At 47.9% G+C, this 116,487-nt stretch overlaps 1 protein-coding gene across 1 annotated transcript; it reads right to left on the bottom strand.

Annotated features, from left to right (window-relative positions):
* Positions 1-329: 329 nt before the first annotated feature.
* cfap65 (cilia and flagella associated protein 65) lies at positions 330-77,602 on the bottom strand. The gene is made up of 33 exons (XM_046293552.1): positions 77,467-77,602; positions 76,002-76,186; positions 71,834-71,936; positions 70,748-70,914; positions 66,856-67,055; positions 66,553-66,677; positions 60,770-60,992; positions 59,939-60,207; positions 55,863-56,060; positions 49,712-50,077; positions 49,401-49,538; positions 49,004-49,243; positions 48,506-48,730; positions 47,334-47,480; positions 47,086-47,245; positions 38,742-38,870; positions 37,026-37,239; positions 36,503-36,631; positions 35,494-35,670; positions 35,055-35,121; positions 34,415-34,525; positions 33,607-33,798; positions 31,268-31,426; positions 23,193-23,324; positions 20,007-20,123; positions 19,380-19,736; positions 19,113-19,163; positions 15,998-16,218; positions 12,184-12,309; positions 5,902-6,201; positions 1,687-1,821; positions 569-650; positions 330-368 (listed from the first exon to the last, which is right to left on the bottom strand). The coding sequence occupies exons 1-33, from the start codon at positions 77,539-77,541 to the stop codon at positions 330-332; spliced, it is 5,559 nt and encodes a 1,852-aa protein (XP_046149508.1). The 5' UTR covers positions 77,542-77,602.
* Positions 77,603-116,487: the final 38,885 nt, after the last annotated feature.

Here is a 116,487-nt window from a genome sequence, read left to right as displayed (position 1 = left end):
TCCAGAATTGTATCAGTTGTTTTCATGTACTTCTGCCATTTTGTGAACGGAAGCTCTAAGATGGCTGCCAGTTGAGTTGCATTGTTTCATACCCACCTCAACTGCTGTTTTTAATTTATCTCTTTTATCCAAGCATTTTGTTTTAATGCTATTTGGGGTGTACACGTTTTTGTTACTTTTTAATTATATATATTGTAGGTGCCAAAGTCTTAACTACTGTGGACTGAATTCCTTTTTAATAAACAAAAAAATGTTTTTGGAATGGTTTGTTGTCAATGTTTGGGTTTAGCATAAAGGCTAGATATAGTGAAGTGAAACTGTCCAGTGCTTCACAGAGATACTATCAGGTACATGAGGGTGTGAAAGTACTAATCACATTGTAGATCAGGGCATTGAGACGTGAACCGCTATTTTAAAATGGTCAAATCAACTTTTGTTGAACTTCTTAATTTTTAAAAATAGTTATTAATTGGGTATGAAATAATGTTGAGGCATTGCGTGGAGTAAAACACTGGTTAGGTCCATGCCAAGTTGGCCAGTAGTGAAGAGGGTGGGCTGAAGCTAAGACCCAGAGCAACCCCCTGGTCTCTCTGCTCCTGTCTGGGTCAGCTCCACCTCTGGACAGCCTCCTGGAACCACAGCTGTTCCTCCTAGATAAGACGAAACAGAGCAGTCTGTTGATCCAGGTTTATTTGACAAAAGCAGTCTGCAAAAGAAACAACAAAAGCCTAACGTGAAATGGAAACTGCAGATATAGGAGACATTTTGACAGGTGGGATGTTTCTTTTGTCGAACTCTCTCTGAGACCTGGTGTTTTGACTAAATGATCATTGCTGAATCCCTTTGAAGGTACGCGGGGACACGATGTCATCAAGCTCCCCTCCACATCAACTTCTAAATGCTAGAACGAAAACGGTTTCTTTCCTGGACAAGGATTGTCCCGACTTTCAAGAATACATGAATTACATTCCCCTGCTTTTCCGGCAATGAAGTTTCACCGTGTGGCGATACGTACGTTGGCAAATTATTTGTTAATTTTGTCATTCTCTCCTTTTCACGGGTAACCTGATACATTAAACAGATGTGGGACGACATACAGGCTGTCTCCAATTTATTAATGTGCAATTTGGCTAGATGGGTAATGGAAACAATTGAACCACTACATTTATATGACACTAGGTGTTTGTTGTTGTGATGTCATTACGTGCAACTGTCACATCTATATTCTATGCAAATTTAACCTTTTTTAAAATTTAACTAGGCAAGTCAATTAAGGACAAATTCTTTATTTACAATGACGGACGAACCCGGACGACGCTGGGCCAATTGTGATACAGCCTGGATTCGAACCAGGGTCTGTAGTGACTCCTCTACAGTAATATATAGGACATGAGATATCTGGTGAAACAACTGTAGATGTCGATGAATGGAAACATGGCTAGTTACTATATCCATCAACGAGTGATAAGTCACAGTTTAACCTTATTGATAATGGCTGTGATCAATGGAAATGTGGAGTCTGGACTAATGAACATGCTTGATAGATCCATCTTCTGTAGAAAAATCGGTTTTTATGATCAATGTACAAGCTGGATGGGGTGTGGGTCTGACCGTAGGAGTTGACAAGCGCACACACAAACATATCTGAGAACAGGCTATTCTGGCATCCAGGAGGTTCTGACAGACCTGGCAGAGACAGGAGGCAGAGCGATGATTCGTGGCCTGGCTGTAAGGACCAGCTCTCCCAGGAAGGACTCCATCATCAGGTTCTGTAAGGTGTTGAGGAGAACCTCCTCTGTCACGTCACAGAACTCTGGCAACCTGGGGGGAAAAGGAGGGGAAGAGGAGAGGAAGGAGGAGGGAAAGAGGAGAGGGAGGAGGGAAAGAGGAGAGGGAGGAGGGGAAGAGGAGGAGAATGAGGGGAAGAGGAGGGGAAGAGGAGAGGGAGGAGAGGAAGAGAGGGAGAAGGAATCGGGGAAGAGAAGAGGGAGGGGGGAGAGGAGAGGGAGGAGTAGCAGAAGTGAACACAGAGGTTACCAAAGGAACAGTCTCTTAATTCAAGGGGAACAACAGTACCCTAATTCACATTAATTCAAGGGGATACAACAGCACCTTAATTCACATTCATTCAAAGGGAACAACAGCACCCTAATTCACATTAATTCAAGGGGATACAACAGCACCCTAATTCACATTAATTCAAGGGGATACAACAGCACCTTAATTCACATTAATTCAAGGGGATACAACAGCACCTTAATTCACATTCATTCAAGGGGAACAACATTCAAAACGTGTTCATGACCTTTTAATATCTGATATTTCTCCCCTTAAAAGTCACAATCTGTAAAAGGTTTGGTCATAGATCTGTTTGAAGTATTTCCTGTTTAGACAGGAATGGTCTATAACTGGTTACCTAAAGCCCTGCCCCACGTACAGCTGAAGTCGGAAGTTTACATATACCTTAGCCAAATACATTTAAACTCAGTTTTTCACAATTACTGACATGTAAATCCTAGTAAAAAAATAGGATTGAGGTCAGGGCTTTGTGATGGCCACTTCAATACCTTGACTTTGTAGTCCTTAAGCCATTTTGCTACAACTTTGGAAGTATGCTTGGGGTCATTATCCATTTGGAAGACCCATTTGCGACCAAGCTTTAACTTCCTGACTGATGTCTTGAGATGTTGCTTGAATATACCCACATCATTTCCCTTCCTCATGATGCCATCGATTTTGTGAAGTGCACCAGTCTCTCCTGCAGCAAAGCACCCCAACAGCACAATGCTCCCACCCCCGTGCTTCACGGTTGGGATGGTGTTCTTCGGCTTGCAAGCCTCCCCCTTTTCCCTCCAAATATAATAATGGTCATTATGGCCAAACGGTTCTATTTTTGTTTCATCAGACCAGAGGACATTTCTCCAAAAAGTACAATCTTTGTCCCCATGTGCAGTGTGGTAGCAGAATCAGAATTCTTTAGGTAACATTGATAAGATGTTTTATCAATGTAAATAAGTATGCTTATGTGGAAAAGTTACTTGGGCCCAGAGAGGTGAGAGGTCAGGCTTGTCTTCTTATGGGAATGTGTCTATAACTATTACATGTCCCCTCTGAGGTTGCCCTTATTTTGATTGAGTGTATGACCTAAGAGGCTCACTGTCTCGGTGAGCTTGTCCAGGAGGAGGTGAATTTAAGATGGGAGTATCGAGGATTGACAATTGATATATGCCATTGGATGAGGTAATGTTTTGGTACTATGTTGTACCAAGAACGAGAAGTAGAACCTCGTCTAAGAGAGCAAACTGAACAATAATTTAGAGCAAATGCTGTGTCTTCCTTTGTGCAATATTCCTAAAATCTGTTATTTGTCATGTGAGTTTAAATGGGTGGGGTCTTGGCTATAAATGATACTAAGAATTGTTTTGTAAGCACTCTCAGAGAATTCATTTATAGACACTGAATTGATCTGAGAGTCACAGGGCTATGGTGAAGCTCATATAATTAAAGATGGACTTCATGATATAACTCTGACTTGTGTGTGGTTTGCTCTCTCATGATTTGGTAATACAGGACATTTCCACGACAGCAGTTGCAAACCGCAGTCTGGCTTTTTTATGGCGGTTTTGAGCCATGGCTTCTTCCTTGCTGAACAGCCTTCCAGGTTATGTTGATATATGACTCGTTTTACTGTGGATATAGATACTTTTGTACCAGTTTCTTCCAGCATCTTCACAAGGTCCTTTGCTGTTGTTCTGGGAGTGATTTGAACTTTTCGCACCAAAGTACGTTCATCTCTAGGAGACAGAATGCGTCTCCTTCCTGAGCGGTATGACGGCTGCGTGGTCCCATGGTGTTTATACTTGCGTACTATTGTTTGTACAGATCAACGTGGTACCTTCAGGCGTTTGGAAATTGCTCCCAAGGATGAACCAGACTTGTGGAGGTCTACAATTTTTTTTCTGAGCTCTTGGCTGATTTATTTTGATTTTCCCATGATGTCAAGCAAAGAGGCACTGAGTTTGAAGGTAGGCCTTGAAATACATCCACAGGTACACCTCCAATTGACTCAAATGATGTCAATTAGCCTATCAGAAGCTTCCAAAACAATGACATTTTCTGGTATTTTCCAAGCTGTACAGTCAATTAGTGTATGTAAACTTCTGACCCTCTGGAATTGTGATACTAAGTGAAATAATCTGTCTGGAAACAATTGTTGGAAAAATGACTTTGTTAACAAGAAATGTGAAGAGTGGTTGAAAAATGGGTTTTAATGACTCCAACCAAAGTGTACAGTGGGGCAACAAAGTATTTAGTCAGCTACCAATTGTGCAAGTTCTCCCACTTAAAAAGATGAGAGGCCTGTAATTTTCATCATAGGTACACTTCAACTGTGACAGACAAAGTTAGAAAAAAAATCCAGAAAATCACATTGTAGGATTTTTAATGAACTTATTTGCAAATTATGGTGGAAAATAAGAATTTGGTCAATAACAAAAGTTTCTCAATACTTTGTTACATACCCTGTTGGCAATGACAGATGTCAAACGTTTTCTGTAAGTCTTCACAAGGTTTTCACACACTGTTGCTGGTATTTTGGCCCATTCCTCCATGCAGATCTCCTCTAGAGCAGTGATGTTTTGGGGCTGTTGCTGGGCAACACGGACTTTCAACTCTTTCTAATGATTTTCGATTGGGTTGAGATCTGGAGACTGGCTAGGCCTCTCCAGGACCTTGAAATGCTTCTTACGAAGCCACTCCTTCGTTGCCCGGGCGGTGTGTTTGGGATCATTGTCATGCTGAAAGACCCAGCCACGTTTCATCTTCAATGCCCTTGCTGATGAAAGGAGGTTTTCACTCAAAATCTCACGATACATGGCCCCATTCATTCTTTCCTTTACACGGATCAGTCGTCCTGGTCCCTTTGCAGAAAAACAGCCCCAAAATATGATGTTTCCACCCCCATGCTTCACAGTAAGTATGGTGTTCTTTGTCCTCCAAACACGACGAGTTGAGTTTTTACCAAAAAGTTTCATCTGACCACATGACAATCTCCCAATCTTCTTCTAGATCATCCAAATGCTCTGTAGCAAAGTTCAGACAGGCCTGGACATGTACTGGCTTAAGCAGGGGGACACGTCTGGCACTGCAGGATTTGACTCCCTGGCGGCGTAGTGTGTTACTGATGGTAGGCTTTGTTACTTTGGTCCCAGCTCTCTGCAGGTCATTCACTAGGTCCCCCCGTGTGGTTCTGGGATTTTTGCTCACCGTTCTTGTGATCATTTTGACCCCACGGGGTGAGATCTTGCGTGGAGCCCCAGATCGAGGGAGATTATCAGTGGTCTTGTATGTCTTCCATTTCCTAATAATTGCTCCCACAGTTGATTTCTTCAAACCAAGCTGCTTACCTATTGCAGATTCAGTCTTCCCAGCCAGGTGCAGGTCTGCAATTTTGTTTCTGGTGTCCTTTGACAGCTCTTTGGTCTTGGCCATAGTGGAGTTTGGAGTGTGACTGTTTGAGGTTGTGGACAGGTGTCTTTTATACTGATAACAAGTTCAAACAGGTGCCATTAATACAGGTAACGAGTGGAGGACAGAGGAACCTCTTAAAGAAGAAGTTACAGGTCTGTGAGAGCCAGAAATCTTGCTTGTTTGTAGGTGACCAAATACTTATTTTCCACCATAATTTGCAAATAAATTCATTAAAAATCCTACAATGTGATTTTTCTGGATTTTTTTCTATAATTTTGTAGTTGAAGTGTACCTATGATGAAAAATACAGGCCTCTCTCATCTTTTTAAGTGGGAGAACTTGCACAATTGGTGGCTGACTAAATACTCCCCCCCCCCACTGTATGTAAACTTCCGACTTCAACTGTATGTCGCCCCACCCAACCCAGCTCACCTGCGGATGGTCTCCTGAACGTTGAGCTGACGCTCTCGCTTCACTGTTGGCTTCTGGGTCTGTGGTTGTTGCTTTGTTACCTCTGTTACCCCAGCACTGTACAGACTGCCCCCCATGAGGAGCTGAGGAGTAGAGGGGCAAGGTGGAGCGGCCTCCCTGGTCCCAGGAAAAGGCGTAGCAGCCCCAGGGAGAGGTGTGGTAGGGGTGTAGGCAGTCTGTCTCAGCTGGGTGAAGTAGGGCACGGGTTCAGCCACACCGTTCACCAGAGAGTGGTGGAAGTGAGAGTCGTCCAGGAGGCTCCTACAGGGAACAGTGAAGAAAGATACAGCTATACAACAACTCCATGGTGCATAGTGGACAGGCTAGAAGCACCACCGAGTCTCTCAGGGCCATTCTTACGGCAACATGGTGAGGAACTAAGCATCTCACCTTTTATCTAACTCTTTAGATGCTGCCAACTAACCACACAGAACTGAACCTGAATATAGAGGAGAGTTACTGAACCTGAATATAGAGGAGAGTTACTGAACCTGAATATAGAGGAGAGTTACTGAACCTGAATATAGAGGAGAGTTACTGAACCTGAATATAGAGGAGAGTTACTGAACCTGAATATAGAGGAGAGTTACTGAACCTGAACATAGAGGAGAGTTACTGAACCTGAATATAGAGGAGAGTTACTGAACCTGAATATAGAGGAGAGGAGAGTTACTGAACCTGAATATAGAGGAGATTTACTGAACCTGAATATAGAGGAGAGTTACTGAACCTGAATATAGAGGAGATGAGAGTTACTGAACCTGAATATAGAGGAGAGTTACTGAACCTGAATATAGAGGAGAGTTACTGAACCTGAATATAGAGGAGAGGAGAGTTACTGAACCTGAATATAATATAGAGGAGAGGAGAGTTACTGAACCTGAATATAGAGGGAGAGTTAGGAATATAGAGGAGAGTTACTGAACCTGAATATAGAGGAGAGGAGAGTTACTGAACCTGAATATAGAGGAGAGGAGAGTTACTGAACCTGAATATAGAGGAGAGGAGAGTTACTGAACCTGAATATAGAGGAGAGTTACTGAACCTGAATATAGAGGAGACTGAACCTGAGAGTTACTGAACCTGAATATAGAGGAGAGTTACTGAACCTGAATATAGAGGAGAGTTACTGAACCTGAATATAGAGGAGAGAGTTACTGAACCTGAATATAGAGGAGAGTTACTGAACCTGAATATAGAGGAGAGTTACTGAACCTGAATATAGAGGAGAGGAGAGTTACTGAACCTGAATATAGAGGAGAGTTACTGAACCTGAATATAGAGGAGAGGAGAGTTACTGAACCTGAATATAGAGGAGAGAGAGTTAGAGGAGAGGAGAGTTACTGAACCTGAATATAGAGGAGAGGAGAGTTACTGAACCTGAATATAGAGGAGAGTTACTGAACCTGAATATAGAGGAGAGGAGTTACTGAACCTGAATATAGAGGGGAGTTACTGAACCTGAATATAGAGGAGAGTTACCCTGAATATAGAGGAGAGGAGAGTTACTGAACCTGAATATAGAGGAGAGTTACTGAACCTGAATATAGAGGAGAGTTACTGAACCTGAATATAGAGGAGAGGAGAGTTACTGAACCTGAATATAGAGGAGAGGAGAGTTACTGAACCTGAATATAGAGGAGAGTTACTGAACCTGAATACTGAACCTGAATAGAGAGAGGAGAGTTACTGAACCTGAATATAGAGGAGAGGAGAGTTACTGAACCTGAATATAGAGGAGAGTTACTGAACCTGAATATAGAGGAGAGTTACTGAACCTGAATATAGAGGAGAGGAGAGTTACTGAACCTGAATATAGAGGAGAGGAGAGTTACTGAACCTGAATATAGAGGAGAGGAGAGTTACTGAACCTGAATATAGAGGAGAGTTACTGAACCTGAATATAGAGGAGAGTTACTGAACCTGAATATAGAGGAGAGTTACTGAACCTGAATATAGAGGAGAGGAGAGTTACTGAACCTGAATATAGAGGAGAGTTACTGAACCTGAATATAGAGGAGAGGAGAGTTACTGAACCTGAATATAGAGGAGGGAGGTTACTGAACCTGAATTACTGAACCTGAATATAGAGGAGAGGAGAGTTACTGAACCTGAATATAGAGGAGAGTTACTGAACCTGAATATAGAGGAGAGTTACTGAACCTGAATATAGAGGAGAGGAGAGTTACTGAACCTGAATATAGAGGAGAGGAGAGTTACTGAACCTGAATATAGAGGAGAGTTACTGAACCTGAATATAGAGGAGAGGAGAGTTACTGAACCTGAATATAGAGGAGAGGAGAGTTACTGAACCTGAATATAGAGGAGAGTTACTGAACCTGAATATAGAGGAGAGGAGAGTTACTGAACCTGAATATAGAGGAGAGGAGAGTTACTGAACCTGAATATAGAGGAGAGGAGAGTTACTGAACCTGAATATAGAGGAGAGGAGAGTTACTGAACCTGAATATAGAGGAGAGGAGAGTTACTGAACCTGAATATAGAGGAGAGGAGAGTTACTGAACCTGAATATAGAGGAGAGTTACTGAACCTGAATATAGAGGAGAGGAGAGTTACTGAACCTGAATATAGAGGAGAGAGAACCTGAATATAGAGGAGAGTTACTGAACCTGAATATAGAGGAGAGGAGAGTTACTGAACCTGAATATAGAGGAGAGGAGAGTTACTGAACCTGAATATAGAGGAGGAGAACCTGGAGAGTTACTGAACCTGAATATAGAGGAGAGGAGAGTTACTGAACCTGAATATAGAGGAGAGGAGAGTTACTGAACCTGAATATAGAGGAGAGGAGAGTTACTGAACCTGAATATAGAGGAGAGGAGAGTTACTGAACCTGAATATAGAGGAGAGTTACTGAACCTGAATATAGAGGAGAGAGTTACTGAACCTGAATATAGAGGAGAGGAGAGTTACTGAACCTGAATATAGAGGAGAGGAGAGTTACTGAACCTGAATATAGAGGAGAGGAGAGTTACTGAACCTGAATATAGAGGAGAGGAGAGTTACTGAACCTGAATATACTGAACCTGAATATAGAGGAGAGTTACTGAACCTGAATATAGAGGAGAGTTACTGAACCTGAATATAGAGGAGAGTTACTGAACCTGAATATAGAGGAGAGTTACTGAACCTGAATATAGAGGAGAACCTGAATATAGAGGAGAGTTACTGAACCTGAATATAGAGGAGAGTTACTGAACCTGAATATAGAGGAGAGTTACTGAACCTGAACATAGAGGAGAGTTACTGAACCTGAATATAGAGGAGAGTTACTGAACCTGAATATAGAGGAGAGGAGAGTTACTGAACCTGAATATAGAGGAGAGGAGAGTTACTGAACCTGAATATAGAGGAGAGTTACTGAACCTGAATATAGAGGAGAGTTACTGAACCTGAATATAGAGGAGAGTTACTGAACCTGAACATAGAGGAGAGGAGAGTTACTGAACCTGAATATAGAGGAGAGGAGAGTTACTGAACCTGAATATAGAGGAGAGGAGTTACTGTTACTGAACCTGAATATAGAGGAGAGGAGAGTTACTGAACCTGAATATAGAGGAGAGTTACTGAACCTGAATATAGAGGAGAGTTACTGAACCTGAATATAGAGGAGAGTTACTGAACCTGAATATAGAGGAGAGGACTGAACCTGAATATAGAGGAGAGGGAGAGTTACTGAACCTGAATATAGAGGAGAGGAGAGTTACTGAACCTGAATATAGAGGAGAGGAGAGTTACTGAACCTGAATATAGAGGACAGGAGAGTTACTGAACCTGAATATAGAGGAGAGGAGAGTTACTGAACCTGAATATAGAGGAGAGTTACTGAACCTGAATATAGAGGAGAGTTACTGAACCTGAATATAGAGGAGAGGAGAGTTACTGAACCTGAATATAGAGGAGAGTTACTGAACCTGAATATAGAGGAGAGGAGAGTTACTGAACCTGAATATAGAGGAGGAGAGTTACTGAACCTGAATATAGAGGAGAGGAGAGTTACTGAACCTGAATATAGAGGAGAGGAGAGTTACTGAACCTGAATATAGAGGAGAGGAGAGTTACTGAACCTGAATATAGAGGAGGAGAGTTACTGAACCTGAATATAGAGGAGAGGAGAGTTACTGAACCTGAATATAGAGGAGAGTTACTGAACCTGAATATAGAGGAGAGGAGAGTTACTGAACCTGAATATAGAGGAGAGAGTTACTGAACCTGAATATAGAATATAGAGGAGAGGAGAGTTACTGAACCTGAATATAGAGGAGAGGAGAGTTACTGAACCTGAATATAGAGGAGAGGAGAGTTACTGAACCTGAATATAGAGGAGAGGAGAGTTACTGAACCTGAATATAGAGGAGAGGAGAGTTACTGAACCTGAATATAGAGGAGAGTTACTGAACCTGAATATAGAGGAGAGGAGAGTTACTGAACCTGAATATAGAGGAGAGGAGAGTTACTGAACCTGAATATAGAGGAGAGTTACTGAACCTGAATATAGAGGAGAGGAGAGTTACTGAACCTGAATATAGAGGAGAGTTACTGAACCTGAATATAGAGGAGAGTTACTGAACCTGAATATAGAGGAGAGGAGAGTTACTGAACCTGAATATAGAGGAGAGGAGAGTTACTGAACCTGAATATAGAGGAGAGGAGAGTTACTGAACCTGAATATAGAGGAGAGGAGAGTTACTGAACCTGAATATAGAGGAGAGGAGAGTTACTGAACCTGAATATAGAGGAGAGGAGAGTTACTGAACCTGAATATAGAGGAGAGGAGAGTTACTGAACCTGAATATAGAGGAGAGGAGAGTTACTGAACCTGAATATAGAGGAGAGGAGAGTTACTGAACCTGAATATAGAGGAGAGGAGAGTTACTGAACCTGAATATAGAGGAGAGGAGAGTTACTGAACCTGAATATAGAGGAGAGGAGAGTTACTGAACCTGAATATAGAGGAGAGGAGAGTTACTGAACCTGAATATAGAGGAGAGGAGAGTTACTGAACCTGAATATAGAGGAGAGGAGAGTTACTGAACCTGAATATAGAGGAGAGGAGAGTTACTGAACCTGAATATAGAGGAGAGTTACTGAACCTGAATATAGAGGAGAGTTACTGAACCTGAATATAGAGGAGAGTTACTGAACCTGAATATAGAGGAGAGTTACTGAACCTGAATATAGAGGAGAGTTACTGAACCTGAATATAGAGGAGAGTTACTGAACCTGAATATAGAGGAGAGTTACTGAACCTGAATATAGAGGAGAGTTACTGAACCTGAATATAGAGGAGAGTTACTGAACCTGAATATAGAGGAGAGGAGAGTTACTGAACCTGAATATAGAGGAGAGTTACTGAACCTGAATATAGAGGAGAGTTACTGAACCTGAACATAGAGGAGAGAGGAGAGTTACTGAACCTGAACCTGAACCTGAATATAGAGGAGAGGAGAGTTACTGAACCTGAATATAGAGGAGAGGAGAGTTACTGAACCTGAATATAGAGGAGAGTTACTGAACCTGAATATAGAGGAGAGGAGAGTTATTGAACCTGAATATAACCTGAATATAGAGGAGAGTTACTGAACCTGAATATAGAGGAGAGTTACTGAACCTGAATATAGAGGAGAGTTACTGAACCTGAATATAGAGGAGAGTTACTGAACCTGAATATAGAGGAGAGGAGAGTTACTGAACCTGAATATAGAGGAGAGGAGAGTTACTGAACCTGAATATAGAGGAGTGGAGAGTTATTGAACCTGAATATAGAGGACAGGAGAGTTACTGAACCTGAATATAGAGGAGAGGAGAGTTACTGAACCTGAATATAGAGGAGAGTTACTGAACCTGAATATAGAGGAGAGTTACTGAACCTGAATATAGAGGAGAGGAGAGTTACTGAACCTGAATATAGAGGAGAGTTACTGAACCTGAATATAGAGGAGAGTTACTGAACCTGAATATAGAGGAGAGTTACTGAACCTGAATATAGAGGAGAGGAGAGTTACTGAACCTGAATATAGAGGAGAGGAGAGTTACTGAACCTGAATATAGAGGAGATGAGAGTTACTGAACCTGAATATAGAGGAGAGTTACTGAACCTGAATATAGAGGAGAGGAGAGTTACTGAACCTGAATATAGAGGAGAGGAGAGTTACTGAACCTGAATATAGAGGAGAGGAGAGTTACTGAACCTGAATATAGAGGAGAGGAGAGTTACTGAACCTGAATATAGAGGTGAGCGTGTGGGTAATGATCTCTCTCTCTGGTCCGTGGCTGAGAGGAGGCATGTCTACAGATGGAGGTCTGCTCTGACGGGATCCACAACGGGTCACATTGGGCCGGGCCGACCTGGAAGAAAGTCTCAGTTAAACACCACTATAGACCCAGTAACCCTCCCAGTAAAACACCACTATAGACACAGTAACCCTCCCAGTAAAACACCACTATAGACACAGTAACCCTCCCAGTAAAACACCACTATAGACACAGTAACCCTCCCAGTCAAACACTACTATAGACCCAGTAACCCTCCCAGTAAAACACCACTATAGACACAGTAACCCTCCCAGTAAACCACCACTATAGACCCAGTTAAACACCACAATAGACCCAGTAACCCTCCCAGTTAAACACCACTATAGACACAGTAACCCTCCCAGTAAAACACCACTATAGACACAGTAAAACACCACTATAGACACAGTAACCCTCCCAGTAAACCACCACTATAGACCCAGTAACCCTCCCAGTAAAACACCACTATAGACACAGTAACCCTCCCAGTAAAACACCACTATAGACACAGTAACCCTCCCAGTAAAACACGACTATAGACACAGTAACCCTCCCAGTAAAACACCACTATAGACACAGTAAAACACCACTATAGACACAGTAACCCTCCCAGTAAAACACCACTATAGACACAGTTAAACACCACAATAGACCCAGTAACCCTCCCAGTAAAACACCACTATAGACACAGTAACCCTCCCAGTAAAACACCACAATAGACACAGTAACCCTCCCAGTAAAACATGACTATAGACACAGTAACCCTCCCAGTAAAACACCACTAGACACAGTAACCCTCCCAGTCAAACACTACTATAGACCCAGTAACCCTCCCAGTAAAACACCACTATAGACACAGTAACCCTCCCAGTAAACCACCACTATAGACCCAGTAAACCACCACTATAGACCCAGTAACCCTCCCAGTAAAACACCACTATAGACACAGTAACCCTCCCAGTAAAACACCACTATAGACACAGTAACCCTCCCAGTAAAACACGACTATAGACACAGTAACCCTCCCAGTAAAACACCACTATAGACACAGTAAAACACCACTATAGACACAGTAACCCTCCCTGTAAAACACCACTATAGACACAGTTAAACACCACAATAGACCCAGTAACCCTCCCAGTAAAACACCACTATAGACACAGTAACCCTCCCAGTAAAACACCACAATAGACACAGTAACCCTCCCAGTAAAACATGACTATAGACACAGTAACCCTCCCAGTAAAACACCACTAGACACAGTAACCCTCCCAGTAAAACACCACTATAGACACAGTAACCCTCCCAGTAAAACACCACTATAGACCCAGTAACCCTCCCAGTAAAACACCACTATAGACACAGTAACCCTCCCAGTAAAACACCACTATAGACACAGTAACCCTCCCAGTAAAACATGACTATGGACACAGTAACCCTCCCAGTTAAACACCACTATAGACACAGTAACCCTCCCAGTAAAACATGACTATAGACACAGTAAAACATGACTATAGACCCAGTAACCCTCCCAGTAAAACACCACTAGACACAGTAACCCTCCCAGTAAAACACCACTTCTGTAGCTCAGTTGGTAGAGCATGGCGCTTGTAACGCCAGGGTAGTGGGTTCGATCCCCGGGACCACCCATACGTAGAATGTATGCACACATGACTGTAAGTCGCTTTGGATAAAAGCGTCTGCTAAATGGCATATATTATTATTATTAACCCTCCCAGTAAAACATGACTATAGACACAGTAACCCTCCCAGTAAAACACCACTAGACACAGTAACCCTCCCAGTAAAACACCACTATAGACACAGTAACCGTCCCAGTAAAACACCACTATAGACCCAGTAACCCTCCCAGTAAAACACCACTATAGACACAGTAACCCTCCCAGTAAAACACCACTATAGACACAGTAACCCTCCCAGTAAAACATGACTATAGACACAGTAACCCTCCCAGTAAAACACCACTATAGACACAGTAACCCTCCCAGTAAAACATGACTATAGACACAGTAACCCTCCCAGTAAAACACCACTAGACACAGTAACCCTCCCAGTAAAACACCACTAGACACAGTAACCCTCCCAGTTAAACATCACTATAGACACAGTAACTCTCCCAGTAAAACACCACTATAGACACAGTAACCCTCCCAGTAAAACACCACTATAGACCCAGTAACCCTCCCAGTAAAACATGACTATAGACACAGTAACCCTCCCAGTAAAACACCACTATAGACACAGTAACCCTCCCAGTAAAACACCACTATAGACACAGTAACCCTCCCAGTAAAACACCACTATAGACACAGTAACCCTCCCAGTAAAACACCACTATAGACACAGTAAAACACCACTATAGACACAGTAACCCTCCCAGTAAAACACCACTATAGACCCAGTAACCCTCCCAGTAAAACATGACTATAGACACAGTAACCCTCCCAGTAAAACACGGCTATAGACACAGTAACCCTCCCAGTAAAACACCACTATAGACACAGTAACCCTCCCAGTTAAACACCACTATAGACACAGTAACCCTCCCAGTAAAACACCACTATAGACACAGTAAAACACCACTATAGACACAGTAACCCTCCCAGTTAAACACCACTATAGACACAGTAACCCTCCCAGTAAAACACCACTATAGACACAGTAAAACACCACTATAGACACAGTAACCCTCCCAGTAAAACACCACTATAGACCCAGTAACCCTCCCAGTAAAACACCACTATAGACACAGTAACCCTCCCAGTAAAACACCACTATAGACCCAGTAACCCTCCCAGTAAAACATGACTATAGACACAGTAACCCTCCCAGTAAAACACGGCTATAGACACAGTAACCCTCCCAGTAAAACACGGCTATAGACACAGTAACCCTCCCAGTAAAACACCACTATAGACACAGTAACCCTCCCAGTAAAACACCACTATAGACACAGTAACCCTCCCAGTAAAACACCACTATAGACCCAGTAACCCTCCCAGTAAAACATGACTATAGACACAGTAACCCTCCCAGTAAAACACGGCTATAGACACAGTAACCCTCCCAGTAAAACACCACTATAGACACAGTAACCCTCCCAGTAAAACACCACTATAGACACAGTAACCCTCCCAGTAAAACACCACTATAGACCCAGTAACCCTCCCAGTAAAACACCACTATAGACACAGTAACCCTCCCAGTAAAACACGGCTATAGACACAGTAAAACACCACTATAGACACAGTAACCCTCCCAGTAAAACACCACTATAGACACAGTAACCCTCCCAGTAAAACACCACTATAGACACAGTAAAACACCACTATAGACACAGTAACCCTCCCAGTAAAACACCACTATAGACCCAGTAACCCTCCCAGTAAAACACCACTATAGACACAGTAAAACACCACTATAGACACAGTAACCCTCCCAGTTAAACACCACTATAGACCCAGTAACCCTCCCAGTAAAACACCACTATAGACACAGTAAAACACCACTATAGACACAGTAACCCTCCCAGTCAAGGTGTGTGTTTGAGATTGAGTAATTGCAGTCTGACTGCACAGAATCCCTGATCTACCAATCACCTTGCATCCCCAAATAATGACTCATTTTGTGATTTAGATGAGCAATTCCACGCACCGCCCTCACTCAACCTATCCCGTGAAACACTCTTTTGGCTGACCGCAGGGTAGTCAATGTACTGTACCTGTTGATGTGGTGTGTGCTGAGCAGAGAGGGGAAGAAAGTCTGGAACTCTAGGAGGGAGTGTGAGCGGGCGGTGACCCCCAGGTGTAGCAGGGTGGGGCAGGGCGGTTCAGGTCTCCTCCATACCTGGCTAGCCTCTCTCTGGGCCCTCCGCTCTGCACGGCTGGGCCTGGTACACATACCCCCAACCACGGCACTGCTGCTACAGATAGGAGGCAGAGTCTTAAAGAGAGAGAGCGAGGGGGAGAGAGAGAGAGCGAGGGGGAGAGAGAGGTAAAACACTGAATGATATGTAAAGCAGTATCTATTCTAGATTATAAACTGGGTGGTTCGAGCCCTGAATGCTGATTGGCTGACAGCCGTGGTATATCAGACTGCATACCACGGGTATGACATTTCTTTTTTACTGCTCTAATTACGTTGGTAACCTGTTTATAACAGCAATAAGGCATCTCAGGGGGGTTGTGGTATATGGCCAATATACCACGGCTAATGGCAGTATCCAGGCACTCTGCGTTGCGTCGTGCATAAGAACAGCCCTTAGCCGTGGTATATTGGCCATATACCACACCCTGCTCGGACATTATTGCTTAAAAAATATCTAACCAGATCAGTTTGTGCTGTTTTGTCATGTCAAACTTGGCAAGACCATCAGCCATAGGAGTTGGCTATACAGCACAAATCTGATCTGGGATCAGGTTTGGCTAAATCTATAACATCCAGGTGTTTCCTGTTACCCTGACTCCAGGGTCCAGGTGTTTCCTGTTACCTTGTATTTCCTGACTCCAGGGTCCAGGTGTTTCCTGTTACCTTGTATTTCCTGACTCCAGGGTCCAGATGTTTCCTGTTACCTTGTATTTCCTGACTCCAGGGTCCAGGTGTTTCCTGTTACCCTGACTCCAGGGTCCAGGTGTTTCCTGTTACCTTGTATTTCCTGACTACAGGGTCCAGGTGTTTCCTGTTACCCTGACTACAGGGTCCAGGTGTTTCCTGTTACCTTGTATTTCCTGACTACAGGGTCCAGGTGTTTCCTGTTACCCTGACTACAGGGTCCAGGTGTTTCCTGTTACCCTGACTCCAGGGTCGAGGTGTTTCCTGTTACCTTGTATTTCCTGACTCCAGGGTCCAGGTGTTTCCTGTTACCCTGACTCCAGGGTCCAGGTGTTTCCTGTTACCTTGTATTTCCTGACTACAGGGTCCAGGTGTTTCCTGTTACCTTGTACTTCCTGACTACAGGGTCCAGGTGTTTCCTGTTACCCTGACTACAGGGTCCAGGTGTTTCCTGTTACCCTGACTCCAGGGTCCAGGTGTTTCCTGTTACCTTGTACTTCCTGACTACAGGGTCCAGGTGTTTCCTGTTACCTTGTATTTCCTGACTCCAGGGTCCAGGTGTTTCCTGTTACCTTGTATTTCCTGACTACAGGGTCCAGGTGTTTCCTGTTACCCTGACTACAGGGTCCAGGTGTTTCCTGTTACCTTGTATTTCCTGACTACAGGGTCCAGGTGTTACCTGTTACCTTGTATTTCCTGACTACAGGGTTCAGGTGTTTCCTGTTACCCTGACTACAGGGTCCAGGTGTTTCCTGTTACCCTGACTCCAGGGTCCAGGTGTTTCCTGTTACCTTGTATTTCCTGACTACAGGTCCAGGTGTTTCCTGTTACCTTGTATTTCCTGACTACAGGGTCCAGGTGTTTCCTGTTACCCTGACTACAGGGTCCAGGTGTTTCCTGTTACCTTGTATTTCCTGACTCCAGGGTCCAGGTGTTTCCTGTTACCTTGTATTTCCTGACTCCAGGGTCCAGGTGTTTCCTGTTACCCTGACTCCAGGGTCCAGGTGTTTCCTGTTACCCTGACTCCAGGGTCGAGGTGTTTCCTGTTACCTTGTATTTCCTGACTCCAGGGTCCAGGTGTTTCCTGTTACCCTGACTCCAGGGTCCAGGTGTTTCCTGTTACCTTGTATTTCCTGACTACAGGGTCCAGGTGTTTCCTGTTACCTTGTACTTCCTGACTACAGGGTCCAGGTGTTTCCTGTTACCCTGACTACAGGGTCCAGGTGTTTCCTGTTACCCTGACTCCAGGGTCCAGGTGTTTCCTGTTACCTTGTACTTCCTGACTACAGGGTCCAGGTGTTTCCTGTTACCTTGTATTTCCTGACTCCAGGGTCCAGGTGTTTCCTGTTACCTTGTATTTCCTGACTACAGGGTCCAGGTGTTTCCTGTTACCTTGTATTTCCTGACTCCAGGGTCCAGTTGTTTCCTGTTACCTTGTATTTCCTGACTCCAGGGTCCAGGTGTTTCCTGTTACCCTGACTCCAGGGTCCAGGTGTTTCCTGTTACCTTGTATTTCCTGACTACAGGGTCCAGGTGTTTCCTGTTACCTTGTATTTCCTGACTACAGGGTCCAGGTGTTTCCTGTTACCCTGACTACAGGGTCCAGGTGTTTCCTGTTACCCTGACTCCAGGGTCCAGGTGTTTCCTGTTACCTTGTATTTCCTGACTCCAGGGTCCAGGTGTTTCCTGTTACCTTGTATTTCCTGACTACAGGGTCCAGGTGTTTCCTGTTACCCTGACTACAGGGTCCAGGTGTTTCCTGTTACCTTGTATTTCCTGACTACAGGGTCCAGGTGTTTCCTGTTACCCTGACTCCAGGGTCCAGGTGTTTCCTGTTACCCTGACTCCAGGGTCCAGGTGTTTCCTGTTACCTTGTATTTCCTGACTACAGGGTCCAGGTGTTTCCTGTTACCCTGACTCCAGGGTCCAGGTGTTTCCTGTTACCTTGTATTTCCTGACTCCAGGGTCCAGGTGTTTCCTGTTACCTTGTATTTCCTGACTACAGGGTCCAGGTGTTTCCTGTTACCCTGACTACAGGGTCCAGGTGTTTCCTGTTACCCTGACTCCAGGGTCCAGGTGTTTCCTGTTACCTTGTACTTCCTGACTACAGGGTCCAGGTGTTTCCTGTTACCTTGTATTTCCTGACTCCAGGGTCCAGGTGTTTGCTGTTACCTTGTATTTCCTGACTCCAGGGTCCAGGTGTTTGCTGTTACCTTGTATTTCCTGACTACAGGGTCCAGGTGTTTCCTGTTACCCTGACTACAGGTCCAGGTGTTTCCTGTTACCTTGTATTTCCTGACTACAGGTCCAGTCTTCTGTGGGGAAGGTAGAACCTCCTGCATCAGGACAACATGAAGGTGTTAGATCACCAGTAAGTTGAACCCCGAGTGTGTGTGTGTGTGTGTGTGTGTGTGTGTGTGTGTGTGTGTGTGTGTGTGTGTGTGTGTGTGTGTGTGTGTGTGTGTGTGTGTGTGTGTGTGTGTGTGTGTGTGTGTGTGTGTGTGTGTGTGTGTGTGTGTGTGTGTGTGTGTGTGTCCTAGTATAATTCTCACCTTAGTGTTGCTCTCCTGTGTTTGACCCTGGGGGTAGCTGGTCTGACTCTGTGTATGACCCTGGGGGTAGCTGGTCTGACTCTGTGTTTGACCCTGGGGGTAGCTGGTCTGACTCTGTGTTTGACCCTGGGGGTAGCTGGTCTGAATCTGTGTTTGACCCTGGGGGTAGCTGGTCTGACTCTGTGTTTGACCCTGGGGGTAGCTGGTCTGACTCTGTGTATGACCCTGGGGGTAGCTGGTCTGACTCTGCTGCAGGTCTTTGTCAGTCAGGCTAAACTCATTCCTCTGTCTGTCTCTCTCCATCTCCCACTGCTGTAGATCCTGACGGTACTGAGACAGAGCCTCCTCCAGGGTCACCTGGTAACATAGCAACAACATCTCAGTCACACATCATATGTGATTGTTTTACCAATGCACTGACTGTCTGGAGTCTTTCTGGGTCTGCTGAGATGAAATGGACAGAATGCTATTTACACTGTTCAGGGTATTGAAACATCTATAGACAAACGGACAGAATGCTATTGACACTGTTCAGGGTATTGAAACATCTATAGACAAATGGTCGTATGAGTGACCACCGTGACAAGAGTTTGTAGGCATATAAAGAGCTGTGATGAAGGTCCTCACCTCACAGATGATGTCTAGCTGGTAGAAGCTGGGGCTGCCAGAGGCCTGGAGAGTCAGGATACAGAGAGAGCTCTCCCCTGGAGACAGAGCACCATGCTCTGGGTAGATCTGGACTGACTGCAGGGACAATAATCGCAGCAAGACACACACTTAGTATTAAACAGCATTCACTGACACAAACCCCCCAAAAAACAACTCTCCCCATTCAACAAACATCCACAGAAAGAAGCACTAATTAATGTAAGCTGCAGTGTACAGTAGGCTGCAGTATGTCCAGTAGGCTGCAGTATGTCCAGTAGGCTGCAGTATGTCCAGTAGGCTGCAGTATGTCCAGTAGGCTGCAGTATGTCCAGTAGGCTGCAGCATGTCCAGTAGGCTGCAGTATGTACAGTAGGCTGCAGTATGTCCAGTAGGCTGCAGTATGTCCAGTAGGCTGCAGTATGTACAGTATGCTGCAGTATGTCCAGTATGCTGCAGTATGTCCAGTAGGCTGCAGTATGTCCAGTAGGCTGCAGTATGTCCAGTATGCTGCAGTATGTCCAGTAGGCTGCAGTATGTCCAGTAGGCTGCAGTATGTCCAGTATGCTGCAGTATGTCCAGTAGGCTGCAGTATGTCCAGTATGCTGCAGTATGTCCAGTATGCTGCAGTATGTACAGTATGCTGCAGTATGTCCAGTACGCTGCAGTATGTACAGTATGTCCAGTACGCTGCAGTATGTCCAGTATGCTGCAGTACGTACAGTAGGCTGCAGTATGTCCAGTAGGCTGCAGTATGTCCAGTAGGCTGCAGTATGTCCAGTAGGCTGCAGTATGTCCAGTACGCTGCAGTATGTCCAGTATGCTGCAGTATGTACAGTATGCTGCAGTATGTCCAGTACGCTGCAGTATGTACAGTATGTCCAGTACGCTGCAGTATGTCCAGTATGCTGCAGTACGTACAGTAGGCTGCAGTATGTCCAGTAGGCTGCAGTATGTCCAGTAGGCTGCAGTATGTCCAGTACGCTGCAGTATGTCCAGTATGCTGCAGTATGTACAGTATGCTGCAGTATGTCCAGTACGCTGCAGTATGTACAGTATGTCCAGTACGCTGCAGTATGTCCAGTATGCTGCAGTACGTACAGTAGGCTGCAGTATGTCCAGTACGCTGCAGTATGTCCAGTATGCTGCAGTATGTCCAGTATGCTGCAGTATGTTCAGTATGCTGCAGTATGTCCAGTATGCTGCAGTATGTCCAGTATGCTGCAGTATGTCCAGTTGGCTGCAGTATGTCCAGTACGCTGCAGTATGTCCAGTACGCTGCAGTATGTCCATTACGCTGCAGTATGTACAGTAGGCTGCAGTATGTCCAGTTGGCTGCAGTATGTCCAGTTGGCTGCAGTATGTCCAGTAGGCTGCAGTATGTCCAGTTGGCTGCAGTATGTCCAGTTGGCTGCAGTATGTCCAGTAGGCTGCAGTATGTCCAGTATGCTGCAGTATGTCCAGTATGCTGCAGTATGTCCAGTAGGCTGCAGTATGTACAGTATGCTGCAGTATGTCAGTAAGCTGCAGTATGTACAGTATGCTGCAGTATGTCCAGTAAGCTGCAGTATGTCCAGTATGCTGCAGTATGTACAGTAGGCTGCAGTATGTCCAGTACGCTGCAGTATGTACAGTATGTCCAGTATGCTGCAGTATGTACAGTAGGCTGCAGTATGTCCAGTAGGCTGCAGTATGTCCAGTAGGCTGCAGTATGTCCAGTATGCTGCAGTATGTACAGTAGGCTGCAGTATGTCCAGTACGCTGCAGTATGTACAGTATGTCCAGTATGCTGCAGTATGTACAGTAGGCTGCAGTATGTCCAGTATGCTGCAGTATGTACAGTAGGCTGCAGTATGTCCAGTACGCTGCAGTATGTACAGTATGTCCAGTATGCTGCAGTATGTCCAGTATGCTGCAGTATGTACAGTAGGCTGCAGTATGTCCAGTAGGCTGCAGTATGTCCAGTACGCTGCAGTATGTCCAGTATGCTGCAGTATGTCCAGTAGGCTGCAGTATGTCCAGTATGCAACACAATCATCAATATATTTTACCCCAGTATCTGTGCGTTAGACGTCGACGATGAGTATGAGGTGTCTCCTCTCTAATGCCAAATTTGAATGTAGACCTTTTTTGGAAGAACATACCGGCTGTAATGGCACCACATGACGATAGTTGCTCAGTGACGCTTGCAGAGCTGTCTAACGGGATTTGAATTGGAGCTTCCTGGGCGATGAGTACGAGGAGACACCTCATATTCCTCGACGACATCTCTAACACACAGATCCCGGGGTAAGAGCCAAGCCCAGCTGAACAACAACGCCCATATGGTCTCCTTGAAGGAGAGATATTTTGACCTCAATGGGACAACCAGGTTAAAAAGTACATTTATCAGGCATATACAGGACTAGAATAGTTAGTGGTCATTCACACATCCTTAAAAACGTAGGTGCTGAGCTAATATACTGCATGCTAACCTGGTCAGTCAGGTTCCAGGCTAATATACTGCATGCTAACCTGGTCAGTCAGGTTCCAGGCTAATATACTGCATGCTAACCTGGTCAGTCAGGTTCCAGGCTTATATACTGCATGCTAACCTGGTTAGTCAGGTTCCAGGCTAGTATACTGCATGCTAACCTGGTCAGTCAGGTCCCACGCTAATATACTGCATGCTAACCTGGTCAGCCAGGTTCCAGGCTTATATACTGCATGCTAACCTGGTTAGTCAGGTTCCAGGCTAGTATACTGCATGCTAACCTGGTCAGTCAGGTCCCACGCTAATATACTGCATGCTAACCTGGTCAGTCAGGTTCCAGGCTTATATATATGCTAACCTGCATCCCACGCTAACCTGGTCAGTCAGGTTCCAGGCTAATATACTGCATGCTAACCTGGTCAGTCAGGTTCCAGGCTAATATACTGCATGCTAACCTGGTCAGTCAGGTTCCAGGCTAATATACTGCATGCTAACCTGGTCAGTCAGGTTCCAGGCTAATATACTGCATGCTAACCTGGTCAGTCAGGTTCCAGGCTAATATACTGCATGCTAACCTGGTTAGTCAGGTTCCAGGCTAGTATACTGCATGCTAACCTGGTCAGTCAGGTTCCAGGCTAATATACTGCATGCTAACCTGGTCAGTCAGGTTCCAGGCTTATATACTGCATGCTAACCTGGTCAGTCAGGTTCCAGTTGTAGAGGACTCTGTCACTGTGGGAGACATTCGTCAGGAACAGGACCCGTGTGGAGCGAGAGCAGACTGGGATGTCTCCAAGACACAATCTCTCCTCTGACAGGAACAGCGCCTGCAGACGAGACAGAGGGCCAGGGTTATGAGTGTAGCCTCTGTCATACTTCATCACTAAAACATTGGCCAGTAGGAGCCCCAGGACAGGTAGAGGGATACAAAAGGATCCCATGGTGGCATTAGTTACAGTGGCAAGAAAAAGTATGTGAACCCCTTTGGAAAGACCTGGATTTCTGCATAAATTGGTGATAAAATCTGATCTGATCTTCATCTAAGTCACAACAACAGACCAACACAGTCTGCTTTGACTAATAATACACAAATTATTGTATTTTTCTTGTCTATATTGAATACATCATTTAAACATTCACAGTGTAGGTTGGGAAAAGTATGTGAACCCCCGAGGCTAATGACTTCTCCAAAAGATAATTGGAGTCAGGAGTCAGCTAACCTGGACGAGATTGGAGGTGTTGGTTAGAGCTGCCGGCTGCCCTGCAATATAAAAAACACTCACAAAACTAGAGTTTGCTATTCACATGAAGCATTGACTGATGTGAACCGGGCCTCAAACAAATCAGATCTCAGAAGACCTAAGATTAAGAATTGTTGACTTGCATAGAGCTGGAAAGGGTTACAAAAGTATCTCTAAAAGCCTTGATGTTCTTCAGTCCACGGTAAGACAATGTCTATAAATGGAGAAAGTTCAGCACTGTTGCTACTCTCCCTAGGAGTTGCCATCCTGCAAAGATGACTGCAAGAGCACAGCGCAGAATGCTCAATGAGGTTAAGAAGAAACCTAGAATGTCAGCTAAAGACCTACAGAAATCTCTGGAACATGCTAACATCTCTGTTGACGAGTCTACGATACATAAAACTCTAAACAAGAATGGTGTTCATGGGAGGACACCACGGAAGAAGCCACTGCTGTCCAAAAAAACATTGCTGCATGTCTGAAGTTTACAAAAGAGCACTTGGATGTTCCACAGCGCTACTAGAAAAATATTCTGTGGACAGATGAAACTAAAGTTGAGTTGTTTGGAGGGAACACACAACACTATGTGTGGAGAAAAAAAAGGCACAGCACACCAACATCAAAACCTCATCCCAACTGTAAAGCATCTCCACCCGGCACAGCCAGAAGAGGACTGGCCCACCCCTCATAGCCTGGTTCCTCTCTAGGTTTCTAATCTCCACCCGGCACAGTCAGAAGAGGACTGGCCACCCCTCATAGCCTGGTTCCTCTCTAGGTTTCTAATCTCCACCCGGCACAGCCAGAAGAGGACTGGCCACCCCTCATAGCCTGGTTCCTCTCTAGGTTTCTAATCTCCACCCGGCACAGCCAGAAGAGGACTGGCCCACCCCTCATAGCCTGGTTCCTCTCTAGGTTTCTAATCTCCACCCGGCACAGCCAGAAGAGGACTGGCCACCCCTCATAGCCTGGTTCCTCTCTAGGTTTTGAATCTCCACCCGGCACAGCCAGAAGAGGACTGGCCACCCCTCATAGCCTGCTTCCTCTCTAGGTTTCTAATCTCCACCGGCACAGCAAGAAGAGGACTGGCCACCCCTCATAGCCTGGTTCCTCTCTAGGTTTCTAATCTCCACCCGGCACAGCAAGAAGAGGACTGGCCACCCCTCATAGCCTGGTTCCTCTCTAGGTTTCTAATCTCCACCCGGCACAGCCAGAAGAGGACTGGCCACCCCTCATAGCCTGGTTCCTCTCTAGGTTTCTAATCTCCACCGGCACAGCAAGAAGAGGACTGGCCACCCCTCATAGCCTGCTTCCTCTCTAGGTTTCTAATCTCCACCGGCACAGCAAGAAGTGGACTGGCCACCCCTCATAGCCTGGTTCCTCTCTAGGTTTCTTCCTAGGTTTTGGCCTTTCTAGGGAGTTTTTCCTAGCCACCGTGCTTCTACACCTGCATTGCTGGTGTCCGCCAATTGAAGCTCAGCAAAAGTTGGGTGATGAAACAGGACAACGACCCAAAACACAGAAGTAAATCAACAGAATGGCTTCAACAGAATAAAATATGCCTTCTGGAGTGGCCCAGTCAGAGTCCTGACCTTCTGGAGTGGCCCAGTCAGAGTCCTGACCTTCTGGAGTCAGGTCCCAGTGGCCCAGTCAGTCCTGACCTTCTGGAGTGGCCCAGTCAGAGTCCTGACCTTCTGGAGTGGCCCAGTCAGAGTCCTGACCTTCTGGAGTGGCCCAGTCAGAGTCCTGACCTTCTGGAGTGGCCCAGTCAGAGTCCTGACCTTCTGGAGTGGCCCAGTCAGAGTCCTGACCTTCTGTCCTCAGAGTCCTGACCTCAACCCCACTGAGATGCTGTGGCATGACCTCAAGAGAACGTTTCACACCAGACATCCCAAGAATATTGCTGAACTGAAACAGTTTTGTAAAGAGGAACGGTCCAAAATTACTCCTGACCGTTGTGCAGGTCTGATCCACAACTACAGAAAACGTTTGGTTGAGGTTATTGCTGCCAAAGGAGGGTCAACCTGTTATTAAATCCAAGGGTTCACATACTTTCTCCCACCCTGCACTGTGAATGTTTACACGGTGTGTTCAATTTTTTTTTTTTTTTTTCACCTTTATTTAACCAGGTAGGTCTAGTTGAGAACAGGTTCTCATTTGCAACTGCGATCTGGCCAAGATAAAGCATAGCAGTGTGAACAGACAACACAGAGTTACGACTTGATTAGTGTAGTGTCAACAACGCACCCACTGCCAGCTAGCCTACTTCAGCAGTACTATATCATTTTAATCATTTTAGTCAATAAGATTCTTGCTACGTAAGCTTAACTTTCTGAACATTCGAGACGTGTAGTCCACTTGTCATTCCAATCTCCTTTGCATTAGCGTAGCCTCTTCTGTAGCCTGTCAACTATGTGTCTGTCTATCCCTGTTCTCTCCTCTCTGCACAGACCATACAAACGCTCCACACCGCGTGGCCGCGGCCACCCTAATCTGGTGGTCCCAGCGGGCACGACCCACGTGGAGTTCCAGGTCTCCGGTAGCCTCTGGAACTGCCGATCTGCGGCCAACAAGGCAGAGTTCATCTCAGCCTATGCCTCCCTCCAGTCCCTCGACTTCTTGGCACTGACGGAAACATGGATCACCACAGACAACACTGCTACTCCTACTGCTCTCTCTTCGTCCGCCCACGTGTTCTCGCACACACTGAGAGCTTCTGGTCAGCGGGGTGGTGGCACCGGGATCCTCATCTCTCCCAAGTGGTCATTCTCTCTTTCTCCCCTTACCCATCTGTCTATCGCCTCCTTTGAATTCCATGCTGTCACAGTTACCAGCCCTTTCAAGCTTAACATCCTTATCATTTATCGCCCTCCAGGTTCCCTCGGAGAGTTCATCAATGAGCTTGATGCCTTGATAAGCTCCTTTCCTGAGGACGGCTCACCTCTCACAGTTCTGGGCGACTTTAACCTCCCCACGTCTACCTTTGACTCATTCCTCTCTGCCTCCTTCTTTCCACTCCTCTCCTCTTTTGACCTCACCCTATCACCTTCCCCCCTACTCACAAGGCAGGCAATACGCTCGACCTCATCTTTACTAGATGCTGTTCTTCCACTAACCTCATTGCAACTCCCCTCCAAGTCTCCGACCACTACCTTGTATCCTTTTCCCTCTCGCTCTCATCCAACACCTCCCACACTGCCCCTACTCGGATGGTATCGCGCCGTCCCAACCTTCGCTCTCTCTCCACCGCTACTCTCTCCTCTTCCATCCTATCATCTCTTCCCTCTGCTCAAACCTTCTCCAACCTATCTCCGGATTCTGCCTCCTCAACCCTCCTCTCCTCCCTCTCTGCATCCTTTGACTCTCTATGTCCCCTATCCTCCAGGCCGGCTCGGTCCTCCCCTCCCGCTCCGTGGCTCGATGACTCATTGCGAGCTCACAGAACAGGGCTCTGGGCAGCCGAGCGGAAATGGAGGAATACTCGCCTCCCTGCGGACCTGGCATCCTTTCACTCCCTCCTCTCTACATTTTCCTCCTCTGTCTCTGCTGCTAAAGCCACTTTCTACCACGCTAAATTCCAAGCATCTGCCTCTAACCCTAGGAAGCTCTTTGCCACCTTCTCCTCCCTCCTGAATCCTCCTCCCCCCCCTCCCTCTCTGCAGATGACTTCGTCAACCATTTTGAAAAGAAGGTCGACGACATCCGATCCTCGTTTGCTAAGTCAAACGACACCGCTGGTTCTGCTCACACTGCCCTACCCTGTCCTCTGACCTCTTTCTCCCCTCTCTCTCCAGATGAAATCTCGCATCTTGTGACGGCCGGCCAACCAACAACCTGCCCGCTTGACCCTATCCCCTCCTCTCTCCTCCAGACCATTTCCGGAGACCTTCTCCCTTACCTCACCTCGCTCATCAACTCATCCCTGACCGCTGGCTACGTCCCTTCCGTCTTCAAGAGAGCGAGAGTTGCACCCCTTCTGAAAAAACCTACACTCGATCCCTCCGATGTCAACAATTACAGACCAGTATCCCTTCTTTCCTTTCTCTCCAAAACTCTTGAACGTGCCGTCCTTGGCCAGCTCTCCCGCTATCTCTCTCTGAATGACCTTCTTGATCCAAATCAGTCAGGTTTCAAGACTAGTCATTCAACTGAGACTGCTCTCCTCTGTATCACGGAGGTGCTCCGCACTGCTAAAGCTAACTCTCTCTCCTCTGCTCTCATCCTTCTAGATCTATCGGCTGCCTTCGATACTGTGAACCATCAGATCCTCCTCTCCACCCTCTCCGAGTTGGGCATCTCCCGGCGCGGCCCACGCTTGGATTGCGTCCTACCTGACAGGTCGCTCCTACCAGGTGGCGTGGCGAGAATCTGTCTCCTCACCACGCGCTCTCACCACTGGTGTCCCCCAGGGCTCTGTTCTAGGCCCTCTCCTATTCTCGCTATACACCAAGTCACTTGGCTCGGTCATAACCTCACATGGTCTCTCCTATCATTGCTATGCAGACGACACACAATTAATCTTCTCCTTTCCCCCTTCTGATGACCAGGTGGCGAATCGCATCTCTGCATGTCTGGCAGACATATCAGTGTGGATGACAGATCACCACCTCAAGCTGAACCTCGGCAAGACGGAGCTGCTCTTCCTCCCGGGGAAGGACTGCCCGTTCCATGATCTCGCCATCACGGTTGACAACTCCATTGTGTCCTCCTCCCAGAGCGCTAAGAACCTTGGCGTGATCCTGGACAACACCCTGTCGTTCTCAACCAACATCAAGGCGGTGGCCCGTTCCTGTAGGTTCATGCTCTACAACATCCGCAGAGTACGACCCTGCCTCACACAGGAAGCGGCGCAGGTCCTAATCCAGGCACTTGTCATCTCCCGTCTGGATTACTGCAACTCGCTGTTGGCTGGGCTCCCTGCCTGTGCCATTAAACCCCTTCAACTCATCCAGAACGCCGCAACCCGTCTGGTGTTCAACCTTCCCAAGTTCTCTCACGTCACCCCGCTCCTCCGTTCTCTCCACTGGCTTCCAGTTGAAGCTTGCATCCGCTACAAGACCATGGTGCTTGACTACGGAGCTGTGAGGGGAACGGCACCTCAGTACGTCCAGGCTCTGATCAGGCCCTACACCCAAACAAGGGCACTGCGTTCATCCACCTCTGGCCTGCTCGCCTCCCTACCACTGAGGAAGTACAGCTCCCGCTCAGCCCAGTCAAAACTGTTCGCTGCTCTGGCCCCCCAATGGTGGAACAAACTCCCTCACGACGCCAGGACAGCGGAGTCAATCACCACCTTCCGGAGACACCTGAAACCCCACCTCTTTAAGGAATACCTAGGATAGGATAAGTAATCCCTCTCACCCCCCCCTTTAAGATTTAGATGCACTATTGTAAAGTGACTGTTCCACTGGATGTCATAAGGTGAATGCACCAATTTGTAAGTCGCTCTGGATAAGAGCGTCTGCTAAATGACTTAAATGTAAATGTAATGTTACACATGGAGTAAACAATTAACAAGTCAATAACACAGAGAAAAAAAGGGGAGTCTATATACAATGTGTGCAAAAGGCATGAGGAGGTAGGCGAATAATTACAATATTGCAGATTAACACTGGAGTGATAAATGATCATGTACAGGTAGAGATATTGGTGTGCAAAAGAGCAGAAAAGTAAATAAATAAAAACTGTGGGGATGAGGTAGGTGAAAATGGGTGTGCTATTTACCAATAGATTATGTACAGCAGCAGCGATCGGTTAGCTGCTCGGATAGCTGATGTTTGAAGTTGGTGAGGGAGATAAAAGTCTCTAACTTCAGCGATTTTTGCAATTCGTTCCAGTCACAGGCAGCAGAGTACTGGAACGAAAGGCGGCCCAATGAGGTGTTGGCTTTAGGGATGATCAATGAGATACACCTGCTGGAGCGCGTGCTACGGATGGGTGTTGCCATCGTGACCAGTGAGCTGAGATAAGGCGGAGCTTTGCCTAGCATGGCCTTGTAGATGACCTGAAGCCAGTGGGTCTGGCGACGAATATGTAGCGAGGGCCAGCCGACTAGAGCATACAAGTCGCAGTGGTGGGTAGTATAAGGTGCTTTAGTGACAAAACGGATGGCACTGTGATAAACTGCATCCAGTTTGCTGAGTAGAGTGTTGGAAGCAATTTTGTAGATGACGTCGCCGAAGTCGAGGATCGGTAGGATAGTCAGTTTTACTAGGGTAAGCTTGGCAGCGTGAGTGAAGGAGGCTTTGTTGCGGAATAGAAAGCCGATTCTTGATTTGATTTTCGATTGGAGATGTTTGATATGGGTCTGGAAGGAGAGTTTGCAGTCTAGCCAGACACCAAGGTACTTATAGGTGTCCACATATTCAAGGTCGGAACCATCCAGTGTGGTGATGCTAGTCGGGCGTGCGGGTGCAGGCAGCGATCGGTTGAAAAGCATGCATTTGTTTTTACTAGCGTTTAAGAGCAGTTGGAGGCCACGGAAGGAGTGTTGTATGGCATTGAAGCTCGATTGGAGGTTAGATAGCACAGTGTCCAATGACGGGCCGAAAGTGTATACAATGGTGTCGTCTGCGTAGAGGTGGATCAGGGAATCGCCCGCAGCAAGAGCAACATCATTGATATATACAGAGAAAAGGGTCGGCCCGAGAATTGAACCCTGTGGCACCCCCATAGAGACTGCCAGAGGACCGGACAACATGCCCTCCGATTTGACACACTGAACTCTGTCTGCAAAGTAATTGGTGAACCAGGCAAGGCAGTCATCCGAAAAACCGAGGCTACTGAGTCTGCCGATAAGAATATGGTGATTGACAGAGTCGAAAGCCTTGGCAAGGTCGATGAAGACGGCTGCACAGTACTGTCTTTTATCGATGGCGGTTATGATGTCGGTTAGTACCTTGAGTGTGGCTGAGGTGCACCCGTGACCGGCTCGGAAACCGGATTGCATAGCGGAGAAGGTACGGTGGGATTCGAGATGGTCAGTCACCTGTTTGTTGACTTTGCTTTTGAAGACCTTAGATAGGCAGGGCAGGATGGATATAGGTCTGTAACAGTTTGGGTCCAGGGTGTCACCCCCTTTGAAGAGGGGGATGACTGCGGCAGCTTTCCAGTCCTTGCGGATCTCAGACGATATGAAAGAGAGGTTGAACAGGCTGGTAATAGGGGTTGCGACAATGGCGGCGGATAGTTTCAGAAATAGAGGGTCCAGATTGTCAAGCCCAGCTGATTTATACGGGTCCAGGTTTTGCAGCTCTTTCAGAACATCTGAATGAAGACATGAAAACGTATAATTGTTTGTGTGTTATTAGTTTAAGCAGACTGTTTGTCTGTTGTTGTGACCAAGATGAAGATCAGATCAAATTTGATGACCAATTTATAATAGAATAACGCCATTAAGCAGAGACTTAGTCATGCAGGTGGTTCTGGGAAAATCGAGCCAACTGTCTTGTCATTGCAAGAGACATGCTCTACCAACTGAGCCAAACAGGACCCGGTAAGACGATATGGGAAGAGGTAGATGGGCCACTCACCTGGTTGGGCAGGGCCATCCTCTGTGTGCTGGGGACAGACATGTAGCCATCATGAAGCTGTAGTGGTGCCGACTCTCCCAGCACACTGTTATCAAACCCACAGCCTTCAAACGTCAACAGCATGGTGTCTCCCTCCAGCACATGGATAGAGATGTCCACCTGGAAATAAACACAGGACTGTGTGAGGAGGAGGAGGAGGAGGAGGAGGAGGAGGAGGAGGAGGAGGAGGAGGAGGAGGAGGAGGAGGAGGAGGAGGAGGAGGAGGAGGAGATGGAGGATGGTACAACAGCATGGTGTCTCCCTCCAGCACATGGATAGAGATGTCCACCTGGAAATAAACACAGGACTGTGTGAGGAGGAGGAGGAGGAGGAGGAGGAGGAGGAGGAGGAGGAGGAGGAGGAGGAGGAGGAGGAGGAGGAGGAGGAGGAGGAGGAGGAGGAGGAGGATGGAACAACAGCATGGTGTCTCCCTCCAGCACATGGATAGAGATGTCCACCTAGAAATAAACACAGGACTGTGTGAGGAGGAGGAGGAGGATGAGGAGGAGGATGGAACAACAGCATGGTGTCTCCCTCCAGCACATGGATAGAGATGTCCACCTGGAAATAAACACAGGACTGTGTGAGGAGGAGGAGGAGGAGGAGGAAGATGGTACAATAAACACAGGACTGTGTGAGGAGGAGGAGGAGGAGGAGGAGGAGGAGGAGGAAGATGGTACAATAAACACAGGGCTGTGTGAGGAGGAGGAAGATGGTACAATAAACACAGGGCTGTGTGAGGAGGAGGAAGATGGTACAATAAACACAGGGCTGTGTGAGGAGGAGGAGGAGGAGGAAGATGGTACAATAAACACAGGACTGTGTGAGGAGGAGGAGGAGGAGGAGGAGGAGGAGGAGGAGGAGGAGGAGGAAGATGGTACAATAAACACAGGGCTGTGTGAGGAGGAGGAAGATGGTACAATAAACACAGGGTTGTGTGAGGAGGAGGAAGATGGTACAATAAACACAGGGCTGTGTGAGGAGGAGGAGGAGGAGGAAGATGGTACAATAAACACAGGACTGTGTGAAGATGAGGAGGAGGAGGAGGAAGATGGTACAATAAACACAGGGCTGTGTGAGGAGGAGGAGGAGGAGGAGGAGGAGGAGGAGGAGGAGGGTACAATAAACACAGGGCTGTGTGAGGAGGAGGAGGAAGATGGTACAATAGCAGGAGAGAGGAAGATGGTACAACAGCAGGAGAGAGGAAGAGGAAGATGGTACAACAGCAGGAGAGAGGAAGATGGTATAACAGCAGGAGAGAGGAAGAGGAAGATGGTACAACAGCAGGAGAGAAGAGAGGAAGATGGTACAACAGCAGGAGAGAGGAAGAGGAAGATGGTACAACAGCAGGAGAGAGATGGTAAGGAGGAAGATGATACAACAGCAGGAGAGAGGAAGAGGAAGATGGTACAACGACAGGAGAGAGGAAGAGGAAGATGATACAACAGCAGGAGAGAGATGATACAAGGAGGAAGATGGTACAACAGCAGGAGAGAGGAAAGATGGTACAACGACAGGAGAGAGGAAGAGGAAGATGGTACAACGACAGGAGAGAGGAAGAGGAAGATGGTACAACGACAGGAGGAGAGAGGAAGAGGAAGATGGTACAACGAGCAGGAGAGAGAGAGGAAGATGGTACAACAGCAGGAGAGAGGAAGATGGTAGGAAGATGGAAGATGGTACAACAGCAGGAGAGAGGAAGAGGAAGATGGTACAACGACAAGAGAGGAAGATGGGAAGATGACAGGAGAGAGGAAGAGGAAGATGGTACAACGACAGGAGAGAGGAAGAGGAAGATGGTACAACAGCAGGAGAGAGGAAGAGGAAGATGGTACAACGGCAGGAGAGAGGAAGAGGAAGATGGTACAACGACAGGAGAGAGGAAGAGGAAGATGGTACAACGACAGGAGAGAGGAAGATGGAAGATGGTACAACAGCAGGAGAGAGGAAGATGGTACAACGACAGGAGAGAGGAAGAGGAAGATGGTACAACGACAGGAGAGGAAGATGATACAACGACAGGAGAGAGGAAGAGGAAGATGGTACAACGACAGGAGAGAGGAAGATGGTACAACGACAGGAGAGAGGAAGAGGAAGATGGTACAACGACAGGAGAGAGGAGGAGGAAGATGGTACAACGACAGGAGAGAGGAGGAGGAAGATGGTACAACGACAGGAGATGGCATCTAGAATACCTAGAAGGATACCAGTTTTTCCCCTTCGGACTTCAAACTGCAAATCTAGGGTGGCATGCCCGTCTCTCTAACCTCTCGGTCACCTAACAGACGGTTGCTACTCACACTGTAAGTCTTGGCCTCCAGGGGGGAGAGGACCCACTCCAGCAGGGCTGTCCTGCCAGGCTTCACCTCTCCCTGGGGGTTGAGACACTGCATCACGGGGTGACCAAAGTTATCAGCCGTCAGCTGCTCAAGGGGCTCTGTGTCCACACGGTACCTCAGAGGGACCGCCCCTCCGTTGTACAGCTCATACACCTGCAATACAACCAGACACTGTGACGACTCTCCATGATGAAGCGATGAATGTTTACATATCTTGAATTACTCATCATATATATATATATATATATATTCTTAATTTCATTCCTTTACTTAGAGTTGCGTGTATTGGGTATTTGTTGTTAGATATTACTGCACTGTTGGTGCTAGAAACACAAGCATTTCGCTACACCCGCAACAACACTTAGCTGAAACCGAGGGTCGTAGTGAATGAATTATAACGGTCTTCAAATCAAATTTAAATTGTATTTGTCACAATTATAACTGTCTTCAAATCAAATTTAAATTGTATTTGTCACAAGTATAACTGTCTTCAAATCAAATTTAAATTGTATTTGTCATACAAATCAAATTTAAATTGTTTTGTCACAGTGAAGTGAAATACTTACTTACAAGCTCCTAACCAACAATTCAGTTTTAAGAAAATTACCTAAAAAATAGGAAATAAAAGTAACAAATTATTAAAAAGAGCAGTAAAATAAGAATAGCGAGGCAGGGAAACCACCAAGGTGGGTTCTATACATTGGTGACGGGATGAGGTGAGTTTCCCCCCTTTTACACTGTATTGTGAAGCCTGAGCAGGGAGTCTAACCTGTTTAGGGGGACTGAACCCCCCGATTGGCACTGGGGCAAAGACGTGCTTGGTGCAGGTGAAGTGCAGGTAGTGTCTGTCTCTCTCCACCGTCACTCCCATGAAGTTCAACTGCACACAGACAAACAAAACGAAGACCATCGGTATTATCAGCACGAGATACAGTTTTAGTCTATCCTCAGCCCAGACATCTAAAAATACTGGTTCCCAAGACGACATCTGGTCCTGGATTAACAAACCCAGACATCTAAAATACTGGTTCCCAAGACACATCTGGTCCTGGATTAACAAACCCAGACATCTAAAATCCTGGTTCCCAAGACGACATCTGGTCCTGGATTAACAAACCCAGACATCTAAAAATCCTGGTTCCCAAAACGACATCTGGTCCTGGTTTAACAAACCCAGACATCTAAAATCCTGGTTCCCAAGACGACATCTGGTCCTGGATTAACAAACCCAGACATCTAAAAATCCTGGTTCCCAAGACGACATCTGGTCCTGAATTAACAAACCCAGACATCTAAAATACTGGTTCCCAAGACGACATCTGATCCTGAATTAACAAGCAGGTTCAACGGAGAGGTCTAGACTAGAATCTGTTTCCTAGGAAACATAAAATATGACTGTGCTGTCTCACCAGAATCTCTCTGCCGTGAGACAGCTTGAACAGGACTGGGAGACGGTCAGTACCAGCAAAGTCATGTCTGTGAAGAAGAACGACAACAACAAGACGGACGGTTTATGTGTGAAGAATATTACATCTCGTTATTTTCTTGAACGATTTATTATTAAGGGCTATTCTTTTTTGTTGTGTCTGTGTATCCAACCTCAATAGCCGAGTAATTTGGAAGTAGTGCAACATGAGACTAGAGCAGGGAGTGGAGGGGATATGTAGAGATAATAATGGACCTACAGTATTTGACAATAACCGCCCTTCTTCTCGCTTACTGATTGATTTTAACGACTAAAATCGCCCCCCCCCCCAATGTCCAAAATCAGTTTGGACATTGAATTTCTAAATCCTGATGTGGCCCTAAAGCCCCCAAAATGTTGCCCACCCCTGTATTAGGGCATACCTGTAGCTAAATGTCACTGCCTTCTGCTGTCCTGGGTGTAGTTTACCAGAGCGGGGTGCTATATTAAACAGCCTGTTATCCTGCACCTTCATGTGGTGGAGCTCTGTAGTGCTGAACTCCCCAGTCTCAGCCCAGTACTCAAGCTCTATCTGCTGGTCTTCTGGGAACAGGAACGACCTGGCGGGAGTGGAGGTTAGCATAGAATAGCATAGCTTAGTTTAGAGCATAGCCTAACATAGAATAGCATAGCTTAGTTTAGAGCATAGCCTAACATAGAATAGCATAGCTTAGTTTAGAGCATAGCCTAACATAGAATAGCATAGCATAGTTTAGAGCATAGCCTAACATAGAATAGCATAGCTTAGTTTAGAGCATAGCCTAACATAGAATAGCATAGCTTAGTTTAGAGCATAGCCTAACATAGAATAGCATAGCTTAGTTTAGAGCATAGCCTAACATAGAATAGCATAGCTTAGTTTAGAGCATAGCCTAACATAGAATAGCATAGCATAGTTTAGAGCATAGCCTAACATAGAAAAGCATAGCATAACATAGAAAAGCAAAGCATAACATAGGATAGAAAAGCATAGCATGACATAGTATAACATAGAATAGAAAAGCATAGCACAACATAACATAGCATAGCATAACATAGAATAGAAAAGCATAGCACAACATAACATAGCATAGCATAACATAGCATAGCATAACATAGAATAGAAAAGCATAGCACAACATAACATAGAACAGAAAAGCATTGCACAACATAACATAGCATAGCATAGCATAACATAGAATAGAAAAGCATAGCACAACATAGCAAAGCATAACATAGCATAGGACAGAAACGCATAGAAACACATAGAAAAACATAGCATAGAAAAGCATAGCACATCATAACATTGCATAACATAGCATAGAAAAGCATAGCACAACATAGCATAGCATAACATAGCATAGCATAGCAAAGCATAACATAGCATATTAGCATAGCATAACAGATACTGACCACTCGACAGGGATGCTCCCAGTGTTCTCAAACATCAGCAGCACATTGGAGGGGTCTGAGCCCAGCGGAGCAGCGCTGAAGTTGAAATCCAACATGGCCGACGTGAAGATGGAGGGACAGCGACGTAGACTGGAGGAGGTGGGGGACAGACACACCTCAACTACACATTGTATATAACTCCAGGCCAAATCCATTCACTGATATTACAAATGTCACAACAGTTCATAGATGGGTGGATAGGGGTTGGTGTAAATTCACATTTCTATTGAGTGTTTTTGGGGGGATTTTCAGTTTGTTCTCTGAATTGACTGAATTGAAAAGGATTTGAATGACTGACTTGAAAAGGATTTGAATGACTGACTTGAAAAGGATTTGAATGACTGACTTGAAAAGGATTTGAATGACTGACTTGAAAAGGAATCGAATGACTGACTTGAAAAGGAATTGAATGACTGACTTGAAAAGGAATCGAATGACTGACTTGAAAAGGAATTGAATCCAATCCTAAAATGGACTAACCCACCTGTGTCTGGTGGGCACCCGGTAGGTGAGCTCCGGGGGGGCGGGGTCTCTCTGCAGGTGGGCGTTGAGGTGTCCCAGAGAAAAGAAGCTCCAGATCTGCAGCTTGCTGAGCCCCTCCACGCTGCCGCTGCAACGCACATCTGTCACCTCCAGGGTGGGGAACACCCCTTCACCCTGCACCTGGCACAGAGCCTGGGGAGCATCCAGCACAGAGCCTGGAGGCAGAGAGAGGGGAAAGAGACAGACAGTCAAGGACCACAGTCGAGCAGCACAGCCAACCACCGGGAGGGAGAGGAGAGACAAACAGTCAAGGACCACAGTCCAGCAGCACAGCCAACCACCGGGAGGGAGAGTGAGGGGAAAGAGACAGACAGTCAAGGACCACAGTCGAACAGCACAGCCAACCACCGGGAGGGAGAGGGAGGGGAAAGAGACAGACAGTCAAGGACCACAGTCCAGCAGCACAGCCAACCACCGGGAGGGAGAGGAGAGAGACAAACAGTCAAGGACCACAGTCCAGCAGCACAGCCAACCACCGGGAGGGAGAGGGAGGAGAGAGACAAACTGTCAAGGACCACAGTCCAGCAGCACAGCCAACCACCGGGAGGGAGAGGGAGGAGAGAGACAAACTGTCAAGGACCACAGTCGAACAGCACAGCCAACCACCGGGAGGGAGAGGGAGGAGAGAGACAAACTGTCAAGGACCACAGTCGAACAGCACAGCCAACCACCGGGAGGGAGAGGGAGGAGAGAGACAAAAAGACAAGGGGAGAGGGAAAGGTTAGGAAAATTCTTAAAAACAACCATTACATCACAGTTAATCATTAAAATCCTGATGCTGGGGACCTACCTGCAGAGCTGAGTGTATACTGTCTATCAGGGGAACCTACCTGCAGAGCTGAGTGTCTGCTGTCTATCAGGGGACCTACCTGCAGAGCTGAGTGTCTGCTGTCTATCAGGGAACCTACCTGCAGAGCTGAGTGTCTGCTGTCTATCAGGGGACCTACCTGCAGAGCAGAGTGTCTGCTGTCTATCAGGGGGACCTACCTGCAGAGCAGAGTGTCTACTGTCTATCAGGGGGACCTACCTGCAGAGCTGAGTGTCTGCTGTCTATCAGGGGGACCTACCTGCAGAGCTGAGTGTCTGCTGTCTATCAGGGGGACCTACCTGCAGAGCAGAGTGTCTGCTGTCTATCAGGGGACCTACCTGCAGAGCTGAGTATCTGCTGTCTATCAGGGGACCTACCTGCAGAGCTGAGTGTCTGCTGTCTATCAGGGGGACCTACCTGCAGAGCTGAGTGTCTGCTGTCTATCAGGGGACCTACCTGCAGAGCTGAGTATCTGCTGTCTATCAGGGGACCTACCTGCAGAGCTGAGTGTATACTGTCTATCAGGGGGACCTACCTGCAGAGCTGAGTGTCTGCTGTCTATCAGGGGACCTACCTGCAGAGCTGAGTATCTGCTGTCTAATAGGGGACCTACCTGCAGAGCTGAGTGTCTGCTGTCTATCAGGGGACCTACCTGCAGAGCTGAGTGTCTACTGTCTATCAGGGGGACCTACCTGCAGAGCTGAGTGTCTGCTGTCTATCAGGGGACCTACCTGCAGAGCTGAGTATCTGCTGTCTAATAGGGGACCTACCTGCAGAGCTGAGTATCTGCTGTCTAATAGGGGACCTACCTGCAGAGCTGAGTATCTGCTGTCTAACAGGCGAACCTACCTGCAGAGCTAAGTGTCTGGTATGTGAGGTCCCAGCAGTATCTGGTCCTCCTGGCAGGCCTCACGGTGGAGCGGATCAGCAGCCTGGAGCGAGCTGGGATGGTGCCTCTCTCAGAGTCCAGCTCCAGGGCTTTAATACACAGAACAGGATAAAGCTATTAACCACTGAACCTAGAGGAGATTGAGGAGATGGGTCTGTTATGGGACAGTGAACCAGGAGGAGATGGGTCTGTTATGGGACAGTGAACCAGGAAGAGATGGGTCTGTTATGGGACAGTGAACCTGGAGGAGAAGGGTCTGTTATGGGACAGTGAACCAGGAAGAGATGGGTCTGTTATGGGACAGTGAACCTGGAGGAGATGGAGGAGATGGGTCTGTTATGGGACAGTGAACCTGGAGGAGATGGGTCTGTTATGGGACAGTGAACCTAGAGGAGATGGGTCTGTTATGGGACAGTGAACCAGGAGGAGATGGGTCAGTTATGGGACAGTGAACCTGGAGGAGAAGGGTCTGTTATGGGACAGTGAACCAGGAAGAGATGGGTCTGTTATGGGACAGTGAACCTGGAGGAGATGGAGGAGATGGGTCTGTTGTGGGACAGTGAACCTAGAGGAGATGGGTCTGTTATGGGACAGTGAACCTAGAGGAGATGGGTCTGTTATGGGACAGTGAACCAGAAGGAGATGGGTCTGTTATGGGACAGTGAACCTGGAGGAGATGGAGGAGATGGGTCTGTTATGGGACAGTGAACCTGGAGGAGTTGGGTCTGTTATGGGACAGTGAACCTGGAGGAGAAGGGTCTGTTATGGGACAGTGAACCAGGAGGAGAAGGGTCTGTTATGGGACAGTGAACCAGGAGGAGATGGGTCTGTTATGGGACAGTGGAGATGGAGGAGATGGGTCTGTTATGGGACAGTGAACCTGGAGGAGATGGAGGAGATGGGTCTGTTATGGGACAGTGAACCTGGAGGAGATGGGTCTGTTATGGGACAGTGAACCTGGAGGAGATGGAGGAGATGGGTCTGTTATGGGACAGTGAACCTGGAGGAGAAGGGTCTCCACTGGGATTCTCTGCCTCTAACCCTGTTACGGGGGCTGAGTCACTGGCTTGCTGGGGCTCTCTCGTGCCGTCCCTGGGGGGGGATGCGTCACCTGGGTGGGTTGATTCACTGTTGTGGTCGGCCTGTCTGGGTTCCCCCCACCCCTTGGGTTGTACCGTGTCGGAGATCTTTGTGGGCTATACCTTGTCTCAGGATGGTAAGTTGGTGGTTGAAGATTTCCCTCTAGTGGTGTGGGGGCTGTGCTTTGGCAAAGTGGGTGGGGTTATATCCTTCCTGTTTGGCCCTGTCCGGGGTGTCCTCGGATGGGGCCACAGTGTCTCCTGACCCCTCCTGTCTCAGCCTCCAGTATTTATGCTGCAGTAGTTTATGTGTCGGGGGCTAGGGTCAGTTTGTTTATCTGGAGTACTTCTCCTGTCCTATTCGGTGTCCTGTGTAAATCTAAGTGAATTCTCTCCTTCTCTCTTTCTTTCTCTCTCTCGGAGGACCTGAGCCCTAGAACCATGCCCCAGGACTACCTGACATGATGACTCCTTGCTGTCCCCAGTCCACCTGGCCATGCTGCTGCTCCAGTTTCAACTGGCCTGCCTTATTATTATTTGACCATGCTGGTCATTTATGAACATTTGAACATCTTGGTCATGTTCTGTTATAATCTCTACCCGGCACAGCCAGAAGAGGACTGGCCACCCCACATAGCCCGGTTCCTCTCTAGGTTTCTTCCTAGGTTTTGGCCTTTCTAGGGAGTTTTTCCTAGCCACCGTGCTTTTACACCTGCATTGTTTGCTGTTTGGGGTTTTAGGCTGGGTTTCTGTACAGCACTTTGAGATATCAGCTGATGTACGAAGGGCTATATAAATAAATTTGATTTGATTTGATTTGATTTGTTATGGGACAGTGAACCTGGAGGAGATGGAGGAGATGGGTCTGTTATGGGACAGTGAACCAGGAAGAGATGGGTCTGTTATGGGACAGTGAACCTGGAGGAGATGGGTCTGTTATGGGACAGTGAACCTAGAGGAGATGGGTCTGTTATGGGACAGTGAACCAGGAAGAGATGGGTCTGTTATGGGACAGTGAACCTAGAGGAGATGGGTCTGTTATGGGACAGTGAACCAGGAGGAGATGGGTCTGTTATGGGACAGTGAACCAGGAAGAGATGGGTCTGTTATGGGACAGTGTACCAGGAAGAGATGGGTCTGTTATGGGACAGTGAACCTGGAAGAGATGGGTCTGTTATGGGACAGTGAACCAGGAAGAGATGGGTCTATTATGGGATAGTGTACCAGGAGGAGATGGGTCTGTTATGGGACAGTGAACCAGGAGGAGATGGGTCTGTTATGGGACAGTGAACCAGGAGGAGATGGGTCTGTTATGGGACAGTGAACCTAGAGGAGATGGGTCTGTTATGGGACAGTGAACCAGGAGGAGATGGGACAGTGAACCAGGAGGAGATGGAGGAGATGGGTCTGTTATGGGACAGTGAACCTGGAGGAGATGGAGGAGATGGGTCTGTTATGGGACAGTGAACCTGGAGGAGATGGAGGAGATGGGTCTGTTATGGGACAGTGAACCTGGAGGAGATGGAGGAGATGGGTCTGTTATGGGACAGTGAACCTGGAGGAGATGGGTCTGTTATGGGACAGTGAACCTGGAGGAGGTGGAGGAGATGGGTCTGTTATGGGACAGTGAACCTGGAGGAGATGGAGGAGATGGGTCTGTTATGGGACAATGAACCTGGAGGAGATGGAGGAGATGGGTCTGTTATGGGACAGTGAACCTGGAGGAGATGGAGGAGATGGGTCTGTTATGGGACAGTGAACCTGGAGGAGATGGAGGAGATGGGTCTGTTATGGGACAGTGAACCTGGAGGAGATGGAGGAGATGGGTCTGTTATGGGACAGTGAACCTGGAGGAGATGGAGGAGATGGGTCTGTTATGGGACAGTGAACCAGGAGGAGATGGGTCTGTTATGGGACAGTGAACCTGGAGGAGATGGAGGAGAAGGGTCTGTTATGGGACAGTGAACCTGGAGGAGATGGAGGAGAAGGGTCTGTTATGGGACAGTGAACCTGGAGGAGATGGAGGAGAAGGGTCTGTTATGGGACAGTGAACCTGGAGGAGAAGGGTCTGTTATGGGACAGTGAACCTGGAGGAGAAGGAGGAGATGGGTCTGTTATGGGACAGTGAACCTGGAGGAGAAGGGTCTGTTATGGGACAGTGAACCTAGAGGAGATGGGTCTGTTATGGGACAGTGAACCTGGAGGAGATGGGTCTGTTATGGGACAGTGAACCTGGAGGAGATGGAGGAGATGGGTCTGTTATGGGACAGTGAACCTGGAGGAGATGGGTCTGTTATGGGACAGTGAACCAGGAAGAGATGGGTCTGTTATGGGACAGTGAACCAGGAAGAGATGGGTCTGTTATGGGACAGTGAACCTGGAGGCGTTTTGGCCAAAGACAGACTCCAGTGGCAGATGATGTTTGTGGCTTAATGAAGAGGGTTTAGTAAAGTAAGTAAGTAAGCTGAACAAAAACAGAACAGAATCACAGTGTGGTGTGACCGGGGAGTTTCAAGCCAATCACGTCGCCTCTCAGCTGCACTAGCGAGCTCGGCTACACTGCCATACTCCCCATCCCCCTACAGCAGTGGTACATACGGTGGAGAACGCAGGTATACCACCGCCCCACCACACACGGTGGCACCACCAGTATGTAGTAACGGTAGTAGTCTCAGCAGCATGTCCACGTTGGCACGATGCGGGCTATAATATCGGTCCTGTGTAGGCTGCCAACATCATGGTCAATGCACCTGTGATATGAGGTTGTATCGTCTGGCTGAATGCACCACAGATAAGTCGCTACGGATAAGTCACTACGGATAAGTCACTACGGATAAGTCGCTACAGGTAAGTTGCTACGGATAAGTCGCTACGGATAAGTCACTACGGATAAGTCACTACAGATAAGTCGCTACGGATAAGTCGCTACGGATAAGTCACTACGGATAAGTCGCTACGGATAAGTCGCTACGGATAAGTCACTACAGATAAGTCACTAGAGATAAGTCACTAGAGATAAGTCACTACAAGTAAGTCACTACAAGTAAGTCACTACAGATAAGTCACTACAGATAAGTCACTACAGATAAGTCACTACAAATAAGTCACTACAGATAAGTCACTACAGATAAGTCACTACGGATAAGTCACTACGGATAAGTCACTACGGATAAGTCACTACAGATAAGTCGCTACGGATAAGTCGCTACGGATAAGTCACTACGGATAAGTCGCTACGGATAAGTCGCTACGGATAAGTCACTACAGATAAGTCACTAGAGATAAGTCACTACAAGTAAGTCACTACAAGTAAGTCACTACAGATAAGTCACTACAGATAAGTCACTACAGATAAGTCACTACAAATAAGTCACTACAGATAAGTCACTACAGATAAGTCACTACGGATAAGTCACTACAGATAAGTCACTAGAGATAAGTCGCTATGGATAAGTCACTACGGATAAGTCACTACGGATAAGTCACTACGGATAAGTCACTACGGATAAGTCACTACAAGTAAGTCACTACAAGTAAGTCACTACAGATAAGTCACTACAAATAAGTCACTACAGATAAGTCACTACAGATAAGTCACTACAGATAAGTCACTACGGATAAGTCACTAGAGATAAGTCGCTATGGATAAGTCACTACGGATAAGTCACCACAGATAAGTCTCTACAGATAAGTCACTACAGATAAATCACTACAGATAAGTCACTACAGATAAGTCACTACGGATAAGAGCATCTGCTAAATGACTCAATGATTGAAGATAAACTGTGAAGTCATGTGGCGAAACACTTATTCGTCATTGGAAGTGTACAATAGCACCAAACTGGGCATCACACAACAAAAGACTGGAACGACACTTTCAGTAAGTCAGTAAGTCAGTAACTCAGTAAGTCAGTAACTCAGTAAGTCAGTAAGTCAGTAAGTCAGTAAATCAGTAACTCAGTAAGTCAGTAACTCAGTAAGTCAGTAAGTCAGTAACTCAGTAAGTCAGTAAGTCAGTAAGTCAGTAACTCAGTAACTCAGTAACTCAGTAAGTCAGTAACTCAGTAAGTCAGTAAGTCAGTAAGTCAGTAAGTCAGTAAGTCAGTAAGTCAGTAACTCAGTAACAGTTACACAAAACAGTACAAATATTCTAATGAGCCCCCCGCCTCTAGCTGGGCTTGGTGTGGGCTGGCCGTGCTGGGCTTGGTGTGGGCTGGCCGTGTTGGGCTTGGTGTGGGCTGGCCGTGCTGGGCTTGGTGTGGGCTGGCCGTGTTGGGCTTGGTGTGGGCTGGCCGTGTTGGGCTTGGTGTGGGTTGGCCGTGCTGGGCTTGGTGTGGGCTGGCCGTGCTGGGCTTGGTGTGGGCTGGCCGTGCTGGGCTTGGTGTGGGCTGGCCGTGCTGGGCTTGGTGTGGGCTGGCCGTGCTGGGCTTGGTGTGGGCTGGCCGTGCTGGGCTTGGTGTGGGCTGGCCGTGCTGGGCTTGGTGTGGGCTGGCCGTGCTGGGCTTGGTGTGGGCTGGCCGTGTTGGGCTTGGTGTGGGCTGGCCGTGCTGGGCTTGGTGTGGGCTGGCCGTGCTGGGCTTGGTGTGGGCTGGCCGTGTTGGGCTTGGTGTGGGCTGGCCGTGCTGGGCTTGGTGTGGGCTGGCCGTGCTGGGCTTGGTGTGGGCTAGCCGTGCTGGGCTTGGTGTGGGCTAGCCGTGTTGGGCTTGGTGTGGGCTGGCCGTGCTGGGCTTGGTGTGGGCTGGCGTGGGCTGGCCGTGTTGTGCTTGGTGTGGGCTGGCCGTGTTGTGCTTGGTGTGGGCTGGCCGTGTTGGACTTAGTGTGGGCTGGCCGTGTTGGACTTAGTGTGGGCTGGCCGTGTTGGGCTTGGTGTGGGCTGGCCGTGCTGGGCTTGGTGTGGGCTGGCGTGGGCTGGTCGTGCTGTGCTTGGTGTGGGCTGGCCGTGCTGGGCTTGGTGTGGGCTGGCCGTGTTGGGCTTGGTGTGGGCTGGCCGTGCTGGGCTTGGTGTGGGCTGGCCGTGCTGGGCTTGGTGTGGGCTAGCCGTGCTGGGCTTGGTGTGGGCTAGCCGTGTTGGGCTTGGTGTGGGCTGGCCGTGCTGGGCTTGGTGTGGGCTGGCGTGGGCTGGCCGTGTTGTGCTTGGTGTGGGCTGGCCGTGTTGGACTTAGTGTGGGCTGGCCGTGTTGGACTTAGTGTGGGCTGGCCGTGTTGGACTTAGTGTGGGCTGGCCGTGTTGGGCTTGGTGTGGGCTGGCCGTGCTGGGCTTGGTGTGGGCTGGCGTGGGCTGGTCGTGTTGTGCTTGGTGTGGGCTGGCTGTGCTAGGCTTGGTGTGGGCTGGCCATGCTGGGCTTGGTGTGGTTTGGTTGTGTTGGGCAGGCCGTGTTGTGCTTGGTGTGGGCTGGTGGTGTTGGGCTTGGTGTGGGCTGGCCGTGTTGGGCTTGGTGTGGGCTGGCCGTGTTGTGCTTGGTGTGGGCTGGCCGTGTTGGACTTAGTGTGGGCTGGCCGTGTTGGACTTAGTGTGGGCTGGCCGTGTTGGGCTTGGTGTGGGCTGGCCGTGCTGGGCTTGGTGTGGGCTGGCGTGGGCTGGTCGTGCTGTGCTTGGTGTGGGCTGGCCGTGCTGGGCTTGGTGTGGGCTGGCCGTGTTGGGCTTGGTGTGGGCTGGCCGTGCTGGGCTTGGTGTGGGCTGGCCGTGCTGGGCTTGGTGTGGGCTAGCCGTGCTGGGCTTGGTGTGGGCTAGCCGTGTTGGGCTTGGTGTGGGCTGGCCGTGCTGGGCTTGGTGTGGGCTGGCGTGGGCTGGCCGTGTTGTGCTTGGTGTGGGCTGGCCGTGTTGGACTTAGTGTGGGCTGGCCGTGTTGGACTTAGTGTGGGCTGGCCGTGTTGGACTTAGTGTGGGCTGGCCGTGTTGGGCTTGGTGTGGGCTGGCCGTGCTGGGCTTGGTGTGGGCTGGCGTGGGCTGGTCGTGTTGTGCTTGGTGTGGGCTGGCTGTGCTAGGCTTGGTGTGGGCTGGCCATGCTGGGCTTGGTGTGGTTTGGTTGTGTTGGGCAGGCCGTGTTGTGCTTGGTGTGGGCTGGTGGTGTTGGGCTTGGTGTGGGCTGGCCGTGTTGGGCTTGGTGTGGGCTGGTTGTGTTGGGCTGGTTGTGTTGGGCTGGCCATGTTGGGCTTGGTGTGGGCTGGCCGTGTTGGGCTTGGTGTGGGCTGGTTGTGTTGGGCTGGTTGTGTTGGGCTGGCCGTGTTGGGCTTGGTGTGGGCTGGCCGTGTTGGGCTTGGTGTGGGCTGGTTGTGTTGGGCTTGGTGTGGGCTGGACCGTGTGGGTTGGTGTGGACTGGTTGTGTTGGGCTGGTTGTGTTGGGCTTGGTATGGACGGGTTGTGTTGGACTTGGTGTGGGCTGGACCGTGTGGGTTGGTGTGGACTGGTTGTGTTGGGCTGGGTGTGGGCTGGCCCGTGTTGGCTTGGTGTGGGCTGGTTGTTGGCTTTGTGTGGGATGGTTGTGTTGGGCTTGGTGTGGGCTGGTTGTTGGCTTGGTGTGGGATGGTTGTGTTGGGCTTGGTGTGGGCTGGTTGTTGGCTTGGTGTGGGATGGTTGTGTTGGGCTTGGTGTGGGCTGGTTGTTGGCTTGGTGTGGGATGGTTGTGTTGGGCTTGGTGTGGGCTGGTTGTTGACTTGGTGTGGGATGGTTGTGTTGGGCTTGGTGTGGGTTGGTTGTTGGCTTGGTGTGGGATGGTTGTGTTGGGCTTGGTGTGGGATGGTTGTGTTGGGCTTGGTGTGGGATGGTTGTGTTGGGCTTGGTGTGGGATGGTTGTGTTGGGCTTGGTGTGGGATGGTTGTGTTGGGCTTGGTGTGGGCTGGTTGTTGGCTTGTTGTGGGATGGTTGTGTTGGGCTTGGTGTGGGATGGTTGTGTTGGGCTTGGTGTGGTCTGGTTGTGTTGGGCTTGGTCTTGACTTGGCGTGGGCTAGCCCGTGCCCACCTTGCCCACTGAATACCTACATGGGGCCAATGGGGTCATGTTGGCTGGGAGGAGTATGTAGCTTGGTCTGGGTAGGATAGCTCAAATAGTATATTGATTCTGTCTCTGATTGGTTGTCTTCGCGGAGGGGGAGGAGCATGGTTGAGAAGGCATTTGTGTAAAGTAACAGAGATGTGGAAGTAGAGGTTCAATACATGGAGAGAGAGAGAGAAGATTTCAGGATGTTGTACCAACTCTGTGAGATCTCAGGGGTATCTCATACGTACCAACGGGGTCTTTCTTCTCAGGCAAACCCGGGTCTAGCAGGCTCTGTTGTACAGCCAAACAGAAGCTGACAGAACAGGAACCGTTATTGATGAGAGGCACCTCGAAGGACCTACAGTCTCCCACCAACACCTCCCCCAGATTCAGCACCCCATGCTCTGCCTGGAGAGAGAAATAACCAATTACAGAGTTTCCACCCTAACACAGACACTAACACAATTCACCTGGGGGGGTCTGAGGAGACTAACACCTGGATGGATCCTTTGGAGGCCATGCCCACTACTTTCAGGGGGAGGCGGGACTTCCTGCATCCGGGCGTCTGGATTGGCCAGAAGGTCAGGTTGGGCTTCAGATTGTAAACCATTTCCTCAAATGGGGTGAAGGACCACGTCTGCACCTGGGAGGAGGAAAATCACAACCTCTACTTAACCTCTACTTAACCAACACTCAACCTCTACTTAACCAACACTCAACCTCTACTTAACCAACACTCAACCTCTACTTAACCAACACTCAACCTCTACTTAACCTCTACTTAACCAACACTCAACCTCTACTCAACACTCAACCTCCACTAACCTCTAACCAACACTCAGCCTCTACTTAACCTCTACTTAACCAACACTCAACCTCTACTCAACCTCTACTTAACCAACACTCAACCTCCACTCAACCTCTACTTAACCAACACTCAACCTCTACTTAACCAACACTCAACCTCTACTTAACCAACACTCAACCTCTACTCAACCTCTACTTAACCAACACTCAACCTCCACTCAACCTCTACTTAACCAACACTCAACCTCTACTTAACCTCCACTCAACCTCTACTTAACCAACACTCAACCTCTACTCAACCTCTACTTAACCAACACTCAACCTCCACTCAACCTCTACTTAACCAAAACTCAACCCTACTGCCTAAACCTACCCTTAACCACTCTGCTAACCCTACTGCCTAAACTTAACCCCTCTGCTAACCCTACTGACTAAACCTACCCACTCTGCTAACCCTACTGCCTAAACCTAACCCCTCTGCTAACCCTACTGCCTAAACCTACCCTTAACCCACTCTGCTAACCCTACTGCCTAAACCTACCCTTAACCACTCTGCTAACCCTACTGCCTAAACCTAACCCCTCTGCTAACCCTACTGACTAAACCTAACCCCTCTGCTAACCCTACTGCCTAAACCTACCCTTAACCACTCTGCTAACCCTACTGCCTAAACCTAACCCCTCTGATAACCCTACTGACTAAACCTAACCACTCTGCTATATATATATATATTTAGCCAATTTGACTTATATATTTAACCAATTTGATTTCTAGCAGAAATCACCCAGTTCTGCCTGCAGAGAAAGATTCTTGACAATAAAGGTCAACCTGCGTCCCCACCGGCCCCTCTCTTTCTCTCACCATGGTCTCATTGGGCTGCAGGACTCCCGTGTCAGGCGCCACAGAGATGACCCGTTGGTCAGGTCCAGAGATCCTCCAGTGGAACCTCAGAGGTAACCTGGTCAGGTTCCTGACCCTGTAGGGGCTTTGGGAGCGGGAGCCCACCGCCGTGGGTTTGAAGAACAGACTACCTTCTCCTTCCAGAGACAGACGAGGCTTCTCTACCACACTCACCACCGACAGCTCCTACAAGGCAGTACAGACAGCCACACACACACACACACACACACACCCCCAGAGCAACACTTTGTTAACGGGGATCCAGCCATATTGTACCAAGGCGTTTCTAAAGCAGATTTATTCATGTTGATCACATACTGGAGTCGTCATTGTGGATCCAAGGTGCTTTATAGATCAGTGATTCTGTACAGAAACGTGCTCAGGTTGATCCCCCTCGAACACACCAACTGTCTGAAAAAGATCTATGGTACAAGCCTGCTGTGACTAGGACTGTGGTACCTGGGTGTGCTTGGGACTGGCATTGAAGTGCAGGGTGAGGGGTAGCTTGGCAGGGCAGTCTTCTGCCGGGGTGGTCCTGAGGGTGAGAATCTGGTGGTGTCCAGGTTGGACCAGGCCGCTGGTGGGCTGAACAGACACCGAAGGACACTCCTCTGGGTCCAACCTGAACACCAGGGGTAGGTCTCCCGTGTTCTCCAGGAGCACAGTCCTGTAGGAGACCAGGCTCAGAGCAGGGAAGACCTGGAAAGAGAGGAAGAGGAGGATGAAGATGACGAAGAAAATGCCTTTATTCCAGACTGAACGTTCGTTCTGAACAAGAACTTGGGAGTACGCTAGCGTGAGACGAATGGAGATATGATTGTGTGAGGGCAGTTGACGGTGCTATGTCTGTACTCACCACTAGGGGGCGATGCAAGGAGAACCGGGGGATGAAGTGCTCCCGGCCAGGCTGGAAGGAGTGTCCAATGACCCGGACTGTGACACACCAGGGAGGGCACAAGGTACGGTCCTCTACCTGCCGATGGTCCCTCAACACCTGGAGAAAGAGGTGGGGCAAAAACAGAGCTGTTTCACTACCTGTACAGGTCTGTCTTGAAAATAAATATTTAAAAAATAAAGAGTTTATCTTAATAAGATCAAAGCAGGGAATAAGAAAAACCTAAACCGAAATAATTAATAAATAAAACATTTTATTTTATTTTTTATTACCTTGTAGAGAGCGAAGCACTCTAGCTGTGCCCCATGGAAGGTGTTGTGTTGCTTGGGCGTGTAGCTGACTCTGAAAGCAGTCGACTTCAGGGGTCCCAGATCACATGACGAGGGTGTGACGGAGAAGGAGGAGTTAGGAGCCGGGGTCCAGATCAAGCTGAGCTTGCCCTTGGTGTGATTGGAGAGAGTCACAGACTGCGAGGTAGAGACGGAGCCATTGTAGAACAGCAACTCTGGGGGATCCACTGTGACGTGGGAACTGGTGGCCCCCTCACCGCTGCCTCCTAGCTCAGCCTCCACCTTGCCCCCTGCACAGCCTTGGTAATATTCCTCCATAGGGCTCTTCTCTGGCACAGCAGCAGGATCCTAGAAACACACTTGTTTTATTAGTCCTATGTACAGGATACACATTGTCCAATGAAAGGCTTACTGCAGGTTCAGCATCAGTATAACACAGGAAGGACAATATTTACACGTGTTTTTGGGGGATGGGAGGGTTAGGGAACAAGTGAATACACTGTGTAGTGTGTGTGTGTGCGTGTGCGTGTGCGTGTGTGTGTGTGTGTGTGTGTGTGTGTGTGTGTGTGTGTGTGTGTGTGTGTGTGTGTGTGTGTGTGTGTGTGTGTGTGTGCGTGCGTGCGTGCGTGCGTGTGGAGATTCAGAGCAGGTGGTCAGTCCAGTTCAGGTGTTCAGCAGTCTGATGGTTTGTAGATAGAAACTGTCTCTGGACCTGTTGGTATCAGACCTCATGCTCTGATACAGTCTGATGGTTTGTAGACAGAAACTAGGGTCGGCAGGTAGCCTAGTGGTTAGAGTGTAGGGTCGGCAGGTAGCCTAGTGGTTAGAGGGGAGGCAGGTAGCCTAGTGGTTAGAGTGTAGGGGAGGCAGGTAGCCTAGTGGTTAGAGTGTAGGGGCGGCAGGTAGCCTAGTGGTTAGAGGGGAGGCAGGTAGCCTAGTGGTTAGAGTGTAGAGGCGGCAGGGTAGTCTAGTGGTTAGAGTGTAGGGTCGGCAGGTAGCCTAGTGGTTAGAGTGTAGGGGAGGCAGGTAGCCTAGTGGTTAGAGTGTAGGGGCGGCAGGTAGCCTAGTGGTTAGAGGGGAGGCAGGTAGCCTAGTGGTTAGAGTGTAGGGGAGGCAGGTAGCCTAGTGGTTAGAGTGTAGGGTCGGCAGGTAGCCTAGTGGTTAGAATGTAGGGTCGGCAGGTAGCCTAGTGGTTAGAGTGTAGGGGAGGCAGGTAGCCTAGTGGTTAGAGGGGAGGCAGGTAGCCTAGTGGTTAGAGTGTAGGGGAGGCAGGTAGCCTAGTGGTTAGAGTGTAGAGGAGGCAGGTAGCCTAGTGGTTAGAGTGTAGGGGTGGCAGGTAGCCTAGTGGTTAGAGTGTAGAGGAGGCAGGTAGCCTAGTGGTTAGAGTGTAGGGGAGGCAGGTAGCCTAGTGGTTAGAGGGGAGGCAGGTAGCCTAGTGGTTAGAGTGTAGGGGAGGCAGGTAGCCTAGTGGTTAGAGTGTAGGGGAGGCAGGTAGCCTAGTGGTTAGAGGGGAGACAGGTAGCCTAGTGGTTAGAGTGTAGGGGTGGCAGGTAGCCTAGTGGTTAGAGTGTAGGGGTGGCAGGTAGCCTAGTGGTTAGAGTGTAGGGGCGGCAGGTAGCCTAGTGGTTAGAGTGTAGGGGTGGCAGGTAGCCTAGTGGTTAGAGTGTAGGGGCGGCAGGTAGCCTAGTGGTTAGAGTGTAGGGTAGGCAGGTAGCCTAGTGGTTAGAGTGTAGGGGAGGCAGGTAGCCTAGTGGTTAGAGGGGAGGCAGGTAGCCTAGTGGTTAGAGTGTAGGGGCGGCAGGTAGCCTAGTGGTTAGAGGGGAGGCAGGTAGCCTAGTGGTTAGAGTGTAGGGGAGGCAGGTAGCCTAGTGGTTAGAGTGTAGGGGAGGCAGGTAGCCTAGTGGTTAGAGTGTAGGGGCGGCAGGTAGCCTAGTGGTGTAGGGGTGGCAGGTAGCCTAGTGGTTAGAGTGTAGAGGAGGCAGGTAGCCTAGTTGTTAGAGTGTAGGGGAGGCAGGTAGCCTAGTGGTTAGAGGGGAGGCAGGTAGCCTAGTGGTTAGAGTGTAGAGGAGGCAGGTATTCTAGTGGTTAGAGTGTAGGGGAGGCAGGTAGCCGAGTGGTTAGAGTGTAGAGGAGGCAGGTAGCCTAGTGGTTAGAGTGTAGGGGAGGCAGGTAGCCTAGTGGTTAGAGTGTAGGGGAGGCAGGTAGCCTAGTGGTTAGAGGGGAGGCAGGTAGCCTAGTGGTTAGAGTGTAGGGGAGGCAGGTAGCCTAGTGGTTAGAGTGTAGGGGAGGCAGGTAGCCTAGTGGTTAGAGTGTAGGGGAGGCAGGTAGCCTAGTGGTTAGAGGGGAGGCAGGTAGTCTAGTGGTCAGAGTGTTGGGGCGGCAGGTAGCCTAGTGGTTAGAGTGTAGGGGAGGCAGGTAGCCTAGTGGTTAGAGGGGAGGCAGGTAGCCTAGTGGTTAGAGTGTAGAGGAGGCAGGTAGCCTAGTGGTTAGAGTGTAGGGGTGGCAGGTAGCCTAGTGGTTAGAGTGTAGGGGCGGCAGGTAGCCTAGTGGTTAGAGTGTAGGGACGGCAGGTAGCCTAGTGGTTAAAGTGTAGGGGCGGCAGGTAGCCTAGTGGTTAGTGTGTAGGGACGGCAGGTAGCCTAGTGGTTAGAGTGTAGGGACGGCAGGTAGCCTAGTGGTTAGAGGGGAGGCAGGTAGCCTAGTGGTTAAAGTGTAGGGGCGGCAGGTAGCCTAGTGGTTAGAGTGTAGGGACGGCAGGTAGCCTAGTGGTTAGAGGGGAGGCAGGTAGCCTAGTGGTTAGAGTGTAGGGGCGGCAGGTAGCCTAGTGGTTAGAGTGTAGGGGCGGCAGGTAGTCTAGTGGTTAGAGTGTAGGGGAGGCAGGTAGCCTAGTGGTTAGAGGGGAGGCAGGTAGCCTAGTGGTTAGAGTGTAGAGGAGGCAGGTAGCCTAGTGGTTAGAGTGTAGGGGTGGCAGGTAGCCTAGTGGTTAGAGTGTAGGGGCGGCAGGTAGCCTAGTGGTTAGAGTGTAGGGGAGGCAGGTATACTAGTGGTTAGAGTGTAGGGTCGGCAGGTAGCCTAGTGGTTAGAGTGTAGGGGAGGCAGGTAGCCTAGTGGTTAGAGTGTAGGGGCGGCAGGTAGCCTAGTGGTTAGAGGGGAGGCAGGTAGCCTAGTGGTTAGAGTGTAGGGGAGGCAGGTAGCCTAGTGGTTAGAGTGTAGGGTCGGCAGGTAGCCTAGTGGTTAGAATGTAGGGTCGGCAGGTAGCCTAGTGGTTAGAGTGTAGGGGAGGCAGGTAGCCTAGTGGTTAGAGGGGAGGCAGGTAGCCTAGTGGTTAGAGTGTAGGGGAGGCAGGTAGCCTAGTGGTTAGAGTGTAGGGGAGGCAGGTAGCCTAGTGGTTAGAGGGGAGACAGGTAGCCTAGTGGTTAGAGTGTAGGGGTGGCAGGTAGCCTAGTGGTTAGAGTGTAGGGGTGGCAGGTAGCCTAGTGGTTAGAGTGTAGAGGAGGCAGGTAGCCTAGTGGTTAGAGTGTAGGGGAGGCAGGTAGCCTAGTGGTTAGAGGGGAGGCAGGTAGCCTAGTGGTTAGAGTGTAGGGGAGGCAGGTAGCCTAGTGGTTAGAGTGTAGGGGAGGCAGGTAGCCTAGTGGTTAGAGTGTAGGGGAGGCAGGTAGCCTAGTGGTTAGAGGGGAGGCAGGTAGCCTAGTGGTTAGAGTGTAGGGGAGGCAGGTAGCCTAGTGGTTAGAGTGTAGGGGAGGCAGGTAGCCTAGTGGTTAGAGGGGAGACAGGTAGCCTAGTGGTTAGAGTGTAGGGGTGGCAGGTAGCCTAGTGGTTAGAGTGTAGGGGAGGCAGGTAGCCTAGTGGTTAGAGTGTAGGGGCGGCAGGTAGCCTAGTGGTGTAGGGGTGGCAGGTAGCCTAGTGGTTAGAGTGTAGAGGAGGCAGGTAGCCTAGTTGTTAGAGTGTAGGGGAGGCAGGTAGCCTAGTGGTTAGAGGGGAGGCAGGTAGCCTAGTGGTTAGAGTGTAGAGGAGGCAGGTATTCTAGTGGTTAGAGTGTAGGGGAGGCAGGTAGCCGAGTGGTTAGAGTGTAGAGGAGGCAGGTAGCCTAGTGGTTAGAGTGTAGGGGAGGCAGGTAGCCTAGTGGTTAGAGTGTAGGGGAGGCAGGTAGCCTAGTGGTTAGAGGGGAGGCAGGTAGCCTAGTGGTTAGAGTGTAGGGGAGGCAGGTAGCCTAGTGGTTAGAGTGTAGGGGAGGCAGGTAGCCTAGTGGTTAGAGTGTAGGGGAGGCAGGTAGCCTAGTGGTTAGAGGGGAGGCAGGTAGTCTAGTGGTCAGAGTGTTGGGGCGGCAGGTAGCCTAGTGGTTAGAGTGTAGGGGAGGCAGGTAGCCTAGTGGTTAGAGGGGAGGCAGGTAGCCTAGTGGTTAGAGTGTAGAGGAGGCAGGTAGCCTAGTGGTTAGAGTGTAGGGGTGGCAGGTAGCCTAGTGGTTAGAGTGTAGGGGCGGCAGGTAGCCTAGTGGTTAGAGTGTAGAGGCGGCAGGGTAGCCTAGTGGTTAGAGTGTAGAGGTGGCAGGTAGCCTAGTGGTTAGAGTGTAGGGGAGGCAGGTAGGCTAGTGGTTAGAGTGTAGAGGTGGCAGGTAACCTAGTGGTTAGAGTGTAGAGGAGGCAGGTAGCCTAGTGGTTAGAGTGTAGGGGCGGCAGGTAGCCTAGTGGTTAGAGTGTAGGGACGGCAGGTAGCCTAGTGGTTAGAGGGGAGGCAGGTAGCCTAGTGGTTAAAGTGTAGGGGCGGCAGGTAGCCTAGTGGTTAGAGTGTAGGGACGGCAGGTAGCCTAGTGGTTAGAGTGTAGGGACGGCAGGTAGCCTAGTGGTTAGAGGGGAGGCAGGTAGCCTAGTGGTTAAAGTGTAGGGGCGGCAGGTAGCCTAGTGGTTAGAGTGTAGGGACGGCAGGTAGCCTAGTGGTTAGAGTGTAGGGGAGGCAGGTAGCCTAGTGGTTAGAGTGTAGGGGAGGCAGGTAGCCTAGTGGTTAGAGGGGAGGCAGGTAGCCTAGTGGTTAGAGTGTAGGGGAGGCAGGTAGCCTAGTGGTTAGAGTGTAGGGGAGGCAGGTAGCCTAGTGGTTAGAGTGTAGGGGAGGCAGGTAGCCTAGTGGTTAGAGGGGAGGCAGGTAGTCTAGTGGTCAGAGTGTTGGGGCGGCAGGTAGCCTAGTGGTTAGAGTGTAGGGGAGGCAGGTAGCCTAGTGGTTAGAGGGGAGGCAGGTAGCCTAGTGGTTAGAGTGTAGAGGAGGCAGGTAGCCTAGTGGTTAGAGTGTAGGGGTGGCAGGTAGCCTAGTGGTTAGAGTGTAGGGGCGGCAGGTAGCCTAGTGGTTAGAGTGTAGAGGCGGCAGGGTAGCCTAGTGGTTAGAGTGTAGAGGTGGCAGGTAGCCTAGTGGTTAGAGTGTAGGGGAGGCAGGTAGGCTAGTGGTTAGAGTGTAGAGGTGGCAGGTAACCTAGTGGTTAGAGTGTAGAGGAGGCAGGTAGCCTAGTGGTTAGAGTGTAGGGGCGGCAGGTAGCCTAGTGGTTAGAGTGTAGGGACGGCAGGTAGCCTAGTGGTTAGAGGGGAGGCAGGTAGCCTAGTGGTTAAAGTGTAGGGGCGGCAGGTAGCCTAGTGGTTAGAGTGTAGGGACGGCAGGTAGCCTAGTGGTTAGAGTGTAGGGACGGCAGGTAGCCTAGTGGTTAGAGGGGAGGCAGGTAGCCTAGTGGTTAAAGTGTAGGGGCGGCAGGTAGCCTAGTGGTTAGAGTGTAGGGACGGCAGGTAGCCTAGTGGTTAGAGGGGAGGCAGGTAGCCTAGTGGTTAGAGTGTAGGGGCGGCAGGTAGCCTAGTGGTTAGAGTGTAGGGGCGGCAGGTAGTCTAGTGGTTAGAGTGTAGGGGCGGCGGGTTACCTAGTAGTTAGAGTATAGGGCCAGTAACCGAAAAGTTGCTAGATCGAATCCCCGAGCTGACAAGGTAAAAATCTGTTGTTCTGCCCCTGAACAAGGCAGTTAACCCGCTGTTCCTACGCTTCCTACTGTTTGGCCGAAGACTCAAACCCAGGACTTCTGCCTTGCAAACACACATGACCGCCCGCCTGAAGCGTTGTTCCACTAGAGCCGAGATTTCACAGATCAACCGTCTGCCGCACATACCTCTTGTAACATCAGAGCTCCCTCCGGGTCCACTTGGATCTTGTCCTCTGCCAGCATGGCGCCCAGTACATCAGGAGGGTAGCAGGTGAGTCCCCGGGCCAGGTGATGCCGGTACAGGACCAGGTGTCTGGGGTGAAGGATGGCTGGTTTCAGCTGCTCAGAGTGACAGGTCCCTATCAGGTCCAGGAACAGAGGCTCCTGAACAGGGAAGATACAAACACGATTGGTAGTATAGCTGTGTGTGTGTGTGTGTGTGTGTGTGTGTGTGTGTGTGTGTGTGTGTGTGTGTGTGTGTGTGTGTGTGTGTGTGTGTGTGTGTGTGTGTGTGTGTGTGTGTGTGTGTGTGTGTGTGTGTGTGTGTGTGTGTGTGTGTGTGTGCGTGTGCGTACTGAACATACAGCTGTTGGTATGTCGTCTTAACACTTAACGGCATTCTCATGTTCATTCTGAACGAGACATGGAAGCCTAGTTAATGTTACTCACAAAACATACTCTACATTTTGAAAAGCTTTGACTGAAATTAACTGCTGCTGTATAAACCCTAAACGTCTCCTGTCGGCTATAAGACATCGGTGTTCTGCAGCTGGTCAGAGTCTGAGCCCCAGTCCCTCACTCTCCTGTCCCTCACCCTCCTGCCCCTCACCCTCCTGTCCCTCACCCTCACCCTCCTGTCCCTCACCCTCCTGTCCCTCACTCTCCTGTCCCTCACTCTCCTGTCCCTCACTCTCCTGTCCCTCACCCTCCTGCCCCTCACCCTCCTGTCCCTCACCTTCCTGTCCCTCACCCTCCTGCCCCTCACCCTCCTGCCCCTCACCCTCCTGTCCCTCACCCTCCTGTCCCTCACTCTCCTGTCCCTCACCCTCCTGTCCCTCACCCTCCTGTCCCTCACCCTCATCCTCCTGTCCCAGTCCCTCACCATCCTGTCCCCACCCTGTGTAGCAGCAGACAGACCACCCTCCAGTCCCTCACCCTGTGTAGCAGCAGACAGACCACCCTCCTGTCCCTCACCCTCCTGCCCCTCACCCTCCTGTCCCTCACCCTCCTGTCCCTCACCCTGTGTAGCAGCAGACAGACCACCCTCCTGTCCCTCACCCTCCTGCCCCTCACCCTCCTGTCCCTCACCCTCCTGCCCCTCACCCTCCTGCCCTTCACCCTCCTGTCCCTCACCCTCCTGTCCCTCACCCTCACCCTCCTGTCCCAGTCCCTCACCCTCCTGTCCCTCACTCTCCTGTCCCTCACCCTCCTGTCCCTCACCCTCCTGTCCCTCACCCTCCTGTCCCTCACCCTGTGTAGCAGCAGACAGACGACCCTCCTGCCCCTCACCCTCATGTCCCTCACCCTCCTGTCCCTCACCCTGTGTAGCAGCAGACAAACGACCCTCCTGTCCCCTCACCCTCTCCTGTCCCTCACCCTCCTCCTGTCCCTCACCCTGTCCCTCAGCAGCAGACAGACGACCCTCCTGTCCCTCACCCTCATGTCCCTCACCCTCCTGTCCCTCACCCTGTGTAGAAGCAGACAGACGACCCTCCTGTCCCTCACCCTGTGTAGCAGCAGACAGACCACCCTCCTGTCCCTCACCCTGTGTAGCAGCAGACAGACGACCCTCCTGCCCCTCACCCTCATGTCCCTCACCCTCCTGTCCCTCACCCTGTGTAGCAGCAGACAGACGACCCTCCTGTCCCTCACCCTGTGTAGCAGCAGACAACCCTCCTGTCCCTCACCCTCCTGTCCCTCACCCTCCTGTCCCTCACCCTCATCCTCCTGTCCCAGTCCCTCACCATCCTGTCCCCACCCTGTGTAGCAGCAGACAGACCACCCTCCAGTCCCTCACCCTGTGTAGCAGCAGACAGACCACCCTCCTGCCCCTCACCCTCCTGTCCCTCACCCTCCTGTCCCTCACCCTGTGTAGCAGCAGACAGACCACCCTCCTGTCCCTCACCCTCCTGCCCCTCACCCTCCTGTCCCTCACCCTCCTGCCCCTCACCCTCCTGCCCTTCACCCTCCTGTCCCTCACCCTCCTGTCCCTCACCCTCACCCTCCTGTCCCAGTCCCTCACCCTCCTGTCCCTCACTCTCCTGTCCCTCACCCTCCTGTCCCTCACTCTCCTGTCCCTCACCCTCATGTCCCTCACCCTCCTGTCCCTCACCCCCTCACCCTCCTGTCCCTCACCCTGTGTAGCAGCAGACAGACGACCCTCCTGTCCCTCACCCTCCTGTCCCTCACCCTGTGTAGCAGCAGACAGACGACCCTCCTGTCCCTCACCCTCCTGTCCCTCACCCTCCTGTCCCTCACCCTATGTAGCAGCAGACAGACGACCCTCCTGCCCCTCACCCTCATGTCCCTCACCCTCCTGTCCCTCACCCTGTGTAGCAGCAGACAGACGACCCTCCTGTCCCTCACTCTCCTGTCCCTCACCCTCCTGTCCCTCACCCTGTGTAGCAGCAGACAGACGACCCTCCTGTCCCTCACCCTGTGTAGCAGCAGACAGACGACCCTCCTGTCCCTCACCCTCCTGTCCCTCACCCTCCTGTCCCTCACCCTGTGTAGCAGCAGACAGACGACCCTCCTGCCCCTCACCCTCATGTCCCTCACCCTCCTGTCCCTCACCCTGTGTAGCAGCAGACAGACCCTCCTGTCCCTCACCCTCCTGTCCCTCACCCTCCTGTCCCTCACCCTGTCCCTCACTCTCCTGTAGCAGCAGACAACCCTCCTGTCCCTCACCCTCCTGTCCCTCACCCTCCTGTCCCTCACCCTCATCCTCCTGTCCCAGTCCCTCACCATCCTGTCCCCACCCTGTGTAGCAGCAGACAGACCACCCTCCAGTCCCTCACCCTGTGTAGCAGCAGACAGACCACCCTCCTGTCCCTCACCCTCCTGCCCCTCACCCTCCTGTCCCTCACCCTCCTGTCCCTCACCCTGTGTAGCAGCAGACAGACCACCCTCCTGTCCCTCACCCTCCTGCCCCTCACCCTCCTGTCCCTCACCCTCCTGCCCCTCACCCTCCTGCCCTTCACCCTCCTGTCCCTCACCCTCCTGTCCCTCACCCTCCTGTCCCAGTCCCTCACCCTCCTGTCCCTCACTCTCCTGTCCCTCACCCTCCTGTCCCTCACTCTCCTGTCCCTCACCCTCATGTCCCTCACCCTCCTGTCCCTCACCCTGTGTAGCAGCAGACAGACGACCCTCCTGTCCCTCACCCTCCTGTCCCTCACCCTGTGTAGCAGCAGACAGACGACCCTCCTGTCCCTCACCCTCCTGTCCCTCACCCTCCTGTCCCTCACCCTGTGTAGCAGCAGACAGACGACCCTCCTGCCCCTCACCCTCATGTCCCTCACCCTCCTGTCCCTCACCCTGTGTAGCAGCAGACAGACGACCCTCCTGTCCCTCACTCTCCTGTCCCTCACCCTCCTGTCCCTCACCCTGTGTAGCAGCAGACAGACGACCCTCCTGTCCCTCACCCTCATGTCCCTCACCCTCCTGTCCCTCACCCTGTGTAGAAGCAGACAGACGACCCTCCAGTCCCTCACCCTGTGTAGCAGCAGACAGACCACCCTCCTGCCCCTCACCCTCCTGTCCCTAACCCTGTGTAACAGCACACAGACCACCCTCCTGTCCCTCACCCTGTGTAACAGCAGACAGACCACCCTCCTGCCCCTCACCCTCCTGTCCCTCACCCTGTGTAACAGCAGACAGACCACCCTCCTGCCCCTCACCCTCCTGTCCCTCACCCTGTGTAGCAGCAGACAGACGACCCTCCTGTCCCTCACCCTATGTAGCAGCAGACAGACCATCCTCCTGCCCCTCACCCTCCTGTCCCTCACCCTGTGTAACAGCAGACAGACCACCCTCCTGCCCCTCACCCTCCTGTCCCTCACCCTGTGTAACAGCAGACAGACCACCCTCCTGCCCCTCACCCTCCTGTCCCTCACCCTGTGTAACAGCAGACAGACCACCCTCCTGTCCCTCACCCTGTGTAGCAGCAGACAGACCACCCTCCCCCCTCACCCTGTGTAGCAGCAGACAGACCACCCTCCCCCCTCACCCTGTGTAGCAGCAGACAGACCACCCTGCCCCCTCACCCTGTGTAGCAGCAGACAGACCACCCTCCTGTGATGTCCCATGGGGTGGTGTGGTCTGAAGAGCAGGCGTAGGCGCTGGTGGCTGTTGGGTGGCAGGGTACCACAGGCTGGCTCCAAGGTGAAGACACTATGCCCTGTGGCGTCCAAGTCAAACTGATACTGGGCCTCCACAGAGGAGGAGTTGATGATGTCGAAGGTGCGCAAGGCCTCCTCACCCTCATCCACACAGCCAAAGTCCAGCATGGAGGAGGACAGGGACACCTGAGGACCTGCAGAGGAGGAGGGAGGATCAAGATGGAGGAGGACAGAGAACCTGAGGAGCTGCAGAGGAGGAGGGAGGATAGAGATGGAGGAGGACAGGGACACCTGAGGACCTGCAGAGGAGGAGGGAGGATAGAGATGGAGGAGGACAGAGAACCTGAGGACCTGCAGAGGAGGAGGGAGGATAGAGATGGAGGAGGACAGGGACACCTGAGGACCTGCAGAGGAGGAGGGAGGATAGAGATGGAGGAGGACAGAGAACCTGAGGACCTGCAGAGGAGGAGGGAGGATCAAGATGGAGGAGGACAGAGGACCTGAGGAGCTGCAGAGGAGGAGGAGGGAGGATCAAAATGGAGGAAGACAGATAACCTGAGGACCTGCAGAGGAGGAGGAGGGAGGATCAAAATGGAGGAAGACAGATAACCTGAGGACCTGCAGAGGAGGAGGAGGGAGGATCAAGATGGAGGAGGACAGAGAACCTGAGGACCTGCAGAGGAGGAGGAGGGAGGATCAAGATGGAGGAGGACAGAGACACCTGTGATTTCCTTCGTATTGCTTACTGTACTGTACCTATGCAGGTGCCGGTGACTTTGAGCAGGGTTTTGCTGAGCGCCCCGGGGCATGTGAGTGACAGGTAGTCCACAGTGGTAATGTCCACAGTTCCAGGAGAGAAAATCACAGGTACCCTGATGGAGGTACGTGGAGCCACCTCTCCCTTCTGGATACCACACTGGAACACTGACTCTGACAGCAGCGGGCGCTGCATCCTGGACAGACTAAAGGAAGTCGTTATCTGGGAGAAAATGAAAGAGAGACAGGGAGAGAGAGAGATGGGGGTTGGGGGGGGGAGACCATAAACAGAGAGGCAGTGTGAAGTTGATGAAGAAATGTATCCCATGCAGGCTAATGCTGATGACAATCTCTGATTGAAGAAGCTAGGAGGAAGGAACTGAGGATGGATTGAGAATCAGAAGCTAGGAGGAAGGAACTGAGGATGGATTGAGAATCAGAAGCTAGGAGGAAGGAACTGAGGATAGATTGAGAATCAGAAGCTAGGAGGAAGGAACTGAGGATGGATTGAGAATCAGAAGCTAGGAGGAAGGAACTGAGGATAGATTGAGAATCAGAAGCTAGGAGGAAGGAACTGAGGATAGATTGAGAATCAGAAGCTAGGAGGAAGGAAGGAACTGAGGATAGATTGAGAATCAGAAGCTAGGAGGAAGGAACTCACTGAGGATAGATTGAGAATCGGAAGCTAGGAGGAAGGAACTCACTGAGGATGGATTGAGAATCAGAAGCTAGGAGGAAGGAACTCACTGAGGATGGATTGAGAATCAGAAGCTTGGAGGAAGGAACTCACTGAGGATGGATTGAGAATCAGAAGCTAGGAGGAAGGAACTCACTGAGGATGGCTTGAGAATCAGAAGCTAGGAGGAAGGAACTCACTGAGGATGGAATCAGAAGCTAGGAGGAAGGAACTCACTGAGGATGGATTGAGAATCAGAAGCTAGGAGGAAGGAACTCACTGAGGATGGAATCAGAAGCTAGGAGGAAGGAACTCACTGAGGATGGATTGAGAATCAGAAGCTAGGAGGAAGGAACTCACTGAGGATGGATTGAGAATCAGAAGCTAGGAGGAAGGACATCACTGAGGATGCAATCAGAAGCATGGAGGAAGGAACTCACTGAGGATGGATTGAGAATCAGAAGCTAGGAGGAAGGAACTCACTGAGGATGGAATCAGAAGCATGGAGGAAGGAACTCACTGAGGATGGATTGAGAATCAGAAGCTAGGAGGAAGGAACTCACTGAGGATGGAATCAGAAGCATGGAGGAAGGAACTCACTGAGGATAGATTGAGAATCAGAAGCTAGGAGAAAGGAACTCACTGAGGATGGATTGAGAATCAGACGCTAGGAGGAAGGAACTCACTGAGGATGGATTGAGAATCAGAAGCTAGAAGGAAGGACATCACTGGGGATGCAATCAGAAGCTAGGAGGAAGGAACTCACTGAGGATGGAATCAGAAGCATGGAGGAAGGAACTCACTGAGGATGGATTGAGAATCAGAAGCTAGGAGGAAGGAACTCACTGAGGATGGATTGAGAATCAGAAGCTAGGAGGAAGGAACTCATTGAGGATGGATTGAGAATCAGAAGCTAGGAGGAAGGAACTCACTGAGGATGGATTGAGAATCAGACCCTAGGAGGAAGGAACTCACTGAGGATTGATTGAGAATCAGAAGCTAGGAGGAAGGAACTCACTGAGGATGGATTGAGAATCAGAAGCTAGGAGGAAGGAACTCACTGAGGATGGATTGAGAATCAGAAGCTAGGAGGAAGGAACTCACTGAGGATGGAATCAGAAGCTAGGAGGAAGGAACTCACTGAGGATGGATTGAGAATCAGAAGCTAGGAGGAAGGAACTCACTGAGGATGGATTGAGAATCAGACGCTAGGAGGAAGGAACTCACTGAGGATGGATTGAGAATCAGAAGCTAGAAGGAAGGACATCACTGAGGATGCAATCAGAAGCTAGGAGGAAGGAACTCACTGAGGATGGAATCAGAAGCATGGAGGAAGGAACTCACTGAGGATGGATTGAGAATCAGAAGCTAGGAGAAAGGAACTCACTGAGGATGGATTGAGAATCAGACGCTAGGAGGAAGGAACTCACTGAGGATGGATTGAGAATCAGAAGCTAGAAGGAAGGACATCACTGGGGATGCAATCAGAAGCTAGGAGGAAGGAACTCACTGAGGATGGAATCAGAAGCATGGAGGAAGGAACTCACTGAGGATGGATTGAGAATCAGAAGCTAGGAGGAAGGAACTCACTGAGGATGGATTGAGAATCAGAAGCTAGGAGGAAGGAACTCATTGAGGATGGATTGAGAATCAGAAGCTAGGAGGAAGGAACTCACTGAGGATGGATTGAGAATCAGACCCTAGGAGGAAGGAACTCACTGAGGATTGATTGAGAATCAGAAGCTAGGAGGAAGGAACTCACTGAGGATGGATTGAGAATCAGAAGCTAGGAGGAAGGAACTCACTGAGGATGGATTGAGAATCAGAAGCTAGGAGGAAGGAACTCACTGAGGATGGATTGAGAATCAGAAGCTAGGAGGAAGGAACTCACTGAGGATGGATTGAGAATCAGACGCTAGGAGGAAGGAACTCACTGAGGATGGATTGAGATTCAGAAGCTAGGAGGAAGGAACTCACTGAGGATAGATTGAGAATCAGAAGCTAGGAGGAAGGAACTCACTGAGGATGGATTGAGAATCAGAAGCTAGGAGGAAGGAACTCACTGAGTATGGATTGAGAATCAGAAGCTAGGAGGAAGGAACTCACTGAGGATGGATTGAGAATCAGACGCTAGGAGGAAGGAACTCACTGAGGATGGATTGAGAATCAGAAGCTAGGAGGAAGGAACTCACTGAGGATGGATTGAGAATCAGAAGCTAGGAGGAAGGAACTCACTGAGGATGGATTGAGAATCAGAAGCTAGGAGGAAGGAACTCACTGAGGATGGATTGAGAATCAGAAGCTAGGAGGGAGGAACTCACTGAGGATGGAGTCAGAAGCTAGTAGGAAGGAACTCACTGAGGATGGATTGAGAATCAGAAGCTAGGAGGAAGGAACTCACTGAGGATGGATTGAGAATCAGAAGCTAGGAGGAAGGAACTCACTGAGGATGAATTGAGAAGCTAGGAGGAAGGAACTCACTGAGGATGGAATCAGAAGCTAGGAGGAAGGAACTCACTGAGGATGGATTGAGAAGCTAGGAGGAAGGAACTCACTGAGGATGGATTGAGAATCAGGAGGAAGGAACTAGGAGGAAGGAACTCACTGAGGATGGATTGAGAATCAGAAGCTTGGAGGGAGGAACTCACTGAGGATGGAGTCAGAAGCTAGGAGGAAGGAACTCACTGAGGATGGATTGAGAATCAGAAGCTAGGAGGAAGGAACTCACTGAGGATGAATTGAGAAGCTAGGAGGAAGGAACTCACTGAGGATGGAATCAGAAGCTAGGAGGAAGGAACTCACTGAGGATGGATTGAGAAGCTAGGAGGAAGGAACTCACTGAGGATGGATTGAGAATCAGAAGCTAGGAGGAAGGAACTCACTGAGGATGGATTGAGAATCAGAAGCTTGGAGGAAGGAACCCACTGAGGATGGATTGAGAATCAGAAGCTAGGAGGAAGGAACTCACTGAGGATGGATTGAGAATCAGAAGCTAGGAGGAAGGAACTCACTGAGGATGGATTGAGAATCAGAAGCTAAGGGTAAGGAACTCTCTGAGGATGGAATCAGAAGCTAGGAGGAAGGAACTCACTGAGGATGGATTGAGAATCAGAAGCTAGGAGGAAGGAACTCACTGAGGATGGATTGAGAATCAGAAGCTAGGAGGAAGGAACTCACTGAGGATGGATTGAGAATCAGAAGCTAGGAGGAAGGAACTCACTGAGGATGGATTGAGAATCAGAAGCTAGGAGGAAGGAACTCACTGAGGATGAATTGAGAATCAGAAGCTAGGAGGAAGGAACTCACTGAGGATGGAATCAGAAGCTAGGAGGAAGGAACTCACTGAGGATGGATTGAGAATCAGACGCTAGGAGGAAGGAACTCACTGAGGATGGATTGAGAATCAGAAGCTAGGAGGAAGGAACTCACTGAGGATTAATTGAGAATCAGAAGCTAGGAGGAAGGAACTCACTGAGGATGGAATCAGAAGCTAGGAGGAAGGAACTCACTGAGGATGGATTGAGAAGCTAGGAGGAAGGAACTCACTGAGGATGGATTGAGAATCAGAAGCTAGGAGGAAGGAACTCACTGAGGATGGATTGAGAATCAGAAGCTAGGAGGAAGGAACTCACTGAGGATGGATTGAGAATCAGAAGCTAGGAGGAAGGAACTCACTGAGGATGGATTGAGAATCAGAAGCTAAGGGTAAGGAACTCTCTGAGGATGGAATCAGAAGCTAGGAGGAAGGAACTCACTGAGGATGGATTGAGAATCAGAAGCTAGGAGGAAGGAACTCACTGAGGATGGATTGAGAATCAGAAGCTAGGAGGAAGGAACTCACTGAGGATAGATTGAGAATCAGAAGCTAGGAGGAAGGAACTCACTGAGGATGGATTGAGAATCAGAAGCTAGGAGGAAGGAACTCACTGAGGATGGATTGAGAATCAGAAGCTAGGAGGAAGGAACTCACTGAGGATGAATTGAGAATCAGAAGCTAGGAGGAAGGAACTCACTGAGGATGGAATCAGAAGCTAGGAGGAAGGAACTCACTGAGGATGGATTGAGAATCAGACGCTAGGAGGAAGGAACTCACTGAGGATGGATTGAGAATCAGAAGCTAGGAGGAAGGAACTCACTGAGGATGGATTGAGAATCAGAAGCTAGGAGGAAGGAACTCACTGAGGATGATTTGAGAATCAGAAGCTAGGAGGAAGGAACTCACTGAGGATGGATTGAGAATCAGAAGCTAGGAGGAAGGAACTCACTGAGGATGGATTGAGAATCAGAAGTTTGGAGGAAGGAACTCACTGAGGATGGATTGAGAATCAGACGCTAGGAGGAAGGAACTCACTGAGGATGGATTGAGAATCAGAAGCTAGAAGGAAGGAACTCACTGAGGATGGCTTGAGAATCAGAAGCTAGGAGGAAGGAACTCACTGAGGATGGATTGAGAATCAGAAGCTAGGAGGAAGGAACTCACTGAGGATGGATTGAGAATCAGAAGCTAGGAGGAAGGAACTCACTGAGGATGGATTGAGAATCAGAAGCTAGGAGGAAGGAACTCACTGAGGATGGATTGAGAATCAGAAGCTAGGAGGAAGGAACTCACTGAGGATGGATTGAGAATCAGAAGCTAGGAGGAAGGAACTCACTGAGGATGGATTGAGAATCAGAAGCTAGGAGGAAGGAACTCACTGAGGATGGATTGAGAATCAGAAGCTAGGAGGAAGGAACTCACTGAGGATGGATTGAGAATCAGAAGCTTGGAGGGAGGAACTCACTGAGGATGGAATCAGAAGCTAGGAGGAAGGAACTCACTGAGGATGGATTGAGAATCAGAAGCTTGGAGGAAGGAACTCACTGAGGATGGATTGAGAATCAGAAGCTAGGAGGAAGGAACTCACTGAGGATGGATTGAGAATCAGACGCTAGGAGGAAGGAACTCACTGAGGATGGATTGAGAATCAGAAGCTAGGAGGAAGGAACTCACTGAGGATGGATTGAGAATCAGAAGCTAGGAGGAAGGAACTCACTGAGGATGGAATCAGAAGCTAGGAGGAAGGAACTCACTGAGGATGGATTGAGAAGCTAGGAGGAAGGAACTCACTGAGGACGGATTGAGAATCTCAAAGTGTCTTTCCATGTTGCAGCCGACAGGCACATTGCCAAATTCCAGCACCTTACATCCCTCCTCCTGACCCGGAGCACTGATCTGAAGGAATGGGTACTTTGCTGTGGAAAATATAAACCCATTACCATACAATAAATATATGGGCCAAGTTCTGAAACATTTAAATCCTTTAGACAGTGTGTGAGGTCCAGAACACACAACTGAAACAATGTGTGTCATCCTTGCTTTATCGTTGTTTAATGTTCTTGGCTTTGATCAATCAATATATGTATCACTTACATAGGCCCTGTAGGAGCACAGTACAGCTGTTCTCTCCCTCGTCCCCGAAGGCACAGCTAGCCTGGACCTGGTAGGCCAACGCCTCCCATGGTCTGAAGAGCACCGTGACTCTACACTCCTGACCCGGCTCCAGCATCCCGCTCTCTGGACACAGCTGGAACGGAGAGGGCACCTCCCACCGGAAACCTGTCTGTAGCTTACTGAGGACAGAGAAACACAGTACGTTCCATTGATCAATACGTTGATAACAGTTTTACTGACAGAACCTACCATTGATCAATACTTTGATAACAGTTTTACTGACAGAACCTACCATTGATCAATACTTTGATAACAGTTTTACTGACAGAACCTACCATTGATCAATACGTTGATAACAGTTTTACTGACAGAACCTATCATTGATCAATACTTTGATAACAGTGAGTGTATCTAACTGTACTGACAGACTAGAGACAATAGAAGCACAGCATGTGTGTTGATGATGGGTGGGCGTGGCACTAGAACCACCAGGTGTATCTAAACTACCTGTGGGATGGATTCAACTGGCAACAACTGTTCCCCTGACACCCAGACAACCTTTATTTCCCCTCAATTTACGGTGTGATTAGTCAACCTACCTTTAACCACCATTAACTAACCTACCTTTATCCACCATTAACTAACCAACCTACCTTGAACTAATATTAACCAGCCTACCTTTAACCACCATTAACTAACCAACCTACCTTTAACCACCATTAACTAACCAACCTGTCACGCCTTGGTCATTGTATTTTGTGTTTTGTTATATGTTTGGGTAGGCCAGGGTGTGACATGGGTTTATATGTTGTATTCGTATTGGGGTTTGTATTATTTGGGATCGCGGCTGATTAGGGGTGTGGTATAGGTTTGGCTGCCTGAGGCGATTCTCAATTAGAGTCAGGTGCTTATCGTTGTCTCTGATTGGGAACCGTATTTAGGCAGCCTGAGTTTCGCTTTGTATTTCGTGGGTGTTTGTACCTGTCTCTGTGTTGTAGTCACCAGATAGGCTGTAATTAGTTTCACGTTCCGTTCTGTTGTTTTTGTATTTAGATTCAGTTATTTCATGTACCGCGATTCCTTCATTAAAGTCATGAATAACCTACACGCTGCATTTCGGTCCGACTCTCTTTTTTCAACAGACGAACGCCGTTACAGAAACACCCACCTCTCACGGACCGAGCAGCGTGTAACTGGCAACGACGTAGATAACTGGCAGGAGCTAAAGGAGGACGTTATGGAAGGTAAAGGCATGGAGTATACGACGTGGGAAGAAATCGACAGGTGGGCGGCCGACCCGGACAGAGTGCAGGAGCCCGCCTGGGATTCCCTACAGCAATGCGAAGAGGGCTACAGGCTAATGGAGTCTAAAAGGAAAACACGGCGACGCAGAGCGAAAACCGAAAGTAACCCCCAAATATTTATTGGGGGAGGGCGCAGAGAGAGAGTGGCTGAGTCAGGGTTCAGACCTGAGCCTACTCTCCCTGTTAATTGTGAGGAGCAGCAATATAAGGACTTCTGGTCTTGGGAGATGATATTAGACGGAAAAGGACCCTGGGCGCAGCCGGGAGAATTTCGCCGTCCCAAGGAAGAAATAGATGCAGATAAAGCGGAGAGGCGCTGGTATGAGGAGGCAGCACGGCGACGCGGTTGGAAGCCGGAAAAGCAGCCCAAAAAAATGATTGGGGGGAGGCTAGAAGGGAGAATAGTTATGCCAGGTAGGAGACCTGCGCAAACTCCCTGTGCTCACCGTTGGGCTAGAGACCGGGCAGGCACCGTGTTATGCTATGGAGCGCACGGTGTTTCCAGTGCGGGTGCAGAGCCAGGTGCGGCACATACCAGCCCTTCCTATTGGCCGGGCTAGAATGGGCATCGAGCCAGTTAAGCTTGGGCAGGCTCGGTGCTTAAGAGCTCCAGTGCGCCTGCACGGTCCGGTCTATCCAGAGCCACCTCTACACACCAGTCCTCCGGTAGCAGCTCCCCGCACCAGGCTTCCTGTGCGTGTCCTCGATCCAGTACCACCAGTTCCAGCACCATGCACCAGGCCTCCAGTGCGCCTCGCCTGTTAAGCGCAGCCAGCACTTTTCTCCTCTCCTGCGCTGTCGGAGTCTCCCGCCTGTTTAGCGCAGCCAGAGCCTTTCTCCTCTCCTGCGCTGCCGGAGTCTCCCGTCTGCCCAGCGCCGCCAGTGCTCCCAGTCTGCCCAGCGCCGCCAGTGCTCCCAGTCTGCCCAGCGCCGCCAGTCTGCCCAGCGCCGCCAGTGCTCCCAGTCTGCCCAGCGCCGCCAGTGCTCCCAGTCTGCCCAGCGCCGCCAGTGCTCCCAGTCTGCCCAGCGCCGCCAGTGCCGCCAGTCAGCCCAGCGCCGCCAGACAACCAGTCTCTTCCAGATCTGCCAGACAACCAGTCTCTTCCAGATCTGCCCGACAACCAGTCTCTTCCAGATCTGCCAGCCAGCCAGGATTTACCGGAGCCTACTACCTGCCTGAGCTTCATCTCAGTACTGGGCTTCCTCTCAGTACTGGGCTTCCTCTCAGTACTGGGCTTCCTCTCAGTACTGGGCTTCCCCTCAGTCCTGGGCTTCCCCTCAGTCCCGGGCTGCTTCTGTCCCGAGCTGCCCCTCTGTCCCGAGCTGCCCCTCTGTCCCGAGCTGCCCCTCTGTCCCGAGATGCCCCTCTGTCCTGAGATGTCCCTCTGTCCTGAGATGTCCCTCTGTCCTGAGATGCCCCTCTGTCCCGAGCTGCCCCTCTGTCCCGAGCAGCCCCTCTGTCCCGAGCTGCTCCTCTGTCCCGAGCTGCTCCTCAGTTCAGTGGGGTTCTGGGTGAGGACTATTAGGCCATGGTCGGCGGAGAAGGTGGATTATCCCAGGACGCGAAGGGAAGGAAATAGGACATTAATGGAGTGGAGTCCACGTCCCGAGCCAGAACCGCCACCATGGACAGACGCCCACCCGGACCCTCCCTATGCTCTTGAGGTGCGTCCGGGAGTCCGCACCTTAGGGGGGGGGGGTTCTGTCACGCCTTGGTCATTGTATTTTGTGTTTTGTTATATGTTTGGGTAGGCCAGGGTGTGACATGGGTTTATATGTTGTGTTTCGTATTGGGGTTTGTATTATTTGGGATCGCGGCTGATTAGGGGTGTGGTATAGGCTTGGCTGCCTGAGGCGATTCTCAATTAGTCAGGTGCTTATCGTTGTCTCTGATTGGGAACCGTATTTAGGCAGCCTGAGTTTCGCTTTGTATTTCGTGGGTGTTTGTACCTGTCTCTGTGTTGTAGTCACCAGATAGGCTGTAATTAGTTTCACGTTCCGTTCTGTTGTTTTTGTATTTAGATTCAGTTATTTCATGTACCGCGATTCCTTCATTAAAGTCATGAATAACCTACACGCTGCATTTCGGTCCGACTCTCTTTTTTCAACAGACGAACGCCGTTACACAACCTACCTTTAACCACTATTAACCAACCTACCTACAAGCAGTATTAACCAGCTCTAACCAATATTAACCAACATATCTCTAACCAATATTAACCAGCATACCTTTAACCGCTATTAACCAACCTATCTATAACCAATATTAACCAGCCTATCTCTAACCACTATTAACCAGCCTAACTATAACCACTATTAACCAACCCATCTCTAACCACTATTAACCAACCCATCTCTAACCACTATTAACCAACCTATCTCTAACCAATATTAACCAACCCATCTCTAACCACTATTAACCAGCCTATCTCTAACCACTATTAACCAACCCATCTCTAACCACTATTAACCAACCCATCTCTAACCACTATCAACCAACCCATCTCTAACCAATATTAACCAGCCTAATTATAACCGCTGCTGTGATAATAGTGAGTGTAGCTTGCCTGGCGTTGCGGAACATGAAGACGGTCTGTGATTGGTGGAGAACAGCACAGGGGGGTAGGAGGACAGACTCGGGTACGTCCAGAGCATGGTGAGGTATGGTCGCCCTCAGAGACACCTGGAACAACCCATCTTTACTGTGGAACTCTATGGTGTCCTGGTACTCACACTGCTCAACACACAACAGACACACGTTATTACCAGGCCAGTGTCCAGTCTGGATTATACATGTGTTATTACCAGGCCAGTGTCCAGTCTGGATTATAGATGTTATTACCAGGCCAGTGTCCAGTCTGGATTATAGATGTGTTATTACCAGGCCAGTGTCCAGTCTGGATTATAGATGTTATTACCAGGCCAGTGTCCAGTCTGGATTATACATGTTATTACCAGGCCAGTGTCCAGTCTGGATTATACATGTGTTATTACCAGGCCAGTGTCCAGTCTGGATTATAGATGTTATTACCAGGCCAGTGTCCAGTCTGGATTATAGATGTGTTATTACCAGGCCAGTGTCCAGTCTGGATTATAGATGTTATTACCAGGCCAGTGTCCAGTCTGGATTATACATGTTATTACCAGGCCAGTGTCCAGTCTGGATTATACATGTGTTATTACCAGGCCAGTGTCCAGTCTGGATTATAGATGTTATTACCAGGCCAGTGTCCAGTCTGGATTATAGATGTTATTACCAGGCCAGTGTCCAGTCTGGATTATACATGTTATTACCAGGCCAGTGTCCAGTCTGGATTATAGATGTTATTACCAGGCCAGTGTCCAGTCTGGATTATAGATGTGTTATTAACCAGGACCCCAAGTCACGAGCTCTGCTGGTCGGTACTGCTTAGAAACCTAGTTGTGCCAAAAGCCCTGCTCTGCCCTCAAACCAATCACGAGCCGGCAGGCTACAAGTAGGCTCTCTCAGGCAGGATGAAAATGACTACATAGACCACGATCCTTAGCAAATTCGATCCTGCGTCAAATTCAAATAGTTCCGGCTTCATGCGCCATCGACAGTTTTCCATAGGAATACGTGGATGGCGTCAGCGCTGTCAGTACCCACTGGTGTTAATGTCTGTGGATATTACCCTATCAAGGGGGCGGAAGGTAACAGGAAGAGAAAAAGACGTTCCAGGACTCAGAGTGATGATCTGAGGAAACAGGGTGGTGAAGAACTTTGACGCAGGAGGCCTGGGAAAAAAACAAACAAAATGTTACTACACATTATGATGTTTCATCAAACATCCAGGAAGATGATACAGTGCCTTTAGGGGAAAGTACTCCGACTCCCTCGACTTTTCCCACATTTTGTTAGGTTACAACCTTATTCTAAAATGGATTCAATTGATTCAATTTTTTTCATCAACACCCCATAATGACAAAGCAAAAACACGTTTTTTTGGAAACTACATTTCCATAAGTATTCAGACCCTTTACTCTGTACTTTGTTGAAGCACCTTTGGCAAGAGATTACAGCCTCAAGTCCTCATGGGTAGGACGCTACAAGCTTGGTACACCTGTATTTGTGGAGTTTCTCCCATTCCTAATAATATAATAATAATATATGCCATTTAGCAGACGCTTTTATCCAAAGCGACTTACAGTCATGTGTGCATACATTCTACGTATGGGTGGTCCCGGGGATCGAACCCACTACCCTGGCGTTACAAGCGCCATGCTCTACCAACTGAGCTACAGAAGGACCACATTCCTCTCTGCAGATCCTCTCAAGCTCTGTCAGGTTGGATGGGGAGCGTTGCTGCCCAGCTATTTTCAGGTCTCTCCAGAGATGTTTGATCGGGTTCAAGTCCGGGCTCTGACTGGGCCACTCAAGGACATTCAGAGACTTGTCCTGAAGCCACTCCTGCATTGTCTTGGCTGTGTGCTTAGGGTTGTTGTCCTGTTGGAAGGTGAACCTTCACCCCAGTCTGAGGTCCTGAGCACTGGAGCAGGCTTTCATCAAGAATCTCTCTGTACTTTGCTCCGCTCATCTTTCCCTCAATCCTGACTAGTCTCCCAGTCCCTGCCGCTGAAAAACATCCCCACAGCATGATGCTGCCACCACCATGCTTCACCGTAGGGATGGTACCAATTTTCCTCCAGACATGACGCTTGGGATTCAGGCCAAATAGTTCAATCTTGGTTTCATCAGACCAGAGAATATTGTGTCTCATGGTCTGAGTCTTTAGGATTCTCTACCTCCTCTTTATCCCCCTCATTCTCTACCTCCTCTTTATCCCCCTCATTCTCTACCTCCTCTTTATCCCCCTCATTCTCTACCTCCTCTTTATCCCCCTCATTCTCTACCTCCTCTTTATCCCCCTCATTCTCTACCTCCTCTTTATCCCCCTCATTCTCTACCTCCTCTTTACCCCCTCATTCTCTACCTCCTCTTTACCCCCTTCATTCTCTACCTCCTCTTTATCCCCCTCATTCTCTACCTCCTCTTTATCCCCCTCATTCTCTACCTCCTCTTTATCCCCCTCATTCTCTACCTCCTCTTTACCCCCTCATTCTCTACCTCCTCTTTACCCCCTTCATTCTCTACCTCCTCTTTACCCCCTCATTCTCTACCTCTTCTTTGTCCTCCTCATTCTCTACCTCCTCTTTATCCCCCTCATTCTCTACCTCCTCTTTATCCCCTTCATTCTCTACCTCCTATTTATCCCCTTCACTCTCTACCTCTTTACCCCCCATTCTCTACCTCCTCTTTATCCCCCTCATTCTCTACCTCCTCTTTACCCCCCATTCTCTACCTCTTTATCCCCTTCATTCTCTACCTCCTCTTTACCCCCTCATTCTCTACCTCTTCTTTGTCCTCCTCATTCTCTACCTCCTCTTTATCCCCCTCATTCTCTACCTCCTCTTTATCCCCTTCATTCTCTACCTCCTCTTTATCCCCCTCATTCTCTACCTCCTCTTTATCCCCCTCATTCTCTACCTCCTCTTTACCCCCTTCATTCTCTACCTCCTCTTTACCCCCTCATTCTCTACCTCTTCTTTACCTCCTCATTCTCTACCTCCTCTTTTTTAATGATAATGAGTTGGTCATTTAGTATACTGTGAACGATAATGGGTTGGTCATTTAGTATACTGTGAACGATAATGGGTTGGTCATTTAGTATACTGTGTATGATAATGAGCTTGTCATTTAGTATACTGTGTATGATAATGGGCTGTCATTTAGTATACTGTGTATGATAATGGGCTGTCATTTAGTATACTCTGTATGATAATGGACTGTCATTTAGTATACTGTGAACGATAATGAGTTGGTCATTTAGTATACTGTGTATGATAATGGGCTGTCATTTAGTCTCTAGCCTAAAGGGAAAGGGGGAAACGTGTTATAAACGTCCAGAGAACTTTTAGAAACGTCCAGAGAACGTGTTATAAAGGTCCAGAGAACGTGTTATAAAGGTCCAGGGAACGTGCTATAAAAGGTCCAGGGAATGTGCTATAAAGGTCCAGAGAACGTGTTATAAAGGTCCAGAGAATGTGTTATAAACGTCCAGAGAACGTGTTATAAAGGTCCAGAGAACGTGTTATAAACGTCCAGAGAACCTGCTATAAACGTCCAGAGAACGTGCTATAAAGGTCCAGAGAACGTGCTATAAACGTCCAGAGAACGTGCTATAAACGTCCAGAGAACTTTTAGAAACGTCCAGAGAACTTTTAGAACTGTACAGAGAACGTGTTATAAACGTCCAGAGAACGTGTTCTAAAAGTTCTCTGGACAATTCTAAAAGTTCTCTGGACCTTTATAATTGTCCAGAGAACTTTTAGAAACGTCCAGAGAACGTGTTATAAAGGTCCAGAGAACGTGTTATAAAGGTCCAGAGAACTTGCTATAAAGGTCCAGAGAACGTGCTATAAAGGTCCAGAGAACGTGCTATAAAGGTCCAGAGAACGGGCTATAAAGGTCCAGAGAACGGGCTATAAAGGTCCAGAGAACGTTTTATAAAGGTCCAGAGAACGTGCTATAAAGGTCCAGAGAACGTGCTATAAAGGTCCAGAGAACGTGCTATAAACGTCCAGAGAACGTGCTATAAAGGTCCAGAGAACGTGCTATAAACGTCCAGAGAACGTGCTATAAACGTCCAGAGAACTTTTAGAAACGTCCAGAGAACTTTTAGAACTGTACAGAGAACGTGTTATAAACATCCAGAGAACGTGTTATAAAGGTCCAGAGAACTTTTAGAATTGTCCAGAGAACTTTTAGAAACGTCCAGAGAACGTGTTATAAAGGTCCAGAGAACGTGTTATAAAGGTCCAGAGAACTTGCTATAAAGGTCTAGAGAACGTGCTATAAAGGTCCAGAGAATGTGCTATAAAGGTCCAGAGAACGTGCTATAAAGGTCCAGAGAACGTTTTATAAAGGTCCAGAGAACGTGCTATAAAGGTCCAGAGAACGTGCTATGAAGGTCCAGAGAACGTTTTATAAAGGTCCAGAGAACGTGCTATAAAGGTCCAGAGAACGTGTTATAAAGGTCCAGAGAACGTTTTATAAAGGTCCAGAGAACGTGCTATAAAGGTCCACGGAACGTGTTATAAAGGTCCAGAGAACATGTTATAAAGGTCCAGAGAACATGTTATAAAGGTCCAGAGAACGTGCTATAAACGTCCAGAGAACGTGTTATATTAATCCTGTAACCACGTGGAATTAACCCTGTTTCCATGCGGAATTAACCCTGTAACCACGCGGAATTAACCCTGTCACCACGCGGAATTAACCCTGTAACCACGCGGAATTAACCCTGTCACCACGCGGAATTAACCCTGTCACCACGCGGAATTAATCCTGTCACCACTGGGAATTAATCCTGTCACCACGCGGAATTAATCCTGTCACCACGCGGAATTAATCCTGTCACCACGCGGAATTAATCCTGTCACCACGCGGAATTAACCCTGTCACCACGCGGAATTAACCCTGTCACCACGCGGAATTAATCCTGTAACCATGCGGAATTAACCCTGTAACCATGCGGAATTAACCCTGTAACCATGCGGAATTAACCCTGTAAACACGCAGAATTAACCCTGTAACTACACAGAATTAATGCATCTAAAAAAATAATGTTCATCATAACATGTTACATTTCTAAGAGAAACTCTGAAATCCTGCTGAGCATGTAGTGTACTACATCTGGCTCTGGCCCTACGGGTCTCTAGCCAAAAGAAGTGCACTACATAGGGAATAGGGTGCCACTTCAGATCCAACTCTAGAGGAATAATCCCCGACACCAGACTCACCTGAAACGTAGTTTCTGAAGTTTACTATGGATGTTCTTCAGCAGCAGGGTCTTCGTGAACTCCCCTCCCAGCTCCCAGTCCTCCCACTTCAGCTCTTCCCAGGTCTCTACCCCGAGGAAGCAGCAACGCTGGGAGGGCATCTTCCTCTGGGCATCCCCAGACCGCTGCAGGGTTAGGCCTGGGCGCTGGGGGCACAGAGAGGGAGACACTGAGACAAATGGACTAAAGATAACTGCAGACATTACACTACAATAACTCAGTAAAATGGGGATCTCCTGGCAAGAGGTAAAAGCCCACGGCAGAATAAGAGTGACTTGGATGCCATACACAGGGGGGCCAACTATAAAGATTGGGAAGGAGTGTCCCTACCTGCTGTGTGTGCATATTGCCACCAGAGGGAGCTGTTTGACTAGCTGTAAATCTGACTCATTGGCTATCAATTAATTTAAAAAACAAATATGGTATTAAGAGCAACTAATTGCTCTTAAACTAATTTAGGGGCGGCAGGTAGTCTAGTGGTTAGAGTGTAGGGGCGGCAGGTAGTCTAGTGGTTAGAGTGTAGGGGCTGCAGGTAGCCTAGTGGTTAGAGTGTAGAGGAGGCAGGTAGCCTAGTAGTTAGAGTGTAGAGGAGGCAGGTAGCCTAGTGGTTAGAGTGTAGGGGCTGCAGGTAGCCTAGTAGTTAGAGTGTAGGGGTGGCAGGTAGTCTAGTGGTTAGAGTGTAGGGGGGGGGCAGGGTAGCCTAGTGGTTAGAGTGTAGAGGAGGCAGGTAGCCTAGTGGTTAGAGTGTAGGGGTGGCAGGTAGCCTAGTGGTTAGAGTGTAGGGGGGGCAGGGTAGCCTAGTGGTTAGAGTGTAGGGGTGGCAGGTAGCCTAGTGGTTAGAGTGTAGGGGGGGCAGGGTAGCCTAGTGGTTAGAGTGTAGGGACGGCAGGGTAGCCTAGTGGTTAGAGTGTAGAGGTGGCAGGTAGCCTAGTGGTTAGAGTGTAGGGACGGCAGGGTAGCCTAGTGGTTAGAGTGTAGAGGTGGCAGGTAGCCTAGTGGTTAGAGTGTAGAGGTGGCAGGTAGCCTAGTGGTTAGAGTGTAGGGACGGCAGGTACCCTAGTGGTTAGAGTGTAGGGACGGCAGGTAGCCTAGTGGTTAGAGTGTAGGGACGGCAGGTAGCCTAGTGGTTAGAGTGTAGGGGCGGCAGGTAACCTAGTGGTTAGAGTGTAGGGGGGGGCAGGGTAGCCTAGTGGTTAGAGCGTTGGGCCAGTAAGCGAAAGGTTGCAAGTTCAAACCCCCGAGTTGACATGGTACAAATCTGTCGTTCTGCCCCTGAACAAGTCAGTTAACCCACTGTTCCTAGACTACCTGGTTCCCAGGCTGACATTGTAAATAAGATGTTGTTCTTAACTGACTTCGCTAGTTAAATAACATTTAAAAAAATGTATTACCACAATAGTTGAATGAAGGTTTTATTACTTCCTACCTTTTCATCTTTACCACGGGTGGCTGTCCAGAGGAGGCCAGAGCTTAGAGGGTTCCCTGGAACCTCAGCCAACATCTCTGGGGAATAAAAGGTATAATGACCAGAGCTTAGAGGGTTCCCTGGAACCTCAGCCAACATCTCTGGGGAAGAAAAGGTATAATGACCAGAGCTTAGAGGGTTCCCTGGAACCTCAGCCAACATCTCTGGGGAAGAAAAGGTATAATGACCAGAGCTTAGAGGGTTCCCTGGAACCTCAGCCAACATCTCTGGGGAATAAAAGGTATAATGACCAGAGCTTAGAGGGTTCCCTGGAACCTCAGCCAACATCTCTGGGGAATAAAAGGTATAATGACCAGAGCTTAGAGGGTTCCCTGGAACCTCAGCCAACATCTCTGGGGAATAAAAGGTATAATGACCAGAGCTTAGAGGGTTCCCTGGAACCTCAGCCAACATCTCTGGGGAAGAAAAGGTATAATGACCAGAGCTTAGAGGGTTCCCTGGAACCTCAGCCAACATCTCTGGGGAAGAAAAGGTATAATGACCAGAGCTTAGAGGGTTCCCTGGGGTGGGGAGGGGAGGGGTGGGGAGGCAAATCGGCATGGGGGTGGGGTGGGGTGGCAAATCGGCATGATGGTGGGGTGGGGAGGCAAATCGGCATGAGGGTGGGGTGGGGAGGCAAATCGGCATGAGGGTGGGGTGGGGAGGCAAATCGGCATGAGGGTGGGGTGGGGTGGGGAGGCAAATCGGCATGAGGGTGGGGTGGGGTGGGGAGGCAAATCGGCATGAGGTGGGGTGGGGTGGGGAGGCAAATCGGCATGAGGGTGGGGTGGGGAGGCAAATCGGCATGAGGGTGGGGTGGGGAGGCAAATCGGCATGAGGGTGGGGAGGCAAATCGGCATGAGGGTGGGGTGGGGAGGCAAATCGGCATGAGGGTGGGGTGGGGAGGCAAATCGGCATGAGGGTGGGGTGGGGAGGCAAATCGCATGAGGGTGGGGTGGGGAGGCAAATCGGCATGAGGGTGGGGTGGGGTGGGGAGGCAAATCAGCATGAGGGTGGGGGGTGGGGTGGGGTGGGGAGGCAAATCGGCATGAGGGTGGGGTGGGGAGGCAAATTGGCATGAGGGTGGGGGGAATAAACTGTAGGAGTGTTTCATGTTATCTATGCAGTCAACAGTCTGTCCACATTTCAATAACTAATGACTGTAATTTGCTGATTGGTCAAACCACAAGGTGTTTTACAGCGTAATGCTGCCGATGGTACAAAACAAACTAATTGTTGACAAACACCCAAGACGATAGTATTTGTATATTTCCGTCCCCAAGCTTGTCAGCTAGACAAAATAGCAGCACATAACCCCCCCCCCATCAGTACATTTGTAAACATGACAAAACTTCTATTCGATCAAATAAGCCTCAAGTAATTTGACAATCTCTAATAGACCTCCATGCCAAAAAGGGCTTATCTCACACAGGCAGATGATTTTTGGCCAGAGTAAATAACTGTAGTGTTGAAAACCGGATGCATCCGATTGTTGATATTAGTGCCACGTTCACAACTGGGAAATCTCAAGACTTTCGACTTCAGTGTGTTCAAGACAACTGGGAACTAGGGGGGAAACGGTAATCCGATTTATAATTCCAAATTGGATTACCTTTCAAACCCCCCCAGTCGGAGCTTGTTTTTTTCCGGACATCTTTCTTGAGCTCCGGTCTTTCCGACCTGAATATCACGGGAGTCATGACTTTTCCCGAGTTCCCGGTTGTCTTGAAAGCACCATATGAGTGAACTGTGGGGGCGAGGATATACTGAATTACGGATATAACCTTATACGAGCTGACCTGATATAATGTAAATTAATTTAGCATGGTTCGAACGAGGCTAAAACATACGCTTGGTGGCCACCCGGTTTAGTCGTCCGGATGAGCTCTTCCCAATTTACTATGTTGACGCTTATGGATAGAAACTTCAGACAAATGTTTGAACTTTTCTGCCGAAATTTGGACTTTGTGTGTTCAGAATCATTCCGTTTTTTTTATCGGAGTAATTGTTCGTTTATATATATATATATATTGTTTTAAAAACATGTGCCAATAGACGTTAATACCGTAGCTGTCGCCCTGGTATTATAATATCGACACTATCTAATTGCTTCCCTCTCCTTACTGCGGTAAACGGGACTGAAAGACCGTGGACTGTATCACCGTGACCAATATTAGGTTACAAGTTATCAGGCTCGGTACGCTACTCGACATAACAATCCAATAGGAAGGAACAAATTAGACACGGTGACCTATAACCTACAAGTTATTTCGACCTCGCCCATTGAAATAAATATCACTTTACTTTTACAAGTTTTAACTAGTGCCATGCTGCTTTTATTGCCAGCTATCCAACATAAACTAGCTGGGAAGGGCTCATCGGGACGACTGACTCCAGTTGCGCAACATCCTGTCTGTAGTTCGTCAATTTGGCCACTAAGATTGAGATGGGCGAATGCAGCATTCAAAACAACTGGGAAATCTACAACTTTCGACTTCCGGTGCGTTCAAGACAACTGGGAAACTCACTTTTTTTATTTTTAAACGAGCTCCGACTGGGAAAGATCGTTTTTAAACGGTTGTCCAATTCGGAACTACAAGTAAGAGTTCCGTATTTCCAACCTAAAGATCACTGAAATCATGATTTGTGACCTCGTTTTTATCCGACTTCCCAGTGGTCTTGAAAGCACCATAACCTCAAAGCTTAGCTAACGTTAGGAAGTAAGAATCGAACAACTAGCTACATATGTGATTGAGAATTACAGTCATTTTGCTCGTCGTGTTATCTTAAATATCACACTGCCTTACCTCATTCAAATGTAATACTATGAAATAAACATCAGTTTAGACATTTCATTCACTATTTATCCAGTGCTAAGAACAACAGTAGTCATCCATGCTCCAGTTTCCATAGAAATAATTGTTTCTGTCTCTATGGTAACGAAGGCAAATGGAGAGGGACAATTTTCATTCGTTTACGACACGCGTTAGTCGTTTTTTTAGCACAGTTTCTGCTGCGGGTCATACGGAATCTCTGATACATAGGCATTTGCAGGTCTTCATATAGACACAGCCTATTTATTTATTTTTATTTATTTATTTCACCTTTATTTAACCAGGTCGCAATTGCGACCTGGCCAAGATAAAGCAAAGCAGTTCGACAGATACAAGGACACAGAGTTACACATGGAGTAAAACAAACATACAGTCAATAATACAGTATAAACAAGTCTATATACGATGTGAGCAAATGAGGTGAGATAAGGGAGGTAAAGGCAAAAAAGGCCATGGTGGCAAAGTAAATACAATATATCAAGTAAAACACTGGAATGGTAGATTTGCAGTGGAAGAAAGTGCAATGTAGAGATAGAAATAATGGGGTGCAAAGGAGCAAAATAAATGAAATAAATACAGTAGGGAAAGTGGTAGTTGTTTGGGCTAAATTATAGGTGGGCTATGTACAGGTGCAGTAATCTGTGAGCTGCTCTGACAGTTGGTGCTTAAAGCTAGTGAGGGAGATAAGTGTTTCCAGTTTCAGAGATTGTTGTAGTTCGTTCCAGTCATTCCAGGCAGCAGAGAACTGGAAGGACAGAGAGATATACCTGCTGGAGCGCGTGCTACAGGTGGGTGATGCTATGGTGACCATAATAGATATAAGGGATAGGGGTATAGATAAAGGTATATAGGTGCAATTGAAAAAAAGTCAACTTTCCTTATGTATTGAGGGAAAAAATATATATATGAATGAGTTGACAACTCATGACCTCCATATGTGAGGAAAAACAAGGAAAGCATTCAATCTCATATGTATATACTGTACTCTATACTGTACTCTATACTGTACTCTATACTGTACTCTATACTGTACTCTATACTGTACTCTATACTGTACTCTATACCATCTACTGCATCTTGCCTATGCCGTTCTGTACCATCACTCATTCAAATATTTTGTTATGTACATATTCTCATTCATTCCTTTACACTTCTGTGTATAAGGTAGTTGTTGTGAAATTGTTAGGTTAGATTAGTTATATATTACTGCATTGTCGGAACTAGAAGCACAAGCATTTCGCTACACTCGCATTAGCATCTGCTAACCATGTGTATGTGACAAACAAAATTGGATTTGATTTGATGTGGAGCTATTCAGCTTCAGTGTGCTTTCATTTAATCACTGGGGAACATTTACAGTATACCTGGCTTTTACAGTATATTAACAAATCACTGGGGAACATTTACAGTATACCTGGCTTTTACAGTATATTAACAAATCACTGGGGAACATTTACAGTATACGTGGCTTTTACAGTATATTAACAAATCACTGGGATACATCCCAAATGGTACTCTATTCCTAGTAGTGAACCCTATTCCTAGTAGTGTACCCTATTCCTAGTAGTGTACCCTATTCCTAGTAGTGTACCCTATTCCTAGTAGTGAACCCTATTCCTAGTAGTGTACCCTATTCCTAGTAGTGTACCCTATTCCTAGTAGTGTACCCTATTCCTAGTAGTGTACCCTATTCCTAGTAGTGAACCCTATTCCTAGTAGTGAACCCTATTCCTAGTAGTGAACCCTATTCCTAGTAGTGTACCCTATTCCTAGTAGTGTACCCTATTCCTAGTAGTGAACCCTATTCCTAGTAGTGTCCTAGTAGTGTACCCTATTCCTAGTAGTGTACCCTATTCCTAGTAGTGTACCCTATTCCTAGTAGTGAACCCTATTCCTAGTAGTGTACCCTATTCCTAGTAGTGCACTCTATTCCTAGTAGTGCACTCTATTCCTAGTAGTGCACTCTATTCCTAGTAGTGTACCCTATTCCTAGTAGTGTCCTAGTAGTGTACCCTATTCCTAGTAGTGTACCCTATTCCTAGTAGTGTACCCTATTCCTAGTAGTGCACTCTATTCCTAGTAGTGTCCTAGTAGTGTACCCTATTCCTAGTAGTGTACCCTATTCCTAGTAGTGTACCCTATTCCTAGTAGTGTACCCTATTCCTAGTAGTGTCCTAGTAGTGTACCCTATTCCTAGTAGTGTACCCTATTCCTAGTAGTGAACCCTATTCCTAGTAGTGCACTCTATTCCTAGTAGTGAACCCTATTCCTAGTAGTGTACCCTATTCCTAGTAGTGTACCCTATTCCTAGTAGTGCACTCTATTCCTAGTAGTGTACCCTATTCCTAGTAGTGCACTCTATTCCTAGTAGTGAACCCTATTCCTAGTAGTGCACTCTATTCCTAGTAGTGTCCTAGTAGTGTACCCTATTCCTAGTAGTGTACCCTATTCCTAGTAGTGAACCCTATTCCTAGTAGTGTACCCTATTCCTGTCATGCAGGTGAAAGAGGACCCAAAAGCGACTTGGCGAAAACAGAGTCTTTAATCCAGTAAAGTAAATACAAACAAAAAACACAACTTTCACTCGAAATGACGAGGACAAACTGGAGACTCGATCTTGAACAGCAGGTGAACAGCAGGTTGCCTCGGGAAGGCACTTGAACCAGACAGACTCAGACACCTGCTCACCACGCAGCATCTGAGGAAAACATGACACGACAGGGCGATACACAAACACAGCACGGTGAATTCTAGACAAGGAACCGACAGGACAGGAACGGAACACAAAGGAAGAAATAGGGACTCTAATCAGGGAAAAGGATCGGGAACAGGTGTGGGAAGACTAAATGATTGATTAGGGGAATAGGAACAGCTGGGAGCAGGAACGGAACGATAGAGAGAAGAGAGAGCGAGAGAGTGAGAGAGGGAGGGGGAGAGAGAGGGATAGAAAGAGGGAAAGAACCTAATAAGACCAGCAGAGGGAAACGAATAGAATGGGAAGCACAGGGACAAGACAAGATAATAAATGACAAAACATGACAGTACCCCCCCACTCACCGAGCGCCTCCTGGCGCACTCGAGGAGGAATCCTGGCGGCAACGGAGGAAATCATCAATGAGTGAACGGTCCAGCACGTCCCGAGACGGAACCCAACTCCTCTCCTCAGGACCGTAACCCTCCCAATCCACTAAGTATTGGTGACCCCGTCCCCGAGAACGCATGTCCATGATCTTATGTACCTTGTAAATAGGTGCGCTCTCGACAAGGACGGGAGGGGGGGAGGGAAGACGAACGGGGGTGCGAAGAAAGGGCTTAACCTGTCTTTCAATTCCCCAGACTGTTAACCCGACAACACGCCCATAAGGAAGAATCCCCTCGGGATCAGTAGAAGCCACAGAAGAACTAAACAGACGGGATAAGGCATCAGGCTTGGTGTTCTTGCTACCCGGACGGTAAGAAATCACAAACTCGAAACGAGCGAAAAACAACGCCCAACGAGCTTGACGGGCATTAAGTCGTTTGGCAGAACGGATGTACTCAAGGTTCTTATGGTCTGTCCAAACGACAAAAGGAACGGTCGCCCCCTCCAACCACTGTCGCCATTCGCCTAGGGCTAAGCGGATGGCGAGCAGTTCACGGTTACCCACATCATAGTTGCGCTCAGATGGCGACAGGCGATGAGAAAAATAAGCGCAAGGATGAACCTTATCGTCAGACTGGAAGCGCTGGGATAGAATGGCTCCCACGCCTACCTCTGAAGCGTCAACCTCGACAATGAATTGTCTAGTGACGTCAGGAGTAACGAGGATAGGAGCGGACGTAAAACGTTCTTTTAGAAGATCAAAAGCTCCCTGGGCGGAACCGGACCACTTAAAACACGTCTTGACAGAAGTAAGAGCTGTGAGAGGGGCAGCAACTTGACCGAAATTACGAATGAAACGCCGATAGAAATTAGCGAAACCTAAAAAGCGCTGCAACTCGACACGTGACCTTGGAACGGGCCAATCACTGACAGCTTGGACCTTAGCGGAATCCATCTGAATGCCTTCAGCGGAAATAACGGAACCGAGAAAAGTAACGGAGGAGACATGAAAAGAGCACTTCTCAGCCTTTACGTAGAGACAATTCTCTAAAAGGCGCTGTAGAACACGTCGAACGTGCTGAACATGAATCTCGAGTGACGGAGAAAAAATCAGGATATCGTCAAGATAGACAAAAACAAAGATGTTCAGCATGTCTCTCAGAACATCATTAACTAATGCCTGAAAAACAGCTGGCGCATTGGCGAGACCAAACGGCAGAACCCGGTACTCAAAATGCCCTAACGGAGTGTTAAACGCCGTTTTCCACTCGTCCCCCTCTCTGATGCGCACGAGATGGTAAGCGTTACGAAGGTCCAACTTAGTAAAGCACCTGGCTCCCTGCAGAATCTCGAAGGCTGATGACATAAGGGGAAGCGGATAACGATTCTTAACCGTTATGTGATTCAGCCCTCGATAATCCACGCAGGGGCGCAGAGTACCGTCCTTCTTCTTAACAAAAAGAACCCCGCCCCGGCCGGAGAGGAAGAAGGCACTATGGTACCGGCGTCAAGAGACACAGACAAATAATCCTCGAGAGCCTTACGTTCGGGAGCCGACAGAGAGTATAGTCTACCCCGAGGAGGAGTGGTCCCCGGAAGGAGATCAATACTACAATCATACGACCGGTGAGGAGGAAGGGAGTTGGCTCGGGACCGACTGAAGACCGTGCGCAGATCATGATATTCCTCCGGCACTCCTGTCAAATCGCCAGGTTCCTCCTGAGAAGTAGGGACAGAAGAAACGGGAGGGATGGCAGACATTAAACACTTCACATGACAAGAAACGTTCCAGGATAGGATAGAATTACTAGACCAATTAATAGAAGGATTATGACATACTAGCCAGGGATGACCCAAAACAACAGGTGTAAACGGTGAACGAAAAATCAAAAAGAAATAGTCTCACTGTGGTTACCAGATACTGTGAGGGTTAAAGGTAGTGTCTCAAATCTGATACTGGGAAGATGACTACCATCTAAGGCGAACATGGGCGTAGGCTTCTCTAACTCTCTGAAAGGAATGTCATGTTTCCGAACCCATGCTTCGTCCATGAAACAACCCTCAGCCCCAGAGTCTATCAAGGCACTACATGTAGCACCCGAACCGGTCCAGCGTAGATGGACCGACAAAGTAGTACAGGATCTTGATGGAGAGACTTGAGTAGTTGCGCTCACCTGTAGCCCTCCGCTTACAGATGAGCTCTGGCTTTTACTGGACATGAATTAACAAAATGTCCAGCAACTCCGCAATAGAGGCACAGGCGGTTGGTGATCCTCCGTTCCCTCTCCTTAGTCGAGATGCGAATCCCTCCCAGCTGCATGGGCTCAGACTCTGAGCCAGAGGAGGGAGATGGTTGCGATGCGGAGCAGGGAAACACCGTTGATGCGAGCTCTCTTCCACGAGCCCGGTGACGAAGATCTACCCGTCGTTCTATGCGGATGGCGAGAGCAATCAAAGAGTCCACATCTGAAGGAACCTCCCGGGAGAGAATCTCATCCTTAACCACTGCGTGGAGTCCCTCCAGAAAACGAGCGAGCAGCGCCGGCTCGTTCCACTCACTAGAGGCAGCAAGAGTGCGAAACTCAATAGAATAATCCGTTATGGACCGTTCACCTTGGCATAAGGAAGCCAGGGCCCTAGAAGCCTCCCTACCAAAAACTGAACGGTCAAAAACCCGAATCATCTCCTCTTTAAAGTTCTGGAACTTGTTAGAGCAATCAGCCCTTGCCTCCCAGATAGCTGTGCCCCATTCTCGAGCCCGGCCAGTAAGGAGTGAAATGACGTAAGCAACCCGAGCTCTCTCTCTAGAGTATGTGTTGGGTTGGAGAGAGAACACAATCTCACACTGCGTGAGAAAGGAGCGGCACTCAGTGGGCTGCCCGGAGTAGCAAGGTGGGTTATTAACCCTAGGTTCTGGAGGCTCGGCAGGCCAGGAAGTAACAGGTGGCACGAGACGTAGACTCTGGAACTGTCCAGAGAGGTCGGAAACCTGAGCGGCCAGGTTCTCCACGGCATGGCGAGCAGCAGACAATTCCTGCTCGTGTCTGCCGAGCATGGCTCCTTGGATCTCGACGGCAGTGTAACGAGCGTCTGAAGTCGCTGGGTCCATTCCTTGGTCGGTTCCTTCTGTCATGCAGGTGAAAGAGGACCCAAAAGCGACTTGGCGAAAACAGAGTCTTTAACCCAGTAAAGTAAATACAAACAAAAAACACAACTTTCACTCGAAATGACGAGGACAAACTGGAGACTCGATCTTGAACAGCAGGTGAACAGCAGGTTGCCTCGGGAAGGCACTTGAACCAGACAGACTCAGACACCTGCTCACCACGCAGCATCTGAGGAAAACATGACACGACAGGGCGATACACAAACACAGCACGGTGAATTCTAGACAAGGAACCGACAGGACAGGAACGGAACACAAAGGAAGAAATAGGGACTCTAATCAGGGAAAAGGATCGGGAACAGGTGTGGGAAGACTAAATGATTGATTAGGGGAATAGGAACAGCTGGGAGCAGGAACGGAACGATAGAGAGAAGAGAGAGCGAGAGAGTGAGAGAGGGAGGGGGAGAGAGAGGGATAGAAAGAGGGAAAGAACCTAATAAGACCAGCAGAGGGAAACGAATAGAATGGGAAGCACAGGGACAAGACAAGATAATAAATGACAAAACATGACAATTCCTAGTAGTGTACCCTATTCCTAGTAGTGAACCCTATTCCTAGTAGTGAACCCTATTCCTAGTAGTGTCCTAGTAGTGTACCCTATTCCTAGTAGTGAACCCTATTCCTAGTAGTGTCCTAGTAGTGTACCCTATTCCTAGTAGTGTACCCTATTCCTAGTAGTGAACCCTATTCCTAGTAGTGCACTCTATTCCTAGTAGTGTACCCTATTCCTAGTAGTGTACCCTATTCCTAATAGTGTACCCTATTCCTAGTAGTGCACTCTATTCCTAGTAGTGTACCCTATTCCTAGTAGTGTACCCTATTCCTAGTAGTGTACCCTATTCCTAGTAGTGAACCCTATTCCTAGTAGTGAACCCTATTCCTAGTAGTGAACCCTATTCCTAGTAGTGTCCTAGTAGTGTACCCTATTCCTAGTAGTGTACCCTATTCCTAGTAGTGAACCCTATTCCTAGTAGTGCACTCTATTCCTAGTAGTGTACCCTATTCCTAGTAGTGAACCCTATTCCTAGTAGTGTACTCTATTCCTAGTAGTGTACCCTATTCCTAGTAGTGTACCCTATTCCTAGTAGTGCACTCTATTCCTAGTAGTGTACCCTATTCCTAGTAGTGTACCCTATTCCTAGTAGTGCACTCTATTCCTAGTAGTTTACCCTATTCCTAGTAGTGTACCCTATTCCTAGTAGTGCACTCTATTCCTAGTAGTGTACCCTATTCCTAGTAGTGAACCCTATTCCTAGTAGTGCACTCTATTCCTAGTAGTGTCCTAGTAGTGTACCCTATTCCTAGTAGTGTACCCTATTCCTAGTAGTGAACCCTATTCCTAGTAGTGTACCCTATTCCTAGTAGTGTACCCTATTCCTAGTAGTGAACCCTATTCCTAGTAGTGAACCCTATTCCTAGTAGTGTCCTAGTAGTGTACCCTATTCCTAGTAGTGTACCCTATTCCTAGTAGTGAACCCTATTCCTAGTAGTGCACTCTATTCCTAGTAGTGTACCCTATTCCTAGTAGTGTACCCTATTCCTAATAGTGTACCCTATTCCTAGTAGTGCACTCTATTCCTAGTAGTGTACCCTATTCCTAGTAGTGTACCCTATTCCTAGTAGTGTACCCTATTCCTAGTAGTGTCCTAGTAGTGTACCCTATTCCTAGTAGTGTACCCTATTCCTAGTAGTGAACCCTATTCCTAGTAGTGCACTCTATTCCTAGTAGTGTACCCTATTCCTAGTAGTGAACCCTATTCCTAGTAGTGTACTCTATTCCTAGTAGTGTACCCTATTCCTAGTAGTGTACCCTATTCCTAGTAGTGCACTCTATTCCTAGTAGTGTACCCTATTCCTAGTAGTGTACCCTATTCCTAGTAGTGCACTCTATTCCTAGTAGTTTACCCTATTCCTAGTAGTGTACCCTATTCCTAGTAGTGCACTCTATTCCTAGTAGTGTACCCTATTCCTAGTAGTGCACTCTATTCCTAGTAGTGCACTCTATTCCTAGTAGTGTCCTAGTAGTGTACCCTATTCCTAGTAGTGTACCCTATTCCTAGTAGTGAACCCTATTCCTAGTAGTGTACCCTATTCCTAGTAGTGTACCCTATTCCTAGTAGTGAACCCTATTCCTAGTAGTGAACCCTATTCCTAGTAGTGTCCTAGTAGTGTACCCTATTCCTAGTAGTGTACCCTATTCCTAGTAGTGAACCCTATTCCTAGTAGTGCACTCTATTCCTAGTAGTGTACCCTATTCCTAGTAGTGTACCCTATTCCTAATAGTGTACCCTATTCCTAGTAGTGCACTCTATTCCTAGTAGTGTACCCTATTCCTAGTAGTGTACCCTATTCCTAGTAGTGTACCCTATTCCTAGTAGTGAACCCTATTCCTAGTAGTGAACCCTATTCCTAGTAGTGAACCCTATTCCTAGTAGTGTCCTAGTAGTGTACCCTATTCCTAGTAGTGTACCCTATTCCTAGTAGTGAACCCTATTCCTAGTAGTGCACTCTATTCCTAGTAGTGTACCCTATTCCTAGTAGTGAACCCTATTCCTAGTAGTGCACTCTATTCCTAGTAGTGTACCCTATTCCTAGTAGTGTACCCTATTCCTAGTAGTGCACTCTATTCCTAGTAGTGTACCCTATTCCTAGTAGTGTACCCTATTCCTAGTAGTGCACTCTATTCCTAGTAGTGTACCCTATTCCTAGTAGTGTACCCTATTCCTAGTAGTGCACTCTATTCCTAGTAGTGTACCATATTCCTAGTAGTGAACCCTATTCCTAGTAGTGCACTCTATTCCTAGTAGTGTACCCTATTCCTAGTCGTGTACCCTATTCCTAGTAGTGCACTCTATTCCTAGTAGTGTACCCTATTCCTAGTAGTGTACCTTATTCCTAGTAGTGCACTCTATTCCTAGTAGTGCACTCTATTCCTAGTAGTGTCCTAGTAGTGTACCCTATTCCTAGTAGTGCACTCTATTCCTAGTAGTGCACTCTATTCCTAGTAGTGTACCCTATTCCTAGTAGTGCACTCTATTCCTAGTAGTGTACCCTATTCCTAGTAGTGCACTCTATTCCTAGTAGTGCACTCTATTCCTAGTAGTGTACCCTATTCCTAGTAGTGCACTCTATTCCTAGTAGTGCACTCTATTCCTAGTAGTGTCCTAGTAGTGTACCCTATTCCTAGTAGTGCACTCTATTCCTAGTAGTGTACCCTATTCCTAGTAGTGCACTCTATTCCTAGTAGTGCACTCTATTCCTAGTAGTGTCCTAGTAGTGTACCCTATTCCTAGTAGTGTACCCTATTCCTAGTAGTGAACCCTATTCCTAGTAGTGCACTCTATTCCTAGTAGTGTACCCTATTCCTAGTAGTGTACCCTATTCCTAGTAGTGTACCCTATTCCTTATAGTGTACCCTATTCCTAGTAGTGTACCCTATTCCTAGTAGTGTACCCTATTCCTAGTAGTGTAACCTATTCCTGGTAGTGTATCCTATTCCTGGTAGTGCACCCTATTCTTTATAGTGTACCCTATTCCTTATAGTGTGCTCTATTCCTAATGGTGTACCCTATTCCGAGTAGTGCACCCTATTTCTTATAGTGTACCCTATTCCTTATAGTGCATCCTATTCCTAGTTGTGCACCCTATTCCTTATAGTGCACCCTATTCATTATAGTGCATCCTATTCCTAGTTGTGTACCCTATTTCTGTCCTAATGTATTCCCCTGGGCCATGTGTTCATGTGCCATACGAAAACTTCATTCAGTTACCAAGTGAGACCCACTGCACATAATAAAAGTATGAGTAAAGTATTTTTTTAAATCCTGGGCACACACTGCTTGAATTAACGTTGTTTCAACATAATTTCAACATCATTTTGTCAAGGTACTGTGATATGGAATCAATATGGAATCAACGTGGAAAATACATTGGATTTGAAAAAAAGTCCTCGACCAGTAGGCTGCTATTTTCATCCAATTTCAACCAACGTTGTAAAAATTGAAATTAGGGTAAAACACTTCAACTTAAATATATTGACTTAACCTGATTTAACCAACCTAACAGGTTGTTACATCAATCTAATTTCAACATACATTTCAGTTGATTATTAAAGCCCTCCACACGACCTATCCAATCGGAAAAAGGACAGAGCCCTCCACACGACCTATCCAATCAGAAAAAGGACAGACCCCTCCACACGACCTATCCAATCAGAAAAAGGACAGAGCCCTCCACACGACCTATCCAATCAGAAAAAGGACAGAGCCCTCCACACGACCTATCCAATCAGAAAAAGGACAGACCCCTCCACACGACCTATCCAATCAGAAAAAGGACAGAGCCCTCCACACGACCTATCCAATCAGAAAAAGGACAGAGCCCTCCACACGACCTATCCAATCAGAAAAAGGACAGAGCCCTCCACACAACCTATCCAATCAGAAAAAGGACAGAGCCCTCCACACGACCTATCCAATCAGAAAAAGGACAGAGCCCTCCACACGACCTATCCAATCAGAAAAAGGACAGAGCCCTCCACACGACCTATCCAATCAGAAAAAGGACAGAGCCCTCCACACGACCTATCCAATCAGAAAAAGGACAGAGCCCTCCACACGACCTATCCAATCAGAAAAAGGACAGAGCCCTCCACACGACCTATCCAATCAGAAAAAGGACAGAGCCCTCCACACGACCTATCCAATCAGAAAAAGGACAGAGCCCTCCACACAACCTATCCAATCAGAAAAACTACAGAGCCCTCAACATGATCTCTCCAATCAGTCTTGAGAGAGAGAGCTTGGTGACAGCATGGTGACAGCTTGGTGACTGCTTGGTGCGTAAGTTCTCTCTCGTTGACTGCTGGGTGACTGCTTGGTGACAGCTTGGTGACTGCTTGGTGACAGCTTGGTGACAGCTTGGTGACTGCTTGGTGACAGCATGGTGACAGCATGGTGACAGCTTGGTGACAGCATGGTGACAGCACGGTGACAGCTTGGTGACAGCACGGTGACAGCATGGTGACAGCACGGTGAATAAGTTCTGTCTCGTATGATGGCTGGGTGAATAAGTTCTGTCTCGTATGATGGCTGGGTGTGTAATTTCTGTCTCGTATGATGGCTGGGTGAATAAGTTCTGTCTCGTATGATGGCTGGGTGTATAAGTTCTGTCTCGTATGATGGCTGGGTGTATAAGTTCTGTCTCGTATGATGGCTGGGTGACAGCTTGGTGAATAAGTTCTGTCTCGTATGATGGCTGGGTGTATAAGTTCTGTCTCGTATGATGGCTGGGTGAATAAGTTCTGTCTCGTATGATGGCTGGGTGAATAAGTTCTGTCTCGTATGATGGCTGGGTGAATAAGTTCTGTCTCGTATGATGGCTGGGTGTATAAGTTCTGTCTCGTATGATGGCTGGGTGAATAAGTTCTGTCTCGTATGATGGCTGGGTGAATAAGTTCTGTCTCGTATGATGGCTGGATGAATAAGTTCTGTCTCGTATGATGGCTAAGTCTCGTATGATGGCTGGGTGTATAAGTTCTGTCTCGTATGATGGCTGGGTGTATCACTAACCATGATTTAAACAAGACAACAGTTAACATGTAGTCCCCCACGAATGATGCAGAGTCCCCACTTTGGGCCAATCGGTGTAATTTAGTAAAGGATCTCTATGGCAAAACTCATCTTTAATCCAAGTTTGGTCGAAATCTGTCCAGTGGCGTCTGAGATATCGCATGACTATCGTACTTACAGTCGATTACTATAACGCCGCCCCCCCCCTCCCCACCCCCCCTTCGACCAATCAGTGTAATTTCGTAATATCCGGATCTCTATGGTAAGACGCAACATGCACTTCGTCAAAATTAGTGGTGTCTGGGGTATCGCTTGGGTTATCTAGACTCATATCACTGAGCATGTGTGCCAAATTTCAGCACTCTGAGTCAAACAGATCAAGCGAGATTAACATGTGTCCGGTATAGCGCCACCGTGTGGTCGATATGAATGTTCTTGCATACGTTGAGTCTTGACAGTTTTTGCAACATGTGTACCAAATTGTGTTAACAGTACGAATATCCTTGACTGATTTATATACATTTATGTGCCAGGCCACACCCACATGAATGATTTGTTAGTCAATAGCAGTCCTGTTTTTTTATGTACTAGTCTGGAAAATACTGCTTTGAGAGACCTTGGTCCATAGATGCCACATATCACGTTTGGTGCAGATTGGTCATTCGGTGCCAGAAGAGTAGCAATTTAAGTGTTTTTCACTAAATCCATCATGGCAGACTTTATGGCTCATCATGGCAGACTTTATGGGTCTCAACCTTTGGTTGTGATTGAGAAAGCCTGAATGGGAGACTAAATGATAACTGTATATCAATTCTCCAGTAGGAGGTGCTGTCCAGCCTCTAGTCTGTCTTGCCCGCTATCCCTATATAACATTATACTGTATCACTTTACAGTGTCATTAAGATGGTTTTGGACAATTTAACTTTTTTTTGTAGTAGATGGTTGTTTAAAAGTGAATTTTGAATCATGTTTTAATTTGATTGAAACTTTAATTAATTTGAAACTTAAATATTGAAAAAAATTAATCCATTAATATTGCTAATAACACCAAGAGGAACAAACAAATAAAACAGATGATTGGGACGGCAGGGTAGCCTAGTGGTTAGAGTGTTGGACTAGTAACCGGAAGGTTGCGAGTTCAAACCCCCGAGTTGACAAGGTACAAATCTCTCGTTCTGCCCCTGAACAGGCAGTTAACCCACTATTCCCAGGCTGTCATTGAAAATAAGAATATGTTCTTAACTGACTTGCCTGGTTGAATAAAGGTAAAATTAAATTGAAGATGTGGCTTTGCTATAAAACCACAGGAATGCAAAGTCATTGTCATGACAGTTTGTAGTTTTTTTTCTTTTTCTTCTGCTCGTTGATATAACATTGTCTGACATTGTTTTAAAGGTACAAATTCAACATGTTTTATACAAGGTTTGGATATGAAAGAACATTGGTTACGATGCTAACATAATCCTGCGGGTTGAAAATCCACCGTCCAAAAAAAAACAAGATACTTAACCCTTGAATGCTGTTATTAGAATGAAGGATGAAGGCCCACTTTGATACATTATTTACATTATTTATTATTATTATTTACATTTGATACGTTATTTATTTACATGTATTTATTTATCTTCTATGTAGATTCCACGTCACAATACATTGACAAATTACATTGGACACAACATTGATTCAACCAGTGTGTGGCCAGTGGGAAATTACAGGGCCGTAAATGAAGCAAGAAGTTCATTCATGATCAGTTACAGAGATCAACTTATATATTGGAGCATTATATCCATGAGGCAATGGGTTTTTTAGTGTTAAATACCTCTATGGCAGCAGGTGGCGACAGGGTAGCCTAGTGGTTCGAGTGTTTGACTAGTAACCGGAATGGTTGCAAGTTCAAATCCCAGAGTTGACAAGGTACGAATCTGTCGTTCTGCTCCTGAACAGGCAGTTAACCCACTGTTCCTAGGTCAACATTGAAAATGAGAATTTGTTCCTAACTCACTTGCCTAGTTAAATAAAATATGGCAACAGGCAGAATATAAAAAAATCTTTTTTTAAAAGATCAATGTTAGTTTTTTTGATAGACTGCTCTAATATTTTAAAATAGTTTTCAAATTATATTTAAAAAAAAACAGAAATGTGGCTAATGGTTAGCCTCAGTTACAGCCCTGTTCTAAATTGTAAATGTAAAACAAATATATTTAACTTGTTTGCCCCTTGTCAAGTAAAAGGTGAAGGAAAGTGATAGGCTGGGCTGTAATGATCTCCTTGCGTTCACCATGAGCCATATCTGTAAAGTCTGTGAAGTAGGCTTATCACTGCACTGTGGGAACAGGAAAGCTGAAAGATAGCCAGATAGACAAAGTGCTTTAACACACATCATTACCTGGCCATTTACAGGAATTAGAGCAGGGGTAGTGGTAGATCAGGTACACAGAATCGAGAGTGAGGCCTTACCTCGGGGTCAAGGTGTAATAAGGTATTTAGTGACATATCAACAGAGCCCAAACCATGGGTGTTCATGAAATATATAGTCTGAAAAGGGTTTCTGGTTTTGCAACGATTCCAATCCTCCCAGATGCGCCATGGTCCTGCATCCTTCATTCTAATAACGCCATTCAAGGGTTAAGTATCCCGATGAATAGTTGATGCCACACTAAACACTGGTGGTTAGTCATGTCCACAGTCAGTTTAACCCCTGTCCTCCCCGCCTGTCAGTCCCTGTGGGATCAGCTTGTTAGAGGCTGAATGAGAGACTTGTCCAAACAAGCCTCTATTATCTGCCTGATTGAGCAGAAGGGCCCAGGACTAGGAAGGGAAGAAGGGCCCAGGACTAGGAAGGGAAGAAGGGCCCAGGACTAGGAAGGGAAGAAGGGCCCAGGACTAGGAAGGGAAGAAGGGCCCAGGACTAGGAAGGGAAGAAGGGCCCAGGACTAGGAAGGGAAGAAGGGCCCAGGACTAGGAAGGGAAGAAGGACCCAGGACTAGGAAGGGAAGAAGTACCCAGGACTAGGAAGGGAAGAAGGGCCCAGGACTAGGAAGGGAAGAAGGACCAAGGACTAGGAAGGGAAGAAGTACCCAGGACTAGGAAGGGAAGAAGTACCATGGACTAGGAAGGGAAGAAAGGCCCAGGACTAGGGAGGGAAGAAGGGCCCAGGACTAGGAAGGGAAGAAGGGCCCAGGACTAGGAAGTGAAGAAGGGCCCAGGACTAGGAAGGGAAGAAGGGCCCAGGACTAGGAAGGGAAGAAGGGCCCAGGACTAGGAAGGGAAGAAGGGCCCAGGACTAGGAAGGGAAGAAGGGCCCAGGACTAGGAAGGGAAGAAGGGCCCAGGACTAGGAAGGGAAGAAGGGCCCAGGACTAGGAAGGCAAGAAGGCAAGCCCATGGACTAGGAAGGGAAGAAGGGCCCAGGACTAGGAAGGGAAGAAGGGCCCAGGACTAGGAAGGGAAGAAGGACCCAGGACTAGGAAGGGAAGAAGTACCCAGGACTAGGAAGGGAAGAAGGGCCCAGGACTAGGAAGGGAAGAAGTACCATGGACTAGGAAGGGAAGAAGGGCCCAGGACTAGGAAGGGAAGAAGGGCCCAGGACTAGGAAGGGAAGAAGGACCCAGGACTAGGAAGGGAAGAAGTACCCAGGACTAGGAAGGGAAGAAGGGCCCAGAACTAGGAAGGGAAGAAGGGCCCAGGACTAGGAAGGGAAGAAGGGCCCAGGACTAGGAAGGGAAGAAGGGCCAAGGACTAGGAAGGGAAGAAGGGCCCAGAACTAGGAAGGGAAGAAGGGCCCAGGACTAGGAAGGGAAGAAGGGCCCAGGACTAGGAAGGGAAGAAGTGCCAAGGACTGGAAGGGAAAAAGGACCCAGGACTAGGAAGGGAAGAAGGGCCCAGGACTAGGAAGGCAACCCATGGACTAAAGGGAAGAAGGGCCCAGGACTAGGAAGGGAAGAAGGACCAAGGACTAGGAAGGGAAGAAGTTTATGGACTAGGAAGGGAAGAAGTACCATGGACTAGGAAGGGAAGGGGCCCAGGACTAGGGAGGGAAGAAGGGCCCAGGACTAGGAAGGGAAGAAGGGCCCAGGACTAGAAATTCAGAAGGGCCCAGGACTAGGAAGGGAAGAAGGGCCCAGGACTAGGAAGGGAAGAAGGCCCAGGACTAGGAAGGGAAGAAGGGCCAAGGACTAGGAAGGGAAGAAGGGCCCAGGACTAGGAAGGGAAGAAGGGCCCAGGACTAGGAAGGGAAGAGGGGCCCAGGACTAGGAAGGGAAGAAGGGCCAAGGACTAGGAAGGGAAAAAGGACCCAGGACTAGGAAGGGAAGAAGGGCCCAGGACTAGGAAGGCAAGAAGTACCATGGACTAGGAAGGGAAGAAGGGCCCAGGACTAGGAAGTGAAGAAGGACCAAGGACTAGGAAGGGAAGAAGTACCCAGGACTAGGAAGGGAAGAAGTACCATGGACTAGGAAGGGAAGAAGGGCCCAGGACTAGGGAGGGAAGAAGGGCCCAGGACTACGAAGGGAAGAAGGGCCCAGGACTAGAAAGGGAAGAAGGGCCCAGGACTCCAAGGGAAGAAGGGCCCAGGACTAGGAAGGGAAGAAGGGCCCAGGACTCCAAGGGAAGAAGGGCCCAGGACTAGGAAGGGAAGAAGGGCCCAGGACTAGGAAGGGAAGAAGGGCCCAGGACTAGGAAGGGAAGAAGGGCCCAGGACTAGGAAGGGAAGAAGGGCCAAGGACTAGGAAGGGAAGAAGGACCCAGGACTAGGAAGGGAAGAAGGGCCCAGGACTAGGAAGGGAAGAAGTACCATGGACTAGGAAGGGAAGAAGGGCCCAGGACTAGGAAGGGAAGAAGGGCCCAGGACTAGGAAGGGAAGAAGGGCCCAGGACTAGGAAGGGAAGAAGGGCCCAGGACTACGAAGGGAAGAAGGGCCCAGGACTAGGAAGGGAAGAAGGGCCCAGGACTAGGATCCAAGAATCCCCAGGACTAGGAAGGGAAGAAGGGCCAAGGACTAGAAAGGGAAGAAGGGCCCAGGACTAGGAAGGGAAGAAGGGCCCAGGACTAGGAAGGGAAGAAGGGCACCAGGACTAGGAAGGGAAGAAGGGCCCAGGACTAGGAAGGGAAGAAGGGCCCAGGACTAGGAAGGGAAGAAGGGCCCAGGACTAGGAAGGGAAGAAGGGCCCAGGACTCGGAAGGGAAGAAGGACCCAGGACTAGGAAGGGAAGAAGGACCAGAATAGCACCCTCGTGCTACATCTGGTTAACATAAAAATGAAATGGTCATCTCAAATTGTCTCCATTTTGGTTTTGAGTGGCTGTCCCTTGGTAATCTCTTGAGACAGAGTGTTAAAATAAATGTTGGGTTAATGCCCCCCAAATTTTGGGGGGGGGCATTAGGGGGATCGGTCAAATTAAGTAGTTGGTCAGTGGGCACACAAGATTTGGTTGTGAATTCGCGATTCCATGCCTTGGGAACCCAATGTCCAAATCAAACGTCCTGGTTACCCTGATGTAACTGCAGCAACAGATTTATGCTATGGGTTGACCTTTTAATTAGGCCATGTGGTGGCCTATCTTAGCTGTCAAACTCGGCAAAAGTGCAACCTTAGGCATTCATTCCGTGTGGTTAAGTTGAGGGTTAAGGTTTGGGACAGGCTTAAACAAACCAGTGCCTAGCACTGAGATTGAACACGTGACCCTTGGAGCCAGATTCTGCCGCTTAAAGGCCTATCTCCCACCCACCATCCATCCACACACCATCCATCCACCATCCATCCACCATCCATCCACCCACCCACCATCCATCCACACACCATCCATCCACCATCCATCCACCATCCATGCATCCATCCACCCACCATCCATCCATCCATCCATCCATCCATCCATCCATCCATCCACCCTCCATCCATCCATCCATCCATCCATCCACCCACCCTCCATCCACCCACCCACCCTCCATCCATCCATCCATCCATCCATCCATCCATCCATCCACCCACCCTCCATCCATCCATCCATCCATCCATCCACCCACCCTCCCCATCCACCACCCACCCATCCATCCACCCACCCTCCATCCATCCACCCACCCTCCACCCACCCACCCACCCACCCTCCACCACCTCCACCCACCCACCCACCCACCCACCCACCATCCATCCATCCATCCACCCACCCTCCATCCATCCACCCCCACCACCCACCCACCCACCCATCCATCCACCCACCCTCCATCCATCCACCCACCCTCCATCCATCCACCACCCACCCACCATGCATCCACCCACCCACCATGCATCCACCCACCCACCCTCCATCCATCCATCCATCCACCCACCCACCCACCCACCCACCCACCCACCCACCCACCCACCCACCATCCACCCACCCACCATCCACCATGCATCCACCCACCATCCACCCACCCACCATCCACCCACCCTCCATCCATCCACCCACCATCCACCCCCCATCCATCCACCCACCAGGTGATCAAACCCAGAACAAGTGTGACCTTATCAGCTGTGACTCCTGTTCTGTTACGGTTGTGTCTCTATTCCCCTCCATAAATCATCCATCTTAATTAAACATCCCCTCTGTCCTCCTCTCCTTCCCCGTTAATACCACAGCTAGGTCATCTCTGCACTGCTCCTACACAACGAGCCTGATGGAACTAGTTGTCCTCATGACGCTGCATTGTTGCCACTGCTGTTGGGCTAGCTGGTGGTAGAGAGACGCCTGAGAGGGGAAGAGAAGGGAAGGAGGGAAAGAGAAGGGAAGGAGGGGAAGAGAAGGGAAGGAGGGGAAGAGAAGGGAAGGAGGGGAAGAGAAGGGAAGGAGGGGAAGAGAAGGGAAGGAGGGGAAGAGAAGGGAAGGAGGGAAAGAGAAGGGAAGGAGGGGAAGAGAAGGGAAGGAGGGGAAGAGAAGAGAAGGAGGGAAAGAGAAGGGAAGGAGGGGAAGTCAGAGAGAAAGAGGCGGGAAGGTGGATTCTTATTAGTGAATTCAATTTCATAAATTATCCGTTGACAGATCCACCCTCTCATCCTTTCAGAGATCCTCCTGACAAAACAGCCAATGAACAGATTGATAATTCCCCCATTAGCCCCTTGGGCCGTCCAGTCCTGGCTCTGACCGACCACTTCCTAAAGGAGATGTGTGTTTTGTTTAGGAGCTGGCAGGGGTCAGAGTGCTACTCGGAGGGTGGGTGTACACAGTCACACAGAAAGTTCTGGAACGTTTGGTCGGTTTAAACAGAAACGTGAAAAGAAGAGAGTCTTTAGTTTAGCGTTTCAGAAAAAAATGACCCGCTTCAAGAAAAAAAAATCATTACGCTTAATGTTTCTCCCTCATAGTGCTAGCTGGGTTGTGGTTCTGCTATTTGTTGTTGTTAGATGCCAAGAAATGTCCTTGAGAAATATATGTAGAGGAGCTTGAACAGCAGAGAGGCCTGTGTTTGTCCCCTGGCCTTGGGTTAGAGCACATAGATCATCTCTTCCCAGGTCATTTAAATACTAGACAGGTCCTCCTTTCACAGAGTCCTCCGTTCACAGTGTCCTCCTTTCAGAGTGTCCTCCTTTCAGAGTGTCCTCCTTTCACAGAGTCCTCCGTTCACAGTGTCCTCCTTTCACAGAGTCCTCCGTTCACAGTGTCCTCCTTTCACAGTGTCCTCCTTTCACAGTGTCCTCCTTTCACAGTGTCCTCCTTTCACAGTGTCCTTTCACAGTGTCCTCCTTTCACAGTGTCCTCCTTTCACAGAGTCCTCCTTTCAGAGTGTCCTCCTTTCACAGTGTCCTCCTTTCACAGTGTCCTCCTTTCACAGTGTCCTCCTTTCACAGAGTCCTCCTTTCACAGAGTCCTCCGTTCACAGGGCAGGGGATTCAGGAGATTACCTGTTTTACAGGCAGGCTCCCTGTTTAAGACAGCCAGCACCTACAATACAGGCAGGCTCTCCTGTTTAAGACAGCCAGCACCTACAATACAGGCAGACTCTCCTGCTTAAGACAGCCAGCACCTACAATACAGGCAGGCTCTCCTGCTTAAGACAGCCAGCACCTACAATACAGGCAGACTCTCCAATTTAAGACAGCCAGCACCTACAATACAGGCAGACTCTCCTGCTTAAGACAGCCAGCACCTACAATACAGGCAGGCTCCCCTGTTTAGGACAGCCAGCACCTACAATACAGGCAGGCTCCCCTGTTTAAGACAGCCAGCACCTACAATACAGGCAGGCTCCCCTGTTTAATCCCACTTGTGTGTCTTACTGTAGGTCCCATGTCAACATGTTAGGTTGAAGCGCCTCACAGGCATCGGTTTGCAACATTTAGGAGACAAGATTTTATGTTATTGTCAACTTGTGTTTCGAAAAGGGGGGGGGGATAAATACATTGTACCCATCTCACACAGAGGAGAGGAACATCTGATTAGAAAACGCCAGTTCTATTGGTGGGCGTGTCCGCTCATTAGCTAGCAGAGCAGAAGGCAGGGGGGGGGGGGGGGACACATAGCTAATTCAACTGTTTACTTTCATGTCCTTTCTCTCTGCTGCAGGGAGGAGAGCTGGGACAGATAGACAGAGAATGGATGAGACCTCAGTTACAAAACCCTGGCTAAGATAACCTACTTGAAGTGACTGGGATGCTCTTGAGGATAAACAGAAGTTATGTAACTAGAATAGAAGAAATAGAAATAGAAATAGAAATAGAAAAAAAATACACAGCTATTTATATGATGGTTTGTATGAATTGATGCCAACAAGATGCCTACTCCCTCCTTTGTTCATTCTTACTAAATGTCCAGAGAGAAGTGTACAGATGCTCAACAATTCCTAAAGAAATGATGCAGACTGTGGACACCCTGTCGCGCTGGAGGGAGGAGAGCTGGGGCCTTAGGGCAAGGTCTACACCAGGCAGTAAGAAGAGCCATTCAGCCCTCAGCCATTCATACACAAATGTGACACAGAGGGGTATCCCCTGCTGACACTGTCTGACCCCTGGATTACACTGGAGACGGTAGGAAGGTTTTGAACGCAAACACAACACTGACATCGAAAAGCTAGAAAGCTTACAGTAGAAGATGAACCACAGGGCTGCACCAAAAAATAAACACACTAAAATGTGACTTTTGTATCTTTTCTCATTTTAAATCTGAGTTCTGTTTATGAGTCTATGCCTCAGAGAAATTTTGTTCCGATGCTGGACGGTGTACACTAGTCTAGACACTGATTGTATGTCACAACTTGACCTACAGAGACCAGGGAGGTTTTCGAATGCCTCGCAAAGAAGGGTACCTATTGGTAGATGGGTAAAAAATAAAATAAAAAATCAGACATTGAATATCCCTTTGAGCATCGTGAATTATTAATTATACTACGGATGGTTTATCAATACACCCAGTCACTACAAAGATACAGGAGTCCTTCCTAACTCAGTTGCCGGAGAGGAAGGAAACCACCAAGGGATTTCACCATGAGGCCAATGGTGACTTTAAAACAGTTACAGAGTTTAATTACTGTGATAGGAGAAAACTGAGGATGGATCAACAACATGGTAGTTACTCCACAATACCAACCTAAATGACAGAGTTTAATTACTGTGATAGGAGAAAACTGAGGATGGATCAACAACATGGTAGTTACTCCTCAATACTAACCTAATTGACACAGTGAAATGAAGGAAGGCTGTACAGAATAACAAATATTCCAAAACATGCATCCTGTTTGCAAAAAGGCACTAAAGTAAAACTGCAAAAAATGTGGCAAAGAAATTACCTTCATGTCCTGAATACAAAGCATTATGTTTGGGGAAAATCCAATACAACACAATACCACTCTTCATATTTTCAAGCATGGTGGTGGCTGCATCATGTTATCGGTATGCTTGTTATCGGCAAAGACTGGGGAGATTTCTAGGATAAAAAGAATTGGAATAGAGCTAAGAACAGGCAAAATCCTAAAGGAAAACCTGCTTCAGTCTGCGTTCCACCAGACCATGGGAGACTAAATCACCTTTCAGCAGGACAATAACCTAAAACACATGACCAAATCTACACTGGAGTTGCTTACCAAGATGACATTGAATGGTCCTGAGTGGCCAAGTTACTGTATTGAATTAAATCGGCATGAAAATCTATGGCAAGACTTGAAAATAGCTGTCTAGCAATGATCAACAACCAATTTGACAGAGCATGAAGAATAAAAACATAAAAAAACAATGTATAAATACTGTAGAATCCAGGTGTGCAAAGCTCTTAAGAGACTTGCAGCTGTGAGTCTTTCTGGGTAACCGCTGCCAAAGGTGATTCTAACATGTATTGACTCTGAATACTTACAGCATATAAATGAGACATTTCTGTATTTAATTTTTTATAAAATCTGCAAAAAGTTATTAAAAAAAACACGTTTTCATTTTGTCGTTATGCGGTATTGTATATCGATCGGGGAATAAATAAAAAAATATTCGATCCATTTTGAATTCAGGCTGTAACATATCAAAATGTGGAATAAGTCAAGGGGTATGAACACTTTCTGAAGGCACTATGAGAGAATCTCTCTCGATTTCCGCACGTCTTTTGTTGTGTCCTTGTGTCTCTCTGATTGAACGGAGGAGGGATTGAACATTGAACATTTCCTCACCAACCAGCAGTGGGCGGAGGGGCGGTCCAGGGTCTCTGGGTTCAGCTCCATCCTAAATGGCTTGATTAACGATGGCTGTAGTTGAGACGACAACACAATAAAGAGGGCTGGAGGGGTGTAGAGAGGGGTGTAGAGGGGGAGTAGAGGGGCGTGTAGAGGGGGTGTAGAGGGGTGTAGAGGGGGTGTAGAGGGGGAGTAGAGGGGGTGTAGAGGGGGGTGTAGAGGGGGAGTAGAGGGGGGTGTAGAGGGGGTGTAGAGGGGAGTGTAGAGGGGGTGTAGAGGGGGTGTAGAGGGGGAGTAGAGGGGGGTGTAGAGAGGGGTGTAGAGGGGAGTAGAGGGGGTGTAGAGGGGAGTGTAGAGGGGGTGTAGAGGGGACTGTAGAGGGGGTGTAGAGGGGGTGTAGAGGGGAGTGTAGAGGGGGTGTAGAGGGGGTGTAGAGGGGAGTGTAGAGGGGGTGTAGAGGGGGTGTAGAGGGGAGTGTAGAGGGGGTGTAGAGGGGAGTGTAGAGGGGGTGTAGAGGGGAGTGTAGAGGGGGTGTAGAGGGGGGTGTAGAGGGGGTGTAGAGGGGAGTGTAGAGGGGGTGTAGAGGGGGGTGGAGGGGGTGTAGAGGGGAGTGTAGAGGGGGTGTAGAGGGGGAGTAGAGGGGGTGTAGAGGGGAGTAGAGGGGGTGTAGAGGGGAGTGTAGAGGGGGTGTAGAGGGGAGTGTAGAGGGGTTGTAGAGGGGAGTGTAGAGGGGGGTGTAGAGGGGGGGTAGAGGGGGGTGTAGAGGGGAGTGGTAACCAATAATTACCGCTAGATACAACCTCTCTGAATGATGTGGTACCACAACAGACACAAGTACGCTTGCAGCACAATGAGAGGGGAGAAGAGGAGGTTGAGGGGCTAATTGGGATTGGAGAGCTGTCTCAAACATCTGTTGCTCCAGGACCAAGGATGGTAGATGGTTGTTTGGGCTATAGCTTCACACAGCAGGGTCTGTGGTAGTGGAGGCTGACCATCGTGGGTGGTATGTAGGGCCTATGTTCACAAGCTCTGCTTTACGTAGATCCGTTTTCTCATCACACCCAGCTCAAGCGTAGTGGTTTTATAATAATCTGGGGTGGCAGGTGGCCTTTCGTGGCCTCCAACTGCTTATAAATGCAAGTAAAACTAAGTACATGCTCTTCAACTGATTGCTGCCCGCACCCCTCTGCCCGACTAGCATCTCTACTTTGGACGGTTCTGACCTAGAATATGTGGACAACTACAAATACCTAGGTGTCTGGTTAGACTGTAAACTTTCCTTCCAGACTCATATTAAGCATCTCCAATCCAAAATTAAATCAAGAATCGGTTTCCTATTTCGCAACAAAGCATCCTTCACTCATGCTGCCAAACATACCCTCGTAAAACTGACTATCCTACTGATCCTTGACTTCGGTTATGTCATTTACAAAATAGCCTCCAACACTCCACTCAGCAAACTGAATGTAGTCTATCACAGTGCCATCTGTTTTGTCACCAAGGCCCCATACACTACCCACCACTGCGACCTGTATGCTCTCGTTGGCTGGTCCTCACTACATATTCGTCGCCAAACCCACTGGCTCCAGGTCATCTATAAGTCTATGCTAGGTAAAGCTCCGCCTTATCTCAGCTCACTGGTCACCATAGCAGCACCCACCCATAGCACGTGCTCCAGCAGGTATATCTCACTGGTCATCCCCAAAGCCAACACTTCCTTTGGCCGCCTTTCCTTCCAGTTCTATGCTGCCAATGACTGGAACAAATGACAGAAATCACTGAAGCTGGAGACTCATATCTCCCTCACTAACTTAAAGCACCAGCTGTCAGAGCAGCTCACAGACCACTGTTGGATTAGTAAACGAAAGTGTTGCTGGACCGAATCCCAGAGTTGACAAGGTAAACTGTTGTTCTGCCCCTGAATAAGGCAGTTTAACCCACTGTTCCCCTGAATAAGGCAGTTAACCCACTGTTCCCCTGAACAAGGCAGTTAACCCACTGTTCCCCTGAATAAGGCAGGTAACCCACTGTTCCCCTGAACAAGGCAGTTAACCCACTGTTCCCCTGAACAAGGCAGTTAACCCACTGTTCCCCTGAACAAGGCAGTTAACCCACTGTTCCCCTGAACAAGGCAGTTAACCCACTGTTCCCCTGAACAAGGCAGTTAACCCACTGTTCCCCTGAACAAGGCAGTTAACCCACTGTTCCCCTGAATAAGGCAGTTAACCCACTGTTCCCCTGAATAAGGCAGTTAACCCACTGTTCCCCTGAATAAGGCAGTTAACCCACTGTTCCCCTGAATAAGGCAGTTAACCCACTGTTCCCCGGTAGGCCGTCACTGTAAATAAGAATTTGTTCTTTACTGCCTTGCCTAGTTAAAAAAAAATTAAACTACACTACCGTTCAAAAGTTTGGGGTCACTTAGAAATATCCTTGTTTTGAAAGAAAAGCTTTTTTTTGTCCATTAAAATGACATCAAATTGATCAGAAATACAGTGTAGACATTGTTAATGTTGTAAAAGGCTATTGTAGCTCAATATTTCTGGTCTATTTACTCTCAGATTCGAAAATGCTAATTAGCATCAAAGTAGACATCATGCAAAACTACAAATCCCTGCAAGCTCCTGCACATCATCTCTAGCTGACACCTTTGCTAACAGGTATTGTATCGATTTAAAACGTGCACAAGACAGTTCACAGAATTGTCCATTGAAAGAAATGTACTGTAGCCGATTTATTCATTACTACATTTCATTTTTTGGGTGAAAATACAGACTAATATATTGATAAAAGTCACCTTGTCCTAGAGAGATTTACACAGTTATCAAAACAGTCTACACAAAACATAGCTCTTATTTTAAGTGTGTCTAAAATCCCCTATGGGAAAATTCCCTGTTTAACCGTTAGGTTTTATGGGTGTTATGACTCACACTGTGGTACTCTATAGGCAGCTGTTGTTTAGGTCAAACCTTGATATTGTAGCCTACAGACAGAGAGTATGAATCAGGCTGTTTGAGAAGATTTGAATCCTAAGCAACATGCCTACACATTGTTTGAAGTACAATAGACCATCATAGCTACTGTTGTAGATCAAAGCTGTGTGCTGGAAAACCTTGGTGGAGCATGGGTGGAGTAGGGACTGTGTTGCTGTAAAACCTTGGTGGAGCATAGGGACTGTGTTGCTCATGGGTGGAGTAGGGACTGTGTTACTGTAAAACCTTGGTGGAGCATGGGTGGAGTAGGGACTGTGTTACTGTAAAACCTTGGTGGAGCATGGGTGTTGTAGGGACTGTGTTACTGTAAAACCTTGGTGGAGCATGGGTGGAGTAGGGACTGTGTTACTGTAAAACCTTGGTGGAGCATGGGTGGAGTAGGGACTGTGTTACTGTAAAACCTTGGTGGAGCATGGGTGTTGTAGGGACTGTGTTACTGTAAAACCTTGGTGGAGCATGGGTGGAGTAGGGACTGTGTTACTGTAAAACCTTGGTGGAGCATGGGTGTTGTAGGGACTGTGTTACTGTAAAACCTTGGTGGAGCATGGGTGTTGTAGGGACTGTGTTACTGTAAAACCTTGGTGGAGCATGGGTGTTGTAGGGACTGTGTTACTGTAAAACCTTGGTGGAGCATGGGTGTTGTAGGGACTGTGTTACTGTAAAACCTTGGTGGAGCATGGGTGTTGTAGGGACTGTGTTACTGTAAAACCTTTGTGGAGCATGGGTGTTGTAGGGACTGTGTTACTGTAAAACCTTGGTGGAGCATGGATGTTGTAGGGACTGTGTTACTGTAAAACCTTGGTGGAGCATGGGTGGAGTAGGGACTGTGTTACTGTAAAACCTTGGTGGAGCATGGGTGTTGTAGGGACTGTGTTACTGTAAAACCTTGGTGGAGCATGGGTGTTGTAGGGACTGTGTTGCTGTAAAACCTTGGTGGAGCATGGGTGGAGTAGGGACTGTGTTACTGTAAAACCTTGGTGGAGCATGGGTGGAGTAGGGACTGTGTGCTGTAAAACCTTGGTGGAGCATGGGTGGAGTAGGGACTGTGTTGCTCATGGGTGGAGTAGGGACTGTGTTGCTCATGGGTGGTGTAGGGACTGTGTTGCTCATGGGTGGAGTAGGGACTGTGTTGCTCATGGGTGGAGTAGGGACTGTGTTGCTCATGGGTGGAGTAGGGACTGTGTTGCTCATGGGTGGAGTGGGGACTGTGTTGCTCATGGGTGGAGTAGGGACTGTGTTGCTCATGGGTGGAGTAGGGACTGTGTTGCTCATGGGTGGAGTGGGGACTGTTTTGCTCATGAGTGGAGTGGGGACTGTGTTGCTCATGGGTGGAGTAGGGACTGTGTTGCTCATGGGTGGAGTAGGGACTGTGTTGCTCATGAATTGCCTTTCTTTGTTTTGGCTTGAGCCCTATTCCTACTTCCCACATAAAACATAGTTTCATGATTGACATTTCTACGGTTTTTACATCGGAAGGTGATTATGGAACATTATTAATTCATTATTACAACATCATAACACAGCATAACACAGCATAACACAGCATAACACAGCATAACACAGCATAACACAGCATAACACATCATAACACATCATAACACAGCATACCACAGCATAACACAGCATAACACAGCATAACACAGCATAACACATCATAACACATCATAACACAGCATAACACATCATACCACATCATACCACATCATAACACAGCATAACACAGCATAACACAGCATAACACAGCATACCACATCATAACACAGCATAACACATCATAACACAGCATACCACATCATAACACAGCATAACACATCATAACACAGCATAACACATCATAACACAGCATAACACAGCATAACACATCATAACACAGCATAACACAGCATAACACAGCATAACACAGCATAACACAGCATACCACATCATAACACAGCATAACACATCATAACACAGCATAACACATCATAACACATCATAACACAGCATAACACAGCATAACACAGCATAACACAGCATAACACAGCATAACACAGCATAACACATCATAACACATCATAACACAGCATAACACAGCATAACACAGCATAACACATCATAACACAGCATAACACAGCATAACACAGCATAACACAGCATAACACAGCATAACACAGCATAACACAGCATAACACATCATAACACAGCATAACACAGCATAACACAGCATAACACATCATAACACAGCATAACACAGCATACCACATCATAACACAGCATAACACAGCATAACACATCATAACACAGCATAACACAGCATAACACATCATAACACAGCATACCACATCATAACACAGCATAACACAGCATAACACAGCAACACACAGCATAACACATCATACCACATCATAACACATCATAACACATCATAACACAGCATAACACAGCATAACACAGCATAACACATCATAAGACATCATAACACAGCATAACACAGCATAACACAGCATAACACATCATAACACAATGTAGTTATTAGTATTTATTTAATATTAACAGCTGATTTTTCCAGAGGGAAGCGAAAGAAGAAAAATATAAACCTCATACCAAGTCAATAACACAGCATAAACATGATAAGAAGAAAACATCATAACACAGATCTCTCAGCATAAAGCAGAACAAGCAACAATCAAGCTTCTGGAAAATACACAAACAATCTACCCGTAGCCTACCCATGAACTATTTATATACTTTATTGACTGTCACATTAGGTGGCTCAGAGAGCAAGGCATGAAGAGCATAAACTGCATAACACATCATAACACAGCAAACACAATGTAGTTATTAGTCCCCTTTACATCCTGGTCATCCAGAGGGTGGAAAACGAAAAATATGCACCATCGAAGTCAATAAGTAAGTAAACTTTAGAAGTGGTCATCCCTGATGTTTCCCAACAACAATGGTCTTCTGGAAAATGATAGCTGGATGTTCCAGGGGACCCATGAACTATTTATATACTTTCATCTGAATGTTTCCCGGGACAATGGTGGTCTTCAGATAGCTGGATGTTCCAGGGGCACAAACTGGTACACGTGTTTAGAGGCAAAGGTCATCCGAATGTTTCCCCTGACATCCTGGTCTTCTCTGATAGCTGGATGTTCCAGGGGACGGCACTGGTACACGGATTTAGAGGTGGTCATCCGAATGTTTCCCCGGGACAACGGTGGTCTTCTCTGATAGCTGGATGTTCCAGGGGACGGCACTGGTACACGGATTTAGAGGTGGTCATCTGAATGTTTCCCCGGGACAACGGTGGTCTTCTCTGATAGCTGGATGTTCCAGGGGACGGCACTGGTACACGGATTTAGAGGTGGTCATCCGAATGTTTCCCCGGGACAACGGTGGTCCTCTCTGATAGCTGGATGTTCCAGGGGGACCAGAAGATGAACAAGTGCATAGAGGTGGCCTGGAGCTCCGTCAATCAGCTGGTGTACACACTTCACGGAACACAATCTCCCACCCTGCCATTATTAAGCAGTGTGTCCCCGGGATGTACTGTCGGGGTGGAGTGCATCTGACGGATGAGAGCAACAACGTATTTCTTGAGAGTCTCCATCGTTCTCTCCTCCGCTGTAGCAAGACACGAGCAGCAGTCCTCACACCACACTCCCTGTCCATTGCCACTCAACAATGTTGTTTTCAAGGAATAATCCACTCAAAACCAGACATTTTTAATTATTTACGTTGTTAAATATCGCAAATATGTGATAACAATATATATTGTGACTAGATGTCACATTTCATAACTATCGTAAATGAAGAAGCAAAAATTGTGGAAATCTGCAGAGCTCAAGTCGACTACAAAACCCACAATGCAATGCTCTCTCTAGAATGGCTGGCTGGCTAGCTAGGTAGCTAGCTAGCTAGAAAATGTAGTTATATACAATAATACCAAAGTTAATAACAGCATGTAGTTTCAGAAGTAGTTAGCTAGTTGTAAAATCGCTGAAACAAACTGCACTAACAAATTCTAAATTATATTCTCACTATGTTCAACCTGCTGAAGATCGCATTTGTAGCTCAAAGTCGTGTGAGTCAGGTTGCTATGGCAACGCGCAAGGGACCTGCAAGCAGGGAGATGAGAGGAGAAAACCCGGTTCGCGCCATGTAGTCCATGAGCCATGCCCCTCTTCCCCAAATATGTGCTGTCGGGCTCAGTTGGGCCGACGGGGTCTCATCGTGTTTTTTTTTCTTCTTTTAAAGTTCATGACAAAGGTCAAAGTTCTGTTGACTTGAAATATTCCCGAAAATGGTGTCTGATGGAAAGCAGTGGGAATCTAAGCTTTCCAATGATATACAGTATGATTAAAGGGTGTAAGTGAGAAATAACTTGTGGTGTACTGACATTGTTTGTCGAAGGGTAAAATCCCCATGTTAATAATGAATGGGATGGAGATAAAAGAATCCTAACACACAGAAAACTACCATTGCTGCGCTGCTATCACACATTTTCCAACTCTGGGAATATAGTCCTTCAAAATAAATCACTATGAGTCATCGTCGGCCCAAGTGAGCCTGGCTAACCCCCCCCCCCCGCCCTTTGTCTTGATGATATAGACAGATGTCTGTGTTGTAGACCAGTACACTCATACAATCTATTGTTTTATTTGGCAATCTGGAATGCAGGTAAATCTGACATTTCATACATTTCTCACATTTTAGCTTAGGTGGCTCTGAAAACTCAATTGCTAACGACCCGGTATGCACTTCTCCCGTGAGGAGAGACGGGGTGTTGTGTTGTGTACCTCCAATCAAGTTGATTTACTATCGCCCCCCCACCCCCCCCCCAATAATACTGTGTCCTACAGACCGACAGGGTGAGAATAATCATAGAACCTGTCTGGTATCAGTTCAGCTGTACAATGGATCCTTTGTTTATCTGGTGAGACGTTTCCCATAAACCACCATCAAAGGACCATAATGCTATGCTAACTATAATCCTGATTGTTTGATGTGTGCTTTCATGTGCTGTGAACGGGTCCTATTGGGAGTGTAATTATGATTTTTTTTTTACAACCAGATTTTACAATCACGACTTTCACACATAACAAGCGCCATGGAAACAAGCGCCATGGAAGCAAGCGGCATTGATATGGCAAGATCAAAGCATGTAGAAATATTATGATATGATAAAAAAAAAATCCCAAAACTGATATTCAGAAACTACCCACTGTAATTGTCACCTGCTCCAAACCAATAATGCTGGCAGGTGGAGGTGTTCTGTTCTCACTATTGTCCCATGCAGCTCCAAGCTTGTCCTGTGAGTTCCAGACAACGGCGGTTAATGAATGACGAGCGTGTTTAATAAATGACCACCGTCTCGGTAATGAGTTGACGTTAAATAGGGTTCCAAGGTCTAGCAGGCTGTAACTGGATGGAAGGTGATTTATCTGCCCAGTCTAAATGTGTGGGAATTAAGTCTAATTTAACAGACTAGCCACCAGCCACCGATTTCCCACAGTGGGGGGAAAAAAACCACATGGTGTACTTAAGACATTTATTACGAACGGGAAACTTTAGTCAGGTACAGCTCAGGTTGTGGACTGTGATCTCTCTGAATCTCAGGGGGTATCTATTCAAGTGTGTGTTGGTCACTATGGATTATTGTTGATAATCTCCACTAAAACACTCAGTGTAAATGTTACTTAATTAATGAGGGGCTCTACTCAATCCGTATAGCGGAAAGTTCACCGTTACAGCGGGATTGAAATTTAAAGTCAATGTTCCTACGTTAGCAGAGACTGCATTCACAGTAAACCAACTCACTATCACAGATCAACGTTTGCAGAGACTGCATTCACAGTAAACCAACTCACTATCACAGATTAACGTTTGCAGAGACTGCATTCACAGTAAACTAACTCACTATCACAGATTAACGTTAGCAGGGACTGCATTCACAGTAAACCAACTCACTATCACAGATTAACGTTAGCAGGGACTGCATTCACAGTAAACCAACTCACTATCACAGATCAACGTTTGCAGAGACTGCATTCACAGTAAACCAACTCACTATCACAGATCAACGTTTGCAGAGACTGCATTCACAGTAAACCAACTCACTATCACAGATCAACGTTTGCAGAGACTGCATTCACAGTAAACCAACTCACTATCACAGATCAACGTTTGCAGAGACTGCATTCACAGTAAACTAACTCACTATCACAGATTAACGTTAGCAGGGACTGCATTCACAGTAAACCAACTCACTATCACAGATAAATGTTAGCAGGGACTGCATTCACAGTAAACCAACTCACTATCACAGATTAACGTTAGCAGAGACTGCATTCACAGTAAACCAACTCACTATCACAGATCAACGTTTGCAGAGACTGCATTCACAGTAAACCAACTCACTATCACAGATCAACGTTTGCAGAGACTGCATTCACAGTAAACCAACTCACTATCACAGATCAACGTTTGCAGAGACTGCATTCACAGTAAACCAACTCACTATCACAGATCAACGTTTGCAGAGACTGCATTCACAGTAAACTAACTCACTATCACAGATTAACGTTAGCAGGGACTGAAATATACATTAAATTGAAATAGGCACAATTTTCTTCGTAATGCATTCGTGTTCAGTACACAATTTTCTTACTGTGGTTAATATTAGCTAGGTTAGCTAGGTGGCTAACGTTAGCTTGGCTAGGTGTTAAGGTTCGGCGTTAGGTGTGGGTTTAAGGTTAGGGCTATTAGTATTTTATGAGGATCCCCATTAGCTACTGCTAAAACAGCAGCTACTCTTCCCGGTGTCCACACAACTCATAAAACAACACATAATATGTAACATTAACACAGAAGTACAGCACAGGAACGACAAACGATTAAATCTTCTTCTGGATCATCCAAATGCTCTGTAGCAAACTTCAGACGGGCCTGGACATGTACTGGCTTAAGCAGGGGGACACGTCTGGCACTGCAGGATTTGAGTCCCTGGAGGCGTAGTGTGTTACTGATGGTAGGCTTTGTTACTTTGGTCCCAGCTCTCTGCAGGTCATTCACTAGGTCCCCGCGTGTGGTTCTGGGATTTTTGCTCACCGTTCTTGTGATCATTTTGACCCCACGGGGTGAGATCTTGCGTGGAGCCCCAGATCGAGGGAGATTATCAGTGGTCTTGTATGTCTTCCATTAACTAATAATTGCTCCCACAGTTGATTTCTTCAAACCAAGCTGCTTACCTATTGCAGATTCAGTCTTCCCAGCCTGGTACAGGTCTACAATTTTGTTTCTGGTGTCCTTTGACAGCTCTTTGGTCTTGGCCATAGTGGAGTTTGGAGTGTGACTGTTTGAGGTCGTGGACAGGTGTCTTTTATACTGATAACAAGTTCAAACAGGCCTCTTAAAGAAGAAGTTACAGGTCTGTGAGAGCCAGAAATCTTGCTTGTTTGTAGGTGACCAAATAGTTATTTTTCACCATAATTTGCAAATAAATTCATAAAAAATCCTACAATTTGATTTTCTGGATTTCTTTCTCTCATTTTGTCTGTCATAGTTGAAGTGTACCTATGATGAAAATTACAGGCCTCTCTCATCTTTTTAAGTGGGAGAACTTGCACAATTGGTGTCTGACTAAATACTTTTTTGCCCCACTGTAGATTCAACTACAGAGACCAGGGAGGTTTTCGAATGCCTCGCAACTAACAGGTCTGTGAGAGCCGGAATTCTTACTGGTTGGTGGCTGATCAAATACTTATGTCATGCAATAAAATGCAAATGAATTACTTAAAAATAATACAATGTGATATTCTGGATTTTTGTTTTAGATTCCGTCTCTCACAGTTGAAGTGTACCTATCATAAAAAATTACAGACCTCTACATGCTTTGTAAGTAGGAAAACCTGCAAAATCGGCAGTGTATCAAATACTTGTTCTCCCCACTGTACATGTTATTCAATCACTTCATCTAAACCGCTTCGCGTACGTCAACTGGACCGTCTGCGTAGCCAGGCGCTAGAATATAACTTGGTTCTATTTTAGACACTTGATGCACTGTAAGTCCCTCCTCTACCATCTACTTCATTGGTTTTTAATGACCATATACCCACGTGGATAGATGAACTGAGGTCCACACTCCAGTCCAGTTGGTGGCGATAATGCACCTTTTAAAGTTGGTTGCCAACCACCATATAAAATCCACAGAAGAAGAAGACCAGGAAGAAGGAAGGAGGAGAGAAAACAAACAAAAAGTGAACTGATAGAAAGAGGAGGAAGGGAAGCGCTACTAAGTTACACAATAGTACATTATGGTAGATAGAAGGGGCTCTTTGCTAAAAGGGTAAATTGGTCATCAAAAAGAAAGGAGGAAGTGTGCCTTGGTGCTCCTTTCTTTTTGAAAAAATGAATTAGGTTCAGTAGCAGGATGTATGTAAATTCACTGGGAAACCAAGCCAGGGAGAAAAAGCCATATTACAACCTGTGTGTTGTGGTAATTGCATTGTTTCCTCTATAACCTGTTAGTTCGTATGCCTTGGCACCGTGATATACAGGCCTAAAGGCTGAGACAATAAGAAGACACAGTGATATATAGACCTAAAGGCAGAGACAATAAGACACAGTGATATATAGGCCTAAAGGCAGAGACAATAAGACACAGTGATATATAGGCCTAAAGGCAGAGACAATAAGACACAGTGATATACAGACCTAAAGGCAGAGACAATAAGAAGACACAGTGATATACAGACCTAAAGGCAGAGACAATAAGAAGACACAGTGATATAGAGGCCTAAAGGCAGAGACAATAAGACACAGTGATATATAGACCTAAAGGCAGAGACAATAAGACACAGTGATATACAGACCTAAAGGCAGAGACAATAAGAAGACACAGTGATATACAGACCTAAAGGCAGACCACAGTGAAAGAGGCCTAAAGGCAGAGACAATAAGAAGACACAGTGATATACAGACCTAAAGGCAGAGACACATAAGACACAGTGATATATAGACCTAAAGGCAGAGACAATAAGACAAAGGCAGAGACAATAAGACACAGTGATATACAGACCTAAAGGCAGAGACAATAAGAAGACACAGTGATATACAGACCTAAAGGCAGAGACAATAAGAAGACACAGTGATATACAGACCTAAAGGCAGAGACAATAATAAGACACAGTGATATATAGACCTAAAGGCAGAGACAATAAGAAGACACAGTGATATACAGACCTAAAGGCAGAGACAATAAGACACAGTGATATATAGACCTAAAGGCAGAGACAATAAGAAGACACAGTGATATACAGACCTAAAGGCAGAGACAATAAGAAGACACAGTGATATACAGACCTAAAGGCAGAGACAATAAGACACAGTGATATACAGACCTAAAGGCAGAGACAATAAGAAGACACAGTGATATACAGACCTAAAGGCAGAGACAATAAGAAGACACAGTGATATACAGACCTAAAGGCAGAGACAATAAGAAGACACAGTGATATACAGACCTAAAGGCAGAGACAATAAGACACAGTGATATACAGACCTAAAGGCAGAGACAATAAGACACAGTGATATATAGACCTAAAGGCAGAGACAATAAGAAGACACAGTGATATACAGACCTAAAGGCAGAGACAATAAGAAGACACAGTGATATACAGACCTAAAGGCAGAGACAATAAGACACAGTGATATACAGACCTAAAGGCAGAGACAATAAGACACAGTGATATAGAGGCCTAAAGGCAGAGACAATAAGAAGACACAGTGATATACAGACCTAAAGGCAGAGACAATAAGACACAGTGATATACAGACCTAAAGGCAGAGACAATAAGAAACAGTGATATATAGACCTAAAGGCAGAGACAATAAGAAGACACAGTGATATACAGACCTAAAGGCAGAGACAATAAGAAGACACAGTGATATATAGACCTAAAGGCAGAGACAATAAGAAGACACAGTGATATATAGACCTAAAGGCAGAGACAATAAGAAGACACAGTGATATATAGACCTAAAGGCAGAGACAATAAGAAGACACAGTGATATATAGACCTAAAGAGACAATAAGAAGACACAGTGATATACAGACCTAAAGGCAGAGACAATAAGACACAGTGATATACAGGCCTAAAGGCAGAGACACAGTGATATATAGGCCTAAAGGCAGAGACAATAAGACGACACAGTGATATACAGGCCTAAAGGCAGAGACAATAAGACACAGTGATATATAGACCTAAAGGCATTGACAATAAGACACAGTGATATATAGGCCTAAAGGCAGAGACACAGTGATATAGAGGCCTAAAGGCATTGACAATAAGACACAGTGATATATAGACCTAAAGGCAGAGACAATAAGACACAGTGATATATAGGCCTAAAGGCAGAGACACAGTGATATAGAGGCCTAAAGGCAGAGACAATAAGACACAGTGATATACAGACCTAAAGGCAGAGACAATAAGAAGACACAGTGATATATAGACCTAAAGGCAGAGACAATAAGAAGACACAGTGATATATAGACCTAAAGGCAGAGACAATAAGAAGACACAGTGATATACAGACCTAAAGGCAGAGACAATAAGAAGACACAGTGATATATAGACCTAAAGGCAGAGACAATAAGAAGACACAGTGATATAGAGACAGAGACAATAAGACACAGTGATATATAGACCTAAAGGCAGAGACAATAAGAC

This window comes from Oncorhynchus gorbuscha, linkage group LG01, assembly GCF_021184085.1.
Source record: "Oncorhynchus gorbuscha isolate QuinsamMale2020 ecotype Even-year linkage group LG01, OgorEven_v1.0, whole genome shotgun sequence".
Classification (NCBI taxonomy): Eukaryota; Metazoa; Chordata; class Actinopteri; order Salmoniformes; family Salmonidae; genus Oncorhynchus; species Oncorhynchus gorbuscha.
This window is presented reverse-complemented; position numbering and strand designations above follow the sequence as displayed.

Coding starts and splice junctions, on each gene's coding strand:
- cfap65 (XM_046293552.1), bottom strand. CDS start 77,541: ATGTTGGCTGAGGTTCCAGGGAACCCTCTAAGCTCTGGCCTCCTCTGG. Junction 20,124..23,192: donor ACTGGAACCTGACTGACCAG/GTTAGCATGCAG, acceptor TTGTCCCTGCAG/TCAGTCCAGATCTACCCAGA. Junction 6,202..12,183: donor ACGCTCACCTCTATATTCAG/GTTCAGTAACTC, acceptor TGTTCCCTGTAG/GAGCCTCCTGGACGACTCTC.